Source organism: Rhinolophus sinicus, linkage group LG10 (genome assembly GCF_036562045.2).
Source record: "Rhinolophus sinicus isolate RSC01 linkage group LG10, ASM3656204v1, whole genome shotgun sequence".
NCBI lineage: Eukaryota > Metazoa > Chordata > Mammalia > Chiroptera > Rhinolophidae > Rhinolophus > Rhinolophus sinicus.
Window position 1 is genome coordinate 87,510,806 of NC_133759.1, and position 144,179 is coordinate 87,654,984.

Sequence of the window (144,179 nt, forward strand, 5' to 3'; positions counted from 1 at the left end):
ATGGGGGGCGTCCCAAACTTTGGGAAACACTGCCCTGCTCTGATGTGGGGCCATAGGCTAAGGTGACTGTTGTAGAAAACACAGCAGCTGTAGAAACACCAGCACTTTGTCGAGGAAGCAGAAACCAGGAGCCATAAGCATTCATCACATATAATGAGTATCCCACTGGGTCCTGCCATGGTCACTCACTGGCGGGTTTTGTCACCTATAAAAAGCAAAGAGAGTTAAAGTAAATTTTGTAAGGTCCCTTCTGCTTCTATCTCTTTAAATAATTTGGGGAAACTTTATTGAACCTGCTGTTTTTTGTGACCATCTGAAAGAAATTAGGAGAGGTACTGATTTCCATCCAGTTTTGCTTCTAAAAGAATTTAGGGATGGTAGGAAATGATAGTAAGAAAATGTCTTCAAGAGCACTGAAGCGGAGAAATGAGAAGTGATATATGTTCCCTTGCGTTGATGAACGTTTCTTTGCTCTGAGCCAGAAATCCTTGGAGCATTTGGTTGAGCTCTAAGCTCTGGGAAAGTCTTTCCCAAGTGGGGATTGGGGTCATCCTTGTGAAGGACAGGCCAGCTCACCAGAAGCAAACATGCACAGGGATAAAAAGTGACCCCTTAATAATCATGGAGCAAATTGGATTCAGGAAGCCGGAGAAAAAGCTCCAGAATCCTCAGGTATCAGCAGGAATTCCCACCGATGGTGTCATTTTGGGATTGTACTTTCTAGTACATGGGTTTTACTATACTATGAAGTCTTCTGGACGGGATATCCTTCAGAGGCATTGCTCATGTGTGCTAATTTATTAGTAAGAGTTTCATCTTCTCCCCGCAATGGTGTCTTAAGTGTCAGAAGTAGAGTAGTTAGCAATATGTTAATAGGCCGTAAGCAAAAAATGTAAAAGCATGCGCAATGTTTGACTCTATCTCAGAGATACTGATTCAGGGGCCTGGGTGGAGCTAAAGAGTCTGCATTTTTAACAAGCATCTTAGGTGATGTTGATGCAAATAGACCATGGACCACATTTTGCAAAACAGTGGTTGGAATCATTAAAAGTATAGGCTTGGGAGGCAAAAGAGTCAACTCAGTTCTTTCATCTGTCATTACTTATATACCTGGGGCAAATTGCTTGACTTCCTCTGAGTTTCCATTTCCTCATCTGTGAAATGGTAATAATAATAATGCTAATAATACAATACCTACCTCAGGGGCTCTCTGAGGATTAAATAAGATTATATTTGTAAAGTGTCTAAGTACTTAATATAAGAGGTTGTATTTATTACTATTAATTGTGAATTCTCTAAGCTTTGGGTTCCATCTTTAAATGATCAGAGTATTCTTATGGAGAGTTCTCTGCCGCGTCTTCAACAAATATAGCTTGTATTTAGTTAGCTGTCAGCCCCACAGGTCTTATTAGAGCTGCAATTGGGAAACTAGCCATACTACCTACCTATGTCATTATTCAACTTATGTTCCATTTTTCACCTGGTACATACTGTGTGTCCCTGGAAATAAGACCTAGCCGGACCATCAGCTCTAATGCATCTTTTGGAGCAAACATTAATATAAGACCCGGTCTTATTTTACTATAAGACCGGGTCTTTGATATGCTATGCTATGCTATGCTATGCTATGCTATGCTATGCTATGCTATGCTATGCTATGATATGATATGATATGATATGATATGATATGATATGATATGATATGATACCGGGTCTTATGTTAATTTTTGCTCCAAAAGATGCATTAGAGCTGACGGTCCGGCTAGGTCTTATTTTCGGGGAAACACGGTAATGTCCATAATACTCAGGGTATTCACGTCTCTACTACACGACAGCGTCCACAATAAAGATTCTCCATTCTACTGCTGCTCAGATGAAAGTATGCATATGTTTCTTTAGTATATTTATTCATCATTTCTCCTCATATGTGTAACAGTCATTTGTTCGCCTTGACCCAGTGTGTTGGACCATCCTCCCATTCTACTTTGTCTAGGATAAGAAGAAACCTGTTGCGTTGTAGTAATTGCCATGTCTGTCTCCACACCCCTCCCCGCAACACACACTGATGCATTTCGGTTGGCAGACTCACTGTCCAGAACACTACCCAACATGTTACACTTGCTCAGTGACTATTTGTTAAATTGGTTAATGAACTCTGTGAGTGAATTACTGAAAATAGGATACTGTTATTGTGATCCTTGCATCCTTTACAAATGATCATTTTCCTGTCATTCAAGTTAAATAAATGTATATACATGGCAATGTATTTATTGTATTGTCACTAAAATGTCGGATATCGGCTTCAGTCTCAAAGAAATTTATGAAGCAAATTCTATCATCTCATCTGAGGACTTCCACGGGAGCATTCTTTCATGTGGGTCCTGTTCCCACAGTGCAGATGTACTCATATGTCAGCCTCTAGTGCGTACGTTGTTTCCCACTCAGTATTGCACTCTCCTGCTGACAGACGGCTGATTTTGTTCTCCAGCCATCTCCTCCCATAGCCCTGTTCCTGTAGAGGAGCTGACATGACCCACACAGCTCCAGGCTGGGCCTGATTGATGCGAGGCAAATACTAGTCCTCCTGCCAGTAGTAATAGGTCAGGATGACCTGAACCAGATGCTAGCCAATGGAGTGTCTGTCATGCGCTTCTGGAAATGGTTCCTCTCTCCTTCAAGGATGCCTGAAGAGGAGATATCCTTTTCTCCTCTGGCTCTGTGCCTGGAGCTGCTGCAGCCCGTTGGCCCCCTGCCTGAGGCTGATGCAAAGCGTGTCAGTGAGTCACCCAGTCCTGAAGCCTGCTCCACCTCTGGGCTTCCTGTTGTGGAAAGAATGACTCCCTTCCTTGTCTTTGAGACAGGCTCCTGTCAAATAGGCCACTTTGCAAACTATGGACATAGTGGTTCCCAGTAAAGGGAATCAAGTTGCTGTAAAACCCAGAGGTTGTACCAGCTGCTAGGAGTCCATAGGCACAGGACGTTTTGTTGCTAGACTGCGCAAATGAAGATACAACTCTGACTTGGGGAATTATTTGATGATTTAAAAATAGAGTTCTCTGGCAACATCACAGAGTAACGAAACAACTGATATTCAGTCCCGGGAAATAAAATTTATGTTTCAGAAAAAGTCCCTGACTAGGGGTCTAGACGTCTCCAGTTCTTATACAGGGAACTTCAGACAAAATACTTAACCTCACGAAACTTTAGATACCTGTTTATAAAATGAGAAAAATACATCTTTGACTTGCCTTCCTAGTGGTGGTGTTGTGAGGGTGAAAGAGATGCAGCAAATAAAAGGGCTTTGTAAACAAACAAAAAGCATATTCCACATGGAAGAGGTGGTTTTGTTGCTAAAGCTAATAATTTATTCATTTGACATGCTCCCTGACTCCCACCCATGTCCAGATTGGTTCTTGGCCCCAGCTTTCCAGGTTGTAATTTGAAGAACTTTCCCCTTTCTAAAGTTTGCCAGTTTTTCCATTTACTTTCTTCTCCTCTTCCTCCCCCTCCTCCTCCTTCTTCTCCTTCTTTTTTGTTTAAACCATGAGGGAATTTTTTTTTTTTTTTTAATTGTTCTTATTTTTTTCAATTACAATTGAATTGAAAAAATGTTAGTTCCCGGTGTACAGCGGTTAGACATTATTTACTGAGTGGTCTCCTCGATTAGTCCAGTACCCACTTGGCACTATACATAGTTGTTACACTATTGACTATATTTCCTATGCTGTACTTCACTTACAGCATCAAATCTTGAACTCCTAGCTTATGCTAGACATTGTACATATCCAGAGGATTATAGCTGATGTTTTCCTCCCTCAGTAAAAGGACCACATCCTCAGTCCAAAGACGTCTAATTCACAGGTTTTATATCTAGGATTGGTGTTTAAAAGATGCACACATATTTTCTACAGAAAATCCTGGCAGGCCTGGGGAAAATAAATGAGAACAAAACTTATTTATTTTTTTAAAAGTAACTTGAAACTTAAATCACAAAACAGAAGACTGAAAAATAGAATACTAAGCCTAAACAACCATAGGCCTGGGAGGTGCTATGGTAGGAATGTCGGGTGTGTGAACCTTGGCAGATGCAGGAGGGAGGGGAAGGAGGTGACTATTCATAGGCGTAAATTAGGGCAGGTGTGATGCATCCTAGAGGAGTGTTGTTGCTATGATAAGGGGACACAGACAAATCAAACTGGGCACAGAGAGCTAAGACAGAAATATATATGAATAAATACAGACATCCATGCATATGTACATACACACCTACACACAAAATATACTACCTGGAATTTTTGTAATTATAGACTAATAGCAATATCAATAATGCGGAATACAAACTATTGCTAAATACATTATTTCATATTTTCCTTGTAAATCCGAGGCTTAGATAGGGATTATTAATCTTTTCATGTGAATGAAGAAACTGAAATTCAGAAAGATTAACTAATTAATGTAAGGTTGCAAAGCTCGTCAGGGTTTGAGTTGGAATTTCCACTGGTATTTCTGGACTCAAGAGACCAGGGCTCATTCTACTCTCTATCCATGATTATAGCGTCTCATGTGTTTCCAGGGATCTTAAAGTGATTTAATCTAACCTACCTTTAGTTTAAGGACTAATCCTACATTTGATTAATTTGCCAGTCAGTTCATCATCTTAAACTGTAAAAAAATGGAAAGAAAATAGAAACATACTTACTGTAACCAATAGGGTATATCAATTTTTCACTATCCCCTCTCACCAAAAGAAAATGTTCACAAAACTAAAAAACACAACAGTCATCCTAGTATCTTGCTTTCATTTCTTCCAGCTCATATACGGTCAGGTTTCATACCATGCTAATAAAATAAACTATAAAATAATAGCAAGAAAAACTTCAACTATATCACCTCTGAGAGGTAGGAACAGTAGTGCACTGGAGGCTGATGCCTCAGCTTTGACAGTGACTCGCTGTGTGACCTTGGGCAAGTTGCTTATTCTTTCTGTGCATCAATTGTGTCATCTGTGACGTGAGGGAGTTACAATGGATGAACCAAGAGTCCTTTCCTCCTCAAAGGTTCTGCCCCACTCTGAGCAGCTGAATGTCGGTGGTTGTGTCTCAGAGCAAGGGCACCAAATGAGTGACTTCTGGAGCTTTCTTGTCCCCATCTGATTTTTTCATTTGAAGATGGCAAGCGTTGGATAGAAGCCTTCATATCTGAGTCCTTTTCAATGGTGTTGATTGTTTCAGTTCTCTGGGGGAAATGTCAGATGTTGACATGGCTCGGTCAAAACTAGTTTGTGAAACCTAAGTTGCCTTTGGAGGAAAATTAACTTTAGCACGGTAAACTTTCAATCCCATCAACAAAATATTTCCTGATTCCTGTCCAAATCTACCCAGAGATCTTACTCTACTTTTACTTCATTCCTTGCTCTTCTCCTTCCCTTATTTATATCATTTTATTCAAATCTACCAGGTCATAAACTGTGGATCATTGAATGCGACTGTTTTATCCACTGGATGGATTATTGTTGGCAGCATAGGGATTAATAGTGGTGGTGATTTAGGGTGAAGAGGCTGATAACACTTTAGCCTCAAGCAATCATACAGAACTGAATTTCTGTGCACTTCAGTGTTGTGATGGATCGGACTCTGCATATTGTTTTCTCTATTCCTTGCCTAACTTAAATGTACCTGAGGGCGATTTTATGTACAGTGCTTTGGTGTTTAAGTCAGGAAACCTGGGTCTGGTTGTAGTTTTGCCACTTGCTAATGCTATTAAACCCTGACTGGTCAAAGTAATTATCTGAGTCTCAGCTACCCTCATCTAGACAGTGGGGCTTATGATCTATGTAGTATCAATTTCACAGAGCTTTGGGGAAGATCAAATGGATGACATGTCATATAATTCCAAGCATAGGCTGGTTAACTTCAGTGGGATTTAATGACTGGGAGAGGCTGGAACCTGGAACTCCATCCACCCACTTGAATAGGACAGTGGTGGGCAGGGACTCGGCAGCAGATGATACAGTTAGGAATTTTTGGCCTGCCAATAACTGTTCAATATTTACAAGAAGGGCATGGTGAGAGGCAGGTGGTGGTTAAGGTAGACTGTCTAGCTGACTAGTTAAAAGCATGGCTCTTAAAGTTTAACAGACCTGATTTCAATTCCCACTTACTACCTGTGTGGGTTGAGGAAATAGTTGGTCTCCCTGAGCCTCAGTTCATTTATCTGTAAAATGAAAGTAATACTTTTTCTACAGTATTATTGTGAGATAATGCATATAAATCCCTAGGCAATCTCCAGATCATAGTAAACGGTACTGCTGTTATCATTAAGCTGTTAGGGGAGTTTAGTATTGAATTTTGGGGAGTGGTTTGTCATGGACAAGGCTTAGCATGATGGCAGGAAGTTGAGAGGACATCACTTGGGCATCTGAATCAAGGGACAGAATCAGAGAACTATATCAGCAGGTTGCTGGACTCCACCTAGTTTTCTGGGGCTGTGGGGAGGTAAGGGGAAAGCAGTGCAAATCCCCAAGCTTAAAGGGACAGGGACTTTGTTCAGGTAAATAAAACCAGGGGCCAAGCAGAAGTCAAGTTAGCTGTGATGACCCCAAGGAGTGAAGGAGAATATTAAGAAGAGTGCCTCATGGAGAATCCTGGTGCACTAGGCTGGAATGGATCTAAATCAGATGCCCAGAAGCCTTAAGAGCTAGTAGAAAAACATAAGCAACCAAGAACTAGCTGGGATCTGATGAGAAGTCTTTGAACACCTTTAAAAAACTACAGTGCTAAACTTAATGTAATATCGTATTGTGTTAGCAGAAGGAATGTGGACACGTTTCTTCCCAGGAGAAAGAGGACAGTTGGCAGTGTTTGAAGTAGACCTGTGATGTCATGCAGACACCTGTGAGGAAGCATCTGTTGGGAAAAGGATTTCCACAGGCAGTCATGGGAGTAAGTTCCTGAAGCACCAAAGATTGGATTGTCGTATGATACTCTTCTCTAAGGAAGCTTCAGTGCCTCAGTCTGGTAAGAGGTGTTTGCCATTCATTTTTCTTCTGTTTCCTGAGAGGAAACACACATAGACTTTGACTCTGCAATGAATTAAACCACATAGGGAAGGCACTGACAAGCGCATGTCCCATTTTTCATGCATCAGAAAGAGAATTTAAAATTTCATGAAGTATAATTCTTTGACAGATGAGGAAATTGGAATTTTGGCTTTGCCTCTTAGCTGTGTAACCCCCTGCAAGTTCCTTCACCTTCTGGGGCTATGTTCTCCTCATAGCAAAAAGGAAAAGATCATTGTGCCAATATATTTCAGTGTTTTGTTTTGATTAAATGAGATAATCACATGTGAAAGTGCTTAGAAATGGTGAAGTATACTTCTAGGCAAATAAATGGTTAATCAGTTGGTAAGGTTCTGAGATATCATAAATCTACGCTAGAGAATCAGTTTCTTTTCTGCTGTTGGGAATACATTGACTGATATTAGCTGTTTGCCTTCCTCAATTCAGTTAAAAGTCAAAATCTTTACTTTCTCCGGCCCATTCCCTTGGGACTGTGCTTTTCAGATTTTGTATTAATGAGAATTACCTGGGGAACTTGTTAAAACACAGTTTTCATAACTCTTCCTCAAGAGATGCTGATTTAATAGGTCTGGTTAGGGCCCAGGATTCCGGACTTGTGGACCATGGACCCCAATTATAGAAACATAAACTGAAATTGGTCCCTGGTGAACTAATTTGCTATTAAGTGCTTGACTGAGTATGTTGTAGCACAAGACCCCAAAGCTGGGAATCTGGAGACCTGGAATTTATTCCTGGCTCAGATACCAACCCAGTGCTTAGTAGAAGGCAAGGATTAAATAAATATTCACCTTAATAACTGGCTAACTTGTCCTGTATCCTTGAATAGGTACCATTTTCCCTGTCTAGGCTTCAGTCTCCTCGTCACTAAAATGAAGGGGTTAAACTAGATAACCTATAATATCCTTTCCAGCTTTGAATGTTTTTGACTCTTCCAATTAGCTCGTCAAAAGTTGTTTAAGCATCTTCAAATGCTGTGCATACTGTTTCCAGCAAATAAAGGTGTTCAGTAATGTAATTTAATTGCCAAGTTGGCATTCTATTGACCTGAGTTAATACAATTTGTTAGTGTGACTAATTTTATTTCATAGAATATCTTTAGGTAAAGGAAAAATATTGTGGTTAATTTATTAAGATGTGGTAGGTACTTCATTTTTAGAAATTAAGAGATAACACCTTTAAAAATCCCCACAATTTTCTCATGCTATTAGTATATGAGTGTGTTTTGCCCCAAGTTAATCTACAGCTTTAGGTTTTGATAACTAAACCATATTTAATAATTTAATAATACCAAAGACCAAGGAGAAATAAAAAGGTGCTGAATTAGTTTGGTCAAACTAATTTCTTAGCCCAGATCCTTGTATTTTTTACCATAGTCTGCTCTCCATTCCAGTCTATCCTTTCTTCTGGTTTCATGGTTCTTTTCTGAAAACTTTTTTTTGTTTTGGAATTATGCAAATCTTTAGTGGCTCTCTTAAGATATTTGAAAGGTCTCACTGTGTTTCCCCAAAAATAAGACCTAGCCGCCGGACATCAGCTCTAATGCGTCTTTTGGAGCAAAAATTAATATAAGACCCGGTATAATATAATATAATATAATATAATATAATATAATATAATATAATATAATATAATATAATATAATATAATATAATATAATATAACATAATATAATATAATACTGGGTCTTATATAGTATAAGACCGAGTCTTATATTAATTTTTGATCCAAAAGACGCATTAGAGCTGATTGTCTGACTAGGTCTTATTTTTCAGGGAAACAGGGCATTTTCTCCCTAAATTTTCAAGCCATCATCCTCTTTTGCTATTACCCCTCTCTTCAGCAGCACTGGAATTCTTAAACTTGAATTGTCCATGTTTTAGTTCAAGCTGTTTCTTCTGCTCAGAATGACTCTTTTTTTTTGACTCTGTTTTTACTTCTCAAAACTTAAAGCTTAGTTCAAATGTCGTTTCCACTTTGTGGCCTTCCTTGGTTACCCAGCCTGAATTTAGTTTCTCCTTCTGAACTTTCACAGTACTTTTAAAAGAGCAAGATTCCACCAGGTGGAAAAGGAAGGAGATCATTTCAGGCAAAAGGAATAGCAAGAACTAAAATATAAACTAAAAAAATAACTATGTAGTATAAATTTAAACACTTACTACATATTTTTAAATTTATTTTTATTATAGTTGATATATTAGTTTCAGGTGTGCAACATAGTGATTTGACATTTATATAACTTATGATGTGATCACCACAATAAATCTAATATTAATTATAGTAATAGTAATACTAATGACATATAATAGACCACGCCTATGTAGAACAAAAAGAATATCATGAAGACTCATGTACTCACTGTTTACCTTAAAAAGTAACATATTACCAAATATATTGAAGATCCTAGATCTCATGGCCTTTCAAAGATAACCACTTGCCTGAATTTGGTGTTTGTAATTTCTTTGTTTTTTCAATATAATTCCTTACAAATGGTCATCTAAATAATTTGTTTAGATGTTTATGTGTTTGGAACTGCATATAAATGCTATTATACATGATTTATATTCCTACCACTTGCATTATTTCTTTTTTTTAAATTTCAGTATGTTTGGTATACAGCATTATATTGGTTTCAGGTGTACAATATAGTCACTCAAGATTTATATACCTTACAATATGATCACCTCACTAAGTCTAGTAATTATGTGTCACCTTATCACAATATTATGGGCTATAATCTCCTTCACCTTTTTCACCCATCTCCCCATCCCCCCACCTTCTTGCAACTATCAGTTTGATCCCTGTTTTTGAGTCTGGTTTTGTTTTATTTGTTTTGTTTGTTTTGTTTTTTTCAGATCCCACATGTAAGTGAAACCATACAATACTTGTCTTTCTCTGCCTGATTTATTTCACTTAGCATAATACTTCTTGGTCCACCCATTTTATAGCAAATGTCAGGATTTCATTCTTTTTTATGGCTTAGTAATATTCCATTGTATATACGTACCACATTGTCTTTATCCTTTATCCAATTGTCTATTGATGGACATTTAAGTTGCTTCCATGTCTTGGCTATTGTAAATAATGCTGCAGTGAACAGAGGGATGCATATATCTTTTTGAATTCGTGTTTTCATTTCCTTTGGATAAATACCCAAAAGTGGGATTGCTGGCTTGTATGGTAGATCTATTTTTAGGTTTTTGAAGAATCCCCATACTGTTCTCCATAATGGCTGTACCAATTTACAGTCCCACCAACAGGGCATAAGGGGTTCTTTACCTCCATATTCTTGCCAACACTTATTATTTGTTGTCTTTTTGGTGATAGCCATTCTGACTGATGCAATATGGTATTTCATTGTGGTTTTTGATTGGCATTTCCCTGATTATTAGCGATGTTGAGCATCTTTTCCTATGTCTGTTAGCTATTTATATATCTTCTTTAGAGAAATGTCTCTTCATGTCCTCTTCCCATTTTTTGATTGAATTGGTTTTTTTTTGGTTTTTTTTGTTGTTGTTGTTATTGAGGTGTCTGAGTTCCATATATACTTTGGATATCAACCCCTTATTAGATAAATCATTTGCAAATATATTCTCTCATTCAGTTGGTTGTTCTTTCGTTTTGTTGATGGTTTTCTTTGCTGTGCAAAAGCTTTTTTATTTGATGAAGTCCCATTTATTTTTGCTTTTGTTTCCCTTGCTTGAGGGGACATATCCAGAAAGATATTACTAAATGCATTAATCCTTCAGGTTATATTCACAAAGATTATATTTGTAAGATTTGTCTATGTTGATATGACTATTTCTACATATTTCACATTTTTATTGTTCTGTACTAGTCCATTGTACGAATAAACTATAATCACTTGTCTAAATTTTTTCCTAATGGATATTTGTACTCATTATGTTTTCTTTTCCTCTTTTTTTTTTTTTTTTTGTTCTGTTGCAAAAAAATAACATTTGAATATTCTCGTACACATCTCCTGGTGCAGAAGTGCAAAAGTATCTCTGAGGTGTACATTTAGGATTTATATTGCTTGCTCCTGTGGCATATGTATGTTCAACTTTGCTGCATAGTGTCAAGTTGTTTCATGTATAGATACTAATGTGAACAAAACTGTCTCCATCTTTGTACCCAGCCCCACTTTCTTTCTGTTCAAGCTTTAACTCTGACTAATCTAATTGGTCTCAGCCAGAATACCAAATCCTTATAGATAATGATTAGCTGTGTCCTGTAAACTTATACAATGTAACCATTAGGATTCCTGTCAGTAAACAACCAGAATGGCATAATATCCAAGACAACTATCAAACTAGGTGCTGGCATCAATTGTAAGCAATTATCCATCATAAGACCATTAGTTAGTATGGCTCCTGGCTCCTATTGCATTCTTTTGTCCCATTGTCTTGTCAATTATTAGTAGTTCAGCTATAAGGGAACACATTTACTATAACAACTGTCTAGTAGCAGAGGTTACTTTCTCAGGCTATTGGGATCACCTTCCTGTCCAACTCCATCCCTATAACTTCCCTACAGTAAATCCTGTTATATTCTGTGGAGTTGCCTGCTTCATGTTTTGGTCTTAAGTTATCTTCTCGGTTTGGTGGTCACTGTACCTTGGCTCCACCGTCAGTCATTTCCCAAAGTGTTTTTGGAATGAAATTAGTCATTATTAAATCTTTGTGTTTAGGATTCCTACTGGGAAATAAAGCTGGCAAGGAAGGTTGGAATCAGACTGTGCAGTAAATAGACATGCCAAGGCATTTCAATTTTATTCTAGAGGCAAAAGTAAGCCATCAGTGTGAAACCCTATAGGTTACTTATCTTCTCTGAATCTTAGTTTCTTTTGCAGTAAAATGGGGACAATAATACCTTCCTCACAAGATTGTTGTGAAGATCTTGCCATTTAGATATTAGTATCAGAAATAATTGTGAAGTGAGTGTGATACAAACAGATTTATATTTTAGAAAGCTAATTGCAAGTGGGTGTAGAATGAATGTTTTGAGGAAGACAGGAAGCTATTGTGGTCATTTAGATGGTGGGAAATCCTCATTAATCTTGATATTTAGTTCAGGGTTTCTCAACTTGGTACACTTGAAATTTTGTTTGGGGTGCTGTTCTGTGCATTGCAGCATGATCCCCGGTCTCTACCCACTTGAGGCCAATAGCAATCCCCTCCTTCCCCAGTTGTAGCAATCAAAAATGTCTCTAGACATTGCTAAATGGCCCTTGGGGGGCAAACTCACAACCATTTGAGAACCTCTGATCTAATTCCAAAGTTAACTTCTCCATGAAACCTTCTGTGTCTCCTCTAGAAAGACCGAATTGTTCTCGTCTCATAATTGCCTTTTTATAGCATCTCATACATTGTTTTGTAATTATTAGTTTGTCTGTTTCTGTACATTCTTGCAAACCACATTGATTATTTTTGTATTTCAAGCACTTAGAATATAGCTGGAACTAGTGTAGATTTTAAAAATGTGAATTATTAAATGAATGATAAAACAATTATTATCGAGCATATCCCTTGTCCTAGGAACTGTATCAAGTATGAAACTACAATGTGAGCAGAAAGGCATGGTCCCTGACCTTGTAGAATTTATAATGTATTGGAAGGGAAGCAATAGACATGCAAACCACAAATTACCAAAATAGCTGCAGGTATAATAAATGCCATGAAGGAAACGCAAATGGTGCTTGGATTTAAAATAATGAGGGCCTTTACTTTAGATAAATTTTTCAGGGAAAACAATGACATTTAATTTGAGACATGCAGGTTGAAATAAGAAATAAGTATGGAAAGAATCAGGTAGAAGAAGAGCTTTCCAGGTAAAGGAACCAATAGGAATAAAGTCCCTGAGTTAGGAAAGAGTTTGTGATATCTTAGAATCAGAGAGAAAGATAATATAATCAGAGCCAAGTGAATGGTGACAGTAACAAAATAGGAAGACGAAGAGCTAGGCAAGGATGAGATTATGCCGGCCATTGGCCTCAGTAAGCAATTTGTGTTTCATTATGGATGCAACACAAATCTGTTGGGTGGTTGCTAAGAAAGAAAACACATGACATGATTTTATTTAGATCTTCAGCCTTAAGCAACCTACTTTAGCTCTTTGAACCTTGGACCTCAAAGAGGTATTGTGAAGATGAAATTAATTAATACGTGTAAAGAACTTAAAACAGTGCCTGGCACAGTATATGTATTCTATGTGATTGATGACGATGATGATGATGATGTTTTTAAAATAGCACAATCTGGCTGTGTATAAAGAATGAATTGGAAGGGGGTTATGGGTTAGGAGTGAAAGTAGGACAGCTATTTAAGATTTCAAAGTCAGGTGAGAGACCTTGTTGGCCTGACCCATGGATGATGGTCGAGGTGGAGACAATGTCATGTCGGTTCATGCTGATCAGAAGGTGGGTCTTCAAAAGTAGATGGTCGATCACAGGTGGCAGTTGAGAGAAGTGGAAAAATCAAGGACCATTCATAGGTTTTTGGCATCATTGATTGGGAGAAGCGTCATGTAATTCACTGTAATAGGACAGAAAAACTCATATGTTGAATGAATAAAAGCAAGTAAGCAAGCATACAAGCTTTGGTAATGAAGATAAAAATATAGGCATTTGGGATTTTATGAATAGAATTGATAAGATGTCATAATCAGTAAGACGTGGCTGGATAAAAAGATGCTAAAAATGACTTGGAGTTTTCTTGTTGGGGATGGGGAAGCTGCAATTATAGGAAACAAAAGAGGAAGAGACTTGAGGATATAATAGTGAGTTTGGTTTTGGATAGGTGAGTAATAATGACTGAGAGAGAGAGTTAGGAGTTTGGGTCAAGAGGGAGATTGTGATGAGAGATAATTATTTGGGATTTACCTCATATCGCTGAAACTTAATGCATCAGAAATTAAATTGTGACGCATGTATCAGATTTAAGAGGGAGATAGTGAAGGAAAGGAAAACAAGTCAATGAGATTGAGAAGGATATTTTGTGTGATAGTAGCATGTTGAAGGGAGTAGTGCCAATGAAATAAAAAGCAGGCAGAGCTCAGAGAAAAATAATAGTAATCATGTTAAATTTCAATGAGAAGTTAAATAAAGTTAAAAAAGTATTTATTGTTACATAACTAATGCTTAATGATTTTCAGTAAAATTGTGGGAAAGAAGCTAAATTAAATTTGTGAAGGGTAAATGAATGAACGAGAGGCAAGGAAGTAGAAGCTATAAGTAGACACTGCCCTTTAGAAAAGCTTGGCAAATGAAAAGCAGGAAAATTGGGGGAGTAAGTTACAAGAGAAAGATAAAACATGTTCGTGGGTTAAAGGAAAAACATACTGTCATAGTGAGAACCGTATAAGGAAATTTGATAAGGCAACACTTTGAAGATGTGGGAGTACACGGAACATAGACACAACGTGGGAGATTATCCTTGGCGAATTGTAGTCATCTTTCCCCTGAAGTCAAATGGAAAAAGGAAAGGTCAACTGAAGTTGTAGATATATCTTGAAGTCAAAAAGCACAGTAAGTGAAATTCATGGCCTTTTGACATTAAGGTGGGTAATGTCAATTTTTGTTCAATAAATACTCATTTTACATCTGATTTTTTCAGGCACTAGGCTGGGGACGTTCTCCGTGAGTATTCCATACATACAGAACTGAGGCATAAAAAGGTTAAATAAGTGGCCTCAGGTCATAGAAATAGTAAGTAGAAGAATTGGAATTCAAAATTAGAAGTGCCTGAAACCAGAGCCTAGTTTGTTAACTATGAGCTATGCCCCCTCATGAAAATAACTGACCTTTATCGATCAGGTATGGAATTTTGCAAAGTAAAGTGATAGAAATTCAAGATCATGTGGTTCTAAAGATGAGATAGTACTTGACACATCTGAACGTTGAATTTATGTTAGAATAAAGAGAGAGCAAAACTGAAAAGGGATAAGCAGGACTTGAAATTTTGCATCTTGGGAGTGGAAGATTTCCATGTAATGATGAGGGCTAGGGTATGGCTATTGTACAGGTTGCTAAGGTAGAAAATTCCATAACTTAGAGGAGAACTCAACACATAACTTGGGGAATACAACAGTGCAGGGCAAACAACCCCACATATCTTAATAAAATCCAGAGGGTATAACTATTTGGGGCAGTGGCCAAGGGTAGATTAAATTATGTGGATTATTTTTTATTCAAGGAGGCAAAATATGTGTATATAGATTTTTAGAATATTTCCTTCCCCCTACCCCCCACATGGATAAGCCATATGGCACGTAAGAGGTAAATTCCCAATCATTCAGAAATCTTAACTCATTCTCTGTAATACTGATTTACTGCTATTACTTTATTTCAACTTATTCCTATTACCTCTATGCTCGCTCAGTGTGCTGGACCCAATTGTTGACCTGATTCTTCTGTTACACATGGGAAAGTTGGATATGTGTCTGTTGGATACAGTGCCAATATGTTCAAGAGTCCCCAGATTCCCAAGAACATTCTCTTCTCTTTGGAAATATCTCTGTTGAGCTTCCCTTCTACCATGTTTGATAAATTCTTCCCTCCTTCACATAACATCTCAGGAAATTGCCACCCACATTCCGAGCCCTGAGAGTCCCAGCTGCTTCCTTCCCACTCAGATATTTTTGGTTGCTCTAAAAATATCTTCTGTTATCTAGTTTTCCAGTCTTCTTCCTAATAGCATAAAATTCCTCAAGTAATAAGAGCGATATATATATGGCACAATTTTCAGAGTGCTGCCATAAGCACATTTTCATCTTCACTCCAATGTGAGAAAGCTGGAATTATTGTCAATTAACTGACTGATGAGAGAAGTCAAATGACTTGTCCAAGGTTGTTTTTCCTAGTAAAGAAAGATGACCAGTGTGAGAACCTAGATCTCCTGAAGTCAAATCTCATCCCCAAGGCTTTCAGTCTTTTGAAGAAACATAGAGTATTAGAGTTGGAAGAAAAAGACTTCAGGCATTATCAATTGCAACTTTCCATTTATTGCTAATATCCCACCCTCAATACCCTTGCAGAAGTAGGTGGTATTTTTACCTCTTAGGACATGTTAGTCCATCCTGGATTATTTACTTTTCCTTATAATGAGCAGAAATTGGTCTCCTCATAATTTCGTCCCATAGGTCCCAGTTCACCTTCTGCAGCCACGTAGACTAAAGGAATCAGGACTCATATTCCCGAGACAACCTTTTAGTACTTTCAGGTACTTTTCTCTGGGCACGGTGCCACTTTTCCACCCCACCCCACCCATTATTTTACAGGACATGTTTTCCAGGCCATTTTATGGAAATAACCCCCCTCTAGATCTGTCTTATTTCACTAACCATATCTCTAATGCATGAAATCTACAGTGGAACACAGTACTTTAGATGTGTTCTATTCAATGGATTGGGTGCACAAGGCAGTTATCACCTCCTTTGTTCCAGTGATGAGCTACTATGAATAGTCTAAAGTTCCCGTTGACTTTTTGGGGTAGTAGACACTGATGATTCCTATTGAGCTGAGACTCAATTAAAAATTTGGATGATTGAGTTCTTATGATAATCCAATAGCAATTGTACCTCTAAACCCATAGATCTGTTAGAGTCCATCAAAGACTTTGTAGTAGAAATGACTGAAGTAGGAAGGGTAACACTCGCAGATTCTTTAAAGTTTAAGAGTTGGAACATTATGTCTCATTCACATAAACTACAGTAATTATAGGTGGTCCCCATTATTACCTATTCAATTTTATTTTCCTAATTTGATTATAAGCCCAATTTGTTCACAATGTTTGTATTTTTCCACTTTCTACTTTTTTAATATTTTAAATTAAAAACAAAATTGTGCTCTGCAAGAAAAACTAAACTTTTGATTCAGTCATCCACCATAACAGTTATCCTAGCATCTCTTATGTCAAGTCACGCTTCTCCCCTTCAAAGTTGGAATCTATTTATTATCACTAATGTTGATATTAGAAGTTTTTATTGTTCTAGTATATACATTAAATATGCATATAACAAATTTTTAATTAGGTTCCAAGAACTAAATAAACGTGTTAACCATTATTTCTACCCTCTCCCTTCCAGTCACTTTATCACAGGAGATCACTCTCTTGATTTCTGGTTGCTCCACATACCTATCAACACTTTGTATTTTTTTGTCTTATTTATTTTAGACAATCTGGTAGGCATGAAATTATATCCCATTGTGATGTGATTTTACATTGCATTTACTTTATGACTAATTATATTAACACCGTCTCATGTTCTTGATAATCTGGATATCTTCTTTTGTGACAAGTGTGTTCATGAATTTTTTAAAAATTGTATTGCCTGTATTTTATTTATTTATAAGAGTTCAAATGTGAGTTCTTTGTTGAATAAATGCATTGCAAATACCTTGCCACCCTGTCAGTTGCCTTTGCAACTCCTAACAATGTATAAGTGATCAGAAGTTCTTAATTTTAATATAGTCCCATTTATCTTTTTAAAAAATATATGGTTATCAAATTTTTAAAAAAACTTAAATGTGAATAGGAAAATCTGTGTTTTCTTAAACACTTTGTGTCACTTTCACGTTTTAATCTTTAATTTGAAATTATTTTTTTTGTGTTGTATGAAGTGTGTGTGTGTATTCATTCCTACTTGCATATCTAATTGATTCAGCACCCTTTATTGCAAAGACGTATGTTCCCCAATATACCAATCCAGTTCAATGTTGGCTTTTCATAAAGCAGGTTATTGCTTATGTGTGGATATATTTCTGGATTTCATTTTGTTTCATTGGTTATTTTTTCTATTCTTGGACCAACACTACGTTGTATTAATTATTTTAGCTTTAAAGTACATCTTTGTTTCTGGTCATGTATGTCCTTTGTTCTTACTCAAGCTAGTCTGAGCTCTTGGCCCTTTGCACTTTCATATGTAATATAAATTCAGCTATATATTTTCTATAAGGTGCCTTGCTAGAATTTTGAATGCTGTTTAGTTGAATTCATATATTAAATTTGAGATGATTTGAAATGTTTACAATATTGAATCTTTTTATCCATGAATTTGTATTTCTCTATTTATTTCAGTATTCCTTAATTTTTTCAAGTATGTTCCATAGTATTTGACCTTCATGTATTTGACCTTCTGTTGTTAGATGAATACAAATTTAACTTTATGTCTTTTTGATAACTTAATCCCTTTTTCTTAATGTAATATCCCTCTTTAGTCTTGGTAGTATTTCTGGTTCTGAAATCTACTTTGTCTGATATGAATATGGCCACTGCAACTTTCTTGGTATTGATATTTTTACTGTATGTATATTTTCATCCTTTTATACTTAATTTATGTTTTTATATTTAAAGTGGATTTGCTGTTGGTACTATATAGTTGAGTCTTCACTTTTTATCCAATCTGAATCTCTCTGCCTTTTAATTGGGGCATTTAGACCAGTTACATTTAATGTAAATATTGATAATATTGTTTTGGGATATATAATCTTACTATATATTTTATAAGCCTTTTTTTTTGTTGTTTTTTTTTGTTCCATTTTTCTCTTTCTCTGCTGTTTTTGGATTAATTGAATATTTTTCTATGATGTTATTTTAGCTCCCTATTGCTTGTTAGTTATACCTCTTTAAAATTTTTTAAGTTTTACTCTCCTGTTTTCAATATATATTTTAACTTTTTGCTGACTATGATGAAATATTATGCCGAGCACTTATTATGTAATAACCTAACAATAGTATATTTTCACTTCTTTCCTCCTCTCTTTGTACCATTGTAGTTGGATGTTTAATCTCTTCATATGTGACAAACACCCAAATATATTTAATTATTTCTCCTTTCGGGCATCACATCTTTTAAAGTTATTAATTAAAAAAATAATGTTTAAATTTGGGTTTGGAAGTTAATATAAGTGAAATCTCATCTCTTTTCATTTCATTTTTATTCCAGATATCATTGACTAAGTTTGACATTTTTTCTTATCCTTTAAAAAGATATGACTCTTCCCTTCTAAAATACATTTTTGTTTTGTGAGATTTTAATAAATAATTTATATAAATAATGGTAAACTTGATTTCTGAATACAAATTATGTGGCTTCAAACTCAGTACTTTTTCTACTATGTTTTTTCTACAGTACTACAGGGGCCTCTGTCAAAACTTATTTATATAATTCCAGGTATGTCTAAGCCAAAATAGCATGAAATATAAAATCCAAAGCTAGCTTTTGTCTTATTCCAGTATCTTGAGTAAATTTCTTCTCTGTTTTACAGAGAAATTTTCCACTTCTGCAATTCTAAATGTGATTCTAGATGTATCACAACATAGTCTCTGGGAGTTATTCAATAAAAGATGAGATTCAGACAGGCATCTTGGTATACAGACAGTTATGTAGTCTTTTTTTTTCAACAGGCTCAATTCACTTTATTTTTGTATAAAAGCATTACCTGGTGGCCATATAATCTTTTGTGTCTGGCTTCTTTCTCTCTCCATAATGCTGTTGAGATTCATCCAAGTTGCTACCTCATGTTTTAATGCCAGTAGGACTTTAGTTTCTCAATCTATACAATAAAAGGGATTGGGTTAGATGAACTTTAAAGGACTTTTGCGTTCTGACAATAAGTGAGACACTTTCCACTGATTGACAAGACTTAAATGCAGGAATTCTGACCTGACTCAGTTGCCATGATACCATGACAATATTGGGAATGACAGCTTTGAATGTGTAATCCAGTGAGAGCATTGCGTTACATGTCTGGCTGGAAACAATTTCACGCACCTGTGTTATGTAAGAACGGAAACTGTCTTCTATCTTAGGATGCCCTTACTGACTTCTGAGCCCTCCCATGGGCAGCATTCTTCCTGTGTGAATTATAATACTAAGTTGAATTGCCCATATTACAATTTAAAAAGTCATTGATAAATAGGATTAACACAGGACTCTAATGAAAAGCATCCTCCTAGTTTTGTTTAGGAATCCACATATGTGGTATTTGGATATTCCATGGTGTTAGGGAAACTCATATTCAAATCCTAGTGCTTGACTTCTACCTATGTGACTTTGGGCAAGTCAATCTTAAACCCTCTATAGCAGATCTGGAAATGAGATAATGATAGCTACCTCTCAGGGTTGTGATGAAGAACCAAATGAGATAATGCCTGCAAAGTGCTCTGAGTGCCTGGAATATGGGTAGTGTTCGTTCACAGACAGCTAATTACTGCTGTTGCTTCTTCTCAGCAGTCTGTCATCCTGTGCTCCTGCAACTACAATTTCTCACTGAAGTTCCCTTTCTTTGCCAGTCCTGTTTGTTCACATTTGCTGAGACAAAGATGGGTATAAGCCATGAGCAGTGAATAGCCACTGAGGTTTTAATCAGTCCCGTGAAAGGGAGACATAGACAACGGAGTGAGACAGTTAAATGAGAACAAGCAGTGGTGTAGGGGACGGGAAGTGGTTTCTAACAATTCCTTAGTTATAAAATATTTCATTATCTGATTGTGGCACTAAATCTCTTTGGAATAAACAAAATCGTCTAATGGCTTAGAATATGTATTTTTCATTCAAACCCTGTTCTGCCTCTTACTCTCAAATTCATCAAACTCTTCCAAAGGAATTTCTTCATATCTGAAAGCAATATAACATACAAGTTGAGAAAAGGGCTGGGTTCAGATGAATTGGGTTTGAGTCCCAACATTGCCATTAACAATATCTGTAAAATGCCAAACAAGTTAATTCATTTCTCTGCTCTTTGGCTTTCTGACCTGTAATATGGGTTGTTAGTTGTTATGGAGATTGGTTAATATAAGGACACTTTTAACGGTACCTGGTACAGAATAATCAGTCCACAAATGATAGCTTTTATTTGCCCTTAGGCATAATGATACCTTCCTGTTTAGGTTGTTGAGGGTATTTAAATGAGAATAAGGGAGGGTAAATGACTGACACAGATTTTAATAATATTCAATCCTATTGCTATGTAATCATTATAATTTATAAAAAAAGAGGCCTGGAAATATAATATATTGAAAAGTTTTGAGGAAAAAAAAGAAATTAGCATCAAATTAATGACTTTACTATTTTTTTTAAATGGGAGTATAAAAATAAATGAGTGAAAGAAGTTATATTTATGAGATCTGTGAAAAGGAATGCTCTTATTTTTGCTCTGAAATACAGAAAACCAAGCAGGAATTCTCATCAGACAATAAATAATGATAATAATGATAATGATAATAACACTGACAGTAATCATGAAATTTGTTTTCATGAGGAATTTTGGGTCAAGATGGCAGAGTAGGTAAACACTGTGCTTACCGCCTCTCATGACAACATCAAAATTACAAGTAAACTACAGAACAACAATCATTGAGAATCGCCTGAAGTTTAGCTGAACCGAAGCCCTACAACTAGGGACATACACAAGAAGCCACCTCGAGACTGGTAGGAGGAGCAGAGATTCAGAACAGGCTGAGCCCATACCCTCGTGTGACCATTAAAAATAGGGAGTGATATCTCAGCTGCGGCGGTCCCCCTCCTCCAGAGGAGCGAAAGGTCCCAGCCCCACACCAGGCTTCCCAATCCAAGGTTCCAGTGATGGGGAGAGAAATCCCCACAACTTCTGGTGGTGAAAACCAGCAGAGATTGTGGCCGAGTGAGACCAGGGTGGCTGCAGCCCCAGGCGCTCCTCTTAAAAGGCCCACACGTGGATTTACTTGCTGACAGACACTCACTCTGACTTCCAGCACTGGGGCTCAAAAGGCACCAGGGACACACAGGGATGAAGTGTACTGTCTGGCCTCAGGGCGCAAGGGCTTGAGGGGCAACTTTCTCCCAGAAGAAGGAGCTGGTGGAAACCATTGTTTCTTTGTTGAGCTCTCCCCACCCCACCCCCAGCATGCAGACACAGGTGGCTGCTGTATCTGGGTCTCCATCAACTTGGATAACACCATTCATTTGTCCTACTCCCATCCCTGGTGATTCTGAGACCATGCCCCACCCAACTTTTGTACACACCCAAGCCACTTCCAGTGGCTTTTCCATATAAACATCCTACCTTGGCATACGCTGCAGACTTTCTTAAAATCTCTCAGTTTCACAAAACCGAAACAAGCAGCATTTGCCTTTGGTGTGTCCCGTACCCCTGGCTGAGAAGTCCTAAGCCCAGCACTAGTGACAGTCGGCCGAGGTTCACGCCTTGGCCTCTCAAGGCACCTCCAAGGCCAGTGCAGGTGGCAGCCATCTGAGGATTGCTTTGTGGCTAATGACAGGTTGCCCCAAGCAGGACACAGGATATGGTTGAACTTGGCCTGCAGTAGGTCCCCTCCCAGGAGGCCCTGGGGCTGGCACACCTGGTGGCCAGCTTCTGACTACGCTGGAGCATCACCCAGCCATCTCTAAGGATAACACACCCAAAGGGTAGATCGGGCAGGCACCAGAGCCCTGCTAAAGCGAATTCTGTTCTGTAGGGTCAGTCCCTGCACCATAGCTCCTCTACTGTAGTCACAGCCAGTCCTCACAACCAATCAGCCTGAGGGTTAATCCTCCCACTGAGGTGCAAAGAGCAACCAAGGCTCAACTACAACAGGAGGGCACACACAACCCATACAATGGACACACCTGGAGCACCTGGCACAGGAGACCAGGGAGACTGGGCCACTGGGCCCCACAGGACACCTACTGCATAAGGCCACTCTACTAAGACCGGTAGACATAGCAGCCCTATGAAACATGTCCCAAATGAAAGAACAGAACAAACCTCCAGAAAAAGAACTAAACAAAATGGAGACAAGCAACCTACCAAATGCAGAGTTCAAAACACTGGTTATAAGTGAATTGTTCAGGTTAATGCATTTGGTATATCATTTCATTGGCATAAAGAAGTTAAATTACAGATTAAAGCTATGCCCATTTAAAATATTTGTGGACTCTCTATATTGTTTTTCAGAAAGGCTGTGCCAATTCACACTACTACCACAGTATATAAACTATGCTGGTTTCCACAAACTCTTCCAGCACTGTCAGGACTTTTTCTTTTTTTTTTAAGCCTTGTCAATCCATATTGAATCCTATTTCACAAGGTTCTGAGGGTCCTCTTTGGCCAGCTAATAGTAAATGTTTTGGAAGGGAGCTGGAAGAGGGTTATCAGAGAGAACAAAGAATGAAATAATAATAATAACAAATACTGAGAGCTTATGATTGTGACTGACCATTTTAAGTACTTTGTATATGTGTTGACTTACTTAAATTTAATTATTTAATTATGAGATAGCTACTGTTATTATCCAGAATTTACATATAAATAAACTGAGGCAAGGAGGTAAACTGACTTGTGCAAGTTTACACAGTTTGTTAGGGGCAGATGAGAAGCTAGGCAATTTACTTTCAGAATCCATACTTCTAATAATTAAATTCTATTCACAATCTGCAAGCCAGCTGATTGGTGAATGGTTTTATTTCTCTAAAGGTAACAGCACGAGGGCAACCAGATGGCTCATTTCGTTAGAGCGCAATGATTCCCACGTGAGCCAGTGAGCTGTGCCCTGCACAACTAGATTGAAGACAATGAACTGCTGCTGAGCTTCCGGAGGGGCAGCTGGATGGCTCAGTTGGTTAGAGTGTGAGCTCTCAACAACAAGGTTGCTGGTTCAATTCCCACATGGGATGGTGGGCTGCACCCCCTGCAACTAAAGATTGAAAACGGCAACTGGATTTGAAGCTGAGATGTGCCCTCCACAATTACATTGAAGGACAATGACTTGGAGCTGATGGGCCCTGGAGAAACACACTGTTCCCCAATAAATTTTTTTTTTTTTTAAAAGATCCCATGCTGAATAGCTTTAAAAAAAAAAAAAAAAAGATAACAGCATGAGATAGGATATGGTTCAGATCAGGTATGGTAATAGTTAGGGAAAAATACATGTGCGTTGAGTAAGATAATAGTGATTTAGTTAGGACTTGGTTGAAGTTCTAAAAGAGAGAAACTTTCTCTACTCTCTGCATCTCTGCTCAGTGGCAGAAAATCATCATCCTCATTATCACCATAACTACCAACTATTTAGTGTCTACTATGTGCCAGGCTCTGAGTAATAAGCACTATGGTATCATCAGTAATCTTTATATTACTATCACCTTTTCACAGATGGAGCCAGGTTAAGTGAAATCCATAAGATCCCATAGGTATGAAGTGGCAGAGCCTGAATTCAAATTCAGTTTGTTTGTGTTTGGCTTTAAAATCTTTGCTCTTTCTATAGTGACAAATGGAGAAACTAGAAGACATATTCATAAGCAAGGATGTTGTCATGGTCAAAGGACTCACATAGATTCACATATATCCCAATGGGTAAGTAATAACCAAATTATGTGGACTTTGAAAAGCAGCGATGAGTGGGATGATCTCGGTTCTGAGGCTGAGAGGAGTCATTGGAAGATTTTAGTAGATGGAAGTTATAAGGTAAGATTAATTTTTAAATTAAAAAAATATTAAGACTTCATTTTTTCAGAGAAGTTTTAGGTTTACAACAAAACTGAGGGGAATGTATAGAGATTTTCCATATACCCTCTGCCAACATCCACAAGCACAGCCTTTCCCATTATTACTGTCCTCCACCAGAGTGATACATTTATTACCACTGATGACCCAACATTGACCTATCGTAATCACCCAAAATCCATAGTTTACATTATGGTTCACTCTTTGTGTTGTATAGCCTATGAGTCTGGACAAATGTGTAATGACATTTATCCATCATATGGCATTATACAAAGTATTTTCACTGCCCTAAAAATCCTCTGTGCTCTAATTATTCATCCCTAAACTCATCCCCCACCCTCTGATAACCACTTATCTTTTAACTATCTCCATAGTTTTGCCTTTTCAGAATGCCATATAATTGGAATCCTACAGTATCTAGCCTTTTCAGATTGGCTACTTTCATTTAGTGATATGCATTCAAGGTTCTTCCATTTCTCTTCATAACTTGATAGCTCATTCCTTTTTAGACAAAATAATATTCTGTTGTCTGGATGTAGCACAGTTTGTTTATCCATTCACCTACTGAAGGATATTTTAGTTGCTTCCAAGTTTTGGCATTTATAAATAAAGCTTCTATAAACATCCATATGCATGTCTTTGTGTGGACATAAGTTTTCAGTTGCTTTGGGTAAATACCAAAGAGTGGCATCATTGGATTGTATGGTAAGACTATGTTTGGTTTGTAAGAAATTGCCAGTCTTCCAAAGTGGCTATACCATTTTCCCACCTAAATATTTAGGTATTTAGAAATATCTAAAGGAGCAAGAAGAGAAGAACTTAGGAAAGAAGGCTTTGGAAAGCAAACTTGAGGTAGACCAGGGTTTAATAGTGAAAAGACTCAAAAATACAAATAAACATTTATTATGTGACCAACTGTAAATCCCTAGGTAGCTTGGTGAAGTTTCAGCAAAGTGAGAAGTCACTTAAATATCCTTGGAAAGAAGGAGTCTGGAAGTTAGATCTCAGAGGAGTTCAGCTTTGGAGATGCTAATGATTGGAAAACATGCAGGAAGTTGATAGAAAGAAGACCACAGTAAAATGTCCAGTATTCTGCATCTTCTCTTAAAAGTGGTCCTATATCTTGCCAAAATGAGTTATTGATAGATTCAAGATTTGTTCGTGTATTCTTCACTAAGCTGAGGACTTGATCTTTAAAATCAGAAATGAGATCGCTTCTCGGCCTTTTGGCTAAGATCAAGTGTAAAATCAGAAATGAGAAACTGGCCAATCTAGTAAATCATTAAAAAATAAGTATCACTTGACTTTTCTATCAGTACCATTCTCCCCTCCATGGGTCATAGCAGAGTCCCTTGTTCTAGAATCAACTGTCTAATTACTGAGATGAAGCTTCCTTGAGGAGGGTGGATGCCGTCCTGTGCATTGCAGGATGTTTAACAGTATCCCTGGCCACTATCCACTGGATGTCAAAGAATATCCCTAATTATGGTAACTAAAAATGTCTCCAGACATTGTTAATGTCCCTTGCAGTACAACATTGCCTCCAGTGAGATAGAGTAAAGCTAATAAAAATGTAAATGTTTGACTAAAGGTCAAACCCATTGCATAAAATGCTATAAGTGAGTCTGAGTTTGTTCCCTGGAATACAGGGTGATGAAAGAAGAGTCAATCTCCAAATGAGGCATGAGTGGGTGATTGAAAAGCTGTGGTTTGAGAAAAGCACATGGGGCTGGGCATCACAATGTGGAATGAGTTCTGGCTCTGCTACTCTCTAGCTATTTGTCCTCGAGTGTACACCATCTTCTCATTGGTCCTTTATGATAAAATGAAGATATTAGAATATACTAGAATATACTGAGGTTCGTTTCAGTGCAAAGACTATGATAAGTTTGTGATTATTCATCATTGTATACCTGGTTTATTGGGTATTGAACTCTTTCAAAGACTATACACTCAAGAGGGTTGAGTGTGTTTTCTTGTCCAGGCCTAATCTGACAGGTTTTCCCTTTTTTTACTTTTCCTAGAAGGCTCATCCCTATATCTACCCTCACTGCTCAATTCCAAAAGAAATGGAAGGGAAAAGTACTGTTTCCCTGAAAATAAGACCTAGCCGGACAGTCAGCTATAATGCGTCTTTTGGAGCAAAAATTAATATAAGACCTGGTATTATATTATATTGTATTGTACCCGGTTTTATATTATCGTAAAATAAGACCGGGTCTTAATTAATTTTTGTTCCAAAAGACGCATTAGAGCTGATTATCTGGCTCTGTCTTATTTTCAGGGAAACACGGTATACTCCGGGCAAAGTATCTATTTTTCCCTAAGACGTTATTCATTGTTTCCCTTCTGGAGGGAGAGGAGGCCTGGGGCTAAGCAGTTTGGGTTATGCAAATGTTTTTGCTGAGCTCAGAAATGTAAGCTAAGTGGGCAAGGAGTCAGGGTGAACTTCCATGGTAATTATAGAGCCCATTTCTTTCCACTTGCCTCTCTTCCCAGAAACAAACGTCAGAGAATATTCTGCATTTCCGCCATACGTAGGCTGCCATTTTCCATTGCATCACAACTCTAAGATGAGATTGCACTAACTCCCAAGAGTTGTTTTCAGAGCACACCAGTTAATTAGGCAACAAGACAACAGGGTGGAGTGATACTTTATTATACCGGATGTCTCCGCACCCACAGTGGATTTGGCCTGGTGCCATTACCAGCCACCCTCAGAACAGTGTCATCTTACAATGCAACCACGCCCAGATGACAACAAATTGTATTTTTTAAGGACTAACTTTAATTTAAAATTACATATATTAATTAATCCAGGAACAAAAAAAGAAAAAAAGTGTCAGCTCTTCTCTCCCTGGTTCCCTACTCCACTCCCACTTATTTGGAGATATTTGAGATGTAATGAGCTATCTTTGTAAGTGAATATATCTGATAAAGAGGCCGTTTGAGGCACAAGGTACCAACCTGAGCCAAGATCCGCGACTAGCTTTTGTCTAGCACCATATAGCTCATGGAGTACTTTCACTTATATAGCTTAATTATATCTTCACAACAAAACCGATATGTAGATGGCAATACTTTAATATTTTATAAATGAGAAAATAGGCTCAGAGATGTAAATAACCATATCTAACATCATTCAGATAAGCTGCGGGCTCTAGGTTTTTGATTCTAAGTCTCATGTTTTTCCTACTGTTTTTCACAGCTGTTTCCTAACTGACTTAATGCTAAAATGTTCCAGTCAAAACAGTCATCAATTAAGTCACTATATATTGAGTGCTGCTATGTTCCAGGTATTGCTGCCTTTGAAGGCAATATTTAAAAAAACACACAAAATATTTAATAGACTATTTTTTGAGAGCAGTTTTACATTTATGGCAAAATTGAACAGAAAGTGCAGAGGTTTCCCATGTACCCCCACCCCCAAAACATGCATGGCCTCCCCCATTATCAACATCCCCACCAGAGTGGGACATTTGTTACAATTGATGAACCTGCATTTACATCTCGTTATCACCCAGAGTCCATAGTTTATATCAGAGTTCACTCACGATGTTGTACGTTCCACAAATCTAGACAAATGTATAAATACATGTATCCACCATTGTAGTATCAGACTGAGTTGTTTCACTATCTTAAAAATCCTCTCTGTGAAGGCAATATTTTTTATTACATTGGTTGATAGATTTGATTAGTAGTTTAATTGGTCTACCTTTTTTTTGTCCCATTTGTCCAATTCCCAATGTACCTCACCTCATGAGTAATTTAGTAATTTAATCTGTCTAGGTTAACGGTCTCACTTCAGCTAAAAGTGAGGACTGGAATTAAAACACAAACTTCCTAATTCCACATCAAATACTAATACATTCATGAATTTGCTAATGAGTTAGAGGCATAAGAGGGACTGATAACAGTAAGAAAAAGCATTCCTTCCACCCCTATCCATGGCTGGATAAGACATTTCCTCTCTTTTAAAGATGGAAAATGTTTAACAATTTAAAAGCTTAGAATAAGCTGTGATCTTGTGACCTATTGGAAAGGTGTCACTTTTTCATGGCTCAAGTGACCTGTCAGGCTATCCAGACACTGTGGCTGTTGTTCATTGAGGGTGACCCAGTTCTTTTCCAAAGGTCTCACACCTGGAGTACAATGAGCTTTCCAAAGGAAGGGGCACAAATGAGGAAATGACTCCTCTATCCTGGAGGCTATTCGTTTGTGCCCCTAAAATTAGACAATGGTTGTTGGCATTTCACACAAAATGTTGACTAGTTTAAAAGGCCCAGAAGTGTATTTCCCCATTGTAATCTTTAATTCGATGTAGTCAACAGGCTAACAAGAAGACATTTCTATCAGCAGCTGTGTACTCCCATTTGCCAGGTACCATCTGAAGACTTTACCTGAATTACTTTATGTAATCCTCATGGATTACATAAATTGGATTCACAATTCTTAGTTTGGTGGTGAAGAAATTGAGATAGAGAGTTAGGTAAATTGCCCCACTTCACACAGCAAAAAAAGACAGTTTTTGAACCCAGTTAGCTCCAAAACTCAACACTTAACTTCTGAGTTCTATCATCCTTCTGGCTCTCAAGTAGGCGTCACAATGTATGATTTGAATCATTACCAATAATAAGTAGTTGCTTTAGCTTTTTTCACACAATCAGCTCAATCTGCTCAATAATCCTGTCAAGTGGATGATAATTGTATCATGATTTTACCTGAGGTCAAAATGCCAGGAAATCACACATTTCTAAAAAAAAAAAAAGAAAAGAAAAGAAAAATCACTGGTCTTCCTTGGTGTATATCAGAGAACTGGTCTTCCCTGTCCAGACACAGTCTAGATCCACTGGTAGGAGGTGGTCCAAGAAAAATCCTGAAACATTGGTATTATGAAATGGGCATTTTGGATGGATGAAAATTACCCCCGCCTTGTCAAAATAAATCATGATGTTTGCAGTTAGATCATACAGCTCAGAGGATGGGGATACTGAGGGTGTGTGTAAGTTATTTCTAAATTTAAATAATTAGGAAAAATGTCACTCTGTTTTAGCCCTGGTATCTTCATCTGTAAACTAAGAGGGGAGTTGGATGCCTTCCAATGTCCTACCTAGCCCTAAAAGTATGGAACTAATTTTTTAAAATAGCATTTTTTGTTTTAAAAAAGAATACCTACTTAGTGCAAAATACTTACCAGAAAAGAAAAACAGAGAAACACAAAATATCATAAGAAATTCCACTAGACAGAGATAACAAATGTTAGGATTTTTTTGGTCAATCCTTGTCTATTTCCCTTAATGCATAAATATATACATGTTTCTAAAAGTAGTATGTTATTGAGTGTGAATTTCTTCTAAAGTCAGGCTTATTGAAGTAAAATATGTAAAGGCAAAATTCAAAATCTTTGCAGTGTAGTTACATGAATTTTGACAAGCAGAATCACTTATGAAACTACCAGCACAATCAAAACAGAGGATAGTGCCGTCACCCCAAAATATTTCCACGTGCACCTTTGTAGTCAGTCTTCTACCTTGATTCCCAGCCCCTGGCAACTTTGATCTGATTTATGCCCCTATAGATTTGTGACTTTAAAAATGTCACATAAATGGAATCAAAGTATGTAAAATTATGTGTCTGTCTTCTTTCACTTAGAATAATGCTCTTGATGTTCATTCATGTTGTAACAGGTGTGGTAATTAATTTCTCTTTATTCTTGAATAGAAATCTGTCGTATGGATGTATGACAGTTTGTTTATCCATTGACCAATTGATACATATTTGGATTGTTTCTGTTTTTCAGTGATTGTGAATAAAGTTGCAATAAATATTCTTTTATAGGCTTTGAATGGACATGTGTTTTAACTTCTCTTGGGTATATACCTAGGAGTGAGATTGCTGGGCCATATGGTAAGTGTATGTTTAACTTTATACAAAGAATGTCGGATTTTATAATCTAGGTTTTTAGAAACTTTTGGGAAGAAATAATTACAGATTCACAAGAATTTGCAAGGGTAATACAATAATAGGTCCTGTGTACTCTTTCCCCAATTTCCCCCAATAGTTAAATCTTACATAATTATATCAAAACTAAAAATTTGACTTTGATTAAATGCATGTGTATAATTTAGTGTTATTTTAATGCATGCGTACATTTGTGTAATTAGCACCTCAATCAGGGTATAGAATTTTCCATCACCACAAATATCTCTCTCATGCTACCCCTGTATAGTTACATCGACCCCCTGTCCAACAGCCATCCTTAAGCCCTGGCAACCAGTAATGTATTTTCCATGTCTATAATTTTTTAATTTAAAAATATTATAGAAATTGAATTATATATGAATTTTGGAGATGGGCTTTTTCACTCAGCATAATGCCCTTGAGATCATTTAAGTTGTTGCAATTACATGTAATTCATTCCTTTTTATTACTGAATAGGAGTCCATGGTGCAGTGTACTGATATTTGCTTAACCGGTGACCTACTTAGGGACATTTGGGTTGTTTCTAATTTGGGGCTATGATAAATAAAGCTACTATGAACAATTGTGTGCAGGTTTTTGTGTGGATATATATTTTCATATCTCTGGGATAAATGCCCAGGAATATAATTACTGGGTAGTATAATAAGTATATTTTTAGTTTTTTATAACTGCCAAGCTATTTTCCAGAGTGGCAGTACCATTTTACATTCCAAACAGCAATATACAAGATATCTGGTTTCTCTAAATACTTGCCAGCATTTGATTTGGTCACTATTGTTTATTTTAGCCATCCGGACAATCTACTCTTCCAAAACTATTTTCTACCTTTTTTTTTTTTTTTTTCTATAGATGCAGTCAAAAGGTACCACATATTCTTTCATGGAGATCTCACACTATTTTGCTCATAGAACTTTGCTTATGCTGGTCTTCTAAAAAAAATCAGTCACATTCCCATCCCCACCTGTTCAAATATCTTCAAACCTTGAGGCCCAATTCAAAGGCCACATCTTCCAAAAAAGTCATTGCTTATCGCTCAGATTGAAATAATATATCTTTCCTAGACTCTCCATTTGTGCTTCTTTTACACTACTTTATGTTGTATGTTCTATTGAATCATTTATTTTCTGATACAAGTATTATATCTTCCCTACTAGGTTGCTAGATTCTTTAGGGCAGAATAATTTTTTTGTTTAAATTTTTGCTCTCCTTACTTCCAGCACCTAGGGTTTTCAAGCTTTCAATTAATAAAATTCAATATGACTCCTAAAATTTGATATTGATCTTCATTTTTTGATTGACATTGATATCACATGGGAGGTGTCACTCAATAAAAACCTCACTAAATGTAAACTAATTTCTTTATTCAATTTTAAGTTGTATTCCTGTCCTGCCATAGTATTAGATAACCAGCTAGTGATATAGTGGAAACTAAAAATGTCAGATGAAAGAAATTACTGTAGTAAAACTTTGGTTCTCATTACTATTTAAGGATTAATTTATTCTGATTAGCTGAATTTTTCAGATAGCTGAGGCTATATCTTTTTTTAATCCCAGCTCATTTTTTAAGAACTGAGCCTAATTTCATTAGGGAATCTCTAGAAGCCAAATATCTGTATTATGTGCTAGCTTTAGTCAATGGAAATCTTTTAAAAAAACATTTTCACAGATTCCATTGAACAATGGTTTCTATGATCATTTTCAACCTCTTCTGCTAGACTATAGTCTCTTAGAGATCAGCAAACTTGTCTGTTTTATTCATAAAGTTCCAGGCAAATATAGGAATGTAGTATACCTGCGGTGCCATTTTTTCCAAAAACATGTATACAAGTAGACACTTTGGTCAGCGTTGCTCAAGCAGTAGTTCACCGTAATCAGAAATGTTGGACGCTGATGGTAACCACTTTGAGCATTTCTTATCATTGCAGAAGTCAAACGTGACTGGTATTCATCTTTTGTTATCGGTATATATTGAGAATTACAATTTTAATACAGTTTTCCTTTCTTAAAATGTGTATACATTTTTTTGGCCCCCTCTGTATATTTATAGTATTCATGTGGGGAGTATCATGGGATCTATTGGATATATTATAACACCTAACCTTGGCCTTACAATTTTAACTTTTTAAATCACATTTTGGTCATTTGTTCCCATACCTGAGAATTCTGATTTCATATTTATAATTAATTTCCCCTTTCTTTTTTTTCCTGTCTAATGAATCAAGATTGTGATATGACACAAGGATTAGTGCTACTTAACTTGTTCCTTGATTTATAAAAATGTTGTCTTAAGAGTGAGCCTCAGCTTGACCACATGTGGTCTGGGGTAAGTCGCTGTGCACAGTATTCCCGGCATGTCTTGTTCTAATTTCCCTTTTTTATAAGGCCACGAGTCAGTTTGTGTCAGGGCCCACCCTAACTCAGTCACCTCTTTAAAGGCCCTATCACTAGGTATAGTCACATTCTAAGGTATTGGGGATTAAGGCTTCAAATACACCTTTCGGAAGGACACAATTCAGTGCAGACAGCGAGTGTCTTAGTTAGAGGCATATGTAACGTGGTCGCTTCAGTGCGTGGTATTTAAGAGCCTGGGCTCTGGAGTTTGACTATTACCATTTGCAAAGACCGCTGCTTATAGGCTGTATGATCCTTGGGAAGTCATTGAATCTCACCAAACCCCAATTTCTTTACTTGTAAAAGAAGAATGAAACGATGCTTATCTTTTACGTTTATTGTTGTACCTGTCACTTAGTAAAGTGCACAATAAGTGCTAGCAAATTTCATATTTCTCTGCAAATAATTTTAAAGGTATATAGATCACTTTTTCCTAATTTTGCTTACAAATCTAACAATTTTGATCTTGCTTATTGTATTTATACACATAAGTGTTTTACATGTAAGAGATGCAATACCCTTTTGCCAAAATTCAGTATACTAGCTACTTCAAAATTAATTTATTGTGATTTTTTTTTTTAAGGACCGTAGCTCCATAGACCTGTTTTCTACAGTCAAGATTAATCCTTGTACAAGATCGGGCCTGTTCAGGGTGGTAAGTGAAATAAATCAGACAGAAAAAGTTGATGACCGTATAATTTCACTGATATGTGGGACATAAAACTGAAAGTAACAAATGAACAAGACAAACAAACAAAAACTCATAGACACAGACAACAGTTTAGTGGTTACCAGAGGGTAAGGGGGCGGGTGGTAGAAGACGGTAAAGGGGGTCAAATATATGGTGATGGAAGGAGAACTGACTGCGTAGTGAACACACAATGCAACGTATAGATGATGTGTTATAAAATATTACACTTAAAATCTATATAATTTTACTAACCACTGTCGCCCCAATTCATTTAATAATTTTGTTTTAAAAAAGATTAATCCTAGGAAACGTCAGAATGTGCAAATTTTTCAGGTAATAGACAGTGTGGGGCCATGGAACAGGGGTTCAAGTAGCGTGAACTGTAGGGAGAAACTGAATATTGTATTTAAGAATCAAATATCCAATACGTAAAACTTAATACAGCTAAAAATTAGATATTGAAACTGTACTGTTTTCTTAATCCTAATCTAATAAAAGTAACAATTATATCTATAAATAGTAGGGTCTGTATACTCAGTGATCAGAGAGTGCCTATCCCATCCTGTTCTTAGATAAAGTGAGATGCTTATCTCTACAGTTTCATAGCCTTTTTGGGCAAACAGAAAGGAATTCTCAGAGGGAGTGAAATTAGCTGGGAGTGAAGTTAACTGTTAGTGGAACATTTCAAGATAAGGTGTTTAAAGGCTGTTTTTTAGTGTCTTTCACAAAGGAGAATATAGTGGAGACATTAAATTAAAAGGGAAAATATGAGGATTATAGGAAATAAAATTAAAAATAAAGAAATTACTTCATATTCTATGATCTGTTAGGACATATACTTTAAAACCATGGTCGCAACACCCTTTTTTTTCCCCCCAAGTCATTATGAGTGTGTGTGTGTGTGTGTGGATGAGTGTGTGAGAGCAGAGGATTAGAGGAAAGAACTACATTAGCAGTGGAATGCTGTACCTCGTTTAAAGTACTAGAATGTCTGGATTCCCTTTGAACTGCCAGAAAGGCTTGGAGATAACCACATACAGTGTAAAAGGTGAGAAAGTGGCAAGCTAGGATTACCATCTAACCTAGTTCCTATTGTGGCTTTTGTTAATGGTATCATTTTGGGCAGGTAAGGAACGGGTAATAATACCTACTTTGCTCTTTCACAGCATGGCATAAACAAATCAAGAGATCTAGTAAATGGCAGATTGGAAAGATGTGGAAGGTGATTTAATGGTAAGGGACGATAGTTATTTATTAAACTATTGTGATCATAAGGATATCACTGCATAGAAAAAGAGAAGATTTGAAAAATGATCTGATAATTTTGGATTTTGGAAATAACCTTTGTCTTCAGTAAGATTACTAGTCTACAAAATCTTGTTTATTTCATTGTTTTCTCATCTCTTCCTTCTGTGTCAATATCCTTGATGTGAATTCAGATTCTGGGCCACTTGATACATGTGTTGAATTGTAACATTCCTACTTTTTATAACTTAGCTCCATTCCTTTTTAATAAGAGGAAAAAAGGGTTTTACATGTCTGATGAATAATTGAAACAGCTGGGAAATAAAAGATGTAATTTAGAACTTAAGAAAAGTACTCTGATAGCCTTATATAAAAGTATTCTGCTAACCCAAACCCCCCTTCTCTAAAGCCTCAGTCCCATTCATTTAAATTTATATTTGGTGGTTTTCAAAAATAAGAGTGATTATGTAAGTATGTGACGAATTAACAGAGTATGTGATGACTCACCTCTAGATTTACTTCATTCCTGAAATGAAATGGAGAAAAAGCCCTGATGCCATGAGCCAGCTGACATGTACTTCCAATATTTCAGGTGCACACTGAATCTTCTTTTGGGTACCTTCTCCTCTTAGAATAGATTATCAGTTCCAAGCCTCTTATTCATCATTTCAGAAGGTTCTGGGTGTCAGTGAGAAACTCTTTTCCAGTAAGAAGGAAACCAACTCCTTCAACCTTTCCTCATAGCAGAGATTCTTTAGAGATGCAATCATATTTTGGTTCTTTTGCTCCACCCTAGCACCACTTCCACTCCTGGGAATACTGTCCATTTGGGCTAGGTTTGGGGTTCACCAGAGCATATGCATAGTACACAGTCACCAACTCTATTGTAAGGCATTACATTTTCTTACCACCAATAATAGTGTATATGGTTGGGACACAGTTCATGTGGTCTGACAGAGCAAATAAAAGATAAAAAATTAGTATTGGTATATTGGTATGTCAATATTTAGAAGAGACTTTTACAGATGGAGCTGAATCAATGATGGTTGAAATCTAGCAATGACTTTTGCAAGTTTTAAATGACTAAGGCTTTGATTTGTTTTAGGTATTGTGGTTTAGCATATAATGACAAAGTGAAAAAGAGAACTTATATCTTGACTTTTTAATTTCACTTCAGAATGTGTTGAGAATGTTATTCTATGTTGAGTAAACTTAATCTGTTATTGAGGTCCACGTTCAAGAGATATTGATTTTTCTTGGGACCTCAGAAATTACCTAGTACAACCACATCATTATAATGATATAAAAATGCAATACCAGCTATTGTTAACTATAGAGCTTATCACACATACCTGGAATTGTTCTAAGCATTACACACACACAACACACACACACACACACACACACACACACACACTACCTCTAACACTTATTACATATTAGGAAACTGAGGCTGAGGAAAAATAAGTGACTTGTCCAAGGCAACATAGCTAATAATTGGTGAATCAAGATTTGGACCCAGATCTATCATGCCCCAAAGCCAGGTTCATTTCCATTGCACTGTGTTGCTGCAAAGACAGGAATAGAAACAGATATCCTGACTCCCTATTCCATTAAGCTATGATGGACATCAATTTTCTAACTTGTAACAGTAATGGAGTTTGAACTTGCTTTCCATGGTCACTGATTTTACTAAACCATTGGAAAGAAGCAAAGCAAATAGTGCAGACCATGAAACTATTGATTATGTTTTATAGGAAAGAAGTTATTTTATGAAAAAAGAAAAAGAAATACTTTGATTTTGATGTTATTCAGAATATTGACACGATCCCAAAGTTGATCAGCTTTTCTGGAACATTCTTTAAAAGGGTTTTGATCCTATAAAGTCCAAAACTTTCCTTCAATGGATGTGGAGTACTGGAATCAAATCTTTTGGCTCTGGCTTCAGTCACCTTTGCACGCTTCTTCAGGTGCTCTCTTAAACTGACTAACAGGCACTACAGAGGTAAATTTAATTTAAGGAAATCTGATTGAACCAAGTTTTCCCAACTGTAAGTTCCAAGTGATGGGCTGTGTGGAAAGTTAATCCTTGAGTCTCTAAAATTTATGATTATTATGTTTAGACTATAAGATAAAGCTTTAGAATATAAAAGATCCTTCGGATTGAGGATTTTAAAAAGTAGTTATATGCAAGCTTTGATTTCACAAAGTTTCTGCCTTTCCTAATAATGTGTAATGGTGAAGCACTGTATAGCATTAAACAATGTTGAACTTATGGTCTTTCAAGTGTTACATCTGCCTCTTCCATCTAAATTGTGTGCTCTTGGGAAAGTCATTGTTCCTTCTCTGAGTTTCTGTCTCCACATGTATTCAATGTGAGAATTTTGCTAGGTTATCTATTAGGCTCTTTCAACTCTAATTTATATATGTCTGTGACACTGAATGGAGATACTTCAAAACATTTGTAGATGGAAACAATAAGAATCCTAGCTTCTCTTACTCTAAGCAGCTTTCTCCAGATGTGGTGAAATCTTTAAATGTTTAACTGACTGGTAGGACAACCAATCTGTCTTCTTTTCTCCTCCCCTCCCACTTAGGAAGGGAGCCCAGTTAGAAACATGTTTGTCTACGAGGCAATGCATCTTGTATGGCTGAGGAATTCAGTTCTTGTATAGGGTCCTTGAATTCAATGTATTGCTATTTGAGGAGGTATCATGAGAACACACTAAAGCTACTTTGGAAATAGATATTATCTATTCAAATCTGCTACCTTGACAGGATCCTAAAGGATGAAAGCAAAACTGACGTGTATATAAAGTCCAGCACGACCTGGAACAACTGGTTTTTTAATGTTGGCTGTTGTTGTGGGTGTCATCTGTATATATAAAAGTAAGCTGCATCTCCCCGGGTTCAGTCCTAGAGCACAAACCGGTGAGCAACACACGGAGCAGACTTGTAACCAACTTACATCATCTCACCATGAAGATAGTCCCGGTGCCAGTACTTCTGACCCTGGCTCTTTGCCTCATACAAGGTGAGCAATTTGCATGTAATCTAAGTCTCTCGCCACACATTGCAAAGCCCTGGGCAGGAACTAGTCTCCTTCCCCTGCCCAATATAGCGAAGGTATTCAGTGTTTTTTATATATGTATGTAATCCTGAAATATCTTGCTAGACACATTTTTAAAGAATTATGTACTTTATGACTATGCTTTATGACTATGTTCTTATCTTTAGAAATGGCAAATAATTTGAGATAATCTGAACTTTTTTCCGTGAGAAATCGTTCCATTAATTCTACATCAGTTCCAAAAGGATAATAGATTCTTCGTCCTCTTCCCCTTACCAAGCATATCAATCATACTGATAGGAATTACGTATAGAATAGATATTTGAAACTTAGATGTGTGTTATACATATTGACATATTTATACAAATATTTAAAAATTAAATCCTGTCATCTATTCTTCTTTTAAAGCAATAGAGCCTTCTAGCGTATTTTAATTTTTGTGTTTTCAAATTCTAAATGGATTGAAGGTACTTCTCCTAAAAGGTAAGGGACTTTAATGGGAGCTACGAGGTAGAATTTTGTATTTGCTACTTGAATTTAAAAGGAACAGAGATTGCGTAGAGTTATCTTGCTCTGAAGCATTTATGTTTTTTAAAAGAAAACCTGAGATGGAGGGTCAGGAGATCAATAAACAAGTGATTCCCACTTTTCTAAAGTGTAATAGTCTGTGATTTTAATTAATCTTAATTTTTATCAGATCTCTAATTTGTGTAGCTGTAATAAGGAGGCAGTGTTACCAGAATTCAGAAAATTTAATTTTATGTGTATAAACTTTATGCCAAATTGTGCTTTCAAATTATAACTGATATGATTGATATTTATTATGTTATAATTTTAAAAGAGGTCTGACATAGTTTGCTGTGAAAGAATATTTTAGAAATTAGATATTTTAAGGAGGTCAGAAAGCATGTATTATTTTCCAAAGTAATTGGACCTTTCTGAGTATTTGGATCTTTCAGAGCGTATATGCCAACCTACTGGTGCAGTGCCCTCATTTTGTTTGTCATGGTCAATTTTAATGTGTTCAAAAATAATTCTATAACATATTGCCATTAAAATAAGCAAGGCACTGTACTGAGTGAATTGTTTTTTTATTTCTTAAATATTTTATATTCCCTTAACTTTGGTTTTTGTATTTTTGTCCCAGGTGCTGCCAGTAAGGATGAAAATCAGGTTAGTCCTGCTTTTTCTGTTCATTGACTCCATCCCAAGATGTCTAAAGAAAAATAGTTTGTGGCCAACACCTTAATGTTAATAATGCAGACATATTATACTGATAAGTACTAATAGCTTTTGTTTAAAACACAGAAACAGGTCTTTATGGATCAAGGCATGACTCTCAGACACAAACACCTCAGTATATTAATAATAATGGATGTCTGCAAGAGGCCATCTACCATGCTAAAGGAGTGCTTTGAAATTCCCAAAACAAACAGTGAATTAGTATTGTTCGGTTTAACAGCTGAAAAAGTCATGACACATAAGAAGCAGAAATAAGTTTTCTTGTGATCAATGTATTAAAAAGGGCTTCTTTATATCTTGTATATGTCAGTGTAAATATTTCATTCAATGTATATTTACTGAGCATCTATTATGTTTCAGACCTTGCTTGAGATGCTGGGAATATTCAAAAGCAAAGGAAATAGATAAGACCTCTGCCCTCATGGAGTTTATATCTATATCTATTTCTTAGTGGAGGAAAACAGACAAGTTGATAAGTAAATTAGTAAGATGTATATAGTACATTAAATGATGATTAGTGCTAGAAGAAAAATAAAGTAGGATGGAAGAGAGGAATTTCTGGGGATGGAGATGGTATCACTTCTTCTTGGGATAGTCAGCTAAGTTTTCCCTGATGCTAACATTACAACAGGGTCTGAAGGGGACAAGGGAGTGAGTCATGAAGATATTTCCAGTTTAGAGTCGACCAGGCAGAGACACATGTGATGGTAGAGCTCTGACTTGGGAGGGTGCTTTACTACCTACCTCTTCTTAGAGGCCTTTTGTATGCAGAATAAAAGAATCATTTTCTATAAAAGTTGAACTATCTATTCAGGAAAAAAAATATTAAGTTACACACTCAACTTGCCATTAAAATAGTGCTCAGTATATAGCAAATATTTGCTATGTCTCTCAAAAGCCATAAACATTAAAAGAATAAAACAGTAAAACAACCCTTTTCCACAATGAAACTCAGAACCATAGTTAAAATACTCTCTTGCTGTATTTTATTATAACATTTCTTTTTAAAGAAATTTCTTACAGGAATGTTCTAAAGATTCATCATAGTCTCCATGATTTTAACTAAATTTGCTGATGAAGGAGTAGTTTAGAAACCTCTATGGTATAAGTAGAGTTAGGTATGGTAAAGAAAAAGGCTGGACTTTTGGGAATCAAATCACTTAGATGTTTTATGCTGGCAAAAAGAAGGGTGTTGTGTAAACTTCATTGTGCACGAAGCCATATTTTTTTTTTTTTTCAGAGTCTGTGATAATGGGTGGGGATTTCTGGTAGTTATTTCAAATTTTGCACTAATACTTTTTATGCCATCAAACTTTAATTCACTAAAAAATGTTTTAAAAATGTAAATTTAGCCACCTCTTTTGCTGGCATAAGCAAGAACATAGAAGTAATTATTTCTCCAGAAATATTTCTGATCACAGTCCTTGGATATTTTGTCAGGAATGAAAACTGTTGACTTAGTCTTTTTTATGGTGCTGGAATTTTTATTTTTCAAGTTGAGTAGCCTTGAGTTCTTTCTAGTACCATAAAAGCATGTTGAATGTTATGAACATGAGCCAGAACAGCACGGAAAAGCTGTGTAGTAATCTGCAAGGATCTTTACGATATTCTTAAATATGTCATCACAGAGGGTTATTATAAAGCTAAAAACAACCTTGTTAGTGTTCTAACACAGAGAAGGAATGATGCCAGCACCTGAGGTACTTTATTATGATTTCTGGGGAGGGACAATGGAAGACAACGGACTATATAATAGCCATCTAAGGAAACAGAAAGAGGTTGGCCTTAGAGGGCTCCAGTTTTCCTGAGATGTGGAGAAAGCACACACAGCAACAATAGCAAAACAAAATGAAACAAAGCCCAGAAGTTAGACTGCAAGGAAACTGTTGTTGGAAAGTCATCTTCCCACTGCAGGATGCCATTTTGGTCCAGATGTGCTCCTGTTTCAACCCTCTCTATTATAGTAATTGGGAACATATTACATTTTTCCCAGAGAAAAACCCAACTGCTGCTTTCAATGTTTATGGCCTTTTTCCTATATCATAACTCAGAAAAATAGCATTGAATTCCATCTTAACTTATTGAACACTACTTTCTTAACCTACTGTCTTGGCCTCGGTTGTCCATTTGTAAAAAAGGTGGGTCTTTTCTAGGAATTAGGAGCCCATCTAATTGTGATATTGGAGAAGTCCAATTTAGGAATTATCCTAATTTAAATGTTCGTATTCATTTGACTGCTAAAAACTACTTAAGGCTTCATCCTAGTGTTACGAATCTTTGATTTAAATACATTCTTTAAGACCTACCTCACAAGGAATGTATTTCTATTACAAAGACACTAGGCTCTGATTCTATGACAAACTATCTAGACTTTATAGAATCAGTTATATCTGGCAAGCTAAGCAGTAACTTGCAGTGTTGGCATAAGATACTATAGAATCAGAGACTAGACAGTTTTAAGAGGCCCAGTTGTCCATCCGTTGTCAGAAATTATTACCATGCTACTCAAATAAGATCACTGGGTGGTGATAATAATCTTAGAGATATTTTAGTAGGTCACCCTTAGCACAATTTCCCAGGGCTGTTTTCTGACATTAGTTAGTTATTCTTTTTCACCTTCACCATCAATCATTCTGTAAGTTCAGCCAACTGCCTCCCGTGTTTAAGATGCTAGGTTAAGTATACCACTATCCATTAGATGGTAAGCAACATTTAGACAAGGATCCTTCTGCCTATTTACTGCTGTATCTATGGCACCTGGCAAAATATAGTAATTTCATAATAAGCGTTTGTTGGCTGATTGATCATTATAATGATATGGGAAGCTGAATAGAATTCTATAATCAATCCTTTGGAAGAGGTTGCATTTGTCAGAGTTGGAACAAAGACTTGATTTAATTTTTTTCTGATACAAGCATCTTGAAGCAAGATTTTTTTTTTCCAAAATCAAAACAAAACAAAAACCCAAAAAGCTTAGATTCAAACAGTTGCTCTACAAGTCCAGGGGATTTTCAAAACTATTAGAGAATATTAATCATTTTTGAATAATAGAATAGGTGGAAATAGGACAGTGGAAAGATCTTTAAGAATGAGGTTTTTTTTCTTTTATTTCATTTATTAATTCAGTATATTTATTGAAGGACTGTTCTGTGTCACTCTTTTCTAGGAGCTTAAAATCAATAGTGCATTTGCACTATGTAGTAAAATATCATTCAAAATGGTTTCCACTCTTCTCACTAAATTTGGTACAGTGCTGTCATTGGCATTTCCAAACAGGAAACCAAAAACCAAGTATAGCGCACCATGTCTTGAAGGATGTCACAGTCACACAGAGTAGCAAAATAGTAATACCAGAGAATATGCCAGAAAAAGAAAGTTAGAACAAACGAATGGAAAAAAGAGAAAGAGAGATTTAAGCAAGTTTGGAGAAAATTGCACAGTATTTCCATAAGTTTGTAAAGTTTGATTCTGGTAGTGACGGGGGTGATGGTGGTTGGGGTGCTGGTGGGAGGACTTTTAAGAAAAGAACACAACTTGAGAATATGAAATGACTAGGCCTCTCTGGGGATGTGACAGTGAAGGGCCTGGAAACTTAAGCTTCGTTAGCTTTTAAGTAAGTCAGTTTGTGTCCATTAGACATATATCAGTGGACCTGAGGTTTATTTCAGAAGAGAACTAATCTAGAAATGTGTTTCCCAAACATATATGACCAAGGGATCTTTTTTTTTTTTTTAATTAAAATTTTTTTTTTAATTTGGTAACTGTTAACATTTCTAGGAGCTGGTATCTTGCACTACGTCCTTTGGGGTACATGGGCAGAGGCACTTCATAGTTTTCGATGCTCACACACTTTGTCTCAGTCCCTCAGCAACCTTTTCATAGTCCCTTTTACAACATTATGACCTACGGTGTTCTAGGTACTTTACATGTGCCATCAGCATACTCCAGTAATAGGAAGGACAACAGCAACAAAAGCAACAATAATAAAAAGGAGGAGAAAGAGGAGAGAAGGAGAATCTATTTATTGAATATCTACTATGTATCAGGCATTCTTTGAGGGCTTGACATACTTGTAGTATTTAATCCTTGAAAACCTGTGAAACATATGTATTTATATCCCTTATTTTTACGGATAGGATAAGTGAGACTTTGAGAAGTTAATTTCCTAGGGCTAGTGGGCTTGTAAATGAGAACCCTGGAGTATAAATTGAAGTCTTTTGACACCAAGTCCCTTGTTCCTTCCAGTTCACTAGTTGTTTTAAATGAACACTTGTTAGGTGAATTTGCAATCTCCAATAGACAATCCAGAGTCACTATTTTCGTTTGTATTTTTTGTAAAAACTGAGTGAATGTCTTCCATGTAAAGGGGGTAGTGGTTATTAAATAATATTGCTCAGGGAAGTTTTTAGAAGGTAAAGTCTTGCTTTGATGAGGTTTCAATAAACACAACTTTTTTTTTCTTCATCTTTCCCTTAGGAAACATGCAATGATTTTCGGGTCTTGATGAAAAATGGGAAGTTGTTTTGTTCCCAGGATAAAAAACTTCTTAAAGTCCCTGATGCAATGATTTTCCTCAAAAAATGTGCCAGGTGCAAAATAGTACTGTGAGTAAACATTTTCTTTCTTCTAAGTGTTTGAGTTACCAGCTCTTCTCTGAACTCATAAACTATAATGTCTATAGTTTTATATATTATATTATATTCATAGTCTCAGTCTACTATCAAAAACATGTAATAAGAAGGAAAGCTTATTGTAAATAATACACCTGCTGATTTACATTCAGTTTTCAAGAGAATAAGAAAGGATTCTTCAACTTATATAAAATATAATGCATTCTTTTTTATTTTCTGTCCATTATGTTTTTCTAAATCGAAATGGTTAAATAAAATACTTTATAAACCATTCTGGCACCTCTCATCAGATCAAGTTGGATAAGTACCACCTACCTGGAAAGATTTTAATAATCACTCAAATGGTATTCCAAAACACCCCAGAGGGCCCAGTACACCTTATGTAAAACTTAATAGTCTTTTGAGAATGTAGTTCCAATTTGAGTTTCCTGGCTCTGGGAAAAAAAAAAGAAAGAAAAAAAGTCAGATTTCTTGGGCCTGTTAAGACGTGACTCTGTTGTACCTTAGGGACTGAGAAAACCCCCTGGGAAATGATGCCAGACATTTCTTCTGGCAGCCAACCCATAGAAGGGTTTAAGCAGGATACAGTCTGACTCTGAGCTGCCAGTATCTTCAGACATTTGGGATTAGCTAGGGTGAGATGGACTAAAAAGTTGATTGTAGCCTTCAGTTACATGTAACTCAGAATTAGTACCCCAGAATTTCCCCAACATCTATGCAATGTTCCTGAATTTGATTCCTTCTCTTCAGTGACACCCCAAAAGTGGAAGAAGGCTTGAGTTATCAATTGCAAGTCCTCAAATCAAGGTGTCCTAATTTATTTTTGAACAGGAAGGTCATTCTCAGTTTCTGACCATGAAAACCTCAACACTGGTGCCAAACTGATGCTAAGCTTAATTTAAGATAATTATGTGATAATTAGCTTTTTAAATGCCAGGCTGGTATGTGTCAGTGGATTTAATTTGACAGTCAATAATATTGGGATAATGAAGCTCTGATTACATGTGCTGCTTCTAGTGAAGAGACTGTGGGAAGACGAAGGAAGGCAGGACAAGATTTAGGGCGAAGGACGCCCAGGAAAGTTGAAAAATCCTTTCTTCTTCTCTTGAGAGCTGAATGTAAACCAGCAAGTGTATTATTTACTGTGAAGTCTCCTTCTTATTAGATAGGATGTTTTGATAGTAGACTAAAACTGTGAATATAATAAATTTGCTGAAAACTAATTTCAAATAAAAATGAGATGACTTAAGACACACAAGGCAGTTTATTTACCACTTCGAAGTCATCCACTCAATTATTATTTTTATTACCTATGTAAATTATATTGGAATAAACTTAGTTTTTTAACCTGGAAAGAAGGAGACGGTACAAGACATAAAAGCTATCCTCAAATTGCTGAATTTGCTCCGTGGGTCCTTAGACATTGGAACCAGGACCAAAACAGGCAGGTAGATTTTGGTTCAATATGAATACTGCCTTTCAAAGAGAGCATTCCAACAATGATACAAACAGCTTTTAGAGTTGGTGACACCTGGATGTTGGATGCATTTTAGGTGTGGGGGAGGTTATCCGTTAGGAAGTTAGAGATTCTCGCCTTCAGTAGAAACATGTTTGAGGTATTTTTCTGCACTGAAGAGAGGTTTGTGGTACTTGGACTCATTTCTGGACATACGTCCACTTCTGACATACTAAGGAAAACATTCAGAATTAAGTTGACTATGTATACTGTTATCCCTAGATGTTGGGCGAGCATGTCTAAGCTATGCTGTTCCTTGCTCTCTTCCAGGGAAAAAGAAGCAAAATCCCAGAAAGGGGCCAGGTATTTAGGAAGAGCCACCAGGGCCACTACCCCAGCAAAGGTGAGACTATTGAGAGTCAATTTGCCATGTTTGCTTTCGAGATTATGTTTGACTCTATGTAGAGCTGTGTATTTCCCAATTACTAGGTCATACCTGTTGTGAAGCCAACTACTAAGAAGGGAGTGAACATACCTGTTGTGAAGCCAGCTACTAAGAAGGGAGTGAACATGGCTGAATATAAGCCAGCTGCAGTGTTTCACGTGTATTAGCATTTGAGGCATTTCACTCATTTTATTTCCTTTTTCTTTTCTTCGTTGACTTTTCTAAGCTCTTTCCTAACACCTGAATTGTACTCCTAATTCAATGAGAGTTGCTATTTTTCCGGATTGGGATTCAGGCCAAAGTTTGTTTGAGAAAAGGGTTCTGTAGTAAAACATATTTTTTAATTTGAAAAAAATGATCTAAATTGAAAGAAATTGCACAGATGCAAATCACCATACAACCATTTCACTTTATAAATATATCTTTTTATTTATTCAAAAATTTCTATTTATACAAAAAAATAAATAAAAATTCTAGTCCCAGATTGGGGAAAATGTTCTGGCCTATAGTGTTTCATAATAAGTTATCGACAAAGCTGGCGCCATCACCAGGTATCCTGATAACTACTCACATCACTCCAGGTCTCTTATGTAGCTTCTTCTCCAATATTTTTTTTTCTTCCTCCTTTCCTGTCTCTAACACATAATTAAAATAATCAGTCAGGGCAGGCACACCCAAATGACTTTAACATCCTTGGTCTAACCAAGCTACCATCTTCCTTGTTAGTGTTACTTAGGAATGTCTGAGAACCTCAGCCTCCGCAGAAAAGCTAGTCAACCAAATTCTTTGCCTGGGCTCAACCAGTCTCACTTTTAAAACAGTAACACCCTCACCACTCAATTAATCAATTTGCAAATCCTTTATCTGAGCAAAAGGGAGCAGCTTCTGTGTTCTGCAAAATCTATGGCAGGTCAGACAATTTTACTAGTGACTTTCAAATTTTCCTTTATTTGTCACATTTAGACAGCACTCATTCTAGAAGATTTATTTTCCCCCTTCTCTGCTTCTTTTTTCCTTTATGAAAAACTGATACATCAATGGTGTTTTAAAATATAGTATATAAGCAAATGACATAAAAATAAAACACACACACACACACACACACACACACACACATTTCAATTCTAACAAACTTGCTGTCTTAAAAATATTACTAGTCAGATGTTTTCATATGTTGGCACACATTTATTGAATTTTAATCAAATAGGATTTTTAAGAAATAAAATTACAAACGTTTAAGACATTTTACCTCTCTGTTAACATCTTATACCTGAATTAGAATTTTCACCTCTAAGTAAAGTTTACAGTTACTTGTTTTGCTCCCTAAGAAACTACTTACTTCTAAGTTAATGCAATTAATGTTTGGCTGTGCCTTTCAGGTAATTTCTGTCTAGATTTTTACTTTTCTGTGTTTAGATGGATTCCTGCAATTATGCTATGTTTTTCTGGGTGTTTTTCTCTCCACTATAACAGAAAAAAATCAACCAAGTTTTTCTGCTTAGATTCCTCCCATCAAAAATTAATCCTTACACTCGCTCTCAGAATAAGGTGCTCTACCTGTTTAAGAATTTCTGTCCTACAGATATCCTGTCTCTTGCATCATCAATTTCTTCTTCACTAGTATGTTATTCTTTCACCTTCCAACTCTAAGGTCCAATCCATAAATAAGTCTTGTTGGTATTCTCTAAAGTAAATCCCAAATTTGACTCCTTTTCACCATTCCCCTTTCTACCATCCCAGTCAAATTCTTCATAATTTCTAATCTCTAACGTATTTAGTCCATGTACAGACCTTTGTTTTTTAATTGATTAAATCGATTCATTCAGTATTTCTCATTGATTTAGAAAGCCAACTTTGTAGGATATTAACACATAAAATGTGTATATATGTTTCTAAGTTCTCTATTCTAGTTCAGATTAGTTTATTGCTTTAATAATTAAACAAGGCAAGTTTCCTTTCTTAGTTCTTCTTTTTCAAAGTTGATTTACCTAGGCACAGATAATATGTTTTCATGTATATATTAGAAATAACAAAAATTGCTGAGTTTATGAAAAAATCCAATTTGAGTTTGGGAACCCAATGTGACTAGGGATACAAAGAATTTATAAATTAATTTGAGTAAAATTGACTTTTTATAATATTGACTTGGCCGACTGAAAAGCACAAAATACCTTATCATTAATTCCTATAATCTGTGCACTTTATGAAATTTATAAAGTAGTTTCCACAGTGATTTTTGTGATTTTGTTAATACCTAGACAATTTGTAAATGTATTGCTATTTTGCTTGGTATTTTGTTGTTTATGGTATTTCTACCTGGTTATTGTTAATATAGATAAATTGTATTTATACAGATTGATCTTATATTGAACAACTTTATGATAGCTTCTATTTTGATCATTTATTTGTTAATTCTTTTTTTTTCTTGGTAGGTGATCACATTATCTGCTTATAATAGGAGATAATAGTTTTATAACTTCCCTTTCAATCTTCATTTCTTTTTCTTTCCTTATATGATTGGCAAGATCTAGAGTTCAGTAATTAAACAGTAGTGATGATAATGAATATCACACTGCCTCTCTCCACTATATTAAAGAGACTACATCTAAAGTTTCTCCATTAAGTATAACGTTTACTGTAGGTATCTTTTCTATGAACTTTAGCAAGTTTAGGAAGTTCTTTTATGGTCTTAATCTTCTGAATATTTTGATCATTATCAAATGCCTTCTCTGCAACTATTGAAATAATTTTCTGATTTTTTTCCTTTAGTCTATTAATATAATAAAATTCTTGATAAATTTGCTAATGTTAAGCAATTGTTTTCCTTAGGGTAAATAATACTTAACCATAACATATTTTTAATATATTGTTGAATATGGATAGTTAATATTTCCTTTAGAAAACTTGAAACTATTTTCAGAAGTAAAGTGAGTCTACAGTTTTCTCTCTTGATTTATTCTTTTTTTTTTTTTTTTTTTTTTTTTTAATTAAATTTATTGGGGTGACAATTGTTAGTAAAATTACATAGATTTCAGGTGTACAATTCTGTATTACATCAACTATAAATCCCATTGTATGTTCATCACCCAGAGTCAGTTCTTCCATCACCATATATTCGATCCCCCTTACCCTCACCTCCCCCCCCGCACCCCCTTACTAGAATCAGTAGACAATTACCTTAAGTGGTAGCATTTCAAGCCATGGCTGAATAAGGAGGTCAGCAAATCTTTTCCCCAAAATGCAACTATAAATCTAGACAAATTGACCAAAACAATTGTTATAGCACTCTGGAAATTGATCAGCAGCCTATATCAACTTGACAAGCATTTAAACTTGCAAAACTGGTAAACTTTGGATTAGAACAATAGGAATCTGCATTGTTCTTGCTTAAGGATACTCCTGTCTTACCCCTGTTGCTTGCTTGGTATGGAGGGTCTACCAAAGCAGGGTAGGCTATGAGGGTCAGCAACTGCACTGCCATGGTTAAAAGCGGCTTTTACCTAATTTGAGGTAGTAGGCAACAGTCATATTCACAGATGTTTTTGATGAAAGTTATGACCTTCACCTAGAGTAAGGAGGATGGCCTCAAATTGTATGGTGGGAGCAAATATATGGTCTGACAATTAAGTTCACGAACTTGTTGCAACAATGTTGCTAACATTTTTTGATATCAGAGGGATTATTCATTATGAATGTGTACCAATGGGACTAACAGTTAACCAAGTTTACTATTTGGAAGTGCTGAAAAGGCTGCGGGAAAAAGACAACCTGAACTTTTCGCCAATAATTCATGGCTCTTGAATCACGACAATGCATCAGCCCACACGGCACTGTCTGTGAGGGAGTTTTTAGCCAGTAAACAAATAACCGTATTGGAACATCCTCCCTGCTCACCTGATCCGCTCCCCTATGACTTCTTTCTTTACCTGAAGATAAAGGAAATATTGAAAGGAAGACATTTTGATGACATTAAAAAATCAAGGGTAATACAATGTCAGCTCTGATGGCCATTCCAGAAAAAGAGTTCCAAAATTGCTTTGAAGGGTGAACTAAGCACTCGCGTCAGTGTATAGCTTCCCAAGGGAGTACTTTGTAGGTGACTGTGGTGATATTCAGCAAGGAGTTATGTAGCACTTTTTCTAGGATAAGTTCGTGAACTTAATTGTCACTCCGTGTATTTCTAGCTGTTTTCACATCTTGGTAGCAGAGGCCAAAGAGGGACTAAGCAATTCACATACTTCTGACTGACCATAAGGCTGTGTACCATCACTTAGAAGACATTTTAAAAATCCCAGGGGAAAACAAATGCTGGGGTAAATGTAAAAATGGCCTGAACTTTGTGTGCCCTCCCCAATGTATGCAGGACCATATGCAGAGGGTAGAAGCTTACTGGCTTGAGGTGTTTGAGCACAACTGTTTCAGTCATTGGCCTCTCACTAAGTTATACAAATACAGGGGGGAAACCTAGGAAGCCAGGCTTTAAAAAAATAAATGAATGAGTATTTTCTTAGCAGATACATCAACAGCTACATAGCAAGAAAGCAAGGAATGAGATATTTGGCTCAGTCAAAGATACAAATGAAAATAAAACAGCAAAAATAATCTTTACAGTAAAATAATAATCTTGAGTCACTACAAAATATTATCCAAAATGTCAGTTTTCAACAAAAAATATGAAATATACAAAGTAGTAGGAATGTATAACCCATACTCAGAAAAAAAAAAAAAGTCAATGGAAACTGAGTGTCTCCGGGTTAAATTTGGCAAACAGGACTTTAAGCAGCTATTTAAAAAGTGTTCAAATACTAAGAAACCCAAATTTGAAGATTTAAAGAAAAGTATAATAATAATGAACAAAGAGATTTTCAATGAAAATACATGTATTTGTATTAGAACAATGGTTCGAACAATTCAAGATTTATGAGTTTCAGCTAAAGCACACACACACACATATGTATACACATATATATATATATATATATATATATATATATATCTCAGATAGATATTGGAAATTCTGGAGTTGAAGAGTACAGTAACTAAAATGAAATATTCTGTAGAGGGGCTCAAAAGAAGCTTTGAGATGTGTAAGAAACAATTAGTAACTTGTAGAAAGATCAATAAAAGTTGACAATGGAAATACAGAGAGAAAAATATAGATGAAAAATCAACAGAGTCACAGACAGAGTCCTTGAGATAACAACAAACTTATCAATAGGAAAACCAGAAATAGAGCAGAGAGAAAAAAGAAAACTTATGTGAAGAAATAATGGCTTAATACTCCATTGTATATATGTACAACAATTTCTTTATCCAGGTATCCATTGGCATGGGTTGTTTCGGTTGTTTCCATATCTTGGCTATTGTAAATAGCACTGCAGTGAATATAAGGGTTCATATATCTTTTTGAATTAGTGTTTTGGATTTCTTTGGATATATACCCAGGAATAGAATTATTGGGTCATAAGGTAATTCTATTTTTAATTTTTTGAGGAACCTGCATTCTATTTTCCATAGTGGTTACACTAATTGACAATCCGACTGACAGTGCACAAGGGTTTCATGTTCTCCACATCCTCACCAACACTTGTTGTTTGTTGATTTATTGATGTTGGCCATTCTGACAGGAGTGAGGTGATGTCTCATTGTGGTTTTTATTTGCATTTCTCTGATGATTAGTGACGTTGAGCGTCTTTTCATATATCTATTGGCCATGTGTATGTCCTCTTTGGAGAAATGTCGATTCAGGTCCTCTCCCCATTTTTTAATTCAATTGTTTTTTTTTGGTGTTGAGTTGTGTGAGTTTTTTGTGTTGTTGTTTTTTAAAAATAAATTTTAGATATTAACCCCTTATCAGTATACCCTTCCATAAAAAAGAATGAAGTCTTATAATTTGCAACAATATGGATGGACCTAAATAGTATTAATGCTAAGTGAAATAAGTTAGACTGAGAAAGAAAAATACCATATGATCTCATTTATATGTGGAATCTAAAGAATAGAATAAACGAACAAACAAAAGAGAAATAGACTCATAGATACAGAGAACAAACTGATGGTTTCTAGATGGGAGAGGGGTTGGGGACTGGGTGAGAAAGGTGAAGGGATCAAGTAGTACAAATTGGTAGTTACAAAATAGTCATGGGGATGTAAAGTGCAGTAAGGGGAAGACAGTCAATAATATTATAAAAACTATGTATAGTGTCAGATGAGTACTAGACTTAGTGGGGGATCGCTTCATAAATTGCATAAATATCTAACCAGTATGCTGTACCTCTGAAACTAACATAAAATAATATTGAATGTCAATAATAATTTTAAAAATTCATCAAGGGATATAAAGTACAGCATAGGGAATATAGTCAGTAATATTATAAAAACTATGTACAGTGTCAGATGGGTGATAGACTTATTGGGGTTATCATTTTGTGAGGTATATAAATATCCAATCACTATGTTGTTTTGTACACCTGAAACTAATACTAAAATAATAAATAAAATAATTTTAAGAGTGAAGAAAGAAGAAGATACGGTAGATATATACAATGCAGTATTATTCTGTCATTAGAAAGAAAGAAATTCTGCCATTTGCAAAAACAAGAAATTCAAATGCACAGAAGCAGAGAGTAGAAAAGGAAAAGTGGTTGTCCAGAGCTAGGGAGTGGGAACAGCAGCTATAACATAAATAAGGTCTGAGTGGCTGATGTAAATCATGGTGACTATAACTGATAATACTACACTGTATAGTTGAAATTTGCTATTAGAGTACAACTTAAATATTCTCACACACAATGAAATAAAGATGAAATGTGAGGTGATAGATTTCTTAATTAGATAGGGAGAATTCTATCACAATGTATATGTATATCAAATCACCATGAGGTACACTTTAAACTTAAATGTTAAAAATTAATAAAATTAAAGAAGAAATAACACTTAAAATAGAAATGATGGCTCAAAATGTGTCAAATTTGATGAACAAAATTCATCTTTGCATTCAAGAATTTCAATAAGTCCCAAGTAAAATAAATACAAGGAGATCCATACCTTGGCTCATCATGAAAGATGTTGAAATCAAGAGAAAATTTTAAAAGTCACAAAAGAAAAGTGACATATACAATTAATAATTGGCTTCTCATATAAAATAATGAAGGCTAGATTGCAATGAAATTACATGCTCAAAGTGCTGAAAGAAAAAAATGTTAACTAATATTTTATATGTACCAAAATTATCTTTTAAAAATTAAGGCAAAATAAAGATATCCCCATATCAATGAAATCTGAGAGAACTTGTTGCTACAAACCTTCTTTAGATGTAGTAATGGGTTAACTCTATAAATATATTTTTCTTATTTTCACCTGGCCTCTTTCAAAAATATAATATTGTATGAAGCAATAATTATAATGCTATTGTATTGGGTATATCACTAGCACAAAGGGGGATGAAGGAAATAGAGTTATATTGGGACAAAGCTTCTGTATTTTACCAGAATTAAGTATTAGTCTGTAGTAAATTATGATAAATTAGAATGCATATTGGAATCACTAGAATAACTACTAAGAAAATGATATATATAATAAATACATAAAATACACAAATAAATTAAAAACACACAAGAAATAGTCAACCCAGAAGAAGGCAATAGCAGAAGAACAGAGAAATAAAAAGGACAAGAGCACATTGAAAACTAATAGAAACATAGCAAATATAAATACAACCATATCAATAATTATGCTAAATGTAAATGATTTAAACACCCCAACCAAAAGGCAGAGATTGTTACATCATTAAAAAGCAACTATAAACTGTCTCCAATACCTTAGATTCAAAGACACGAAAAGTCTGAAATGATGAAAGAGTGATAACCATGCAAAATATAGCCATACAAGAGCAAGATTTGCGATATTACTATCTGACAAAATAGACATTAAGACAAATAATATTATTAGAGACAAATAAGGACATTTCATAATTTTAAATTCTGTATTAATATGTATCAGGGGATATACATCAACATGTCAGGGGATAAAACAATTATAAATGTATATGCACCTACCATGTTTCCCCGAAAATAAGACCTAGCTGAACCATCAGCTCTAATGTGTCTTTAGGAGCAAAAATTAATATAAAACCTGGTTTTATTTTACTATAATATAAGACCGTGTCTTATATAATATAATATAATACCAGGTATAATATAATATAATATAATATAATATAATATAATATAATATAATATAAGACAGGTCTTAGATTTTTGCTCCAAAAGATGCATTAGAGCTGATGGTCCAGCCAGGTCTTATTTTGGGGGAAACAGTACTACCAGAAGCTTAAAATGTATGAAACAAAATATGCTGTAATTAAAAGAATAAATAGACAATTCAACAATAATAGATATTTACTTTCAAAAATTTACAGAACAGCTAGGCAAAATATCATTAAAGATACAGAATATTGAACAACACTGTCAACTAACTTAACCTAAACTGAAATATGGAGAGTGCTCTCCCAATGATTGCAGAAGGCATATTATTGTCAAATAATAGTGGATCATTCTTCTAGACACACTACATACTAGGATATAAAATACCTCTCAATAAATTAAAAAGAAAATTATACAAAGTATGTTTTCTGACCACAACAGACTTGATTACACAACAAATAAAAACTATGGAAATTCCCAAATATTTAGACACTAAGAAACATACTTCTAAATAACTGATGGATCAAAGAAACAATTGTAAGAGAAGTTAGAACATAATTTACAATGAATAAAATTAAAAACATACTAATTCAAGACTTACGGGTTTCAGCTAAAGCAGTATACAGTCAACCCTTGGTATTCATGGGGGATTGGTTCCATGATCTCCCATGGATACCAAAATCTGCCAATGCTCAAATCCCTTATTTGCTCCTCTGTATCAATGGGTTCCACATCCATGAATTCAACCTAAACAGCCAACTGTAGAGAGCTTTAAATGCCTTAAATCAGAAAAGAAAGGTCACAATTTAATAATCTAAAATTCCACATTAAGAAACTTCGAGGAAAAAAAAGAGCAAACTATACCCCAAGCAACAGAAGAAGGTACAAAAGATTAAAGCAGAAATTAATAAAATATAAAACATTAAAAAATAGAAAGAAATTAATAAATCCAAAAGTTGGTTCTTTGAAAAGAGTGATTATTAAAAACTGACCCAAGAAGAAATAGATCAAAATAGACCCAAAGCAAGTAAAATGATTCAATTCATAACTAAATCAAAGAAAAACTCAGATCCAGAAGACTACAGTGGTGATTTCCATCAAATATTGAAAGAAGAAATAATACCAACCCTTTACAGACTCATTCAGGAAATAGAACAGGGGGTAACACCAGCACATTTTATGAAGCCAGTATTATTCTAATACAAAATCCAAAAGAGGGTATCACAAGTACAGAAAATTACTGACAAATACCCCTCATAAAAATAGATGGAAAATTCTTAAAATATTAGTGAACAACGTAAAAAGGATAAAACCATAACCAAGCAGGAATTATTCTAGGAATGCAAAGTTGGTTTAACAATAGAAAATCTAATACATACATTGTACTGATAGAATAAAGGACAAAACTACACTATTATTTCAACAGATGAAGAAAAAGCACTTAACAAAACCCAACATTCATTCAAGATAAAAGTTCACACAAAATAACTACTAACAGGCAAACTTTCTCAGCTGATAATGGGTAGCTATTAAAAAAACAACAGCTAACATTATACAGAATGATTAGAGAGTGAATACTTTGGCCTTAAGATTAAGAAGAAAGCAAAGAAATTTATCACACTCTTTCTTTTCAACATTCAACTGGAAAATCTAGCCAATATAATAAGGCAAAGTTTCTTAATTAATTAGAGATATCCTGATTGGAAAAGAAGCAACTGTCTTTAATTATAAGGACATGATATTTTATATAGAAAACCCTGAAGATCCACAAAAAAAAAATAATAATAATAGAATTAAACAAGTTTAACAAGGACAGTATACAAAATCAATAATACAAACTGAATTGTATTTCTATATACTAGCAACGAACAATCCAAAATTTAAATTATTAATTTCATTCACAATAGCATACAACAATAAAATATGTTGAAATAAATTTACAAATGCAAGATTTGTACACTAGAAACTACACAACACAGCAGAGAGAAATGAAAGATCTAAATAAATGGTGAGGTAGACCATGTTTATAGGTTGGAAACTCAGTATTGTCAATATGGGAATTCTTCCAAAATTAATCTATAAATTTAACACATTTCCTATGAATTTCTGGCAGACTTTTTTTTTTAAAACATTTGTTACTACTATCACATAAAGTGGCCCTTTGAGGGAGTTTTTTTTATATATATAGGGGAAAGGGAACAGGACTTTATTGGGGTACAGTGTGTACTTCCAGGACTTTTTTTTTTTCCCAAGTCAAGTTGTCCTTTCAATCTTAGTTGTGGAGGGTGCTGTTCAGCTTCAAGTTGTTGTCCTTTCAATCTTAGTTGTGGGGGTCGCAGCTCAGCTCCAGGTCTAGTTGCCATTGCTAGTTGCAGGGGGCACAGCTCACCATCCCTTGCGAGAGTCGAACTGGCAACCTTCTGGTTGAGAAGACGCGCTCCAACCAACTGAGCCATCCAGGAGCTCAGCAGCAGCTCAGCTCAAGGTGCCATGTTCAATCTTAGTTGCAGGGGGCACTGCCCACCACTTCTTGCAGGACTCGAGGACTTGAACTGGCAACCTTGTGGTTGAGATCCCACTGACCCATGTAGGAATTGAACCGGCAGCCTTTGGAGTTAGGAGCATGGAGCTCCAACCGCGTGAGCCACTGGGCCGGCCCCCTTTTTTTCTTTTTGGTAGAAATTGACAAGTTGATCCTAGTATCTATATAGTAATGTTGAGACACTTAACAGCAACTGACTTCAAATTTATTATAAAGTAACAGTGATCAAAACAGTGTGTTATTGGTGTAAGGATAGACATAAAGATCAATGGAATAGAATTGAGAAACCTTACATTTATGCTCAATTAACATTTGACCAACATGTCAAGATAAACCAGTACTTGGGAAATTGAATATCCATAAAGATAAAAATAAACTTAGATTCTTAGCTTATAGAATACACAAATGTTAAGTCAAAATGGGTTATGGTCCTAAGTGTAAGAGCTATAACTATAAAATTTTTAGAGCAAAACATAACAGAAAAAATAATGAATTTGGTTTAGACAGTTTTTTTATTTGAAACCAAAAGCATTATTTATCAATACAAAATTAATAATTTGGAGTTCATTAAAATTAGAAACTATTGTGCTTCAACTAAGATTATGGAGATAGCAAGTCATGAGCTGGGAGAAATGTTCACAAATCATATGCTGGGTACGAGACTTCTGTCCACAGTTTGTATGGAAGGACCTCTTACAACTCAATTATAGAAGACAAACAACTGAACTAAAAATAAACATTACACTAACGATATATTAATGGCTAGCAAGCAAGCACATACATAAATAGATGTTCTACATTGCTATTACTTAGGGAAATAAATGCACATTAAAATCACAATGAAGGACAGTTCATTATACAATAAAGTACAGCTATAACCATAAAGATAGAAACTACAAGATGTTGTTAAGGTTGTGGAGAAACTGGAATATTTACAGATCACTGGAAAGAGTATACAAGGATGCACATACATTGGAAAACAGTTTGGCAGTTTTGAACAAGCTAAACATAAATTTATGTTTAATATGATATGTTATTTTTATGATGTTATGTTATTAATACGATTTTTAATATGATATATTGTTATCATATTAGCAAATTCAGTCCTGGAAATCTATCCCACTGAATTGAAACTACATGTTCCTACAAAGTCAGGCATGTGAATGTTCATTGCAGCATTGTTTTTAATAATCCAAAACTGAAAATTATCCAAATACCTGAATGTCCACTGGTGAACGGATAAATACAATGAGTCACATTTATACAAGGAAATATTTTTCAGCAATAAAAAGGAGTGTACCACTGATACTGTTACAACACAGAGGAACCTCAAAAATATTATGCCAAGTTGAAGAAGCCAGAATCAATTATTTATGATTCCATTTATATGAAATATCCAGAAAAGGTAAACTCAGAAAGTTTAGTGGTTGCCTAACGCTGGGGCTGGGAGCTGGAATTACCTGTAAATAGGCACAGGGGAAGAAACTCTTGGGGTAATGGAAATAATCTAAAATTTGGTTGTGGTTGTACAACTCCATACATTTACTAAAAAGTGTTGAATTGTACATTTGTCCTTTCATTGTTTTTATTTCTTAGTGTTTATACAGTTATTTTCAATTAACATTGCATGTATTTTTTAATTTTCATCTTGTTTCTCTTTTATAAATCATACTAGAAATCTATCATATCAGCTTTTTTGTTAGTCTTCTCTATCGTTTTTGTTATCTATGTCATTCATTCCTGTTTCTTTAGGTTTGCTCTATTGCTCGTTTTACAATGGATTGAGCAATACCTACTTATTGAAATTTTAACTTTTTAAATTTCATGACAAGGGTGGTTGAATATATTAATGATCCTCTGTCTTAAGGTTTGTACTTAAATGTTTCCATTTGTCATTCTTTGACAACATTTCTTTGTTTTCCAACCTCCCGGAGTTATTTAGTAATACATAACTTGATTTTCAAACATGTGGCACTTTTTTCTATTTTAAATTAACTTCTAATTTGATTGAATTTTGGTCAGAGAACATAGACCATATGATGTGGATCCTTTGGAATTTCCTAAGCTTCTCGTGGCCTAACATTCTACTTTCATAAATATTTCAGATGTTCTGGAAAAAATATTTGTTTTCTGTTTCTTGGATGTAGTTTTCTATAAAAACCTAATGGCTTAAGCATCTTAGTTTTTTCCCCTTGATATGTTAGTTTCTGAGAAGTGTGTGCTAAAATCTCTACCTCCAATTATTGATTTATATATCACATTCTGCTGGTTGTTGACATATTTAGAGCCTTAATTATTGGGTGAGTGTGCCCATATTCTTCCTTTGACTTTACATAATGTCCCTCTTGGTTACTTACCATGCATTTTGGACTGAATTCCACATTTTAAGTATTAATATTGCTGCTTCTGCTCTCTTATTCAGTTTTACCTTGTATATCTTTTCTTATCCTATTGTTTTAATATTTGAATGCCTTTTAATTTTAATTTTTCTCTTGTGATCAATATCTAGTTTGATCCTATTCTTTAAATTCAATCATAGTCTTTTAATTTGGGGGGTTAGTCCATTTACATTTTTTCATTTATGTTACACTAGGTGTTGATTTTCCCAATTTTTCATATTTTCGGTTACCAGCCTTTTTTAAAAATTATTTTTAAAGTTGTTTCTTCCTCACAGCTCTTCTTTGATGATGATTTAAATGTAACACCCTTTTTTGTTCTTATTATGACTACCTTTAACCAAATATTTGTATTTATAATTATCACTATTGCTAATGTCTCTGGTTATTGTTAATATCTCTATCTTCTCCCCTAATGTGTGTTAGTCTGCTCTTAATTCAACTTTGTGAAAATGTTCTAAATGTCCACAATTTTATTACTGACCAGATTTTAGATTTGAATTATTATGGCTATTTCTCTCTTTCTCTTGTTCTTTCACTTTTCATTAATTCTGGAGATTTTCCCTATTTCTTCAAATGTTCTTCCTACCATATATATGTTTACTTTCCTTTTGAGATTTCTAATTTTATTCTTTATGTTTTTTAGATTTTCTTTTCTATGTTAAATTAGTTTTTCTTTATACCTTCTATGAGAGTTTCCTAATCTGATCTTCTAGTTCAAAAATTCATTATGTATTTATACCTATCCTATTTTTGTTTTTCACATTGGTTTACTTATTACCATTTAAATACTTTTCATAGCTAAAGATCCACTTTTTCTTTCTGGGTAACTTCTTTTTTCTTGTTTTATATTGCAGGTATCTTCCCTTATCTCTCTAAATAAATTATTTTTCTGTGCATTCCAATAATTTTGCTTCAATTGTTACTGAATATTGTTCATGTTACCATATTTATTTTGTGTTGTTTTACTCCTCAGATATACAGATATTTTAACTGTTAAGATTCCATACTGGTTGTAGTTATTATTTTTTTCGACTAAAGTGAGGTTAGATAATATTCAAGGCCAAGCTTTAGTCTCTTCCTCTCCTGATGAGTGTAAGGACAGAAAAAAGGATAAGGCCCACAGAGCTGAAGATTCTGGAGCCAGTGTTATACACCCAAGTTTGCTGCCACTCCACCAGGTCAGGAATCCATCTGTATGTTCTCAGAAATTGTCGGCAGTAGGAAGAGGTGTTCCACGTAGGTTGTGATCCACCAGCCCTTGGGGTTTGGAGGAGGAGGTGGCATAGTAAATGCTTGCACCTGTTCTCATCACCTCCCAGCTGGGCTTTTGATCTGCCCTGTCATCATGCTGCTAACACCTGTGACCTAGTATGCCACTGTTGGCTTTGCTGGTGAATGGGGATAGCAGTGATTGTGAAAGTTAATTACTGTGATCCATATCCCTGATGCTTCTATAGGGTCTCCAGAAATGATTTTTGAGAGAAAACCAGCAGCTCTCCTGCTGTTTTCTTATACTCCATCCATACTTCTCCTCTTCCTGCCCATCAAACAGGACAGTCTGGTTCTGATACAAATCCTTTGCAGTGGTAGCTTTCTGTGCCTCCAGTGTCTTTCCCTTAGATCTTTAATGGCTGGCTTCTTCTCATTAATCTCATCTCACCTCAAATATTACCACTGCAGAGAGATCTTTCTTGCCACTATTTTTAAAATAGCCTCTCTCCTAGGTACTATTGTATTTTTCAGTTTATTTTTCATAGCACTTACTAGAATTTAAAATTATTGTATTTATTGTCTATCTCTTCCTATCAGAATGCAAGTTTCTTAGTAGTGAACGTGTAATTGCTTTTAAGGAGTAAGTGAACAACCAAATGAATGAAAGTAACACATATGGCCATTATCCTGTTTTCATTCTCTTTTTCACTTCTTAAACATATGATATGAATAGTGGGCTATCTTCTATAGCTTTTCTATTTTAATTTTTTTCTTTTTTAATTGTCTTCTAGGAGAGTTCCTCAATGTAATCTTCTGGTTCACAAATTCATTATATATTTGTATCCATCCTACTTTTATTTTTTTATATTGTATGACACACTAGGTCACAGATCTATATTCTAAATATTTCATATCTATAATGAAAATATTTTTATTATGACAATAATGGCCTCAACATTTTTATTTTGCAATGTGATATCATAAAGAAAAACCTCCAGTTTTATTCTTTGATTTTTAGATAGGAAATAAATTCAAGTTAGCTCTATGTTTTCTTTAGCTAGCTTATGTCACAATAGTGAGTTGTCAAATGTTTTGTAAGTATTCATTTGATTGTCACCATAAGTCTGTAATGTGGATAGGGTATGAGTTCCCATTGTTCAGATGAGGAAAGTAAAGTTCAAAGAGGTGAAGTAAGTGGATGGTAGATCTGAAATTTAAACACTGGTCTTCAGTGATTACTTAGTGCAGTTCTTTTTCTCACCATACAGGTTTGTCCCTAAGTATATGTCATATTATTAGAGAAGAGATTTGGGGATTTCTCCCATTATCCCTAAAAAGGTATTTAGTTTTATTGGCTTGATTGTTGGTAGAGAAAACATTTAAAATAACAACAGTGGTAATAAAAACAACAACAAATGGTTATGATGTGCTAGGTACTGTTTTAAGTGCTGTACATGTATTAATACATTTAAATCTCTTTATAATCCTAGGAGGTTGATAATATTATATGCATTTTGCAAATAAGGATTCTAAAGCACAGAGGGGTTAAGTAAGTTTTCCAAATCACACAACTAGTGAGGGGCAGAGTTAGAACTGTGAACCCAGAAACCTGGCTCTTAATCCCTCCCATAATCTGTAGTAATAGAAACTTTTTCGCAGCGTATAGTTTACAGAGAGTTTTCATATCCATTATCTACTGGATCACAATACCACTGTGTAGAGAAATCAGGCAGGATTTGATAGACAAAGTACAGTGCTAAGTTTCAGAGAGGTGATTGGAGCTACCTCATCCAGACAGCGAGTGGCTGAAATTATACTGAAATTCGTCCTTGTGAAATATAATTATATCTCTGTTCTTGAACCATGTTTTATTATCCATGATTTTATTAGCTCATTATGGTCTCCTTAGTACGTAGTGCGTTTTTCTTTTCTAGTGAGTTTTATTGTTGTGGGCTTAAAACACTAACCTAATTATGTAAGGAAGTTTTATCTCTGTATATTTTATGTTCTTTGATCATGTCTCTTGCAGTTGAATTGTGATGATTTCGAGAAAGGAGAAAGAGATGGGGATTTTATCTGTCCCTTTGATATTGCAGCTGTCTGTGGCACAGATGGGAAAACATACAGCAACAGATGTACACTCTGTGCTGAGAACATGTGAGTATTTTCTGAAGCAGGCTTTCTTCTTAGAGTATGTTTGCTTCATAATTACATGACATATTTTATTTTCTTATGATCTTTAAGATAACAATCCGTTTTGTGGGAGTTTAGTCATCCATAAATTAGTAGGACTACTTCTTTTACTATTCTTAAAGAAAAAAAATATTTATAACACTTTATATTTTACAAAGCACTTTTTGTGCAATTTACCAGATGTTTACCATTGTCTCTATGAAGTAGATAGACATGATGTACCTATATCTACATATATACATATATACACATACACACACGTACATATATTACACACACTTACCTATTTTCTATCTATTTCTGAATATATCCTTTCTCCTAGAGAATTATTTAGTCATCAAATTATTATTTATTTATTAAGTGCTCAGTAATTTATACTATTTAGAGTGGGTGATTGGGGCTTTTAATGTTGAACTTCTTCCCATCACTCAACCTTCCCCACATTGCTAAAGCATCGCGCTGTCCTATATTTTGTCCCCATTGGGTTCTTTCCCCACCCTCAATACTAGGTTTGGTTATTGATTGTCTTCGACCAACAAGATAGCATACCTGCTTTACAGGTTCTGGCTTGTGACATCAATCTTGAATTGTCTGCTCTTCAGTTTTTGTAAATATTAGCAACCGATGTTTGAGAAGGCTAGTAGAGATTATGATACTCACTCTTCGAGCTTCTGCAAGCTTTATCCCTCCTTGTAACAAGTGTCTTGACCAAAACACAACTGAATTAAACCACTCTGATCCCTCAATGACTGCATTTTCAGAGATATACTCTAAAATGATACTTTCAACTCTCACCAAGGGTCAACAGAAACAGAAAACAAAAACAGGCATAGGAAGAACATACAGGTTTTTATTAGATATGTGTTTTGTAAATGTCTTATGTGCGGATCCTGTGATAGAGTCTTTAAATCTCTGGTTCAGGTGAAAGTTCCCTCCCCTAATTTCTGGTATACTTCTTTTATTGCACAATGAGAATCATATCACTAATGGTGTTTCTTTCTTAGCTCTATCTACTAGAAGATTCTGAAATAGCATTGGAATTCAGTTTTTTTTTGTGTTACTCAGCTGATATCTTTTGATATAACTTTTTTCTTATCACTTTTAACTGCTTAGTTTTTTCTTTATATTGTTTTTATTGTTATGTAAATGCTATAGTTGTATCCTGCCTTATCTTTTTAGGAAGTAGGAAGTGTATATCTTACATTTATGGTTCTTCTCTGTTTTCAGATATGCTTTAAAGCTCTATTTATTAGACTGACTAAAATTAATTATTAGGACTTTATATACTTTCCATAAAAAACCAAAATATTAGTTAGTACAACCCCAATGAAAATTGGTGTAGTAGGATGCTAGATACTATAAACTTGAATTTGTTTATTTAAAACAACAACAGCAAAGATCCTTGAGGGGCATCTGATATCTGGTTTCAGGCTTTACTATTTCTTATGCCTCTGATATGGATCCCCTCTGGACATAGGAGAAAAACAATCTGGAAATAATATTTCCAGATATGAATCTCATCGGCCCATCCATGTGATTCCATTCCTTTGACTCCAAGTTATGAACATAGGTTCTCCTTATAAAGAGTAACTAAAGAATACAATGTGAAACCTGTTTTCAAGAACAAAGGAGAATCACAATACAAGAAGTTAAGTTATACTTGAATGATGAGAAGTTCTGTGATATTAAACTGCTGTGTCTACTAACTTTCAATTACAGTAAAACCAGGTCCCAAGTTGGCATAAAAAATGAAGGGGAATGCAAAGGCAGTAATCCAGAGCAGGTGAGGACAAATGCCAGAGTGGTGGGAAACATTGGGGGGCTAAGAAGAGAGAGAAGATGCTCTCCTCTTCCTTCTTTGGTCGGGTGGTTGGAAGTGATTCTTGGTGTACTTGAAATGGGATACTGCTAGTTTGGTGAGAAACAATTGATAGTTCCTAAAACTGGTGCAGGTTATGTGGTAGTTAGAACTTTCAGCTCTATTTCTGTTCCCTATGAAAACGAAAAACAAAAAGACAGGCAGGCGGACAGACAGACAGGCAGACAAGGAGGGAAGGAAAGAAGAAAGGAAGGGAAGAAGGGAGGGAGGGAGGGAGAAAGGAAGGAATGAAGGAAGGAAAGGGGAAGGGAAGGAAAAGAAAGGAAAGGACAGGAAAGGAAAGGACAGGACGAGGGAGGGAGAGAAGGGGGGAGGAAGGGAGAGAAGAGGGGAGGGAGGGAGGGAGAGAGGGGGGAAGGAGGGAGGGAGGGGGGAGGGAGGGAGGGAGGGAGGGAGAGAGGGAGGGAAAGTAGAGAAATCAAAAGGAAGCTACATGTATAGTAGAAAGGATACTACATTTCAGTCACTTAACCTGAGTTGAAATCCCCGCATTGTCACTTATTGTCAGGAGAACTTGGGCAAATTACATAACCATGTTGTACCAGTGTTTCTACATCTAAAAACAAGATTTGAAATAAACAGCTCTTTCTACTCTAAATTCTCTGAGCCTGTAATGGTAAGGGAAGGAAGTGGATGTCTCAACATGTCCCACTTGACTTTTTCTAGCTGAATGATTTTCGTAAGTTAATGTTTGGTGCACTGTTTATATGCAGCTAGAGCACCTGAGGTTCCCTCCACCAAGATATTTAGCACATATTTTATTTATTTATTTTATTAGTTTCAGATATGCAAAACACTGTGATAGTTAGACATTTATCGTTTATATCCCTCACAAAGTGATGACCCCTCTCCCCCAATCTACTATCCCTCTGACCTTGCATACAGCCATTACATTTCCACTGTCTCTATTCCTAATGCTGTACTCGACTTCTTGTAAATGTATGCATATATATATAAAATTATAGTTGACATTCATTATTGTTCAGCTTCAGCTTCAGGTGTACATCATCCCTGAGGTGGTCTCCCTAACGAGACAAGTGTCCATCGGATACCCTACAAAACCTTTACAACATTGTTGATTACATTCCCCAAATTGACTTTTGTATCCCCATGGCAATCTTGTGGTTACCAATTGTGCTTTCTAATCCCTCAACTTCCCCCTATCCCTTCCTGTAAGATCTCACTTATATGTGGCATCTAAAGAAAAGAATAAATGAATGAACTAATCAGAAACAGTCTCAGAGACATAGAGGAAAAACTGAGAGTCGCTAGCACATATTTAAAATCTCTCTTTGCCTGTGTCACCCAGTTGACTGTGAGCAAGTTGAGGGCAAGGACTGTGTTCTACCTTAGTTCTAAGCACATAGTAGGTTACCCACGTTTACCTATAAGTGAACACATAAGTGAAGAGTTCCATACTTAGCCATTTGAATTACACAATACCTTCCCAGCTGCTTCTACATGTCTGGGACCATTCTAGGGGGTAGTGTGCATTGCACAGACAGGCACTGAGTTCCATAAAATTTCTGAAAGCAGTGTTTTCGCATTACAATCACAATGGTGCATTTCAAGTTCTTTCCCTGTTCTTCAGGATGTATGCAGTGCTTTTCGGCCTTATGTGAGAGAAGGAAGACTTGGATGCACAAGGGAAAATGATCCAGTTCTTGGTCCTGATGGAAGGACACATGGCAATAAGTGTGCAATGTGTGCTGAGCTGTTGTGAGTATCACCGTCCCCAAGAAGACCAAGCGGGGGGCCTTCTCGGGATGCACTGGGTTGCTGTCCTAAGAACCACTCCACAGAGGCATAGAGTCCTTTTCATGAGGCACACAGTCCTTTGTCTTTATAAGTTAAAATAATCCTTCCTCCCAGAGTGCCTTTTCTCTTTTTCATTTATATCATCTGCTCAAGTTTCTTAAAAGGAGTAGATGGTGTGTTTCTTAAAAAGAGTGGCCAAGGTGGTTATGTTAGTTGTTACATTCAAGACTCTCAATTCATTTAATTAGAATGACTTGAAAATGCACAATATTTTGTAAGGCACAATGTTTTAAAATTTAAAAATCACTTTCATATAGAATGGTCTAGACTAGTCATTTGACATGCATTTCTTCATTTGGGAATGTGTGGAGACTCTTACTAAAAATGACAGCCTAATTTTAAATAATACTAATAACAATAATGTGGCTGCATTCATTATTAGCGTAAAAGGTGAAACTTTGTGAGAGGGAAGAACTGTTGGATTAATCTTCCTCTGAGTGCCTGACTTGGTTGGGTCTGAACATTGAGACCCAGGTATGACTATGATCCAGGGTCTTTAATGTGGGTGTTAAACAAAGTATAGACTCTGCTCTGTATGTCAGCAACCCTTAAAGTGATCTATACATACATCATTGGATCTTTAAACTCAGGGCAGAGAAAGATTTATAGACTGATAAACTTCACACCTGCCTTTGAAAATTACAGGGCACTGTTGTAGAATTCAAGGGCATGTCCTATCAGGTTTACAAAACAGTGATTATAACTGGTTTCCAGACAGGAAATCAGTCTTATTTCCACTTTTTTTTTTTTTTAATCTAGAAGAAATGTGCTTTTAGTGTTCAAGCCTGCACTAATTCTGAGACTTTCTGATTCTTTTCATACACCTGCTAAAAAGTGAATTTGACCTGCCTACCTCCTGGTTTCTTACTCTGTAGAACTGAGATAATAATGTCAATCTCAGGATGAGACTGCAATTAGATAATAGATATGAAAGGACTTTGAAGTTCAGCTCAATGTAGTTTTTATTAACAATGATGCTTTTACATGAAGCAAACAAGTACTTTTACAATGTATAAATAGCTATACAGAAGGGTGTGGATGACAGTGTTTCAAATACTCAGTTTGGTTTCACCCTTGACGCAGCATTGTCTTCAAGCTCTTGGTTCTGCTTGTTAAACGGAATTTTCCTGACAGTCTTCTGTGTTTGTCAATGGGAAGTCACACCCATTCAGTTTTACAGAACAAAGCTTCTAATTGACTTTTAGTGCGTTAGTTTCACACCCTTCCTTATCTTTAGCAATTTTCTGGCTCAGACCTTCAAGACAGAGAAAAGCTTGTGTCATGTTAAGTGGATCAGTTTAACAAGTTAGGACAAAGGATATGAAAGTGCTTAACACAGAACTGGACACTGAAATTATGATTGAGCCATAAACTGGCCAATTGTTTTCTTTCCTAACAGTTTAAAGGAAGCTGAAGAAAATGCCAAGAAATATAATGAAACCAGAATTCGAAGAAGTGCTGAAAAGGTAAGTTACTCACCAACATAATTTGGTTCTTGTGGCTATAAATATTAACAAACGTATACTTGACCGTTTGAGGTAGTTTAATAGTGTCATTATTCTTCATTATCACATTGTATTTTTTCCCTTAATTTCACAATTCCCCAAGTTGATGATTCCTAGTATATTAATCATAAGATTCAAATTAAACAGCATTTCCCACCAACAGCTCAAAATGTGCAATTTCTCTCTTTGCTTACTTAAAAAAAAAGAATGTTAGTCAGAAACTTTATGCAAATTAAATTCTGCTTAATTTCCACCGGACTGCTCCCTGTCTTAGTGTTAATTAATCTTGCTTTGAATAAATTATTTAAAAAATGCAACATAATATACATCAGAAATAACTTTAAAATAATTTTAGAGTCTTTTAAACACTATTGCCACTGGTGTATCTTATGTACAATCCCATTGACAGACATTGGAGTTACTCATTTTTCCCTTATGGTTATTACATTCAATGAGGCTTGCATTTGTAAAGGTCTTGATTCTGATTAAACAGAAATCTCAAACAAATATTGAGATTGTGGTCTTCAAAATAACCTTAAAATTAAGTTTTTTCCAAATCATTAGATTTAATTTTTTCCATCTAGTATAAAAACTTATTCATATTCTTAATAGATTAGGCATTATAGGTGATGCAACTTGGATTTCTCAAATCACCAAGATTATTAAACGCCTTTCAATAAAAGTGATGGCTGTTACTTTGGTAAATGACTATCCTTCTGCTGAGAAGTCAGAGCACCTGAATTTTAGCCTTAGCTCTGCCATGATCTGGGTGTGTGAAACTGAACTAGTGGTCTTCTCTCTGGGCCTTAAGGAGGTTAGATAAATATCTCAGTTTGCTTTCCGGTTAGATTGTGATCTGTTTTGCACCTTTTTGTGCTACTACAAGTATACTACTTTAGAGGATTGTAGAGCATACGATTTCCTAAGGGAGACATAGGTCTAGTTTCTAGTAGTCTAGGGCTGACCTTCCACTTCATAATGCTGTTCAATGAAGCAAATGTCCCACCATAAATAGGGCTTTCAGGGTTTCAGCTAAGAAACACGGAGCATTCGACATTGTCAACAATTTGTTCAGCATTCACTGAAATCTGCAGAGCAGTTCTTTCGTGGTAGTTGTTAAATTTCAGTCTAAAACTTGGAGTCATCTTGTGATATTCAGCGTGTTATTACTCCATAAACACAGAGTTCTTTTCCCTGTCTTTTATCACATCTCAGCTTTTCCCCCCTCTGCCTCTGTGGCTGGGGTCATTGTTTTGGGGGAGTCATTGGACATGATTGTGTTGAATAGGACATTTGCTTTGTAGTGATAGCTCAGTATCTGCCCCATAATTAAACTGTCAGTAGGTTGCTCACAAAAGTGTTTCTTCAGAATCTCCTCAGATGAATCACAACCTATAAACTGAAATAATCATTGTGGTTTTTTTTTTATGGGAATCATTAAGTTATCAGGTGACTGTCTTCTGCGTTTGTATTCCTAGATTGTCACAACCAGAAAGTTGCTCCTCCAAAAACAAATATCTTCTTATTAGGAGGCAATTCAAATTCTCTTTTGAAGTGTCCTAATGAAATACGTTTTATTTAAAGAAAAAATCAGAAAATTTTTTCTTTAAGCTCTAAAAAAGGTCATAAAGAGCATCTGTTCCAAAAACCTCCTTATGTAGGTGGTGAGATTTGGGACTCAAAGACTGCAGGTCTTTTCTGTGTTCTCCCGGTGAGTTAGAAGCACAGTCTCACTGCCCAGGTCTTCTGCCTCCAGACCGCACTCTTTATGTTCATGTTTTCTTGGCTGATATGGGAAGATGAGGGTGATAGTTGAAAAGAAGCCTAAAGAGAAGCATTTTTTTTTTTTGTAGGTTATATTATAGTAATATATGTCATCACAAAATATGTTTATGGACATAGAAATTCCCAAGTGTAATTTGGTGTGTGTGTGTGTGAAGTTTCACCCTCATCAAATAGTAGAGTTTTCAAAACACAGAGAAAACCTAGAAGTACTGAACCAAAGCATCAGGAAATCTGGGTACAAACCGCTTTCGGATCTTTTTCGGGGAGTCACCACCTTTTAAAGGTTTTCTAAATAAATATTTGTCTTGATGTTCTACCTGTCTTAGATGGGGAGTAAAGGAAAATTAGATTCACTCTCTGAGGTTTCCACCTACTGTATTAGAAATGAGCCTCAATAAAGAAGGCAGAGTACATATAAATGAACCCCAGATCCACAAAAAACATAAACTGAAGTCAGTGTAATGCTGTTGGTACCATCTCATTCCTTTTGCCCTGCCAACTAGTTTGGATTTTCCTTGATTTGATCCATATTAAGTAATGTTTACGCATCTCATCTCACACATTCTATATTCTGCTCACTGGCAACTTTTTTTTTTTTTTTTGTCTTGGCTGCTGCATTTTGTTATGTATTTGTTGAAACTCCATGTAATATCTTTTTGTTTTTCTTATCCTTTTTCATACATTTGAAAATTAACAAGAACTATTTGCTCAACCTTATTCTTTCTAAGGCTGTTTGGCCTGTTAACAAATAGATCATGTAGCAGATATAGACAGTAATTTCACAATGTAATTACTGTTTCTTATTAATTTTCAGTGTGTTACATGTGCTTACCAACACATTCAAGACCTGACATTCTTTGACTATAAATCCATGACGACGTGCCGTATATTTTCTGTATTAAAAAGTAGAAAAGTACTAAATGTTATTACCTGTCTTTTTAAAGGATTTTTGCAAAGAATTTGAAAGCCAAGTGAGGAATGGAAGACTTTTTTGTACACGGGAGAGCGACCCAGTCCGTGGTCCTGATGGCAGGATGCATGGCAACAAATGTGCCCTGTGTGCTGAAGTTTTGTGAGTATAGATGTGGTTTCTTTGGAGTGACTCAGACAGTGAAGTGGAGATTGATTGGAATGATGAGTAAGCATTGTGAGGATTTGTTGTTGAGAATTTGGGGGCAGTTTTATGCTTTCTACAAAGCGTAATACTACCTACTAAGTAGATCCTAATGATGTCTATTTCTGAGTCCAAATGGATTCTATTTTTCCAGTTGGAAGACTGGGTTATACAATACGTCTTAACATTTCTTCTCCTGACCTTTGTAAGCCTTTTTATGAGATAGTGTTAATAAAGAATGAGGGCAAAAACAGATACCAAGGCTTTGATTGTTTCCTTTAGTAATTATCCTATTGTGATAGCGTTAGACAGGATGCCCGCAAAACATTCCTGTTTATATGTGAATTGGATTAACTTTATCTTTTCATCTTGGACATCTGACTTTGGGGGAAGAGCAAATGCCACAACATGTAAATTATAGCATTTATGAAGATGTCCCAGGCAAGGTTTCATCACACTTTCTTTCAGATCCTTAAAGTCTGTCAACTCTTTCCTATATGCTGTCCTACTGCCAGTTTGTCTCAGTCTTGGCCAGCTATTGTCTTCTCTTCTGTATATCACATTTCAAGGTTATACTTCCTTGGATAAGCCTCTTAAAATCCCTAATTGAAATTCAATCCTTATAACTCTTAACGATTTTATTTCATACCAATCATTGCAGTTGGTAACTGTATAATAATTTCTATGACTAGTTGTTGACTGTCAGTCTTCTCAACTTGGCTGTAAGTTCCAAGAAGATGGGTGTACGTGTGTGTTCTGTGCACTACTATACTATGTGCCCAGGGCTCAGGCCAGTGCTTGCCAAAAAGTAGTTACTAACTAAATCTCAAATGAATTTATGAACAAAGATCCCTGTTCTCAGGGAGCTTAAGGCTAAATAGCAGGAATGAGCCATGAATATGAGCGCACATGCGTGCACACACACACACACACACACACTCACACTCACACTGCAAGACAGAATGAAAATTATCCCATAAGAGGAGAATATTCAGGTATAAAAATACAGTGAGAGATATAGAACTGATTTCCACTTTGAGGTCTGAGATGTCTTCTTAAAGAAGGGAGAATTTAAGCGGGGGAGATTTAAAAGAAAGGAAGATGACCCAAAAGTTCATTACAGTGGAAGGGAATAACATACTGAAGGGGTCTTTGGGGAAATAGTGAAGATTTCATTGTAATAAGGAACTTTACGGTGATTGGAAAGTATTCTTACAAGAACTCAGGAACACTTAGCTATTTTTTCACCTGCACCTAAATGACCATTTTAGAACATGAAAGTTTAAAGTATCTATATTCATTTATTTACTTTTGTTTCTTTCTCCAGCAAACGGCGTTTTTCAGAAGAAAGAAATAAAGCAGATGAAAACCTGAGAAAGGCTGAAGAAAAAGTTAAAGTTAAAAGAGAAACTGAGGTGAGAATTAGTTTGATCAATCTAGTTATGACTTTTGTGGCGTGTGTGTGGGCATTTTACTCTAGAAGGAATTTTCAGTGTTGGTTCATTTTTCCTCCACTACTGATGAGATTTCTGGAAACTAATTTACAGTTATTATTTTATAAGATTTAGAAAAATAATTATGGCATTACAATGTTTAGTTCTATTTCGAGGAAATTCTTCAAGTCATCTTAGTAAAATAGGTTCACATTCCTAAATGAAGGTATATGTAAAACCATTATCTTGTTTGATATGTATCCTTCTTCAAATGTGTGGTAGTTATTTTGGAAGTTTTTATTTTGAAAACAATATAAATGGAAAATTTTAATATGCTCCCTCTAAAATGATAATACATTCTACTCTCTAAACATGTCCCAACTTGTCATCTGTCTTTTTTCTATGCTACCATCTTAGCTCAGATACCTAATAGCTTTCCTTTGCATTGATTAATTATAATTAGCAACCTGCCTGATGTCTGTACATCCGGTCAACATCTTCCTCAGTCCTCAAGATGCAATTCATCTTCCACATTGTTTTCATAGAGTAGAAAATATTTCCACGAACCAATGGCATTATGAAAATCCAACATTTGGAGGTATCCTAGAGTATATTTGGACCATTTCACTCCTTGAAGACATCCTATTTAACTTATTTCTTACAGAAAGTTATCCTACCTTCTGTGATGTGTAGTTCATAGTTTTATAAAATTGCCCACTGCATTAGTTCATCTTCTGCCTTCGTGTAACTCCATCTTATTGCCTAACCTCATCCAACTGCTTTCTTCCCCTCAATCCTAAATTATAAGTTCCTTTTAATTTAGTTCTTAAATGTTCCTCAACTATTCTTTTATTTTTCATTTGCAATTTCTGTCTCTCCTCTTTCCTTCTTCCTTTTCTTTCTATCATCCTTCCTTACCTTCTCCCCCTCCCTTTTTTCTTCCCTCCATCTCTCCCTTCCTCCCTCCCTTTCTCCCTCTTTCCTTTCTTCTAGTTTCCCTCACTTCGGTCTCTAGTCACTCAAAACCTCTACACATCTGGAAACAAATATTTGATTATGTCCTTCCTTCTCTGCTATAAATATTTATCATTTCCACATTTCCTAAGAATAAAGTCCAAATTCCTTTCAAAGTTTAGTTGCCTGGTTTTGACTTATCTTCAAGGTCTCCCTCCTTTTTGACAAGTTCCCAAACCTCCCTCTCTTTGCCCAGCTAATTCTTTAGCCACTGTGTTCATGGCTGCAATAGATTATCTTTAAGTAACATTTGTTTTCTGCCTCTGTGTCTTTGCTGTCATAATTCCTCTTGGAGGACTCTTTGCCCCACTGTTTTCCTGGATACATCCTAAAGATACAACTCAGATGCAAGCTCTTCTCTGAATATCCGCCAATCATTCTTTCCTTTGTGCTTGTACTCACTTATTTCAGACCTGTGTCACGTCCCTTAGCTTTTTATATTGCAATTCCTATCCTTTCCACTTGAGTGATAAGGGAGCTAAACCACATTTATATTTATATCCCCTTCACTTAATACATTTGTTGAATACTTAAATGGATAAATATTACAAGGAGAGAAATATCACAAATTTTTTGGGTGCTACTAACTCCTAAAAGTCTTATTTTTTATTCTTAATTCTTCTTTTTCAAGATCTCTGATAAAGAGCATCTCAAATTTATCAACAGAGAACTATATCTAAACTGTCTTATTTTCATTACTCAGAAACTCTGCCATGAATATCAGAATCATGCAAGGAATGGAATGTTTTTCTGTACCAGAGAAAATGACCCCATTCGTGGTCCAGATGGGAAAATGCATGGCAATTTGTGTTCCATGTGTCAAGCCTTCTAGTGAGTATGGAGTTTTAGAATATCAAGGAGAGATGGGGTCTTACAGATAAACTAATAAAACCAGCTTCTGTCATAGATGGGAAAACTGTGGCTCAAAGTAGGGAACGGAGTTGAATAAGTTACCCTGAGAATGTTAGTCATAGAGCTGGGAGTAAGTACCTAGAGCTATTTATTCCAAGCTCTTGTCCCCTGGCACTTATTCTCTTAGCACTGGAACATCCTGACAAACATGAGCTTGTGCAAATATCAAGTTCTTCCCATTGCTGAAGCTTCATGCGTGACCCCATTGTACAGGTTTATAGGCATCTAATCTGTCAGAGGCAGTAGGGACTAAAGTTAGCACTCAGTGAAGAAATTGATTAGTAGATTTAAAGTTGCCCATGAAACAACCACGAACCCTTATTAAACTACAGTAAATGTTACTTTATATAATGTGACAATTCTCAATAAGTTCAAATTGACAGTGTGCTTTCCAAATGTGGAACTGCTCTCAGTGTATTGAGCTCAGATTAAGTAGTTGATTTACATGTTGAATCTATGGTTTTTTGATTGACCACCATGTATGGTTGAAATACCCTCAGTTAACTAGTACATACCAAGCAATTCTATTGTTCAAAGCAAATTTAGGTTCATTAGGGTTTATCAGTGTGTGAAATTATTGGCATTTCCCCAGCGGCCCGACATTTTGTCTTTCGGTAACACAGCCATGAGTCAGGAACACATTTCAGTTGAATTAAGAAAGCTAGGTTTGCATGATGTGATAGATAGACCATAGACTTGAGAAGAGTGACCTTGGCTAGTTGTAGTCATATCCTCAGAGTGTAGCCAAAGTCCTCTCTGCCTCACCTCCTCTCTGTGAAACAAGGGGACCAGTCAATATGCTTTGTTAAGGCCACTTTCAGCCTCGGTACCAGTTTTGATATCTCCTTTATGGATAGTAGTGATGTTTCTTTTCTGGCCACAAGCAAGATAGGTAATTTATAGAAAGCGAGCTTTCCAGATCCACAATTACTATCCCTGTTTCAATGTTAAGCAGACACTGTGAAGAAGTTATAGTATTTTACCACACTGGAGGCTGTTTTGTTGCTTCTCATTGGTATGTAGTGATCAAAGGACAAAATTGCTTCTTCCTGAGGGAGGAGGAGAGGTTAGCAATGCAGGAATGTGGAGAAATCATTTCCTGTGTTTGGTCCTATGGCTTCTCTCTTTTTCTCTCTCATTCAGCCAAGCAGAAGCTGAAGAAAAGAAAAAGGCCGAAGCCAAAAGTAAAAGAGAATCTGAAAAAGCACCCTCATTTTCAGTGAGTGGAATCTATCTAATAAATGCTACTTGACACTATACTTTGAATGTACTTCAAAGAACCCAAATGCTGGAATGGTGCCCTGTAAAAATCCTCAGAAAATCTTAAGCCTTCAGTCTGTGGAGGACATTGAGATGAATGCTGTGGGAGCTTGCTCAATTCTTGCTGCTTTAGAGACTAAGCCTGTACAATAAAAATAACTGATTTGAAGCCTGAAAAACTGAGATCCACTTCTAATTTCATCAGTTACAGACTGTGCTAGCTTTTGCTAACCACTTTTCAGAGATTCTACATGTATATTTTCTACATATGGGTTTTTTGGAATTTCACATATGAGTTGGGATAAAAAGTACCTCGATCCCACACACAAAACATGGTTTTTACCTTTGAAATATTATAATATTTGTTTCCATCATCTTATGTAAGTTATTATCAACTGTTGTTTAGCTGGTGAAAGTGTCTTGATTTTCCCTCCAAGTTCTAGTCTTTCCCTTGTCCAGCTGTCCTTCCTAACACAGCTAAAGTATCCAAATATTAATCAGAGCACAGCACCGCTCTGCTTAAGCCCACATATAGCTCATCGTCAACTCCAGGATTCATTTGGGAATTCACCTTCTGCTATATGCCATGTAGTGTCCTCCTTGACTTTATCAGCTTATTTTAACAATCTAGTATGCATACTTCCCAATCCATTTCTTACCTAGAGAAATCCTATTTATTCATCATATTCTCACTCAAATTATTCTTTTTCCCCCCCTTCTTGCGCCTTCCCCCACCCCCACTCTGGTTCAAGCTGTTGTTTTTCAGTCTAGTTGTGTAAGACACAGCTCCCTGGCCCATACTAGTATTATGAGCCTTTCGCTTCCCCCAACTAAGCAGTCGGTCACCAGTAGTCGGTTGGCAGCCCACAGCAGCAAATTATTCTTGTTTCCTGACACTGCCCCTGTTTTCCACCATCAGATTCCATGGTCCCAACTTCTGAGTTCTCAGCTTTTCTAGTACGGATATGTTTACAACGATTTGATTTTGTTTCAATTATAGTGGAGCTTGCTTGTCTTATTTTATTAAATTGTGATATCCTAGTATGTCTTATTTGTTCCCATCTCTTTGCAACTGATGAGTTTTGTTTGTTGCGTTGAATTTTGATTTGAGAGAAACACAACTGAAATCCTGGGCTTGAAGAAACATAGCATTAGTTTCTGCCAATGTTCCAACCTTCTGCTTTGAATAGGAATGATATGTATGTCCAACTTACTTTCTCTGTCTTGACAGGAGCTGTGCAGTGACTACCGCAAGCATGTGAAAAATGGAACACTCCCTTGCTTCAGAGAGAAAGAACCCGTCCAAGGCCCTGATGGGAAAATCTACCACAGCACCTGCTTCATGTGTCAGGACTTCTTGTAAGTAGAGCCGCAGCTGGGAAAATGAGGGAGGTTTTGGCCTTTCTGATCCATTTCTTTTCTTTGTTTTTTTTTGAGCTTTATTAAATATTATTTCTTAAATTGTGTTTGTGTCTTGGCACATTTTGTCCCACATTTTTGCCTGATGTTATAATCATCAAAGAATAATTCCTTCATGGCAATCACTAACTGAGTCCCTGTGGAGATGTGAAAGAGATAGAACAAGAATCTTACCCGTGCAGAGTGGAATTTGAAACCATCTGAAATCACACAACAAAGCCCAGACCAAGCAAAGCAATAGGCAAACCATGCCTCAGTTCCTACACAGGACCTGGGGAATGATTTGGAATAAGCAATGGCTAAGATCTGGTGGCGCTAACTCTTCTCATGTTTCTCGTTAGCTTGAAGAACTTTGTTGAAGCCTCTTCTATGCCCCTAACCCTGAAATCCTCCCTCTTGCAAAGCAGGACTTTTCCTTCCTCGTCCTACTCACAGTCAGTAGCTATAAATTTATGTGTGTGACTATTTGTTTAACATTTCTCTCTTCCACTAGACAATTATTATTATTATGACAGGGATTCTGGAAAATGTAAGCACTGAGTTCAGAATAACTTTCTGCTTCATTTCTGTATTCAGTATGAGGAGGTTCTTCAACTTCTTCTAAATCACATAATTTAGAGGAAACAGAAACGTGTAAAAACCATGTCCTTTGAGGGTCACTGAGCCTTGGCACATTGAGCCAGGGAAAAGTGACAGTCTGAAAATATCCAAGTAGTGTTTGTTTTTTAAATGTGGAAACAGGACTACGTAGTTCTAGCTTGTCTCCATGGAAGAAAGTGGGGCCAGTGAGTGAAAGGCCTGGGACACAGGTTCAGCTCAGTGAGAGGAGGAGCTTTCTAACGGTTGGAGGACTGCAAGGATGAAATGACATATATGGGATTTTAAGGATGATGTAGGTAGAGAATTTACTGGCAGATTAAAGCAAAGCTAGATAGTAACCAGAGATACAGTTGTGAGTACCGGAAGTTTAGAAAACCATCCCTGGACTAAGGTTTAAAGTCCTTAGTCTGCATTTATTAGTTATGTCCTTGAGAAAGTCATACATTCTGTCTTATCTGTAAACTGAGGTTATAATAGTAGTTTTGCTACAGGCACCTGTGAGGATTTCATTAGTGTGAGCACAAGATCAGGCACATAGTAAGAATCTAATAAATGTTAAGTGTAGCAATTAAATGATATTCAAGATCACTTTCAATCTGGAGATTCTATGATTCTTACTGATCTCTTTCTTAATCACTCTCTTTAGCCAAGCAGAAGAAGAAGAAAAGAAAAAGAAGGAAGCTGAATCAAGAAATAAGCGACAAGATGAGAACACAACTTCCTTTGAGGTGAGCGGATCTTCTCTAAGTCAGAGGCATGTGGACCTGAGATCCAATGATGATATTCAGTGAACCCATAAATTCCCTGAGCCTGTATGAAACATTTGGACAGTTTGTGTTCGTGTGTTTGTTTATATGTATGCATATACACATGTAGCATATGTGACTATTTCTAGGTTGAGGGTCCATTACTTTTATCACTTAAAAATATTCATGTCTTCCAAGTTAAGAGCTATTCTAAAATAGGCCAATTGCTGAGCCCCGTTTAACAAAAAGTCTAAACTTCAGATCTTCCTGCAATATCATCCAACCTGTGTTCAGCACCTCAAACTTCCTTCCTTGATTTCACAGAACTTGTGCCGTGAATTCCGCACATCGAGGAGGAATGGACCACTCCTCTGCACCAGAGAGAACGACCCCATCCAGGGCCCGGATGGGAAAATGCATGGCAACACCTGCTCCATGTGTGAGGCCTTCTTGTGAGTAGAGCTTGGGGCTTCTGAAGGAGTGGGGAGATGCAACTACGAGGTTTTCAAACAATTGTGAAGAATTCATTTTCCTCTTCAGTGTAACATTCAATTTTGGGTGTCACATGTAAATAAATTAAAAATAAAAACCCACACAAAACCAAAAAGCAAGTGGAGAGCTCTCAGATGATAATGATTGTGATGTAAAGAGATGCAGAATAATTTCCTTTAGGATATTTCAGAAAGAACTCAGAATCTTTTATTCAGAGAAGAAAACACTGATAACCGTACTCACTGCTTTTAGTTTTCTGAAGGAGTATCAGCTAAAACAGGAAATGGATGAGATTACATGTAAAATGTCTTTATGGTGCACAGCAAACTTTAGATTTTATATATTTTAGTTCATTACCTCTCTTCTTATTCATTCTGTGTGATCTCAAGGAATATAATTAAAATGAATAAGAGCTATAGAAAGACAGATTTGGGTGCAAAATGAAGATGAACTTTGCAATGAGTAAAGTAGGGAAAGGCTGCTTCAGGAATGGTGACTTTGTTGTGTAGGAGTTAGATGCCCATTTACAGGGAACTGAAATATAACTATAGAATAAATGACATGATATGTGCCCTCATATGATGTTTCTTTAGTCTTTTGATCATTGTCCCAAGGGATACTCCAATTTATTTTTGATATGCCCAGAATACCTGAAAGAATTGAGTCAGGCAGTCTTCCCTGGTAGAGAGTAATACAACCATAGAATATAAACATAGAATCACTAAAAGTCTCTGAGGTGGAAGTCAATATACTGACCATGTAAACATCATAGCTAACATTTATTGAATGCATGTAATCATCATATACTTGCTAAGAGCTTTACTACCTAATCTCGTTTAGTCTTCAGAACAAACATATGAAACAGCATCTATATTATTACAAGTTTTTGATGGAAAAATAAAGGTCCTGAGAAGTTGAGAATAATAGAAATATCAGCACAGGAAAAAATGAAAATATTCCTCACTGTATGGTGTAGACAGTATATAATCATTCAGTAAAGCCGTTATCAACTTCTGGAGAGTGATAGTTGCCTGTATTTAGGCTTGATTTAGTCACCTTTACATTAATCTTTCAGTGACAAAGAAGTAGTTCTGCCACCTAGTGGTCAGTTCTGCTGCTTCCTCTGATAACTTCCAGTATGGAAAGAAAGTGCTTCCCGAATTTTTTACTCAACTAGACTCATGATAAAGTTGAGATCAGTTTTTCTCATAAAGAAGTATGAGAAACCTCAGTTTTGGATCATTTTAGTAATTTTTTCCCATCACTATAAAATGTCATATCAAGAAGAAATAAAGATTCATCACTTCATATTTTATGGATATGTTAGCAAAGGCCATATAGTCTTTTCTTGCAGTTTCAAACTATATGCAAACAGTCTTTTCAACTTTTAAAAAGTTGTGATTTGATTTTTGAGCAAGTCTTATGTCAGTTGGAACATATTATAATGTTTTCACAAGTTATTTAATTTTTTTTTTCTGTCTATACAACATGATTGTATTATTTGTGTTGTAGATTCAACTGTGCTATAGATCCAGTTCAGGAAACTCAATTTGCAACTCTGTTAGTTACCCAAAATGGTTCAGAACTATCACTCACACTTCATTTCCATCATATGCCTATTTTTGGAGAATTCACTTTTTAATAATGATTACAATGATTATGATACCAATCACTTTTGTCGATCATTTTATTATGGACCAGATACTAATTCTAATTGCTTCACAGGTATCAACTTATTTAATACTCACAATAATCCTATGAGAAAAGTATTCTTATTACCACTCCTATCCCTTCCTATCCTTCCCATTTAAAGACGAGGAAGCTACAAAGAGGTTAAGACACCTTTTGTGTTCCTTGTGCAATCTGGCTCCATAGTTTTTCTTCTTACGCACCATCACGTACTGCCTCTCAGAGGCCAAATATTACCACATTTAAAGAGGTGTTGCAAATGCAAAAAAGAAACTCAGCAAACAAGACAGTCTTATTACAGTATAAATCCATTTGCTGGGAAGCTAAATGGATTTACTCATTAAGGGACTTTCTCTTGCACACCATTCTCTTGAGATGAGGTGAACCATTCTAGTTTATTATCCAATCAAATTGCAAACTACTACGAGTGGATCTTTGGGGTTGTTTGAGACTAGTTATAGCATTGAATGATCAACTTGTAAATGTTAAGGATCTGCTCTGCTGTATTAAGATCCATTTCTTCTCTTTCTCTCTTCCCCCCTCCCCTGTTCCTTATAGTCAACAAGAAGAACGAGCAAGAGCAAAGGCTAAAAGAGAAGCTGCAAAGGTAATTTTCTCAGGAACACCAATGCTATGCTTGACGGTGTTTTTTTTTTCCCTGTGATAGCATTCTAGATATCTTATTAATAGAAATTTTTCCTGTTCAGTTTTCATGCCAGAAATGAACAAAGAAAACCTTTAACCTCCGAAAAAAGGGTCTTGATTAAAAGTTTCCAGAGTATCGTTTTATTGCATAACTCAAATTTTGAGTTTCATTTCATAAAAAGTGGAGTGTTAACTTACTTGGTAAGGGATATTCTCCATATTTGGCATTTTTAATATTTCTATTGCCAGACACAGATTACTAATATCAATCTTTACAATGTACTAATTTCAATTCAGGTCATTTGAACCTGTATTATTTCAAATAGGGAGTACAAGATCCCTATCATTCACATTAGTTCAATTTATAAAACAAAATACACGCATATTATCGTATTTTATTTTTGTCACATCTGAAAGATGGAGAAAGTACTAGTATTCTTACCCCCAGTTAACAGTTATTAAGTACATTTTTGACTCTCCAATTATTTTTAATCTACTGTACATGCTTTTATATTTTTATAATTTTACAAGTAGCAGAACAAAATCTGTCTGTATGTGGATGTTTGATTACTCTATATAATAACTATATACAAGATTTACCTTTATGTAGTCTACGTCCTAACAATAGCTGCAAAGAATAGCCTAATAATTATTTGGGGAAAGTTGACACAGTTTTAAAAGTTCACCTTTAAACTGACTCACTTTCTCAATAACTTTATTTCTGTTAGCTGGAACCATCTTTGTATTTGTAATTTAGAATTGGAAATTTGTTTTATCCATAATATCTGATCAGTTGCAAAGTTGTCTTAGATTTTTTCAAATGATCCTAACACGTTTCCCTTTCTCTCCACTTCTGTGACTCTCCTGTTTCAAATACGTATCTCCCATGCCTGAACTTTATGAAGTAACTCTCAGAAAGGTGTCAGCTTCTCCAGGTGTCATACTTATTCTAACCTCCATAACTTTATTTCAGATATACCTTTATTTCTTAGTTTGAGCATGTTTTTTCTTTTCCTCAGCCTTCTAAAGACAGATCAAGGCTCAGCTATATATTTTTTTTGCACATTATTCTTATTTTATTTTCCCCAGCTTTCTGGAGATATGATTGACATATAACATTGTATAAGTTTAATATGTACCATATGTTGATTTGGTATACTTGCATACTGCAAAATGATTACCACCAAGGTTCTAGCTAACACCTCCATCCTGTCACACAATTACATTGTGTGTGTGTGTGTGTGTGTGTGTGTGTGTGTGTGTGTGTGGTGAGAACGTTTTAGATTTCCTCTCTTAGCAACTTTCAAGTATTCATTACAGTATTGCTAACTGTAGCCACGATGCTCAATGTTAGATCTCCGGAACTTATTTGTCATATAACTGGAAGTACCTTTGAACCAACAATTCCCCATTTCACCCACCCCCTGCACCTGGTAACCATGACTTTGCTCTCTGTTTCCATAGGCTTTTTTAGATTTCACGTGTGAGATCATCCAGTATTTCTTTCTCTGTCTCACTTATTTCACATAGCACAGTGCCCCTCAGGTTTCATCCAAGTTGCGGTGAACAGCAGGATTTCCTTCTTTCTCATGAAGGCTCAGCAATATTGTCAGTTCCTCCAGGAAGCCTCCCCTTCTGGGGCTTCTTACCTTTGATCTTGCATAGCTTTTACAGACTGTGATGTGCAACACAAGCATATATTTTAGATTGGTCTTTATCAATTGTGTCAGCCTTCTTCTGCACCTAGATTATAAACACCCTCAGAAGAATGATGATAAATATTTACAGACCTACTATCTCACCAGGATAGTTCTGAGTCCATGATGGAAGCTTCCAAAATACCTATTGATTTACTAAACACGCAATCACTTTTATTTTTCCTGCTTACCCTGTATTGCTTATTCATCACTTATTCCTTCTAATAGGCAAATGTACAAGAAAGGTAGAAAAGTGCTCTTAGAAGATATTTTCTTCATTTTCCAGGAACTCTGCAATGAATTTCGGAACCAAGTAAGGAATGGAATACTCCCCTGCACCAGGGAGAATGACCCTGTCCGTGGCCCAGATGGAAAAATGCACGGAAACAAGTGTGCCATGTGTGCAAGTGTGTTGTGAGTATTTGCCCTCATCTCTCCATTGATATCTTCATCATTGATCTTCTCTGAGTCTCAGTGTCTTAAGAAATGTGCAGAATATATATTGTGGGTGGTATCCTAGATAATTCTAAAAGCACACGGACAAAACATTTGGTAATATTGAATTACATAGTGACTGTGTTATTTTTTATTCAGTTATCTTTCTATTTTCTAGTTAAGTCATGGGGAAAGTCTTAATTTAGTGATAATGCATTTTTAATACTTGATAATTGTCATTCATAACGAAGAGAGAGCAGAAGTTTGATGATCTGGTTGGGAAGATCTCACTGGTCTCTCTTCCACCCCTGACATTTTATGATTCTGTGAGTATATTCAGATCTTGTTTAAGGGAACAGCAGTTAGACAGAGATGTATGGGGCCAGTATGTAAAGACTGTTAAAATAACCTGAACAAGAAATGGGTTAGAAAGGATTATACATATCCTTTCAGGGACATTATTGCATACAGGTGAAATAAATACTTTGATAAGTGGGTTAGTGTAGAGAGTAAAACCCATAGGAGGCAGTCCACATAATAAATGTTTATTAAAATGCCTTCTTGTTAAGCCAGGTGTAGGGCCTAAAAGACCATTATTTTGCTGAGTGGGACCAGAGCTCCACTGTGTGGGACAATATAGGAGAAGTTAATTCCATCATAGCACCTCTGGTTCTTCTCCTTCTTAGACTCCTAATCCCCTACTGAGCCTCAAACTAAAATAAATGTTAAGAAAAATATTTAAATAGTATCTGTTGAAAGGTGCAAAGTTACTGTTGTCCCTTTCCCGCATCTTGGTCCAATCTTAAGTATATGCACATAGTTTCTTAAAAGAGAGATTGGCAGAGTAGGCTAATAAACAGTGGCCTGAGATTCAAGAAATCAGGGCTCTTCTTTCACATGCTCAATTTGCTAGTTCTGTGTTAATGGCTAGATTAGGAATGATAAATGCTAAGGATTTTTCCCAGCTTTATATGCTTTATGTCAGTAGAAAATGACAAGAATGCCAGAATCTTAGGTTCATGGTCGACCTCAAAATATTAGTTGTTGAATCTTTTTGGACTTGAGACACTATTACACTCTAAAACTTGAATTTCACCTTGAATACCATGTTTCCCCAAAAATAAGACCTAGCCAGATCATCAGCTCTAATGTGTCTTTTGGAGCAAAAATTAATATAAGACCCGGTCTTTTTTTCCTATAATATAAGACCGTGTCTTATATAATATAATATAATAAATATAATACTGAGTCTGATATTAATTTTTGCTCCAAAAGACGCATTAGAGCTGATCGTTTGGGTAGGTCTTATTTTCGGGGAAACACGGTATTAATGCCATTAAAATAATATTTAAAATTTTTATTTTGTAGTGAAACATGGTCTATTTTAATTATGGGACCATCATCTGACTTGGTTTCATCCCCAGCTTTCACCATTGATATGGTAGTTATTTAGATAGGACAAGTTTTCACAATTTTTTTTTAAAAAGTCAAGGCAGGTGGCTTTTTTCAGATTATTGTTTGAAGTCATTGATAGAAAAAAGACCACCTGAAGGTCACATACTGATTAAAAAAGCATGTTGGTTTCATTGTTTTAAGGGTATTGTAACTACTGAATTTATCTGCAATAATGGGCAAAGTAATAGTACCTCTTGGTCTGGATACATTTGTACCGAAGGCTGAATCTGACCTTTGGTTTGGAAGATCCTCATTCCTTCTGAAAATACATTGCCAAAGAAAATGGGAAGTTATACTTAGCTTGTCTTTCTTTCTCTCTCTCTCTCTCTCTCTCTCTCTCTCTCTCTCTCTCTCCCTCCCTCCCTCCCTCCCTCCCTCCCTCTCTTCCTTTCTTCTTTTCTTTCTCTCTCTCTCTCTCTCTCTCTCTCTCTCTCTCTCTCTTTCTTTCTTTTTTTTTTTTTTTATTGCAGCAAACTTGAAGAAGAAGAAAAGAAAACTGATAGCAAGGAAGGAAAGGAGAAAGTTGAAGCTCGGAAAGTCAAGAGAGAAGCAGTACAGGTAGCTGTTCCAGGTCATCAGTACCAAGAGGTTCTTCCATTCTCTCTGGGCCAGGCCCCACTCCCTCCTTCTAATCCCAGTGTCCTTAGTGACTTTGCAAACTCAGAAAATGTATTTGGATCCTCATGTATAAGAGGAGCCCTTCTTCCTTATTCAGTTTATTCATACCAAATCTGATCTAGTTGCCGGTGCATTTGAAAAGAAGTCAATCACCCTTTTCTCCACTGACTAATGATATTATTCTAAGAAAGAAGTGTATGCAGATTGTTCTGAATACAAACTAGTAGAAGCAGATTTTAGATTTTTCTCCATACCTTTCTGTATAATTGTGTTTAGTTAAAACAAATAAACAAACAAACAAACAAACACCTAGGTTTTCATCTCAGTTAATTCTCTGAGGTTTTGGGAAAATTACTTAACAGCAACATTGAGCCTTGGGCTTGCATCTGTAATGTCTCACGTGATGATGATGATGACGACGATGATGATAGTGGTGATGGCTATTAATTATTTCATGCTAGTGTATGCCATGTAACATAACAATTTTATGACTGATCGTTGTAGTCGCCATTCAAGACATATATTATTATCTGTATTTTATAGAAGAGGACTCAGAGGCTGAGATAAGAAGTTAGGAAATATATATAATTAGTATTTTGAGAGCTAGCAATTGGACCACCAGTTCTGGCTTTTAAAAAGTTTTTTATTAAACTGATTGGGGTGACATTGGTTAATAAAATTACGCAGGCTTCAAGTGTACAATTCTATAGTACATCATCTGTATATTACACTGTGTGCTCACCATCCAAAGTCAAATCTCCTTCAGTCACCATATATTTGACCCCCTTTAGCCCGTGGCGTGCTTTAGGTTTTTCACCCTCCATCAATTTGTAATATTCCTACATGCTGTGTCTCACGTTCTCATTTCTCTTTCCCTTTATCCTTTTCTATGTGAAAGATCTCATTTCTTACTGTTTTCCCTCCTCTGATGTTTGCTTGCTACAGTCTACTGTCATCTCACTCAGAGTAAGAACCAAGGTTCTTCTAGGGGCTTACAATACCATGCATGATCTGACCTCTGCCACCTCTCAGATCTCATTTCCTACCATTCTGCACATTGCTACTCTTATGCCAGCCATACTAGTTGCCTTATTGTTTCTTGGACATGCCAAGGATTGATACAAGGCTTCCCATCTTGTGGACTCAATACCATTGTGGTTAAAAACCTGGACTCTGGACTTAGGCTATCAGGGTTCAAATACTGGCTCCATGCCCCTACCAGTTAGGTCAGACAGTTAACACCTTTGTGCCATGGTTTTCTCGTTTATAAAATAAGGAGATGACGACAATGATGATGACAATGGTGACGTATATTATTTTTATGAAGTCCTAAGGAACTTATCCACGTGTAACAGCACAGTCCCTCGCGTATCTTTCTAAGTCCTCAGTATTATACATGCAATGAATTTTACCTTCTGTGTGGCTTTGCTCACACTCAGTCATGAATGTCCCTTCCCTCTATCTGTTGAAATTCTGGCCACTTTTCATGGCTCAGAATAAGTATTAGCTGTTCCCTAAAGGTTTTCCCCATTTATACAATATATGTAATAACTCTATTATCTATTATGCCAGCAATTTTCCTTTATTTCTCAATTATATCATCCATTTTATTCTAACTTACGGATGCTTCTATGTATTTCCTCCAAAGAAACTAACAAATCTGCATTAGTATTTTATGGTTGCACTACCCAATTACCACAAACTTAGTGGCTTAAAAGAACACAAAATTATTATCTTATGGTTCTTTAGGTTGGAAGTCTGACGTGGATTTACTGGGCAAAATCAAATGGTTGGCAGGGCTGCATTCGTTTCTAGAATCTCTAAAGGACAATCTGTCACTTAGCTTTTTTTAGCTTTTAGAGGCTCTCCGTGTTCTTTGGCTCTTGGACCCCTTCGTCACTTGCAAAGTCAACAACATTGCATCTCTGACTGTTCTTCTGTAATCACATCTCCCTCTCGCTATCTCTTCTGTCTCACTCTTCCAGTTCTAAGGGCTGACCTTTGTGATTACATGGGCACACTAGAATAATCCAGCATAATCCCCCCATCTTCATTTCCCCATCTTCAATCACATCCGCAAAGTCCCTATTTCCCTGCAAGATAATGTAGTCACAGGTCCTGTGTGTTAGGACTTGCACAAATTTGGGGGTTGGGAGTGTTATCCTGCCTACCACAAATTTCCTTACAAAAGAGAATAATTTATCCTTGATATCTCTCATAGTGCCTAGCAGAGAATAATATTTGAATTGAGTTGAAGTTCTTTTAATGAGATGCACAACAGCAATCTTATATTCCAAATAACATGTGACCCGGGTCTCTGAAAAGCATCGTGGCTAATAGCCATCTTCTGCATCACCTTTTCCACACATCCTTTATGTCCTGGGGCATTATATGATAGTTTTCAAAGGAGTAATATGGAGGGAGCTTTCCAGTATTTAATTACCTGGTTCTTAAATCCCTTCTCATTTGTCAGGAGCTGTGCAGTGAATACCGTCCATTTTTGAGGAACGGACGACTTTTCTGCACCAGAGAGAACGACCCCATCGAGGGCCCTGATGGGAAAATCCATGGCAACACCTGCTCCATGTGTGAGGCCTTCTTGTGAGTTGAGCCACGGCCACTGCCACTGCCGAGTGTAGAAGAAGACGGGCCTGGGCTGGGCGAGAGAGATGTCATTGAAGGTTTTCTCTAGGACGTAGAACATGAAGGCTATCTTTGCACTGAGTTTGGGGATCTACTATGATAAAGCCATATAGTTAGCATATTTCTTTGTAGTGTTCTCGGTGTTCTGAAAGGTACTTGCGTCACCATCAAGGGAGGACCACATGCTAAAGACAAATTCTCCAGAGTTAATGGCCTGCAAGGATCTGTTCTTCATGTACATACTGTCATGAATAACACAAAGATGTACTGATTGGGTCTAACCAATTGAAAATATGCTAATATCCACCCACTATTTTTAAGTATTCTAGCTGCTTTCTGGGGAGGACAGTATATTTTCTAAAAGAAATATTATAGTGCAAATTTATTTACTGGTTTGCTATGACATTAGTATCTTATTCTCTAAGTAACATTAAAAACAAGAAGAACAATATGTATGGGTGTGCATTTACCTTTCTACTCCCAAATTACGTTGTTAGAACTATGGAAGTAATGGAATATTTTTATCTAGAGATATTTCCCCGTTGGGATAATATGTATTGGGAGCTAGGAATCATTCACACCCCTCCAACGCCCTCCTCTCTTACAGCCAGCAAGAAGCAAGAGAAAAAGAAGAAGCTGAATCCAGAATAAAAGTTAAGAGAGAAGCTGAAAAGGTAGCTGTCATGGAAGGTTCATACCACAATGAAAGGATGAGGTTTTGCAGTTTCTCTTTCAAAATAACTCATGAGATTACTGAAAACCTATGTGAAAGAACTCAAGGTTCATTTAGTCCAGGGGTTGACATACTTTTCTTAAAGGGCCAGAAAGTATTTTAAGGTGTGACACAAATACTCAACTTTGCTGTTAGAGCTGTAAAGAAGCCAGAGATCATATGCAAGCAAATGGGCATGGCTGTGTTCCAATAAAGCTTTATTTTAAAAAAAAAGTTGATAGGCCAGATTTTGCTCACAGGTCATAGTTTGCAAACCTCCTGATTTACTTCATTCCCATACTTTTAAATGAAGATTTAAAATGAGAAAGAAAGAAGAACTTGCTTAGAAAGGTAGTGGGAATATTGGTGTCAGAATCCATATCTTCATATTCCATAGATTTCATAATTGAAAAGTGGAAACAATACAATTCAAACCTAGACTTCCTGACACCAAATCTAGCATCATTTCTAACATACTGTGTAGTTTTAGATGACTACATTTGGTCAAACCAGATGTGTTTCTTATTTTACCTTTAATTATTTCTGGTGCCAGCATTTGGGGAAAAAAAGAAAAGCAACTTTCCCAAATACTGTTTTCTTGATTTCATAAAGGTTGACTCCAGGTATATTTTTCCAGGTTTATGGTCATTTCCTTGCCCCTATCAAAAAGTTTTGATATTAAAAATCATTTCTAAAGAAAAGCATCACATTTGGAATTCTCTATGATTAGTTTGTTTACAAGTGTATTTCCCACAATTGTAAGTCTGAATTTAAAAATAGTATGCATAGGTCATATGACTCACTTTCAACATCTATAACAGGAAATTCTTCAGAATGAGACAATTTCTGATTTCACGTTAGCTACTATCAACAAACTATCTTCTCGTATCATATTTCTTTCACTAAATATGACCAATTAAGGAATCTGGCAGTGAACCTTAAAGCAGAGCTAAGAGAAAAACTCACGTTTGTCCTCATTGAGTTTCAACTTGAACTAAAAGATATAACAAACAAACAAACAATAAGAAACCCCCACAAATGCAATTCCAATTGCCACCAGTAATTAACTGTATGATCTTAAGTGATTTGGTTATTCTCTCTCAATTCCTCATATAACTCTGGAGCTAACATTTACTGAGTACTTCCTAGATGTTAGTCATTGTCTATATACATGCGTATATTATCTCACGTTATTCTCACAACAATCCAGGACATATATTGAACACTTAGTGCATACTGGCCATTATTATTTTAACCAGGTGGAATAGATTCTATTATTATTTTCATTTTATAAATGAGGTAACTGATGTACAGAGAGGCAACACCCCTCAGCTGAGGTCTATTGGTGGCACATTGGAATTAAAATTAACAATCGGATATAGTTGTCAACACGTTAGTGCTTGTCCAGACATACCTGGAATATTATGTTAAATTCTTTAGGAAAGGGGAAGAATTCAGCATAAGAAATGATACAGATGATTGAAACAGAATGACTGAAGTATCTGAAGAATGTTTAGCTCTTGGAAAAGAACATAGGGAGTTCTGGGAGAAGGACAAGAAAGTTTTCTCCACACATCTGAAGGACTCTCATGTGGAAGGAGAAAAATATTCTCATTTTCTCGGAGGGAAGTAAAATGCTCTGACTTTGCTTACTGGTCTGAAGAAACATATTCATCCCAATTGCAGTGACATCTTAGAAAAATCAAACCCTAAGAGTAGGGATCCTGTAGGACTTACTATTTTTCAAGATCTCCCAAAAGTAACACTATGGTTAATTTGTAGGAACTATCTAACAGAAATTTTGGAATGAACTATCTGAAGGCTCATGAACTTTTTAGTACTGCAGGTGTGCCAAAGCAAATTAGACAGCTTCTTGGCAGGCACGATATAAAGGGGATTGAGATATCATATGGACGGTTGGACCAGATAAACTTTGAAGTTCTGTCTGAAGTTGAATTTTTTTGATTCTGTGGCATGTTCAATGTTGCCATTGCACTATAACAGAGATGGACACTAAAACCCTGAGTAAGGAATGTGACCAGTCATCAGAGAACCTACTTTATTAAAAGATTCCTGCTTGTTTGTGATTGTAGGTTCAGTATGGACTTGGGGGCTAAATCTCAAGGAAAATAAAAGAGAAACTGTCTTTTAAGTCCTGTGTGCTTAGTAGGAATTGAACGTAACAATTGCCAGGAAAAAAAAAATCCTTCGGTCATTTTCCAGGAACCCCACAAAGTAATTTCCAAGAAAATACCCAAGCTCTTGCCTTTTCTCCTCCTTTTAGGATAGGTGCAATGAATATCGGAGCCTTTTGCAAGATGGAAATCTTTTCTGCACACGAGAAAATGATCCTGTGCGTGGCCCAGATGGCAAGACCCATGGCAACATGTGTGCCATGTGTAAATCAGTCTTGTGAGTGCACAAACGAAGCTCCTGCTGTGGGTTGACAGAGTTGGGGAGGCAAATAGCCAGGAAGATAATAAATACTGTTTGTCCTTCCTTTACATATAAAAGCAACAAATAATTATCTGTAAAGCATTTTTAGGTGAATCTGTCTTTATGAAGGTTAAGATTCACAATTCTAGAATTAGACAATATATGACTAAGTTATATTCTCCGTTAGTTTTGGGGGAAAGCCTATCAATAGATCACATCTTTCCTGATAAAATTCTAAATCCTTTGCTGTCAGTTCAATCCCTTCTCCGGATTGTTTTATAATTCCTATTGGGAAGAAAACACACAGATGTTACCAGCAATCTAACTCTTCTACCTGCATTTTAAAAAATATCACATTTTCAGGAAATGAAAAACTGCTTTTTACACAGTGTTTGGAAATACACCTAAAATATTTGTGATTCAACAGTCATTTACTGAACATCTATAATGTATAACATGGTTAGTGATTATACAAAGATGAATGAAACAGTCTTCCTCGAAATCATAGCTATTAGAGATTAGACTTGGACTTTAGTTAGTCTAATACAAAGGGGAGACAGAACAATGAAAAATGATGTGTACAGTGTGTTACGGTACTTCAGGGAAGGAAAAGTTAATAGAAAGTTTTTTGAAGGAATAGAACTGGACTTCCTCATTGGGATACTATCTGGGCAGTATTGGAAGGAATGAGAGGAAAAGAGGAGGACAGCATAAGCAAAGACCTAAAATTAAGAAAACTGTAGTATGCAAAATACAGGTCATTTAGTGGAGTTAGAACTTTGCCATTTCACCAGCTTTGAATGCCACATCAAGGATTTTGAAGTCAATTCTATGTATAGTGGGAAGCTGAAATTTTTAGGTAGGAGAGGAAGTGGCATAAATATGGTCTTTTAGGAAGATTCGTATGTCAGCAGTAAGAAGGAGAAAAAGAGAAGGAAGGGACTAAAAATCAGAATGATGCTGGTGGTGGTAGGGGTCTGTTATGACCCGGTAAGAAGTAAGTAGAGCAAGGGAAATAGGACAGAAAGTGAGCGGGTCATCATGGGAGACGCTGTGAAGGTGAAATGAATGTGGCAACAGCTATCTGAGCTGAAGGAGAGGGAGCAGTTAGAGATCATTTCAGTGTTTTGTTCTTCATGAAAGGCAGAAAATCCAGGAGGAAGAACACATTTCATGGAAAAGAAACTTATTTTGGGACCTCTTGATTATGAGGTATTTGAGAGCAATCCAGCTGGAGATTCACAGAGAGCATTTAAGAAATTCTAATTAATTGCTCACCTGCTCTTGCTTGTGGTTATATAAATATTGGTTTCCTTCTACTGAGATGAGGGCTCTTCCAGACAAAAGGACCCCATGGAATTCATCTTTTTATTTTCAAAGAGGGCCTGCAACATAGTAGATGTTCAGTAAGTGCTGGTGAATTCTATGCCAATCTAATCAGGTCAAATGATGAGAAACTCATGGAAATGCACTCCACTCTCTGTAATCTACTATTCCCTACCTCCCACTTTCTGATTTCCAGCCAGAAAGAAGATGAAGAGAGAAAGAGAAAAGAACAGGAAAATCAGAGAATTGCTACAGGGCATGATTCCAATGGTGGTGAAAGAGGGAAAGCTCAGGTAAGAGCACCTCTACTTTTCATAACCTGTGTGGGCTCAACTCACAGTGGGACCGTGACATGGCCTGGGGTGAATGGTGAATGTGTGCAGCACTGCATATGAAAGTGTCCTCGGAAGAATGGGAGTGTCCCCTTAAGACTGTAGGGTAGTAAATACCTCAACAATTTTTAGTCTTTCTAGGGCTCATGTTGACTTTTTTCAACCTGGAAATAATTAACATGGCGACTTTATCCCAATCTCCTGACAAGCACTCTCGCTCCTCTTTATATAATCCAGCTATCATGTCAGTAATTTATCTTAGGAGAGTCAGTGGTGGAGATGCTTCCCATCAGCTCTTCATTTTCTTTTATTATTCTCTTTTCCTGAATGGAGCAACTTTTTTGAGGTATAGTTTCTGTTGATCCAAGGTTTTGGAGTCAGATAGTTGGGGGTACAGCCCTGCCCCTGACACTTGGGTCTTATGAAGCATTAAATAGGTTACTTCATCTCACTGAACTCAAGTGTAGCAGGACTCTTACAAGGACAAGATAAAACAGCCTAGGGAAGTGTATAGCATGTCTCCTGAGATATTCCTGAGTGCCAGCATGACAATGTTGCATACAGGCCCACTCCTTGAGCATGTAAACGCAATTTTGTAAGACTACAGACATTTTATTTCTCTCCTTTGACCTTGGGATATCAAGACCATCTCTTTGCTTCCAGATCCAACACAGGCTCAATATTCGCCTTGATAAATTCTGGCTTGTCTGTTTTTCCATCTTTTCTCCTTTAGGAGGCTGAGTTCTCACTTTCAAGAGATAGATATGTCAAGACCCCTTATCTGTCTTATCCATAATTTGCTCAAACCTATCTTCCTTAGCATTTTGCATAACTTTTTGCTCATTTCTTTCTCCCTTCTATCCACAACAGAGGTCAGCTTTTATTCTTTTTATTTTTTTGTAAAAGGCCAGATAGCAAATATTTTAGGCATTGTGGGTTATATGGTCTCTGTTGCAGCTATTCAACTCTGCCACTATTGTGGGAAAGCAGCCGAAAATAGTATTATGTAAGTGAATGAATGCATGAATGTGGGTCCATTTCAAGTTTTATATATAGAACTTTATGTATAAGAATAGGCAGCGGAACAGATTGGTTCTGTAGGCTATACTTTACTGACCCTTTATCTATGGTATTAAATCCCAGCCAGCTATTCCCTGTATAAAACCTTAAAAGCAACATTATTAGCCGTGACAGCTGACCTCTTAGAACATGGATGATTCCAGCCCCTCTTTTTGTGTAGATAGCAATCCTACAGGTTATATTCCATATAAGAGGAGGTAGACAGGAACTTTTCTTACTCAAATGGTTTAACACATTTAATAACAATTCAACAGACCAAGTAATCCAGAAGGCCTGCTCTCTTCTCTTTTCAGGACCAATGTGCTGAGTTTCGGGAAAACATGAAAAATGGAAGACTCAGCTGTACCCGGGAGAGTGATCCTGTACGTGATGCTGATGGCAAATCATACAACAATAAGTGTACCATGTGTAAAGAGATACTGTAAGTACTTCTCTCAACAGGCATGTCTAAAAGACAGCCACATACTCCTGCTGAATGAATGGCTATTTCTTATTTCCTTAGGGCTCTCTCCATGAAAATCATTCTTTCTGTTAATTCCAAAATGTTATCTCTTTCTCTTGTTTCCCTGAAGGAGCAGTGAGCCCTAGCAAGGGTAGCTAATCAGTGGCTGATTCCTACTCTATGTTCTATCATAATTCTGTGACCTGTAAGTGCCATCATCCTGGATAATCGTGCCTATATCCTAGGGAGAGTTTGTGATGGCCATTTGGAATAGTTGACCCACATAGTTCAAGAGAGTTGTCTCTTGTCATGTATGTGGGGCACATTTATTGCATAATCCAGGGTGTGTTCCATTTCTTTTCCCTTGGTGAATGGTACTGAATTAGAGTGCTTTATGAACCAATTCAACCACTCTTTATTTGTGTTACTGGAGCAAGTAACATAACCACTGTCCATCCCATCTGTATATTGAGGTGGTTTTCTAGGTGACCTTGATGGTATCCATCAAGGTATCCATCATAGTTCTAAAATTTGATGCGTATATTACAATGCTATTAATTGTGGCACTCGACTGATATGTATTTAATAAGTATCTAATGCTTCTATACACACACACACACACACACACACACTTTTCTCACCTTTCTCCTTGAAAAATGATAACAATATTGTAGTAGTATAGGCCATATGAGAAAATCTAATCCAAAAGTTGCATTTTACAGATGAGAATTACTGATTTTTTTTTTTTTCCGTTCAAGGTCTCAAGGGGAAATAAGCTTCAGAGATGAAACTAGAATTCAGTTCTTCTGAACACCAGTCTATGATTTATTCACATTGTAAAAATGCTTTAATAGAAGTAGGGTGGCAGAGTGGCGCAGGGCCAGGGCTATGGTATCGGATGGCTATTTCAGCTCCACGTTCTCAGACACGTTATTTCACTTCCCGAGGCTTCAATCAGCTCATATTTATAATGGGGGAAAGGCAACAATAATCATAGTAGCTAATCATAGTAGCTAATAGTGTTTCTTTTGAAAGTTAAATGAGAAGAGCCACGTAAAACTCTTAGCATAGTGCCTAGCACAAAGTAGGCATGCAGTGAACGTGAGTCGGCACTATTAGCGCTGCCATTAATGTTCAGTAAATAATAGGTATCACCATTAATAATAATAAATAATTTAGGCTCCCTTATAATATAACATGTTGCTCCTTTGCACAACTTATACTTTGCAGATAAGACAAACATAATTGAAATAACTTTTCAGTTGTGCCTTTGTTTCTTTCTGCATCACATTTTTTTAATGACTTTTACTATTTTTTTTATTAGTTTCAGGTGTGCAAAACAATGTAATAGTTAGACATTTCATCCTTCACAAAGTGATGACCCTCCTCCCCCATCTATTACCTCTCTGACATCGCATACAGCTATTATAATTCCATTGACAGTATTCCCTATGCTGTACTCCATATCCCATGATTATATATATATAAAATTATAGTTGACATTCATTATTGTTCAGCCTCAGCTTCAGGTGTACAGTGCAGTGATCAGGCATCTACACCATCCATGACATGGTCTCCCTAATAAGACAAGTGTCCATCTGATACCCTACAAAATCTTTACAATATTATTGATTGTATTCCTCAAACTGTCTTTCATATCCCCGTGGCAATATTGTCAATACAAATTTGTGCTTTCTAGTCCCCTCAACTTCTCCTTCGTCCCACCTCCCTCACATCTAGCAACCCTCCGTTTTTCCTCTATATGTCTGAGACTATTTCTGTTTAGTTTGCTCATTTATTCAGTTCTTTAGATTCCACATATAAGTGAGATCATATGATATTTGTCTTTCTTCGTCTCACTTATTTCACTTAGCATAATGTTCTCTAGGTCCATCCTAGAAGTGGTAAGATTTCATTCTTCTTTATGGCCGAGTAATACTCCATTGTATAAATGTACCACAGTTTCTTCATCCATTCATCTACGGATAGGCATTTCGGTTGTTTCCATGTCGTGGCTATTGTATATAGTGCTGCAATAAACACAGGGGGGCATAGATTTTTTTGATTTAGCATTTTGGATTTCTATGGAGAGATACATAAGAGTGGAATTGCTGGGTCATAAGGTAGTTTCATTTCCAGTTTTTTGAGATACCTCCAAACTGATTTCCAGAGTGGCTGCACCAACCTGCAATCCCACCAACAGTGCAACAGGGTTCCCTTTTCTCCACATCCTCGCCAGCACTTGTTGTTTGTTGATGCATCACATATTAATAGTGGATAATTTTGTGAAAGAACAAATGATGATTCTCAGATGTAGAAAATTATTAAGATAAAAATTTGCTGATGTGATCAGTGTCACCTATGTTATACGCTACTTACCTGGAGTATTTGACAAAACACAACATAAATGGAATAATTTTTTACAATCTTTGGAAACCATTTATCTGACAATAAATGGTTTGTGACTGTCTACTATGTCACAGGCACAATTCATGGATAAGTATACTTCAAGGGAACAAGACAAAGTTCCTTCCATTATGAATCTATAATATAATACAGGGAGGACAGATTATAAACAAATAAGGAAAGAGCTACATAACACAAGGCCAGATGGTAATCAGAAAAATACAGCAGAATAAGGTAACAGAAAGGGATTGAAGTTGCTACTTGTTTATGACGTTCAGGGAAGGCCTGACATGTGAGGGTGACCTATAAAAAGGACTGAAATGAACCATTTGATTATCTGGAGGAAGAACATTTCAGGCAGAGCAAGAACCAACACAGAGATCTGAAGATTTGTATGAAATTAGCAAGCTCAGAAACACAAAGGAGGTCACTGTATATCAAGATCATTGCTTGGAAAATTGTGAGATATGAGTTCGGAAAGATTATGTAAGGCTTTTTAGGTCAAGAGAAGGACACTGGATTTTAGTCTATGTGTGATTGGAGGCCACTGAAAGTTTTTGAGCAAGCCCTGACTATAAGTCCACCAAAGTGAATCATTCTAGGCACCCTCTTTTTCCATTAGTTTACTTGATTAAAATTTCATGAATTAATATGTGATTGAATCTTCAGGATATATTTTACTACCACTTCCCTACTTCTTACATACTCAAAGGGAGCTCCCTAAAAACTATATGTGTGTGTGTGTGTGTGTGTACACATATTTGTGTTATATAGATTCACACATATGTTTGTTTTGTGAAAAAAAAAAAAAAACACAACTAAAGAAAGTTTGAAAGAGAAATACGTGTATTAGAGATTTTCAGTATTTGGATATTGGGCAAAATGCATCAGAATTATGTTGCTTGCTTGTGATAAATTAGGTCACTGAATCCCAGTCTAGATCTTGTCAATACAACTGTTGAGATGGTTACTGCATCTGAATTTCAAAAAATTGTACAGATGATTCTTAAAGCACCTAAAGACTTAAGGACCACTAACATTAAAAATTTATCAGGTTTAAAAATGATCCTAAGGTACTTTCTAGATCGCTTGTCTCCCTTCTAGGGTCTTGGACTCCATACTTTAAGAAATAATATGATAATAGATTGAGATACATATCAAGGAACTAGAATGGTGAGTTGGTGGGGAATTTAAAAACCACAGCTCATGATGAAAAGGTGAAAGACCTATGGAAGCTGGACTTGGAGACCTGAAGCTTTCTTTTAAATAGCTGAAGGCTTAATATCAGGAAGAAGTAATGGATTCAGCAGGCTTGTTCTGTGTTGTCCTGAGAACGTGAAATAAGACTAAAGGATGGAAGTTATAGGAAGATACATTTGGACACAAATAAAGGGGACTTTGAAATTACTTGAGTTGATCTAACCTACCAGTGATGAGGGAGCTTCTTAATAACTAAGCTGATTTCATTTTTCTTTATGGCTGCATAATACTCCATTGTATAAATGCACCACAGTTTCTTAATCCAGTCATCTACCGATGGGCATTTCAGTTGTTTCCATGTCTTGGTTATTGTGTGTAGTGCTGTAATAAACATCGGGTGCATACATTTTTTTGAATTAGAGTATTGAATTTCTCCGCATAGATACCTAGAAGTGGAATTGCTGGGTCATAAGGTAGTTCTATTTTCTTTTTTTTGAGATACCTCCATACTGTTTTCCATAATGGCTCCCATTAGGGAGACCACCTCAGGGATGATATAGATGATAGATGCCTGATCACTGCACTGTATACCTGAAGCTGAAGCTGAATAATAATGAATGTCAACCACAATTTTATATATATATATATATATGGTTACAAGAAGTGGAGTTCAGTATTAGGAATAGAGACAGTGGAAATGTAATGGCTGTATGCGATGTCAGAGGGGTAGTAGATGGGGAAAGAAGGTTATCACTGTGTGAGGGATATAAATGATAAATATTTATTACATTGTTTTGTACACCTGAAACTAATAAAAAAAAAGAAAAGAAATGAAATAACTGAGCTGACTATCCATCATGGGGACAGGCAGAGAGATTCTCTGTGCAGGAACTGGTTTATGGTACATAAACTCCATGGCTCCTTTGAAACCTGAGTATGTGTTAACAAGATGACTATTGACTCTTTTGTCTTCCAGGCAAAGAGAAGCAGATGAAAAAAACCAGCATTCTGGCTCCAGATCAAATGGGACTGAATCGGCATCAGGAAAGGTGAGTCATTAACTAGCTTTTGAAAGAATGGTCTTTCTGTAAGTGGACACTTGGCTATCAAAAAGATAGAAAGAGTGTGTCAGTGTTGCCAACCAAGATCTTGCCCTTAGTTCGGAAGCCATCATTAATGTAAATATCACTGGTAACTCGTTCAGTGTGGAAATTTAATGCTAAGTGGAGACTTTTCAGTCTAACACTTTACAAAGCTCTCTTATAAATTGTAGTTTATTTAAGTCTCTCAACAGCCTGATCAAATACATTTTTTTAAATCTTATTTTATAGGTGGGGAAAATGAAATTTAGCTACATAACAAGTTACTACCACCAGTGGCTTAAAACCACACAAATTTATTTTCATATACATGTGGAGTTCAGAAGTCCTAATTGGGTCTCCCTGTGTTAAAACCAAGGTGTCTGCAGGGCTCCTAGGGGAGGATTTGTTTGTTTGCCCTTCATAACTTTTAGAGGCTGCCTGCACTCCTTGGCTTGTGGCCATCTAAAACCAGTAATAGTCAGTTGAAACTTTGTCATGTTTTATCACTCTGACACTGACTCTTCTGCTTCCCTCTTTCACTCATAAGAACCCTTGTGATTACATTGGGCCTACCCAAATAATCCAGAATAATTTCTCTATTTTAAGGTTTGTCAGCTGATTAGTAACTTTAATTCCGTCTTGGACCTTAGTTCCTCCTTTTTGTGAAAGCCAACATATTTACAGGTTTCAGGAATTAGGCTGTAGAAATCTTCATGGGCCATTATACTCCCATTTCATAGCAAGGTTAAGTGGCTGCCTGACTCTTAGCCGAAATCTTCAGATTTTCAAGTCCAGTCAAATACTTTATGAAAACAGCCATTTCCAATGTATTCTTTCCTTCTTTTCAGGATATGTGTGATGAGTTTAGAAGCCAAATGAAAAATGGACAACTTATCTGCACTCGAGAAAGTAACCCTGTCCGGGATCCAAATGGCAAAACACATGGCAATAAATGTGCTATGTGTAAGGAAAAGCTGTGAGTATTTTTCAAACATTGGCCTTTAATTGTGAATCTTAAAGTGTAATAATCATTTCTCATCAGTTTAAGAAAACGGCATTTTTAAAAAGCAGATCTCTAAGTTTTTTGTTCATTTTGGTTGAAATGTTTCTTTCCATTTTTTTCTTCCAGGGAAAGGGAAGCAGCTGAAAGAAAAAAAGAGGAAAATAATAGGACAAACACAACAGAAAAACAGGTAATATATGTTAGATATGCTAATACTAAAATTTGGACAGTTGGTTGTATGGTTAATTCATCCAACAAATATTTATGAAATGTCTACTCTGTCAGAGTCATTGTGGCTATAATGGTGAAGAAGAACGACATGGCCAGATCTTGCAAAGAAATATCATGCTAATCAGTACCCTAAGAGCAACTCTGATACAGTTACCATACATTTGTAGGACCAGTGACAATTGTCAAATTTTTGTTATCAAGTGAATTTCTTTTCTGAAGTTTTAAAACAAATAACCAAGCAAACAGATACCAAAATTACAAACAAGAAAGCAAGTATGAAAAACTCGAGCTCTAGGTGATAAATTCTTAAGTTGGCATTACAGTGCCATCTTGTGTTCAGTTTGGGGCCTTAACAAATGATGTTCAGTGCTTTACAACACCAACGCATAGAATATGACACAGCACAATCTCTTCTACCTCCTTTTTTTTTTTTTAGTTAAAGTTTATTGGGGTGATAAATGTTAGCAAAGTTACATAGATTTAAGGTGCACAATTCTGTAATACATCATCTATATATCACATTGTGTGTTCACCACCCAGAGTCAGTTCTCTCCATCACCATATATTTGATACCCTTTACCCTCATCTACCAGCCCCCTCCCCCCTTACCCTCTGGTAACCACTAAACTATTGTCTGTGTCTATGAGTTTTTGTTTCTTCATTTGTTTTTCTTGTTCTTTTGTTGTTTTCAGCTTTACATACCATACATATCAGTGAAATCATATGGTTCTCTACCTTTTCTGTCTGACTTATTTCGCTTAGCATTATAATCTCAAGATCCATCCATGTTGTCGCAAATGGTACTATTTCATCTTTTCTTACCGCCGAATAGTATTCCATTGTGTATGATTTATCCAATCATCTATCAAAGTACACTTTGGTTGTTTCCATGTCTTGACCACAGTAAATAAAGCTGCAATGAACATCGGAGCACATATACCTTTATGGATAAATGTTTTCAGATTTTTGGGGGTAGATACCCAGGAGAGGGATTGCTGGGTCATATGGTAATTCTATTTTTAATCTTTTGAGGAACCTCCACACTACCTTCCATAGGACTGCACCAGTCTGCATTCCCACCAACAGTATACGAGGGTTCCTTTTGTTCCACAGCCTCTCCAACACTTGTTATTATTTGTCTTGTTGATGATAGCCATTCTAACTGGTGTGAGGTGATATCTCACTGTGGTTTTTAATTTACATTTCTCTGATGATTAGTGATGTTGAGCATTTCTTCACTTTGGAGAAATGTCTCTTCAGGTCCTCTGCCCATTTTTCAATTGGATTGTTTGTTTGTTTTTGTTGTTGAGTTGTATGAATTCCTTATATATTTTGGATAGTAACCTCTTATCGGAGGCGTTGTTCTCAAAAACCTTCTCCCATTCAGTTGGTTGCCTCTTTATTTTGTCGATGGTTTCTTTTGCTGTGCAGAAGCTTTTTAGTTTGATATAGTCCCATTCATTTATTTTAGCTTTTACTTCCCTTGCCTTTACACTGAAAACTATAAGACATTTTTAAAAGAAATTGAAGAAAACACAAAGAAATGGAAAGACATTCTGTGTTCATGGATTGGAAGAATCAACATAGTTAAAATGGCCATATTACCCAAAGCAATATACAGATTTAGTGCAATCCCCATCAAAATCCCAATGGCATTTTTTAAAGAAAAAGAACAAAATAATCATCAGATTTGTATGGAACCACAAAAGACCCTGAATAGCCAAAGTAATCCTCAGAAAAAAGAACAATGCTGGAGGTTTCACACTCCCTGACTTCAGCTTGTACTACAGGGCAACAATAATCAAAATAGTATGGTACTGGCAGAAAAAAAGACACACAGACCAATAGAATAAAATCGAGAACCCAGAAATAAAACCACATAAATATGGACAGATAATTTTTGACAAAGAAGCCAAAAACATACAATGGAGAAAAGACAGCGTCTTCAAAAAATGGTTCTTGGAAAATTGGAAAGCCACATGCAAAAGAATGAAGTTAGACTGCTATCTGCGACCGTGTACCAAAATTAATTCAAAATGGATCAAAGACCTAAACATAAGACCTGAAACAATACACTGCATAGAAGAAAACATAGGTACTAAATTTATGGACCTTGGGTTCAAAGAGGATTTTATGCATTTGACTTCAAAGGACAGTCTCTTCTAATCCATCTATGAACTCCAATTACGAAAGTAAAATATTGGAATTTCCCTAGGGAGGTTTTCCCATTAATGAGGCAACTTTTCACTAGGTCTATACTGACTAAACAATATGAAACATTAATAGTAATTATCATTTTTTAAAAAATACTGTATTGGGGATATCTGTTATACATTTTGGTACATGAACGGCTTTGAGAAAAGGCTTTATTGCACAACTTCAAATGATCTCTATAGACCATCTATTCTACCGATAATCTTGGTCAATTTAAATGTTCTTTATACATATATACATAGAAAATGTCCAGATAAAAGTTTACATTTTAGTATGTCTTGCCAGAAGAGCATCTTTTAGTTCATTTCAGGGCTTTTTCTGTGTGGAGTAATGGGTACAGTTGCTGGGAGACAGATTTGGGGCTCAGCCCAATAGAAAACTGTATAAAAATGGTATGGGCTGCCTTAGGTGGTAGTGAAATTCCACTGGAGCAAGACAATTATTTGAGAAGGATGCCGTGGAGAGGATTCTAAGCAGAAATTGACTAAAGTGCCTTTCAAACACATTCCATCTCTATAAAATGTCATTTTCTCCAGATTTTCCCCCCTCAAGTGTTATGAGTTTATGTCATGTTTTCAGTGTTTAAGATCAGACTAGTGTAGTAACATCTTTTTTGCTCCTCTTGGCAGGATCAGTGTCATGAATTTCGGAGCATGGTGAGAGATGGAAAGCTCATCTGCACCAGAGAAAATGACCCAATTCGAGGTCCATATGGCAAGATGCACGTCAACAAGTGTGCAATGTGTCAGAGCATCTTGTACGTGAAGAGGTTTATTGATCAATTTGATACGTTGTGCCTGTTGGCCAGAAAATAGTTCCTCTTAATTGAAAACTTAAGGCACTTGACATCACACATTAAAAATATAATAGCAGCTCCTTACATATCAGCTAAGTAACGTGGGACAGGCCAGTTTACTTTGTAGAACCTCAGTTCCTCCTGTGTATAAAGGGAATGATAATCTCATAATACAGATTTGTAGGGATTCAAGGAGATAATGTAATTTTTAAATGTTTGTAAACTTTAAAGCTGTAGAACTATGTAAAGAACAATCTATACTGGAGAGTTTAGTTGTGATTTAATAAGAAAAAATGAAAAGGAGAACTGAAGCAACTCTCTACATGAAAGACATAATAGAGTCTACTAAGGAAAAACATAATGGCCTTGCAATATATCATTCTGAATAACAATATAGTAACTGAATTTAGGAAAGCTGATAGCACTGCCACAAATTGTGAAAATTCTAACAACCAGAACTCATTAGTAAAGAAAGAATTTCAGATATATTTTAGATATGAGAAAGTAGTGTTAGATTCGCTAATGTTTAGAATCGGAGAAATACTTGGTTAAAAATTTTCAAAATAACCCTGGAAAAACTACACTGTCCTTTTTTATTCTGCAGTGAGCGAGAAGCGAGTGAAAGAAAAGGGAATGATGAAGAAAAACCACGTGACCAGTCTTCAAATGATGCAAAGGTTATTTCTCAAAAGATATACAGAAAACAGTTTTAATTTTCATCCTCAGATCTTCCATTCTCCTCAAGTTTTTGGATAAGGAAGATGTTAATCTTTTGCCTCAGAGAAAATTGATTTGGGCAATATTATCACTTTGGGTTATAAGATTTTCTTTTTCTGACTTGAATATTTAATGTTTTTCTCAATTTTGTAGAGAATTCTCCTGCATTGTGTGTCAATCATTGCTTTAGTCTCTCTTCTTGGGAGAAATGTGGATTGAAAAATAGAGGGCAAAATTCCTTACCACCTCAGGTGCATGCTTATCTGACACTAAATGTGAAATGAGGCTTCAGGGAGCTTGCTGACATTGATTTTAACAATTCAGGCAAGGTAAACTAATCTCAAAGCCTGTCTTTAGCTTCTCTCTTTGATGTCTTTTTTCTGTTTTCTCCAGATCATTTTCTCAGCATCCACAAATAAATAGGTGCATGCATGATGCTGCCTTTTCTATGCACTTTTCAAGACTGCAAAGAAGACATTGTCATTCAGTCCTTTAACAGTGATAATCACATTTGTAGACTTAGATTTTCGTGAAAATGTCCTTTGGTCAAGGGTGCATCTCATGTGGAAAATGGGGGATAGGAAGGCTGGAAGGAAAGGGTAAGGGAGACAAGAAGGTCTATCGAGGGTTTTATGTTTCCCTGCATTTCCAGGACCAGTGCAGAGAGGTTCGGAATGAAGCAGAGGATGGAAAGTTTAGACAGTTAGGGTGTTCCTTGGCCTCCCTTGCCGGGATAAGTGCAGTGAGTCTGAGCCCAGAGCCAAGAGAAGACCTCCTAAAACCAAGTTTGAGAAAACCACCAAGCCAAGAAGGGAAACAGCCATGTTCACTTCCCCTTTCTCATATTCTAGGACCAGTGTGGTAACTTTCGGAGGTATCTGAGGAATGACGAGCTCTTGTGCACTCGAGAGAATGATCCCGTGCGAGGAGCTGATGGGAAGTTACACAAAAACCAGTGCTACATGTGCAGAGATGTCTTGTAAGTAAAAGGATCCTGTTACCCCTTCCGGTGGTAGGCGAACTGCATTTTTAGAAACTGCTGTTTAAAATGAACCATAAGATCCTTAAAATAAGTCTTTAGATTCTGGGCCCCGATACAGGACAAAGAATGCCTGAATCTTGAAGACAGTAAATTCACATGTAAATTCTAACCATCATATTTACTAGTTTTCACTTTAAAAAAACTTTTTTCAACTCTCAGGATCATAGTTATAAGAAATTGTTCCACAATTTTGTTCCACAACTAGATCAAACCCAACAAAGAAGTGTTATTGTAAAAAAAAAAAAAGAAAAAAAAATACAGATTTGACCCCAAGATATATGAAGTCAGTCTCCACAGCTAAGGAATTTGTTTTTAAGAACGGGTCACTGAGTTATTCTGATGAACAACCACATTTGGAGATCAATGGGCATGACAGATAATGATGATGACAATGGTTTTGAAAAACACTGAACACAATAATAATAATCAGTATTCGTTTAGCTCTTTGTAGTGTGTTCCTTGAGATAGGAGTTATCTATACTTTTTTTAAATGTCTTAAAAAGTCTAAACTCAAGGAATTTAAGCAACTTGTCCAAGGTTGCACATCTATTAAGTGATCAAAGCTCCCAGCTGCGTGCTTTTCTTCACGTTATCCTAGTTGTTCTCTGATAGAATGTTCTATGTTTCCATCATATTTTATTAGAATTGCTTACTCTCCTCTGGAAGTTATAGGAGCTAATCTTTGTTAATAAAACTTTAAATTACTTTTTGTTTTCTTTTTTAGTCAGAAAGAAGCTTTGGAAAGGGCAAAACTTCAAGAAAAGCCATCGCACATTAGATCTTCTGAAGAGGATTCCCATATTTCTACTCTGGTAAGAACGACTCTTTATGAAAAGCTACCTTTTTACTTAATTCGCTTATTTTGGGGGCCCTGTTGCCACTTGCCCTCTATAAATCTCATTTTCATAGAAAAGTCTGGGAAAGGCTGATTCAGTACAGCCTCAGGTCCTTTGAGGATTAAATGTAGTTCATGTTTGGTGAGAGTTCTGGAATTAGTCATCAGTGTGTCACTCTTTGAGATTATTAGTCCCATTCCAAGCCCATGTAGTACATTTTTTAATTTGTTAAAAGTGAGTGTGTAATGAATGTGACTTATCTCACAGGTGGTCATGTAAGTGGCTGGGAGCCTCAATTCTGTAATGTCAGCTACCAAAAAGATTCCTCACCCAGCTTCCTCTCACACCCCCTCCTCAAACCAAATCCTTTGCCCAATAGTCTAGAGTGCCGTGCTGACCAGTTGGGAAATGCCACCAATCAGTAATTCGCAATAGTTAAAACTTTTTATTTAAAATATAGCCTGATGGCCATCAGTGGTGTATATCTTAGTGTAAATTAGCCTAATCGGATTGCTGTTGTAGAGCTTTGGCAAGGTCAGGAGCAGAAAGGAGGAAAGGGATTATGAGAGCATCATCTCAAAGTGGGCCCTAAAAGGGAGACTTTAGCACCTTGTCAGTGACCCAGAAAGAAGAAAGAAAGGTATCAAACATGAATTTTACCTAATTACTTGCCCGACTTAGCTAGGATAATAGATGACTTGCACTAGTGAAATATATAACAATTACGTATGTCCAGTAAATTAGGCACTACACTGGTGATCTCTGGCATGGAGAAGAGCTAGTCACAAAAATCTGTTCTTTTTCCCCCCAGCTTTATTACAACGTCACATATTATATAAGTTTAAGATGTATAACGTGTTGATCTGAGACACTTGTATTTTACAAAATGATTACCACCGTAGCATTATCTAGCACCTCCATCACCTCACATAGGGACCATTTCTGTTTTTGAGGTGAAACATTTAAGATCTACTCACTTAGCAACTTTCAAGTATATAATAGAGTATTATAAGCTATAATCACCCTGCTTTATATTAGATACCAAAACTTATTCATCCTATAACTGAAAGTTTATACTTTTCGGCCATCTCCCCATTTCTCCCAATCCCAGCCCCTGGTAACCACCATTCTACTCTCTGTTTCTGAGTTTGGCTTTCTAAGATTCCATATATAAGTGAGATCATACAGTATTTGTCCTTTGCCTGACTTATTTCACATAGCATAATACTCTCAAGTTTCATCCAAATTGTCTTAAATGGCAGGATTTCCTTCTTTCTTCTAACAGAATAATATTTTATTTTATATATGTGTGTTACACTGTTAATAAATATATATTTACTATATATAAGTATATTATATGTATATTTATATATACATATATATGTATATACACTATATATACACATATTATTTTAGTATATACTCGGGTGCCAAAAATATGTATACAAGTCGACACTTTGGTCAATGTTTCTCAAGCAGTAGTTTGCCATAATTAGAAGTGTCTGGACGCTGATGGTAACCACTTTGAGCACCTCTTGTAATTGCAGAAGTCAAACATGACTTGTATTCATCTTTTGTTTTTAGTACATATTGAATATTACAATTTTAATAGTTTTTTCTTTTCTTAAAATGTATATACATTTTTTTGGCACCTTCTGTATATACTAAAAATCTAATGGTTTAGTCCTACCTTTGTCAGTGATACATAGACGGTACTTATCTAAATTCTCCTTTAATATCTCTATTGATATGGAACTCACTACAATCCAAAGTCCATTTATATGTTTGAAATATTCATCAAAACAAACTAGAAAACAAGTACTTCTTTATGCCTCTGAAATGAATATTAAAAGATTCAATATTATTAAATTTTCTATTTCTTCTTTATGTCTCTTTCAGATAGTGCTTTTCAAGGAATTTGTTAGTTACATCTGTTGTCAAATATATTGGCATGTAATTATTTATAACATTTCCACATTATTCTTTAAATATCTGTATTAATATTGTGACCTCCCTTTTTATACTTAATATTGGTAATGTGCATTGCTTGCCTTTTTGTCAATTTTTCAAATGGCTTATTAATTAGTAATTTTTTCAAACAACCAATGTTTGACTTTGTTCTGTTTTCTGGTTCAAAAATTTCCCGTCTTGATTATTTGGTTTCTTCTATTTTCTTTGAGCTTAATTTGCCTATTTTTTGTCAGCTTTTTGAGATGTAAGTTTCAATCATTGATTTTAAAACTTTCTTTCTAATTATGTAATTATTTACATCTTACCCTCAAATCATTGCTTTAGCTGCTGTGATATGATAGTTTACATTTTCATTATCATTCAGTTCAAACATTTCTATTATGATTATTTTGAGGCATGAGTTATTTAGAGTTCCTAAATACATAGGAACCCCAGTATTATACCACTGTGATCATAAAACGTGCATTTTATGACTTCAGTTCTTTGGAATTTATTGACAGTTGCTTAACAGTTTCTATTTGGCAATAATTTCATGTGCACTTGAAAAGAATGCGTAATCTGCAGTTGTTAAATATAGAAGTCTAACTATCATTTAAGTCAAACTAGGTAATTTTCAAATATTCTATACCTTGGTTTTTTGGTATTTTTTGTCTCTGCTACCAATTACTGAAAGAAGTAAGTTAATATTTCCATATGTTTACAAATTTGCCTATTTATCCTTTTAGTCAGTCGATTTTTGCCTCATATATTTTGAAACTATACTTTAGATACATGCATGTTTGATTTGATATTAATGAATCAATTGTTTTATCATTAGGAATTTTTTTCTTTATTTCTGCTAATACCTTTTGTCCTAAATGGCACTTTATGTGATATTAATATAGATATGTAGCTTTTGTATAATGAGTATTTACATGTATATATTGTCTATCATTTTACTTTCAACCTACTGGTTGAAATATAAAGATATATTTAAAGTATACTTCTTGTAAACATTATATAGTTGAGTCTTTTTGTTTTTCCATGCTAATTATCTCTAGTCTTTAACTAGAGTACTTAGTCTTATTAATATTTAATATAACTATTGGCACAATTATATTTAAATCTTCCATAATTCTATTTTTTAAATTTCTCTGTCTTTTTTTTTCCTTTGGATCTATTTTTCTTTAATTAATAAAGTTATTATTATTATCATTATTGAATTCACACTTCTGAAAGACTACAAGGAACAAATATGTTCCATCTTATACATGAAAAAATATATATATTTTATCTTGGGAAATATACTAACAATTAACATATACTGAGCCCTTAGTATGTGCCAAACACTGTGTTATGCATACATTTAAATGCATTATCTGATTTGATCTCATAAAGCACCAATACGAGACAAGAGCTATTCATGATTTTCAAATGAGAAACTAAGGTTCAGAGAAGTTAGGTAAATCGTTCCTCTAGTTCTGTGGCAGAGCTGGGACTCAAAAGCCCAGGCAGTTAATTAGTATTTACCTCTGAGTCTTTCCTTTCTAGATTACATGTAACTAGTGCCTCCATTTAAGAAAAAAAAAAAAGATACTATTTTTGCATGATTACCATCATCCTAGTTTTCTTCCTATGGGCATGCCTCAGTTTCTCTGTGCCCAATATCATGTAGGGTTTCTACTTTCTTATTGCTTTGCTCTTTCTTATTTCTTGGTTTAGCTGCTTACCTTCCTTAGTAAAAATAAGTCAAATCCAGGAGGTTGAATCTACCTATTAATGGTGTGAAATAAATATATGAGTTTGTCTGACCTGTGTTACAGTACCTTTGCAAATCATTTATTCAAATGTGGTGGAGGAAGTCAAGAGGTGTTTTCCCCCAGCTAATCCCTCTTGAGTGTCACTGAAGCAAATCTGATTTATGTTTTGCTTGTTCAGGATTCTGAGATGTGCAAACAGTACCGAGTATTGCCCAAGATGGGTTACCTTTGCCCAAAGGATTTACACCCTGTCTGTGGTGACGATGGCCAGACATACAACAACCCCTGCATGCTCTGTCATGAAAACCTGTAAGTATACAAGTCAAACCATCGTGTCTTCCAGGGTAGATGTTCCTGACTACCCTTTGACCCACGGTAGTGTACCGATAGCAGTTTGAGCTGTGCTGCGACCAGTCTACTAATCATAGCAGTTCAAAACTTAATTTTGCAAATGATCTTCATCATATATAAAATAGAGAAGATTTAAGGTTATCCCTTTAATAAAATTGCTTACATCCTTTACTGAGTGGGAGAGAAAGGAGAAAGTGGTGAGGTTATAATTGGAGAAAATCTCGATTAAGCCCATGTTACTTATAGGAGGGCAAACATCATCCATCCTTTGTCTAACAGAAAAAAGTCAAGAATCATTGCAGCGCAGCCTATAATCTCTAGGACCTTATGACTACCTGCTAGTCACGGATTTCATATCCTCCCTGAGTCTTCTTGCAGCAGAAAGAGGTAGCATGCGAAAGAAAGCTCAGTGGAGCAAATAGCAGCCCTGGCCTCTGCTCGCAGATTTATTACTATCTGTGCATCTGTGGGCCCATTACCTCATCATTCTGAGATTCAGTTTCTTCACTGGAGAAGTGGAACCAGGCCTCTGAGCCAACTGACTTCACACAGTTATCGAGAATTATAATTTTTAAGTTAAACACAAAAATTTTGTTTTAATACTTTCGTTATTGGTTGTAGCTTTGTTGTTGTTTTTCTGCTCAAATGCTATCTTACCCTCTCCTCCATTCACATTCCTCAGCTTTTCCTAGCCTCCACTTGACTAGCTTTAAATGAGAGCATAGTGGCAAATCTGAACTTTTCCACCCACCCCACCTCAGACTTACACTGCAGTCCATGCATATTCTTTCTTAGGACTCTAAAGAAAGGCCCAGAATGTGAGGATGGGTCTGATATCTTGCATTCCAATCCTTGAAAAATATTTGAGTTTCCATTTATTTCCTTTTAAGTCAAGTAACTCATAAATGAAGAAGCATTCTGCAGTTCATATACTTAGAATAAAATCTTTATACAAGTGCTTTGTGTGTTCTCACATCGTGAACAAGGCACTTTCACATTCAGTCCCTCACTGAATCCTCAGTACCTGCTATAGAGTGGTGTTCTCATCGTTGTTCAGAGGGTTAATCTGAGGCTCAAAGAGTCCAAGTAATTTGTTTAATGTCACAAAGCTGGAAGTAGATCATATAGGATTTTAACCTTGTTGATTTGAGGATAATACCGTTTTCTTTTCTTTCCACTATACTACCGTTCTATCCAAGGCAGTAGTTCCTTAAAAAATTGGGAGTCAAAGATTCCTTTGATAATATGCAGAAAGTTACCTCTTTCCAGATCCTACGCCCTACCCCTAATTGCAGTTCTGGTTTGACACCCAAATGTCACCCACATTGATCCTTGGGTTTTGTCCTATCTCTGAAACTTATTCTGTTCTGTTTTAGAATGCACCAAACTAATACACGTATACGCAGATTATATGATTATGTCTCGTTATATTTTGTAAAATATATTTTTATGTATGGAATCTATATTTTCTTTATATTTTACATGTGTATATTTATATAAAATATATTTTATAATCTTTAAGTCACATTATACGTACTCAATAAAGTCAAGGTTCTCTCTGGGATCCAATTTCCCCATCTGTAACACAATGGCTTTCGGACTAGATGATGTTCAAGTTTATTTCCAACACACAGCAGTTCTATGAGTATGAATGAAATGTGACAAAATAGATCCAAGGCTGGGGAACAAATCTGGAGCTAAATCAGAAGACAGAGACTAAACCTGGATTATGCCTACTGGAAAAAAAAGAGTTGCATGCAGAGCCTACGCCCTAACCCTTATTGCCGTTCTGGTTTGACACCCAAATGTCACCCACACTGATCCTTGGGTTTTGTTCTATCTTTGAAACTGGTTCTGTTCTGTTTTAGAATGCGCCAAACTAATACACGCATACGCAGCGAAGGGAAGTGTGAGGAGAATAGCACCCAAGGAACAACAACACCCAGCATGCCAGCCTCTGTAAGTACACTGACGTCTATGATTATAGCATTAGGACCAGTTGGTTCTGCTGCTCTTCTCTGTACTGGGTAATGGACATTTCTCTGGCCAGGGAAGTGATACGAGGTCAGGTAACCCCAGAACTGCTCATATGTTCATTGTGAAAATAATTAAGTGGTTGCTAAAATATGTGGGAAGAATAACACAATAGTTACTATTGAAAGATATTTACTGTTTACTGAGATCCTTAATAGACTTTTTAGTAGCACTATCCCTTACAGCAGTTTCACAGAGTATGTCTTTTCTGTGATCTACAATAAGAAGATGAGACAGAGACCAAGAGAAGTCAGATTGCGACAGAACTGGATTTAAACGATTTCTGAGTAACCCCAATATCCTTGCATTTTCACATTGTGTTAAACTGTCTCCCAAAATGACTTTTTCATTTAAATTCTTACAAGGATATTTTGACACACATTCCTGAGTTTGACATTCTCCCTAGCAGCTGCGCTTGAGGAATCTCTTCTTGTAGCAAGATGATATGCAACATGGAGAAAAAAACTAGGAATTTTCAAATAAGAGAAAAATTTTTGCTACCAGATAAATAAGGGCTCAAATTCCAGGTTTTGATGTTCTTCATATATGAGACCTTTGACAAATCACATAAATTTCTAAACTAAAGAGCTCACTGATTATTGAAAATATTAAATGAATACTGACTTTTAAGCATTTAGCAGTGTCTAATAATTAATGGCATTTATTTTCGCTATCACTATTATTTGTTACGTCTAAGAGACCAAAGTATGAACTTAAAGAAACAGACCTCAGCATAGTGCTTATTCATTTTTAATATGTTTAATGAATTATATTTTAAAAATTTATATTTGATATTCACAAATATATATTTAATTCAAGCAAACAATATTTTAATAAATCATGCTTAATAAATAATTATTTACTATTATCCACAACTGTTTTTACTCCCTTCCACGGTCACAAATAGCTTTGGCAGTAATGAAATTGGAAACTACTCTGCCGGATTTAAGGCTCTTAAGCAACACTAGATGAGCCCATAATGTAAAGAGCTACTCAGTGAACCTTGATATGGGAAACTAGAAAACCGAGAGCTATAAGCTAGGTGTTTCTAGTTTTACACAAGCAGCTGGAAGGCAGATAGAGGAGGTGGAATACTGGGATGAAATCAGGAGACCGTCTATCTACTCTGGGTCTTTACACACCTATAAAGAGAGGGGTTACACTTTGGCTATAGTCCCCGTATTGTGTTTGCTCTCTTATTCCACATCAATTCTTAACGGTTTCGCCCTCATTTTATTGACAGAACATACTGTGCCCCCATCGCACAAACACTCCTGGTCACATATATGTGAGGAACAGGAGGTAAATATAATCTTTATAGAAGTCCTATAGACCACACCTTAGAGCACACCTTGCTGCAATCTCACGTAGACAACTTGACAAAAACTTCTTTACGAGGAAGTTGCCATAGGATAACACCGATAAGATGTATTTATTCAAATAATAAAAAATCTTGCCAGGGCTAAGCACAAAAGGTTTGTAAGGGAGTTCCTTCCTTTCATTTTTGGGTGTTTTCTTCCCAGTAGGGTTGCATAGCAGTCATTATTAATGGTAGGAATTATTCATGATGTAGCTGATGCAACAAGTCATTAGAACAAAAGGTGCCCAGGGCACGGTTTCAGTTCCCTCTGTGATTCAGTGCTATGATTTTTGATACACTGAGGTGGTACAGGTGGGTCATGGCTCAGCATTGCTCTGATAACTATTATGGAGGCATATCCTGAAGAACAGAACCTATTGCCTGAAACTTGCTCCTGGATAGAAGATTCTCTGAGAGAGTCTGGAATCCCAAGAATGGAATAAAAGGCTAGGCAATCACAGCATTCCTGGAAAAATAGATTAAGGAGCCTTAAACCCATACTTTTGCTTACTATCTAAAAAGTACTTTATATTAAATAGCTACTAAGATTAATGTAATCCTTTAGAGCTTTATGTGATTTTTCCTTTTGCCTCCTCATGATGGTCATGTGATTTGGGCAGGGATCATTATCTTTCTTATTTTACAGAAGATCAGCCTGAGAAAAATCTTGCAATTTATCAGAGTTGTTCAGTATTATATCGTGGGTCCAATATAGATTTTCTAACTTTATTTCTGATGTTCTGTCATTATCCTTTAGTTGTCTGGAGATTCTGAAAACCAGGGGCTTTAGAGAAGGCATTATCTCAAATAAAGTTTAGCCACCTTGGAAGGAAATTCCTATATTAAGAAAAATACAAATACTATTTTACGAGATGAATAAATGACGATTCTCAATTCAATAACGAAGATTTTCATGGGTTTAACAAGACCATAGCTTGTCACTCTCAAACCAAAGGAAATCTCCTAATTTTAATTTCGATGTGAAAGCTGAAAGTTTGAGTGTGAAATGATAGTGCTACTAGAGTCCCAGGCAGTACTAGCTGAAGATGGATGGTTATGTGGGAGTGAACTTCCTGAGGCCCTTACCCCTTTTAAAAAAAAACAAACCAAAAACTTTATGTGTTGATTTAATATTTGAAATGTTCTTTTAAAGAGTTAATGACTATTAGATGAGTCAGGCAAGGAAAATAGCTGAATATATTCTCATGACCTAAAACAAACTATAAGAGTTAAAACATTAATGTTAGAGAAATTAGATATAAGTCCTGACCAAATGTGACACTTTGGCAAGTCACTAACCTTCTCTGAAGCTCAGTTTCCTCCTCTGTGAAATGATGTTAGTAACGCTTATCTCTCTGCATTACTGTGAGGGTCACATGTAATCAAGAGCAGAGTTCATTTTTGTATCTTTCTCAACAGGTGGTACATACTAGGTGTTCCATAAATGCCCATTGGCTCAACTGAATAAAATGTGAAAGTGATTTTAAATTGCGAGTTCTTGGCAGAATGTAGAAATCTATGGATTTCTTTCACCATGGCACAGCTATAAATGCATACCCCATATTTCTACAATGTCTCTGAATTTCTGCTATCTAACCACCCCATCTTCTCTTCTAGGATGAATGATGCGAGGATTGGTGACAGCCATGAGGGAAAGTGTATGCCCCAATTCTGAATTGCCTCCCTTCACCAACTGTATATACAAAGAATTCTTCAGAGCTCGTCTTATTAACTATAGAAAACAATAGAGAGCTGTTGAGGGGAATGGACTCACTGACTTTCAGTCTTCTCCATCTCTTTCCTCCTCAATTCTGTGATTGGAGGGCACAGAGACATCTCCACCCAGTCTCTGCTCTAAAAACCTCCTGATCACAATGCTGTCTGTCCAACTACTTGTTCAATAAAAGTACACCCAGCAGAATACCCTTTCTGGGATTTCTTTGCCACTGCCTGGCTAGTAGGAAATTGTTTTTTACATAAAGCCAACCAGCTATGACTCAGCCTTTATGTGACTCAAACTTTATGTGTTGATTTAATATTTGAAATGTTCTTTTAAAGAGTTAATGACAGATAGTCACCTTCACTATCTGTCACCTCCCCAGCTCCCCTTTTTAGCGCCTCTATTTCCAGGAGTAGTATAACTGTCTCTCAGTCACATAGGCCCCATCCGGTGACACAAACCAGTAATTTCCTATATCCAATCATGTTGCCTCTTAGCAATGTCTTATGTCAGGGCCTTAGTTCCATAGTTTGGGAGAAGGCTAAGGAAATGAGAGTTACCTATGTGTGTAATTCTCTAGGACAGCACTGTCGATAGAAACATCATACAAGTCACATATGGAATTTTAAATTTTGTAGTAGCTATAACAGAAATGGGTAAAATTAATTTTAATATATTTTATTTACCCCAATATATCAAAACTATTATTTCAAAGTATAATCAATATGAACCTTTTTTTTTTTTTTACTAAATCTTTGCTATTGGTATGTATTTTATACTTACAGCACATTTCATTTTGGGCTGGCCACATTTGAAGTACTCCATAACTACACGTGGCTAGAGGCTACTAAAATTAGTGAGCTAAAGTACATGAAACATCTATCAGGGGACACATGCTTTGGATAGGGGTGGGATGAAACAACCGGTAACTGTCCTGCTCAGAGTCTTGCTACTGGTGTCTTGTGACAGTACTGAGATACGTTGTTCACTTTCCGATTCTGGGCTGGTGCTGAACACCATCTAGAGGGTGAAAGCCTGTGGAGAATCCATCCCTGTTCAAGTTATGCTCAGCTTCAGAAGAACTGTGCCCAGAATGGCAGGCCTACTTGGATTTGGGAAGTTCATTTTGTATTTTTTCCTCTGCTTTTTAAATTTTAGATAAATTGTCACTAGGCCAATCTTGTAATCCTTTTCCTTTGTAACGAAGTGAAAATAAATCAATTCCTATGCTTTTCCCCCTTGTATTGTTATTAAGTAAAAAAGAAAGAAAGAAGGCTTGAAATTTTTCAAGCATGAAAATTTCAGAAAAAAAAAAAGTGAGACAAAAATGACGCTATTTTCTTTGGCAATTCCAGGATGTATGGGATGGTTTAGAGATTCTATAACATGTGAGACTATATCTCCTTCCTGGTTAGTTATAGGCTATCCTATACATGTCATGACCAAGACATTATTTTTTGAGAAGTAGTTGCTTTGTTATATCATTTTGAACATGTTATGGAGATATACACAACAAACCCTTTACATTTCTTTTATTATTATCATTATTTTGATTATGATTATGAATATTAGGTAATATACACAAAGACTTTGTTATCCCATGCTTAGAACTTAACCAGTCCTTGGTAATCATTCTGAGCACCAGAGAAAGAGCATGGCTTAGGAACAGGGTAGGGTGGACAATCGGGTTGTCTAGAAAGGGATGAGACATGGACAAAGGCCCAAGGACCCAGTAAAGGTCCAAGGTGGAGTGGAGGCCAAGAATGAGATGAGGACAAAGGAAAATAGAGACTGGACTGAGGATCAATGACTGGGGATACAAGTGTGAATGTGTTGAACACATTATTTAGGATTTTTAAAAAACTGAAAGTTTATTTTTTTGAGACACAGATTAGAGGTGAATACAAAAAGGTCACAACAAAATAGTTGCGTTAAATATCAAGTAAGTTTCTGAGTTGTCTCCTGATGGATAAGTTATATCCTGATGGATGGGAGGCAATTAAAAATCAGGCCCATCTCACTGAGGTTTCAGAAACCAGCGCTATAATTCTAAACCCAAAAGTGACGAGTGATCCTCAGAGGACTAAAGACAGCAAAGGTATTTCTGTCATCTCTTCCTGGTCACTACCACAGGTTACATATTTCTCTATAACTAGTATTTCGTATTTCCATTTTCAGAATGTAGGTTTTAATAGATTTATCACTATCAAATTCCTTATTTTCTCATGCAAGGAACTCACCTGAAGTCTTCCTCTCTCCTTCAAGTCTTCAGAAAGCCCATGTCTAGACTATGGGTGAACAAACTTTTCTGTAAAGAGTCAGATAGAAAAGAGTTCAGGCTTTGAGGGACATTTAGTGTCTGGCACAATGACTCAATGCTGCTGTTGTGTAAATAAATGAATTTACATTATGTAAATAAATATACATGTGTGTGTTCCAATGAAACTATATTTACAAACATAGGTGGTAGGCCCAATTTGACCTGTGGGCTATAAACCAGCAAGGGGTAAGAATCTGTCTCTTTTCCTTCTTCTTTGTATGTTAACTGTCTTCTCTTTGCTCCCTTCTATACTTTTAAATACCAACCACACTTCTCATTCTATGATAATGATAATAGAAAATAATAAATGTTAACATTTCAAAACACTTAATACATGCTTGAAACTGAGAAAAGCACATGGCAAGACCCAATGTAATGTTCTTTGTGACCTTCTTAGTTGACTTTGACCAAGGCCAGTGTCATATATTAAACAGTTAGGTTATAGTAAATGAAGAGAATGTGCCCTTCAATAACACTCTCTGTGGCCTTTACCAATGGCATTTGTTTCTCTCATTTAAAAAAGCATAACGACATATTTTTTCCCTGACACCATCTTGGCACACAGATAGATCCCTTTTCCTTCACAGCATGGAAATTAAAGTTCTATCTAAATAATATGTGACTGTAAGTCATCCTTCAAGCATGAAGGAGAACAGAGAGAAAGCTTTGTCAATTGAAGATCAGTCCCAGGAAAATAAATCAAATATTTGTCATTCTTGATGGAATTTTCATTTGACCGTAGAGCTCCTTCTGGGTTATTTTGATGTGCTGCCTTCCTCCCAGCGCTTGTAAATATTATTCAAGCCTGTAGACATCTTACATTGCATTTTTACCTTATTTTCTTCTTCTTTTATGGATGTGAGACTCTTTTTGTCTTCAGTGGACTTCTTCAGTAACCTAACCGACTTGCGTGTCTTCATCCTTGTGTATTTGTTTAATATCCAAATGACCTCTTCCAAGCAGATTTGTTTAATTCCCCTGTTTGAACTCCAGCCACCCTGCACTAGAACAAAGCAAAAAGAGACAAACCTGAAAACTCGGCATTGTCTTCCCTACGCTCTTGGGTCCTCCACAGAGTTAATCACCAACTTTGATAAGCTCTTTGCTTCAAGCCATCATCATCCAGACTGACCACAACAGCCTCATAAGTGATCTTCCTGCGTCAGCCTTCTCCCTTCCATTGCATTCTCCACTGTAGGCAGAATAATGGTCTGAAACCCAAATTGGATGGTATTATGCTTAAAATTTTTCAGTAGCGTTGCCAGCTCCCAAGACGAACTCCAGACATGCAAGGGCTTCTGTTCACCTCTCCATCTTCAACTCTTGCATTGCATTTCCCTTATGCCCTTGACTAATTTTCTTGAATCTGATCTTACATGTCCCCTCTTCCTAACATATCCACCACTGGTCCTTCTCCCATTTTTCCCTTCTGTTTCACAAGGTCCGTCCCTCTAAACTCTAGACTAATTTGTTCTCACCTCATTAAAGGTGCAGACTATTTTTGGAAGACTTCCATGACCTCTTTTTTCTCAGAGTGTGAATTAATTATTTCTTTGTTATGGTCCCATAACGTCCTGTCCTTGCACCTATATTACCAGCTGTCATTGTTCTGTTGCTTATTTACAAGTCCATCTCTCTCACTAGACTATGTCTTCTTTAAGCAAAGAGACAGTTTAATATTCTTGTCTATATCCCCAGTTCCTAGTACAATTTCTGGTATGGAGCAATTGCTTATTAAAAGTTGTTGAGTAAACCTAGATCCTTAAGATAAAACTTTTAAAGGAAATTTAGGACAGACATTCTCAGTTCTGGCCTATGACATGAAGCCTACAAGGATAGGGGAGCACCATTATTCTGCAAAGAATTTAGAGATATTGCAAATTAAAAATTGCTGGCCCTGATGGTTGGAAACAACGTAGTTACATGAACATAAGAACTTATAAAATGTAACTCCCCACCCTCAGAAAAGCTAGATTCATGAGGTGTTTCTCAGAATCATTAGCAAAAGCTATAGCTAAGGAGGAATGCAAAGAGCAGCATGAAACCAGAAAAATATGCTGTGAAGTGTATTGTTGTAATTAACATTGTATTAACTTTCAACTAATTAACTGCTTTTTATCAGCTAAATGTATGATACATAGTGATAAAGACAATCTCAGGAAAAAGGTTATTTTATTTTAGGTTGATATAATCCTAGGCTGACAGAGCTAGAAGAAAATTAGAGATGATTTAGCTAGTGCATTTAATGTATGGGAATCCTGAAGCCAACAGAGGGAAAGTAATTTTCTGAGCTCACCCAAATAGGTGTAAATCAGAAATCCAAATTCAAGTGTGTGGCTTTTACGCTCATATTCCTTACACCAGTCTCTCTGGCCTCATGACTACGAGTTCCATTCTCTTCATGTAAATGAAATTATCTCTCTGATTATGTTTTCGGAGAAAAGGAATGGATTTTGTATTCAGTGATCCTGTAAAAGTGTTCATTATCTACAGAAATGGTCACTTCTGCTCATTTGTGGAGTACTGCAATTCCAAATCTATGGAACATGGGTCAGGAGAAAGTACAGAGTTTTTAGCATATAGTAATGGCATTGGCAGTGAAAAGTGGATGCCAAAGGCTTGGCTTCCATAAAAGAAGTACGGAGAACAAGTGATAAAATGAAAAGTTGCCAGTTTATTATATTTACATCTCTGGATCCACACTGCTTGTAAAACTTTAAGTGAGAAAGTTGCCAGAACTGTTGCCAAGTTCTCGAAACATGAACTGTGTCCACAAAGGATATTTGCTTCGGTCCTGGCCTCTGGTTACAGGACAGACGTGAATCAAACAGGAAATGCCACATCTTTTCCCACCCAGAGGCTGTTCTTGTACCCTCAAAAGAGGTTGGATGAGCTCGAGTTTTACATGGCCACTGAAGGATTCCTGGTGAAGCTGCTAATCCCCGATCAACACTTACCTGGAAGCACACGATAAGATTCTAAAGAAGAATGGAATTTTGATACAGTTGTTTTAGTATCAATATGTCAAACAAGAAATAATAATACAGCATCAACAATGAAAGCAGTAGTTAAAAGTTATTAACTAGTTTCCTTGTAGCTTTCCTTCCCTCTCATCATAAAGCTGGCAGGTAAAGGTGTGTACTTTTGCCTTAGAGGATGTTTGAGTTAAACTGGACAAATGCATAAATAATAGGCAAGAAATGACACCTAGTGGTTTGAAGACTTTAGAAAGGAAACAAAACAAAAGGAATAAAACTTTCAGGAAAAATGAAAGGAACCGAGTTCTAACACTGACCAAGACTGAAAAGGCAGAAACTGCTGAGTGTGTGATTACGAAAAGTGTCTGCCAAACCCTAAGTTCAGGGGTTCTCAGTCTCAGTCAAAATTCACCATGTCCTACGTGTGGCACAGAATCAGGGAGCAACCTCACTGAAGGGACCCATTTATGGCTGCCTTGGGCCATTAGGATGCCAGGCAACAACCGAGATTGTCCAGACCAGAGGGCCTGCTCTCATTTTCTCAGCACTGCTGAAGCATCTTACATCCTCATAAACTGCAATAATGAATGGGGCCAAATCTCCCCAAATCCAGGGAGAACGGAGGGGCTCAGAATCAGATGTCATTTTATTTAGAGAAAAAGAAGGAATAGACCATTTTGTACATCCACATTTCTTGATCAAAACGCACCCCTAGTATGGGGTACATAGGGACGGCTGGGGACCCATGTGCAGTGCAAGTCCTCATCGAGGGGTGGCTACCATATAGTCACAGACACTCAGTTTGTTGTGAAACAAGAACCTTGAGCAATTCATAATAGAAATGGGTGTGGATTCTTTGAAGTGACTTTTCATTTGGGCAATATATTGAGATGATGCTGAGCTCAACATCATTCTATGCATTGTTTTTAAAACCTTAGTTACTGAGTAGGTGGCAAAAGAAAGAAAAATTCAGTCTTGTTAGAATGTATTGATGGGATTAGTTTCTCTGTCATTCCCATGAGAATTTCCAGAAAGGGAGGAACATGAGAGGTGGATTTCTGCACCGTTATTCTTGAACTGTGTGTGAAAAAAGGGGGAAAAATTTTCCCCAAACTTATATTCTTCCTGGAGAAGAAAGCATACACACAAATTAAAACCCAGTTGGTAAGACATTAGATGAGAGTGTGAAAATCAGAGAGGGAATGAAGACTCCTTAACTTTCCTGGATTGGGTTATTACTGACAACTATTATTATTAATAGTGACACTGGAGAGAAGCCATTAAAAATGAGATTTAGCTTCAAGGTTTTGGGAGAACATGTTGACCTCGAAGGTGCTCTGGGATATCCAGAAGGTGATGTCCAGTAAGTAGTGAAGAACTGAGTCTAGGACCCAGGTGGCAGATCCTCACCTTCTTTGGAAAAGGAAGTAGGGCAAAAATCCCATGTTGACAAAGGGCCGTGTGGTGGTGTAAGAAAATATGGCAAAGCAGAAAGAATCATGGGGTCTGATTCACTGACTGGCCTCACTTTTTTTTTTTTGGTTGAGGGGCGGGTCTAGATCGGAAGTTCTCAAGTGGATTTACATGGAACCTTGAGGTGTGTGGTGGAAATGTGGAAACGTAGGTACTCTTGAGCCCTGTCTTGCTTCCATTTAAGTTAACGTCTTTTTAAAAATCTGCTTCTTTTATTGTGTGCCTTATAGAATTACATTTGAGAGGGGGAAAGTTCCATTTCTTACTTAAACAACAGCAAAAAGTTTGAAAACTACACACCCGGATGCTTGTTCAGGGACCCATCAGCTCTAACATTCCCTGAGCCATCGTTCTTATCTCTGTCTTCTTAGAACATGGGAGTCTAATGAGATGCTTCACTGTAACTTAGGAAGAAGATCATTTATCCCATTCACATAAGCTTCTGGGGAGCATTTCATTGAAGTATACATATTAATATTTCGAATGGTGATGAAGCATTGAAATATGGGTGAGGTATAAGTATTCTAATTATACAATGGCATAAACTAAAACTGTAGAATGCTAACTGAGGAAAAGAGGTGGTATTAGAAAATGGAAAATATGAATGAGAGAGGTGTTCCTTAAAGAACTAGAAACAAATGCAGTTACTGTGAAGTCGTATGATCTGAAATTGGAAGATGTAGTTTTGGTCAAGATTCTATCACTCAATAGCTGTTTGCTTTGAAGAATTTGCTTAACTCCTCCAATCTTTGAGTTTGTCCTGCAGTGGATTGTGTTAAACAGAATATCATGGTTATAATCGTATGAGTCATGAGACAGTATGCTAAAATCAGAATTTTCATTAGAAATACAGTGGTGCCTCAGTTTTTTAACGTAATCCATGAATTCTGAAACGTTCAAAAACAGCCGACAGCTAGGTCTCAGGATCTTGCACTCAGCGGAAGCCGTGTGACATGTTTGACTTCTGAGCCGTGTTCGAAAACCGAAGCATTTACTTCAGGGTTTACAGCGTTCGTAAACGAAAATGTTCATCAATGGAGACTTTCGAAAACCGAGGTACCACTGTATCCATTTTAGTTATTGAAGTAGTATATCTTACTGAGGGAAAAGATATTTTGGGAGAGAAGTACAGGCCTAGGATTTTGAAAAACTGGCTCTCCTGATAATGAACTCTGGACTAAATAGAATACATTTAATCTTTCTGAGTTTGTTGTCCCATCTGCTAAATAGCAATAATAATGCTCTAAATAATTCACCAGTTTATTTTAATCATTTAACAAACCTTCAGAGAACATTGTATCTTCATACTCTAGCAAAGCAAGGTGTTACAGTGTGAGCTATTAATGTCATCTACTACTGTAGATTTTAAAGAAATGTCCTCATGCTTCTATTGTCTATTTCAACTTTACTGCATTTAACATACCTTTTTTAAAATTTTTTTATTTAAGTATAGTTGGTGTACAATATTATATTAGTTATGTTAGTTTCAGGTGTACAAGATTGTGATTCGACATTTTTATACGTTACAATGTGATCACCCCACTAATCCCAGTAGTTATCTGTCACTGTGCAAACTTACCCTTTATATGTGTCATTTTAATTCTTATTTCTTCTTCCTACACCTGTGATTTATTTGTCCTCAAATATAGCCCTGCCATTGTATTTGTTAAGAAATCAAAGAATATTACGCAAAATATCTTACGGTCGATGAGTTTCAGGGCGTACACCTTCTAACTGTCTATAAATCAAGATAATAAGGAAGCTTTCCTTGACAAAGAAAAAAAAAAGGCCCTGGCTTGGGTTAACAGCCAATCATCATTGAAAAAGTCAAGTTGTAATGAGGGTGGGACCCTGCCTTCCATGTATATATATATCCACTGTATGTGTGTGTGTGTCAGACTGTTTCTTCTCTCTTTCTCTGGACTTCTGGCCTCAGAGCAGCCCATCTCTACTACCCTCACTCACCAGCACAATGAAGAGCATCACTGCTTTTGCCATTCTTGCTCTGGCAGCTACTACATGGGCTGTCTCACCTCCTGGTAAGTTAGGATTCATTTGAAATGCTCATACCTTTATGTTAACTGCAATATATTCAGCCTTCAGTAATTATAGAATGTTAAAGTCCGGAGATAATTTAGAAGGGATCTATTTGGATTGGTCCAATTAACAAAGTGGGGGTGGTTCAGACCTTCAGGAAGAGAGACAGAGAAGAATAAAAGGATTGTCGGCTCTCCACTCAGTTCCTGATCAGGATCCAGGATTCCTCAGGTTTCTGACTTGCCCTTTCACAAACCACTTATGCAACTTTGAGACCATAACGCAACCCTACACTGGGCGTGGCCACAGGCACTCGTGGATACCTGTGACAGCCCTTCCCCCAATGACCAGGGATTTCCCCCATGTTTTCTTACCAGGATCACATACATGTCTGTTTTCACTCAGAGTTGGCCCTGAGTTAAGACGTGACCTCTCTTACATCTGGCCCGGGCAAGGGATGTCAGGAAATGGTTTTAATTATTGTGAACAATGAATTCAGCTTTGCATTTCTAACTGTGGGATTTCCTTTTTCTCCAATTCCTTCTCTCTAACTGCGTCTCATCCCACTGTCTTCGGTGATCAACAAATAGGGACAAGGGTGAGTGCAACCTTCTCTGTGGTTTTTGTAAAAAGGAAATCAAAGCTAATGTGTAAATGGAGCTGGGGCGATACACAGCTAAACTGGCTCCCGGTAGACTGAAATAATACCTCAGGAGATAAAACTCTTCTCACTCTGATTCTTCTGGTGGCGTTTCTTTTTTTAAAGGTTACAAAAGAAATTTCCTTGTAAAAGGAGAACAGCAGATAAATTGAACTTTTACCTTTGGGTAGCATTTAAACTTTTCTGAATTTTTTTTTTACATTCATTATTCCTTTGGACTCTCACTATAACCCTAAAAGGGGAGATTAATATTCCCTTCTTAAACAGCTAATTCACATTTTGCTTAAGGAATGTGTTAGGTCTGATTAATTTTTGTAGCACAGCAACTTGTCCATTGAAGATCTTCTGGACATGTTTGCTGAAAAGTTGAAGAGGCTAGTACTCTTTCCACTCGTTTTTCTCCTTACCATTTTGATATGAGAATGACTACAGAATTCAAGCAAGAGAATGTAGAGCATTATTTTTTCTTCCAATTACAGGTAGACTGCTCCAAATACATGAAAGAAGGAAACAGGATCGCATGCTCAAGGGAGTTGAAACCAATATGTGGAGCAGATCGGAGAACTTACAGTAATGAATGCATGTATTGCTTCCTAAACCAGTAAGTGTGGTACTCAATTTGAAGAGCCCCCCCCCACCTATTTTTTTTAAGATCACAAGGTCCACATTGGCCAAAATCTCCTTGGTTTTTAAAAACATGGTTTGACAAATCCTCTTTTGTCATGCTCCTCCAATACTCTTTGGACATTGCTTTGTTAAAATAAATAAAATAAATAAATAAATAAATAAATAAATAAATAAATAAATAAATGTACCTATATCTCTAAGGATATATATATTTCTTTGCTATCCAACCAAATTCTCATTCCTATAACACTATCCCTTGGCCATTAGCTGCTATATAGAGAGATTTTTATTCTCACATGGCATTTAAGGAAATTGGGTCTCAGGCAGGAAATATATCTTGGTCAAATTTCCATGAATCTCCTATGTTAACATTATTCTTATTGCATACCAGGAACTCAGAAGACAGCTCTCTCTATTTAGGCTGTTAGCCATGGACATTATTATAAGACTTTGTTCTATCCTTTGTACCCCAGAAGAAATTCATGTTGCTTCTCATGATTGTCTGGAAAAGTCTGGGGAAGAGAGTGAAAGTACAAATGGGTAGTTGGAGCCAGCTGGAATCCCTGCTGTCACCAGCGCTCCAAATTAAATATAATTCCTTACTAGAAGCAACATCTCACCTTCCAGGAAAATGAAAGAATGGTTATTACCAGCCATTCCAGCCATATGAATTCACTACTTTATGATTAGTGGTTAAAATCATGGGCTTTGGTGTCAGACGTCTGGATTAGAATCCAAACTGCGCTTAGGAGATCTGTGACATTAGGCAAATACCCAATCAATCCACTACATGCTTCAGTGTTCTCACCTGTAAGATAGAAATTATACCAGCGTTTAGAATTCGCTGTGATGACACATGTCAAAGTTTACCTAAGCAACAGACACAGAGTGAATACACATAGAAATGAGCTCTTCTTTCTTCTCATTTTCCTCCTCCTTTTCTCTTATTTTCTAGCTCCTCTGAAATTTACAGTCAAGTGCAATAGCAAGTGTTATCCATAATGAAGTCTCTGGGATATGCAAACACATGCACTACTAAAACCATAGGAGCTGAAAGACTGATAAGATCTTACCTATTACATTATCTCATATCCTCTTTTTAGAAGGCAGGAATCTAATACACAGAAAGGAAAAGTGACTATCACAAAATTAACCACACTAGTAAGTGCCAGAAATGGATTTGAGCATATTTTATTTTTCTTAACTGCAAAAATATTTTCACACAATATTATGCCTTTAAGTTTCACCTTAATATTCATGGACTATTTTTAAAATGCCCAATCTTCTAGTGTTGATCTTGAGAATTTTTGTTTGCAAAATGATTATCCATCAAAGATGTTAATGGTCAATATTAGCCAGTTAGAATTGACTATATTAACCAAAAATCCTCATTCTCAGTCCAGGTTAGACAGCACAGAATGACATGGGACTGTGTTTTACTCTGTAGATTATGAAATATCGAGTAAATGCATTACCCAGTCAATAAAATTTTCTCTTCCAGGAATAAAAAAATTGTCCTCAGAAAACTTCATGATGACAAGTGTGTAAGTATATGCAGAAATTTTATTTATTCTTAATATAAAATATTACTATAATTCCTCACTATCATAGAGAAAACCTATGTTAAAATTGTGTATTCTAGAAATTATCTATGACTATATAGAGTCGTAGGTAAGACACCTGGCCAGCCTAAACAGATGACCTGAAGTATAGTTAATTGATTTATCCAGAGGAAGACTCCACAAACTTTACTCATAGCCCTTAATTGGGGCAGATTGTTATACGTTTGGTTATTTTCTAACACTGCAACTAATCAGCAGGTTAAGAAAAGGCTTTCAAGGGTAATTAGAGACTCAAGGATACTCTCATAACAATAAAGGAAGTTATTTTTTTAAAGCACAAAAAAAAAATTCACGAACAAGTATAGAGACAATTCAGGGGTAAGGAGCTGTGTGAGTGGAATGTCAATAATAAAATAGAGTTTGAAGTGTGATACAAGAGAATTGTAAACATGGGGTTTTGGTAGTAATGACAGTTCATTTTAAGGAAGGGCATGCAACGCAATTTGGTGGGTGAGCGAGAACTGTCATCCTGAAACTATTATAAAAGTAGATAAACTGACTTTTAAGGAGGAATAGGAGTTGGTCTGATGGATAAAGAGGGTAAAGCCAAGCAATGGAGGAAAGACATCATGAGCAAACGTACAGGGATTTTCAGCAGCAGGAAACCCTCAGGGAATCCAGTCCTTAGCCTAAGAGGCAGAGCAGATCAGACTGAAGAGATAAGCACAGGTTATGAGGGGACTTTCTGTTGGTGGAGAACAAGATCTAATTTGGTTTGTAAGAGATCACTTTGGCATCAGTGTGGAGGGTAATTGAAATCTCAGATGAAGTATGGAGGCTGGGCAATACATTGGCAGATAATTGCAAATGTGTAGGCAAGACATACCAAGAGCCTGAATGACAGTATGGTGAGGAGAGGACGAATTTGGAAATTAAGTACAAGATTGAATCCACGGTATGTATTTGTCGCTGAGATGTAGAGAATGAGAGAGAAGCGTGGTCTAGACTTGAGCTGAGCTGTCCCTTGCTGAGACTATATTCCCAACACTGTTGGGTCACATTATATAAACTGCGGAGGCTATGTCTTTTGGATGTGGGATTTTGGACTAAATGATCCCTCAAGGTCTTTTAAAAGTTCATCTTCTATGATTTAATGATTTGAAATTGTTTTTCCTTTTTTTCCTTTTTGGACATGGGCAGGTTGAATGCACCCACTATTCAGATGCATGTACTATGGAATATAAGCCTCACTGTGGATCTGATGGAGTAGTATATGGCAACAGATGCTTGTTTTGCAACAGTGTTGTGTAAGTGCTGGATTCAGTATGTTATTTGCAGAGATAACCTTTCTCGCAGAGCCAAAAATCATCTTAGCTTCCTAATAAGTTAGATGCTGCTATGGAACATAAGAGTGAGATGGTTCACTGATCATCATAATATTTTTACAAAAAGTAAGAAGAGAGAAAGAGAGAAAAAGAGAAAGAAAGTAGGTAGTAAGAAGAAACTGAAGCTAGGAAAAGTAAAAATTTATAATATTATTAAATGGCAGATAAAAGAGAAATTTACAGATTTTTTTTTCCTTTGGCTCCTAACACTGGCTTTTACTAGCATACTGAATTATTTTATTCACCATGCTGAAACTCAGTGGTTAACTGCTCACTGTTCATAGTGTGTATTCATTTGCCTGGTTCAATCTAAGGATATCAAACTTTTAATTTAAGGTCTCCAAAGTCTTCCATTTAAAAATATGATTTCTCTTATAGGAATAGCCGTGGTGCAATATTTTTGGCAAAGTATGGAACATGCTGAGTCTCTCTGATGCTGAAGGGCCCCAAGATCCCTTTGGCAGATTCCACATAGAGAACCAGTTTCCTCTAGGATGGATATGTGGGCAAATATATGGATTTGAATCTTCAATAAAAGAATTTCAGCAGAAAACTGTCAGGCTTTTTTCTGTGGATGTGATTCTTCTTTTGAGGAGAATAACTATGGTCACTCTCCTGAACTATAAGTCACATGGAAATATTTCGTCTATTTTTACTCACATTGGGAGTGGAGAGAAAATCTACTCATAGCATCCCATTTCACTTATTTATTTATTCATTTATTTATTTTTCTTTTTTCCACCTTCTTCCACCTCCCCCGCCCCCACTCTGGCTTAAGCCATTGTTTCTCAGTCTAGTTGTGTAGGACACAGCTCCCTGGCCCATGCTGGTATTATGAGCCTTGTGCTCTCCCGGGCTGAGGCAGTCGGTCACCGGTCATCTGTCAGCCGCTCACAGCAGCTCACAGCAGTACACAGTAGCCCAGGGCAGCCCACGACAGCTCACGCTGACTGCCGGCTGCTTACGCTGGCACACAGTAGCCCGCAGCAGCACTTAGCAGCCCACGTCAACCTCTGGCTGCTCACAGCAGCCCAGCTCCAGGGGCAGCCCAGCTCCAGGGAGAGCCATTGCTCACAATCTTAGCTGTAGAGGGCGCAGCTCATTGGCCCATGTGGGAATCAAACCAGCGACCTCGGCGCTAGGAGCCTGGCGCTCCAACCACCTGAGCCACTGGGCTGGCACCCATTTTAAAAAGACTCAAATTTTTTAAGTAAATGTGTCCAAGGGTGGATCTGACCACTAGTCTTACATTACCTTTTGATACACTAACGAAGAGTAGAAAATTCAGATTTGGAGAAAGATAGAGTGAGAAGCCACAATACAAGCTAATCAGAACAGACCAGGAATAACTTATACTTTAGGTTATTACCATTTAAACAGACCTGAGTTGATCATGCTGGGGAAGAGATAAAAACAATATGATCTGATTAAATGTTGAAGTCATTAAAAAAGCCTGAGGAAAATTCAAGGTAGCTGGGGCAGATGAGGATATAGATATAAATTTCTTCTGAGGCCTCTCTCTTTGACTTGGAGGTGGCCATCCTCCTGTGGCTTCACGTGGTTTTTCCTCTGTGCCTGTCTGTTTCTTAATCTCCTGTTCTTATAAGGACACCAGTCACATAAGATTAGGGCCCAACCAATGACCACATTTTACCTTACTAACCTGTTTAAAGACCCTGTCTCCAAAAAAAGTCACATTCTGAGGTACTGGAGGGTAGGGTCTCAACATACGAATTTTAAGCGGGCACATAATTCAGTCTATAATAGCAACCAAAACAAAATTGCCAAGTAAAGTGAAATCTCAAGCTGATATTACACTAAAAATGCTAAAACATAACACGTAATTATATTTTTTATTTAATCAAGTCTTGATATTCATGTTTGATTTCATAATATGCATATACCATGTTTCCCCGAAAATAAGACCTAGCAGGACAATCAGCTCTAATGTGTCTTTTGAAGTAAAAATTAATATAAGACCAGTCTTATTTTACTATAATATAAGACTGGGTATTTAATATAATATGATATGATATGATATGATATGATATATAATATAATACTGGGTCTTACATTAATTTTTACTTCAAAAGACACATTAAAGCTGATTGTCCAGCTAGGTCTTACTTTTGGGGAAACACAGTAGTATAAATAAAATAATTCATAATCACAATACTCCTTGTGGGCTTTAAGAAAGTAGAGATTTAAGGTTAATATCAAATAAATACTTTCCAACTGAAAAACAGTAAGTTAAGTAAAAATAACAATTATATGTTGATAAAATAATAATAAAGATGTGGTATCATTAAATGAATAGAATGGCTACTATATTTTTAGAAGAAAATGTTTAAATATTGGGAAAAATTTGATTAGACAAAAACAGTTTATGTAAATAAAATCACTTTTCCAATTTACAGATTAAAAAACAAAATTTTGTAATTGCACAATTATGCATATTTTTAAAACAAGTTATATAAGTAAATCTACTCCACAATAGGTAATATAAATAAATTATTATATCTTATATAAATATAAATAAATTATAATTACTAACATTCATCAGCTGAGATGCAAATCTGAAGAGAAAGAAAGGAAGGACAAATTTTAGGCCATATTATTAAAATATGAAGCCATGTAAGCATAAACCAAAAAATTTTTAATTTAATGTAGTCAATACTTCTCTACACTTTTGAGCCTATAGTTTGGGTTTGTACTCTTTTTTAAGAAACTATGTCTCTCATTATTGAAATACATTTTTATAAAATGTATCCAAATACCCCCTTCCAAATATCTCCTTCTTTTTAAATATGTTACAAAAATGTCTTCCAAATCCTTAAATTATTCTCACTAACAATGTCTGATATCAAGTTTTATTGGGTTAATCTTCAAAACAGTTATAGGACCACCAGTAACCCTCTGTGCAAAGAATTGGCTAGAGCCAGGGCACTTTCTGAGCATGCCTCCATCTTCCAGTCTTCCATACGCTTCATTATCTATGCACCTCTTGCAAATATATATGCATCAACTACTATTTTGCAGGGGTTGGGAGTCTAGACTGGTGATTGGTCTTACTGAGATATGGTAAGAGGTTGGTGCCCAGAAAGCAATGGAAAGAAAGGATGAAACGCAGTTTCAATGATTGTAATTTATCACCCACCATCGCCAGACCTTGTGCCAGGTTCTCAGGGTCCTGTGATGCCCAAGACAAATTCTGCCTTCGTGATTATTAGTATTCATAGAGGTAAGCGACATAGGGAAATCCAAGCCAATAGATAGGGAGAATGCTAGATGAGGAAATCCACACCTGCACTTAGGGTAGTACGCCCATGGATATCAGGAAAAAGAAAGAAAATGGAAGGTAAGAGCAGAACAGAACATCTCTTTTCATTCTTTTGTTTGGAGCCTCAGGAGACCAAGAATTCTTATCCAAGAATTTAAGTCCTCATTAAAATGATCTTTCCAAATATATTACAAATAAAGCTGATAGACTTTTTTATGTAGGGATATTTTGTTTCTTTATTATTCTGGCAAACCTGAAAGGGTTCCTTCTCAAAACATGAAAGAAAATAAAAGTTATTTTCTCCTTGTGAGAGGCTCACAGCTTGTAGATAGCAAAGTTTTGTTTCCTTATTTGTAGGTTTGGTCTAGAGACTTTGAAACTTTCTTGACTATGAACTACAGTAAAAAAAAAAAAAAAAAAAAAAAAATATATATATATATATATATATATATATATATTTACCTCACCACCTAGAAACACACGCACGCACATACGCACACACTATTTAAGATGCATTGTAATTCTTATTTTATTCTACTTTATTTTACTTTACTCTGTTTTATTGTATTTTATTTAAAAATAGTGATGGTAACAAAATAAATTTTACAACCCACTTAAGAGTCACAATATGCAATTTGAAAAACTTACTGTTCTGTCCTGAGAATTAATGCTTAATTTGGGCAACATGAATGTGTTTCTGTGTGTGTGCTCACACTTTTGTGTCAGGTACAACCGTGAAAAGAACAAGGGATATCCTCAACTCACACTGTTGCAAAGAAGAGTTAATTCAGAGGGTTCACCCCAACCTGGGCCCCCACCAAGATTTAGATTGTCAAACCTCTCCTTCCAGGTACCCTATAAGGTATTGTGGGCAGGGTTTGTTGTCCCAAAATGAAATGGAAAAAAAAAAAAAAAATCAGTCTTTGAAAAGGGACATAAACCAGAAGGAAGAGAAATCAGATCAGACATTGGGTGAGCTCACAACCAAGGCCTCGCCTGAAGGACTTCTTAGTTATTTTCCTCCTAATCTTTCAGGAAACCCATCTCTATGTAATAGCTTTTTACTTTTCCCCTTCTCAGTAATTCCATTTAAAGTTTTCCCTCCCTCCACCATTTTAGTAAAGCAATTCATGTACATCTGTACAGCTGGGGTGCTTTGGGGAGAATGAAGGGTTAGGGCAAAAAAAGGAAGAGTGGCTTGTCTCAGTGCCAGCTCTTGGTTAACCCTAAGGGCCAGGCAGTAGCCCTCCCCACAGGGAGTTACCAGTGGGGGCCAGCCAGCTAGTGAGTGCATAGTTCAGGGAGGAGCTCAGAATGACAGAGAAGGGTAGGTAAGTGGACCACGTAGGAAAGAAATAAGCTTATAAAATAGTGGTTCCACTTTGTGCTAGAGGAGTTGCACCTCTGAGGGGCAGAAAGGATGACAGTTGAGTTATACAAGATTGAACACTGGACTTCACAAAAAAGGAGTCTAGGAAATAACAAAACAGTAATTCTATCCACACAGAAGGGATTATAAGAAAACTAATCTTATTTGGCATGTGAGAAGGTCTTGTCAAAATAAAACAACACTGGAGAAGGTAGGCAAGGAAGAATTTATTCAAGGCTGTTGCACTAGGGAGAGAGGCCAGAACCTGTCTGAACACAACTCTACAGCAAAAAGGAGGAGGGCTTTTAAGGTCTGGGGTGAGTTGGTGGGAAAGTGCTGGAGGTGGTTAGGGGGAAGTTATAGGCTGTCTGGGCTTGCTAATTGGCTTATCTAAAGGAAAATAAACTTCACATATCTTTATGAAAGGAGTTAGTTTTGCAACTTGGAGCAAAGTGCCCTTAAAAAGTTAAGTTCCTGCCCTTCCACAGATAGTAGGAAAAACCTGCACTGTCTTCCTTGAGGGTTATATTCCAAAGGAATGGCTCCTAGGTCCTTGAGATTATAAAACTAGCTTATAAAACTGGCAAGAGGCTTCTAAGAAGATTTGCATCTCAAAGGGAAAGAGATCTTACTATTACAAGTTTTCTCAAGCAAATGATGGAAGATAAGGGAGATTGCCAGGGGCCTAGAGTCAGATAGAAGTGTGTTTAAAGTTTAGCCAAGCTAAGTGGAACATTAAAGTAGAGAGAGAGAGAGAGAGAGAGAGAGAGAGAGAGAGAGAGAGAGGAGGGGGGAGGAGGAGATGGAGAAGGAGAAGGAGAAGAAGAAGAAGAAGAAAAGAAAGAAAGAAAAGAGCAGGATGATAGTCCCTTATTGGAAGTAACATTTGCAAATATCTTCTCCTATTCCATTGGTTGCCTTTTTGTCTTGTTGATGATTTCTTTTGGTGTGCAAAAGTTTTTAGTTAGATGTAGTCCCATTCATTTATTTTTGCTTTTGTTTCCTTTGCCTTTGGGATCAAATTCACAGAAACACCTCTGATACCAATGTCCCTAAGTACATAGGTAAAGGGATCAAATATATGGAAATGGGAGGAAAGTGAACTCCAGGTGGTGAGTGTGCAGTAGGGTATACAGATGTAGAATTATACTGTACACCTGCCAATTATATACTGTCATTAACCAAAGTTACTCCCATGAAAGTTAAAAGAAAAAAGAAAAAAAAGAACACACAAAAAACCGAGCAGGAGAATATACAGACCTGGCGAATACTAACCTCTGGCTTCCATACAACCCCTGAGAAGGGAAAGACTATCCTACAGCCTGTGGTGGGACTGATCATTTGTGTGGTGGCACTTTTGTGATGGAGAAAAAGCTGTTGAGACCTAAAGGAAGACAGCTCAGTACCATTATGGAGATATAATTGTTTCAAGAATGGGCTAGACTGTGAAAATTGTGTAGTGTGCCATGGAATGGAGACTTTCCTTTCTGCAGGAAAACAGTGGTGCCTTAAGTTAAACTCTGTGAAGGATTTTGACATCCTTGCAAGGTTATAGGAATCTGCTTTAGACTATAGCAGGGGTGTCCAAACTTTTTTCAACGGTTTTCACCCAGAGCCATATGCGGTAAAATACACAAACAGCCGGGCCACTCACTTGAGGTGAAGTACGTATTGCCTCACCTGGTTTATTTAAGTAAACTAAATATATATTTGGAATTTGCTGCGGGCCAATTAACAATGGATCATGGGCCGCAGTTGGCCCGCGGGCCGCAGTTTGGATACCCCTGGACTATAGAGTGAGGAGCTGGTTTGAGGTGATAATGGAACATGTAAACTGAATTTTTCCATAGCTATGAATAGGAGCCTGACATCCAAGGACAAAGCCCCCAGGTTGTAGCTTTTGAAATTAAGCCATGCATGTGACAGAGGATGAAGAAATCATAGACTAAGGATTCTGTTAGGGACATGTGATAACTTTATTTTACTTATTCTCTTCTCCAATATTAGTTCAACTGGAATTGAGGAGGGTATGGAAAAGCTAAAGATATTTTAGCCTTATTTCTTTTCTATGATGTTTTACTTTTTCCTCTGAGTGCTTTAGTGTTGAGTAATGTTTATAGACCTCCCTCTGTTACCTTATTTTTGCATCTATTAAATAGAGCCACATAATGACAATACCAGTATGCAATTCTTTTTATCTTAGGACAATTTGCTTCCCTGTTACCTATTTGATATATTGAATTTGTGGAATTTATTGTTTGATTTTTCAGGACTGATGTGGATAAGAATCACAGGGGCCATGATTAATACCTGAATTTCACAAGATTCAGAAAACTTAAACATTGGCAATTCCTTCCTCAAGTCTGCCTGCCGTGGGTAATTATTTGTTTGATGATTTTTCCCTGCCATGATATAATCTCCATTAGGGTGAGGAAGATGTGAGTCTTTTTCACGGCTGTATTTTCAGTGTTCCACACAACTCCTGACAAATCAGAATGCCAGACAATGGAAGGCCTACGGGAACTCCCTTGACCAGTGACGCTCTGCTCATAACAAAATCTGTGACAAAGCCAAGTTAAAATATAAATTATTTTTCCTCAGGTGGGAAGTAAAATCACACTCATTATCTTTGAATATTCACATAATGGCCTGAATCTGCAGCTCAGAGCCTACAAGGTCGATGCAGTCACTGTGGCAAAGAAAGAGCCAAAATAAATAGCATTTATTGGTGGCTAATGGGGGTCAGGCAGTTTCCCAAGCTGTTTAAATGTTAGTTCAATTAAACCTCCAAAGAGCCTCTTAAGGAAGGTTTGATGACCCCATGATGGGAAAATTCTGTCCAGAGAGAAGAAATTATTATACTTTCCAAACTGACAAACTATTATAACTAGATCTTCTGTTTTCATTCTGTCCAGAATCCTTTCTAGACGATGAGGTGCCTCTACCTCTCTGAACTGGGAGGGAAATGATTCCCTTAGGAAGGTGACAGGGTATTTTCAAAACACTCCATGGTAGGTTATAAGCACAGAGCCCACAGATTGGATGAAAACCACCTCTTTCATATTCTATGTGATCCAGGTCCTTTCTGGAAGTTTTCGGTAGTTTTGTTTTTAATCACTTATTAAAATGAAATAAGAGATAAATCAACTGAGGTAAATAAAAATTTGTTCATTCGGCATTGTTACTAATAATGAATATTGGAATCAACCTAATTGAGCAGCAATGGAAGAATATTAGTACAATATAAACCATATATGTGATGAAATATGACAAGAGGCATCTAAATTCATGTTCAATATGACTATATTTAAAGGTCAAGAAAATGTCATGGTACATTTCTAAGTGAAAAAAGCAGAAAACTAGGTATATATACTACAAAAATTTGAATATGACAATAAGAACATACATATGTGTTCATGAGTGTGTATATATATATATTTTTAAAACTGGAATATTATAATTCAATATATACACAACAGTATCTCTGGGTTTTGAGATATCACATATTCTCTTTTTTCATATTTCTGTTTTTCTAATTTTCTAAAGTTAACATGTATTTCCTTGCTATAAGAACAATTGTTTTTAATATTTATTTTTTTCAGTTATAGTTGACATTCAATATTATTTTACGTTCATTTATGTGTACAGCAGAGTGGTTAGACATTTATATAATTTAAATAATTACAGTGATCTGCCCTGATTGGTCTAGTACCCACCTGGCACTATATGTAGTTGTTGCAACATTGTTGACTATATTCTCTATGCTGTACTTTACGTCCCCATGACTATTTTGTAACTACAAATTTGTATTTCTTAATCCCTTCACCCAGCTCCCCAACCCCCCTCCCCTCTGGTAACCATCAATTTGTTACCACTATATATGAATCTGCCTCTGTTTTGTTTGTTCGTTTATTTTGTTCTTTAGATTTCACATTATAAGTGAGATCATATGGTATTTGTCTTTCTCTGTCTAGCTTATTTCACTTAGCATAATATCTTCTAGGTCTATCCACATTGTCTCAAATGGTAAGATTTTATTCTTTTTATGGTGGAGTAATATTCCATTGTATACATGTATCACAATTTCTTAGAATAATTGTTCTTTACAGAAAGGAAGAGAGAGGCCAGAAGTTCCAATAACAGGAGGAAACTCAGCTACTATATAACATATCTTCCCTGCTGCAAAGCTGCAAATACTCTGGATTGATAAAGGAACAAGCCTGGACCCACTGCAAATGGCATCTATTACCTCATCTGTCACTGCAACCTCCTCTCTTCCTCAGTTGTTTCCATATTTTGCATTCTAGCCCAAGGTACTAGCTATTGTTGTGGAACACGCTATGCTTTTTCTGCTGTGCTCTTTCTTACTGTGGTACGTTGCCTTGTGTTGTTGCCTCTTTGGAATGCCTGCCCAAGGCTGCTCTGTCTGCCTCCCAAGTCTTCTAGGCAGCTCTATGCTTCCTTCCCCAATGCCTCCTGCTGAGGTTTGGTGTTGAGTCAACCTGAATGTTTGGCCTCCCAGAGTCTGCTCAGCCCAGCACACAATGCCTCAGTGCCTTCTCCTACGCAGCTATTCTATCCCCTCCTGAGGCACTAACACATGCTCCTTACATGAGAGGCACCAGACACAAAAGCATGTTGTATCTCTCTTCCTTTCTTCTTCTTTGTGAGGTGAGTCAATTGGGGCACACGTGGTGGGGAGATTGGACATCTGGCATTGTGGTTTAGCGTAGTTGGATCTTCCACTGTTGCTGCTCCATTCCTGAAGGAATCCGGGGAAGATGTCAGGAAGAGATGGGGGTATGCTTAACTAAAACATGGTGTACCAGATGGTCTCAGGAACAGGCAGAGTAGGCAGCTGTGTGCCAAGGACCTCCAACCATCTTGGGGAGTGGAGTACTGAGGAGACATTTCACCGTCTCAGGTAATATGTCTCACCATGGTGTATCAGCAAAGAGTTCATGTAAATTACCTTGACACATGCTGCAGAGCAGAAATTAAGTCCTAAAGGACATAGGGAGGACCAGGTGACATTTGCAGCATTAGGGAGACAGGGAGAGTTCAGTGTGGTTCTAGATCAGGCCCTGGAATGTGCATATGGCAGTCTCTAGGGTTGGGAAGGCTGCTACAGGCGAGGCAATCCCACAGAAGGATTTGATCATTGGTGTCTCCCTTTCCTGTCTGGAAGAAAATAGCGCTGGGGCCCCCTGAGATGGCACAAAAATGGTTTTTCTCCCTACGCACTCTCTCAGAATGCTCTAAGAGAATCTATCTAGCATTCCCAATCAGAAAATTGTCAACACAGGCAGGTGTACCTGGAGCATTAGAAATCTTTGTCTTCATCCAAAGAGATGGTCTCTGCTTCATGAGCAAGTACAGACTGGCTTCTTCTGTGAGAAGCTCTTGTTATCTAGAAGCCTCTAGTGGCCTCATCATTTTCTTTGTAGCCCTTTAAAGAAAAAAAAAGAAAAGGTTGACTCTTCAGGTAAGGAGTTGCCTTTTCAAGACACCTCCATACTAAAATAATACAATTATGCCCAAAGAGTAATCTCTGATTTACTTCTGTCGTCTGCGTAGTTACAGATCTGTCACTGAGGTCTATACTTATAATTTTGACTAACAAAAATTTAACTTTTCCTGAGCATTTGTTTTTAGGGAAGGGTGGAATAGATTATCCAAGAGAAGTATAGAAAGTTTACAATACAATGGACAGACTAGAAATGAATTTTCACTTCAAAGGTGGTCTTAATATCCTGATTATTCTGCTTTGGTGATTTCATTCGAGGGCAACATCCTGAGACAATATCTCAGAGCATCATTCTAAGGACGTACCAGGAGGAAAACATGGCCAAATCTTTCCCAGCGCTCTACTCACTTTTGTTCTTCGTCCTGATACACTGGGTGTTAGCTTCTGGTGAGTAATTTGGCTGGTGCTGGCAGGCATGTAAGGCTGATTTGTGGGCTCTAACATTGTGATCTGAAATAGAATGCTTCAAAGTTCTTATTTATTTATTTGTTTTTATTTAAAGGTATCATTCTACTATATCTATATATCTGTATCTATAGAGAGAAAGACAATGGAGTGAGGGCCAGAAAAATGTCTTTTGGCCAATAGGCAAAGAGCCTTAGTTTTCCCATCTATTAATGCCGATTATGAGACCCAATTCATGGAGAGCAGGGGGTTTGTGTAATTCAGCGAAGTAACATGTAGAAGTGATTGGCAATATGCTTACATTGCAGTGCATCTTAAAAACTCAGAACTTTTGAAAATGCTTTGCCATGTATTTGATTAGGTTATTATTTTTGATATCCTTTTTTAGAGAAGAGTCATGTAGGGAGTTATAAAGTCACCTAGCCTCAAAGACCGAAGAGTTTGATTTTTTCATATATCTGCCATGAATTCCCAAGCATTTCATGAGCGAGTGTCTTTCCCCTCTCTGCAAAATGTGGGGATTGGGCTAAAAAGTCTCTAGAAAGTTCTAGCATTTCTTAATTTTTTTTTTTTTTTCATATATGGGCTGCTGGTTCGGAATCTGCTCAAGCTGAGGTTAATTCCTGTTAACCAAAAAGTTACTTCATTTACTGGATTGGCAACATTTATGAGAGCAGTGATGCATCTATATAGTTGTCTGCTGATTATCTATCAGGAGAAGAAGAGTTGTTCCACATTTTTGAAAAACAAATAAGTAAATACATGTCCAAGTATAAACGAAATAATGTTTGAAATTATTACAAGCTTCCTTGGTAATAATTTAGAAGTCTTTTGTTCTGCTAACTTATTGAGATATAATTTTCCAGATATTAGATTCTGTAACTATTTTCAGTGTGTCTTAGTTTCAGGCCCTGGACACTGGTGGCCACCGCATGGAAATATTAAGGTAATCTCCCACTAGATTTCCCGGGACCGAGGATCTGATCTGAGTTTTCTTTGGAATTGCTGTTAAAACAATTTAGAACCTTTCTGCAGCAAGGTCATCTGTGACATTTTTCAATGGCCACTCATATTAATGTGACAGGTACACTGCAGGTATAAGAGCCCAGAGTAGAGTGATCCAAACTGGGAACAAAACTGAGATTTGGTCAGGAGAACACTAGGGAACCTTCCAGAGTGCCTGGGGAATGTGCGTGAACACGGACGACAGCCAGAGAGGGCAGGCTCGGAAGAGCCCACAGACTTGGGCATAACACGGTTTTTGCTCTTAAGGAACTCACAGTTTGGAGGAGGGAATGCTCCTAAATGCTCTGAGACTACAGATGATGCCTAAGTGAGTCGTGAATAGGGAACACAACCTCTGAGACACATATTGAGGAAAATGTGAAGGAATAGGAAACCCATGAACAGACTTCTTTTAAAAAGTGAGCTATGAGCTGCCCGGTGAGAAAGGCATAACGAGGCCAGCTTTGCTTTCAAGGGACCCATAGATCAGAGTGTAGAACCTGACAGAGGCGGTAGCTCCAGCAAAAGAATCTGCAGAATTTGTCCAGGATTTATACTCTGGTCCCATACAGTCCAGTTTTAGCATTTGCCTCTCCAGAAAGTTGCCTGTAGGAGTTATCCCCTTGCCTAGCAATCCATAAATAAAAATTAACTTACTCATTTTCACTTATTTTCTTTAAGAAATATTTACATAACTTCTGCGCTGTGCCCTAGGATACAATATTGAGGAAAAGAGATATATCCCCTTTTCTCAGAAGCTTACAAGTAGCCAGAAAAAAGGGAAAGGGACAATGATTATTTGTAGTAAATTCCACAAATAAAAGAAGTAGGATGGTACCATAGAGAATATATATTGTGAGTAGAGATACTCACTATAACAGTGTGATCAGTGATGGCCTCTCTGGCATGGGGACATCTAAGCTGAGACCGGAAGGGTAAAAGGTGCCACCCAGGTGGAGAGCAGTGAGTTAGACTTTACCTACTTGAGTTAGATTGAACACCTGTGTGACTGGAACATAGCGAGAGTGAGGAGTGCAGCAGATGCTACAATTACAGCCTGATGAAAACATCTCATTAGAAAGAGGGAAAAAAATGGAGCTATATTTATAGACAATAACACTAACTATTCTTGCTTTTTTTATTTGATTACTCTATATTAATTCAGATTAAACTATTTTATATCTCACTCATTTATGCAATGGCTAAGTGCCTATATTTGTGCCAGGCACACGATGGTTAGTCTACTCAGATACAGACCTTACACTTATGGGCTTATAATTTTGGCGGCATGTGAAATTAGGCAAATAATTACACATATGCTTTATTACACACTAATTAGAGGTATAAAAAGAAAGAATGGAGAGTCGGGATTGTATTTTGAGAAATATTGCTGAACAAGTAGGTTATATAACCTGAGTTCTGAAGGTAGAATGAGTTTAAATTCTGGAAAAAATATGTTTGGTGGGGTGGTCATGACAAACCTGAGATGGAGGGAACATGGAGCATTTGGGAAAAATAAAACTAAAAAGGCAAAGAGCAAGGTGGTATATGGCAAACTTGGAAGAGTTGGGAGGATCCAGATCACATAAGGTCTTCTATCCCATACTAAGAACATTTTTTATGGGAAATGAGGTGTAATTAAAGGATCAAGGGGATGAAATGATTCCATCGATGTTTAAATGATGGAAACTAGAGGACATGGGTCATAGAGTGACAGACGTACAGGGGGTAGATGATGGGATCCTGGCCTTGGTGGTGGTGGTGGATAGATAAGCAAAGTAGGAAGAAGAGTTTCTAAGCTCAAATATGAATTCTCTTTCTCTAAATACTCAGCCAAAACTCTCTCCCACCTTGGATCAGAGGTGTTTTATCTATCATATGGCACTCATACAGCCCAAGAGACCACCATCTTCAAGCTCCATCATCCCAGAGTCACTGCTTCAAGCCATCACTGACACCAGCTTTGCAAGTAGACATGAGTTCCAATCCCTGATGACACATGTTCCTTCCTTTGTTGTCACTTTTCCCTACAAAATCAGGGAGTTATTCCAAATGATCTCACATTTCAAAACTTCAAAACAAGAGTTGACTTGGGGTTTTTAGAGTGGATGAAATGTGATAAATATTTTAAATCAAGGCACATGGATTTCAGTGAAGCATCTTTTCCAACTGTGGGGCTTTAGATTCCTTAGCTGAGTTGGCATAGAAAATCTCTCAGAATATTTCCAGGTCTAATACTCTGGAAGCAAAGGAGATTGAGAAAGAAGCTACATTTTCAAAATAGATTCTGTTTATCCAGTCTTCCTACTCCCACTCTAGCATAGCAGGCTTCTATTCTCTATTACTGGCAGGAGGTCCTGACAACGAGGGCATCATGTTGTTATCAGATGAGATATACATAGCTTCTGATTGCATTGCTTTGGGGAGGAGGGAACTGTGAGACCTTTGGTGAGACTGGAATATGATCCTGGCTATGTTTAGATTTTCCTAATAAAATCCAGAGGTGACCTACCCATCTGTGCATGTGTTTCTAATTGTATCGTTCTTTTCCATTGAATTTCAGGTGAAATGTCCATATAAAAAAGTAGACTTGTATTGGTTCAAAGGAACAATAAACCCCTGCCTTGGTGTATATCAACCCATCTGTGGCACCAATTTCGTCACCTATGAAAACCCCTGCATCTTGTGCATTGAGAGCTTGTGAGTACTATTTGGGGAAAAAGAGAGAACAATGGACAAGCTTAGGCCACAGCAATTATTATCTACCCCTTCTCTATCAGCCTTGATGCTGGGAATTTGCACAAATAATAACCAGTCCCTCCTCAAAAGAGCATTTGGTCATCTAAAGCCCATTGGAGTAGCAAGCAGACTCTCTGTGCTCGGTGGTGTTTGTTAGATCTTTCTTCTCTCTGAGCCCTCGCATCCCCCTATGCCAAGTGATGGATGGATTTTCACTTGAAGCTTCAAATATCCTTTCGAGTCCTGAAATTCTTTGATTTTTAAGACAAATTGTGGTTTTGCCTTTTCTCAGATATATTCAACCTCTGATGTGTCTAAAACTGTGAGCTAGGAGGAGGTGACAGCAAATTTGGGTCCTTCAGCTAAGAAGGAGTGTTTAGATTTTTTGGATTTATGTGACATGATTCTGTGATTAGATCTGGAGGTATCATAAAACTATGACTTCAGTTTTGATCTCTGGATAAGCCAGCACAGTTCACAGGGAGAAAAATTATTCCCATTGCATCAGACTGGAGCCCTTATCCCAATTATTATTTTGTGCACGGAGCAATGACAGGAGTGTGTGAACCCCAGGTCATCAGAACTAATAAGCAATTCAGCCAAAGTGTGTGAGTATTGACAGATACAATGAAGGTTGATATGCCTCACATATCTCAAGCTCAGGACTAATTCAATGACCTCTTTTCAAAGAGATTGTACCATAGGTCATAATACCTTCAGTGACATCTTAAAATCATAAAAGGATAATCGGGTAGGAAATGCAATAACTTGACTTTTGTCTTTTGTTAATTCCCCCTTATGCTCTGGCTCTTAGTTTCCTCAAATATAAAATAAGGGTGCTAGCTAAGACAATTTTTAAAGCATTCTTGTAGCTCTGACATTCTATTATTTAATGTAATATTTATTCTGACTCTTCCTTTAGGAAATCTAAGGGGAAAATTAAGTTTCTACATGATGGAAAATGCTAGCTGAGTGGACTTGGATGGGAAAGAAGATATCTTCTGTTTCTCTCCATCAATCCTCCTCTTCTTGCAACTCACCTGTTCTTTACCCCTCCTTACGTGTGCTCTCAGTGATAGAGTTTCTCTTACAGAGCTTGTATCAAACAGCTAAATGTTCTTTCTTTAGACCTCTTCCTTCATGGATTTAACTGCCCTCCATGTTCTCCCTAATAAAATGTTCTGAAAGTCTGATTTCACTTGGATTTTATATCTGTGTCTCAAGTCTCAGAAATAGAACAAATTAAACATTTGAGCTGAGGGTCAAAGACAAACACTGGGATTAATCAGCTCTCTGATACTGTGAACAGTGGAGTAATCTATGTAAAGGCCCCGGCTGTCTTCCAAGGAACATGACAGAAATGTTTTCTATATTCCTTTGGCATTAAAAAAAGAAAAGAAAAAACAATTAGAACTATGAAGCACTCCGCTCTTCCTAGTCATTCCTCTTGCCTGCTTTCTGCAAACCCCTCATCAAACAGCCCCCCTGTTAGACTCAACCTTGAAAGAGAAGCATTTACTCATGTCTGGCTTAGTTCAACAGAGCCCAGCACTTTCACTGGCTCTACTTTTCTCCGTAGAAGGAGGCCCAATTGATGGTATCCATGAATGCGCCATTGGTCACTGGTCTTTTTCTTAAATTTTTGACACATTTTAACCTCTGAAACATAAGGGGAGTGTACTTCTTTGAGTTGTGTGTGAGTGTTTTAATATGGAGAGAAGACTGATGTACACTACTATGCCCTCTTCGGAGAGCAGCTTGCTCCCTATTGGCTTAGGAAGGAGCATTCTTCTGCCTCTGAATATCCCATAAGACTATGGTCAGAGAGTTTATATGTTCTGTTAGCTCTTTGACCTTGACTACCATGGCAATTACATGGTGGATATACAACTCCATTGAAAAAGAAACAGTCCCCTTTGGTCTATCATCTTTAGAATATGGAAAGCAAATAGTTCTGGGGAAAATGAAATCTTCTCTCTTTATAGTGTGTCACTTTCCATTGCTCCAAGTCTTGGGCCATATGTAGGAACACCAAGAACTCCAGGGAGGACTGTTCTCCAACACGATTGCTTTGACTTCCTGTTCACAAATCCTTTCTTCTGCAATAATCAATCTGTTATCATTCAGTAGATTGTTTTTATCTCAAACATTTTAATTTAATCTCTACAAGTTTGATTTATATCTTCCATGTTTCTAACTTTTCAAAAAAGTTATTATAACTGGAATGCAATTATAATAATTATTTTTTTTATGATTTTACCTGCTAATTCTAATATCTGTCAGTTCTAGGTAGGTTTGGGTTTGTTGATTTTCTTCTCATTATGGATTGTATCTTAGGATACCAGACAGTGTGAGTTTTATCTTG

The 144,179-nt window shown here is 36.5% G+C and overlaps 3 protein-coding genes across 4 annotated transcripts; all 3 read left to right on the forward strand.

The window, feature by feature from the left end:
• The first annotated feature begins 24,259 nt into the window (after positions 1-24,259).
• Positions 24,260-115,681, forward strand: SPINK5 (serine peptidase inhibitor Kazal type 5). 2 transcript variants are annotated; one of them, XM_019738993.2, is made up of 38 exons: positions 24,260-24,404; positions 30,393-30,461; positions 32,759-32,859; positions 33,511-33,582; positions 34,785-34,851; positions 37,778-37,897; positions 39,081-39,106; positions 43,652-43,779; positions 45,593-45,665; positions 62,094-62,221; positions 63,977-64,040; positions 65,728-65,855; positions 67,354-67,420; positions 70,189-70,316; positions 71,686-71,773; positions 73,509-73,636; positions 74,861-74,936; positions 76,209-76,336; positions 77,643-77,724; positions 78,067-78,194; positions 80,482-80,530; positions 82,552-82,679; positions 84,626-84,713; positions 87,247-87,374; positions 88,024-88,090; positions 90,413-90,540; positions 92,087-92,183; positions 93,596-93,723; positions 98,327-98,399; positions 99,281-99,408; positions 99,562-99,625; positions 102,510-102,637; positions 103,281-103,353; positions 104,245-104,372; positions 105,160-105,247; positions 109,160-109,290; positions 111,201-111,291; positions 114,344-115,681. In XM_019738993.2, exons 6-38 carry the CDS (start codon positions 37,843-37,845, stop codon positions 114,350-114,352), a joined length of 3,153 nt encoding a protein of 1,050 aa, XP_019594552.2. In that variant the 5' UTR covers positions 24,260-24,404; positions 30,393-30,461; positions 32,759-32,859; positions 33,511-33,582; positions 34,785-34,851; positions 37,778-37,842; the 3' UTR covers positions 114,353-115,681. The 2 variants fall into 2 exon arrangements, with proteins under 2 accessions (XP_019594552.2, XP_019594555.2); XM_019738996.2 differs by lacking the exons at positions 24,260-24,404; positions 30,393-30,461; positions 32,759-32,859; positions 33,511-33,582 and adding an exon at positions 34,595-34,666.
• A 7,441-nt stretch (positions 115,682-123,122) lies between these two features.
• LOC109451110 (double-headed protease inhibitor, submandibular gland) lies at positions 123,123-128,042 on the forward strand. Its single transcript, XM_019739040.2, has 6 exons — positions 123,123-123,256; positions 123,845-123,852; positions 124,395-124,516; positions 126,044-126,086; positions 127,305-127,411; positions 127,868-128,042. Exons 1-6 carry the CDS (start codon positions 123,190-123,192, stop codon positions 127,911-127,913), a joined length of 393 nt encoding a protein of 130 aa, XP_019594599.1. The 5' UTR covers positions 123,123-123,189; the 3' UTR covers positions 127,914-128,042.
• A 9,712-nt stretch (positions 128,043-137,754) lies between these two features.
• Positions 137,755-142,915, forward strand: SPINK14 (serine peptidase inhibitor Kazal type 14 (putative)). Its single transcript, XM_019739037.2, has 4 exons — positions 137,755-138,052; positions 138,973-139,016; positions 141,639-141,775; positions 142,737-142,915. The coding sequence occupies exons 1-4, from the start codon at positions 137,983-137,985 to the stop codon at positions 142,780-142,782; spliced, it is 297 nt and encodes a 98-aa protein (XP_019594596.1). The 5' UTR covers positions 137,755-137,982; the 3' UTR covers positions 142,783-142,915.
• Positions 142,916-144,179: the final 1,264 nt, after the last annotated feature.

Bases quoted from the DNA above. Each gene is read 5' to 3' on its own strand.
- SPINK5 (XM_019738993.2), top strand. From the start codon at position 37,843: ATGAAGATAGTCCCGGTGCCAGTACTTCTGACCCTGGCTCTTTGCCTC. The intron at 82,680-84,625 runs GTGAGTATTTGC...TTTTTATTGCAG, and splicing joins GCCATGTGTGCAAGTGTGTT to CAAACTTGAAGAAGAAGAAA. The intron at 104,373-105,159 runs GTAAGTAAAAGG...TTTCTTTTTTAG, and splicing joins TACATGTGCAGAGATGTCTT to TCAGAAAGAAGCTTTGGAAA.
- LOC109451110 (XM_019739040.2), top strand. From the start codon at position 123,190: ATGAAGAGCATCACTGCTTTTGCCATTCTTGCTCTGGCAGCTACTACA. The intron at 124,517-126,043 runs GTAAGTGTGGTA...TTTCTCTTCCAG, and splicing joins ATGTATTGCTTCCTAAACCA to GAATAAAAAAATTGTCCTCA. The intron at 127,412-127,867 runs GTAAGTGCTGGA...TTTCTCTTATAG, and splicing joins TTGTTTTGCAACAGTGTTGT to GAATAGCCGTGGTGCAATAT.
- SPINK14 (XM_019739037.2), top strand. From the start codon at position 137,983: ATGGCCAAATCTTTCCCAGCGCTCTACTCACTTTTGTTCTTCGTCCTG. The intron at 138,053-138,972 runs GTGAGTAATTTG...AGTGTGTCTTAG, and splicing joins ACACTGGGTGTTAGCTTCTG to TTTCAGGCCCTGGACACTGG. The intron at 139,017-141,638 runs GTAATCTCCCAC...ATTGAATTTCAG, and splicing joins CACCGCATGGAAATATTAAG to GTGAAATGTCCATATAAAAA.